General features: G+C 43.1%; 9 protein-coding genes across 12 annotated transcripts in view; 8 read left to right on the top strand and 1 right to left on the bottom strand.

Annotated features, from left to right (window-relative positions):
• The window catches only part of gdpd5a (glycerophosphodiester phosphodiesterase domain containing 5a), a 22,610-nt gene extending 9,400 nt beyond the window's left edge, over window positions 1–13,210 (bottom strand). For both annotated transcript variants that reach the window (XM_084474420.1, XM_084474421.1), the window contains exons 1-7: window positions 12,894–13,210; window positions 8,365–8,540; window positions 3,274–3,377; window positions 2,786–2,879; window positions 1,876–1,935; window positions 1,524–1,622; window positions 335–428 (exon numbers count right to left, since the gene is read on the bottom strand). In XM_084474420.1, the coding sequence (XP_084330546.1) occupies window positions 335–428; window positions 1,524–1,622; window positions 1,876–1,935; window positions 2,786–2,879; window positions 3,274–3,377; window positions 8,365–8,481 (568 nt within the window). In that variant the 5' untranslated portion in view covers window positions 8,482–8,540; window positions 12,894–13,210. The remainder of the gene's footprint in view (window positions 1–334; window positions 429–1,523; window positions 1,623–1,875; window positions 1,936–2,785; window positions 2,880–3,273; window positions 3,378–8,364; window positions 8,541–12,893) is intronic.
• A 3,834-nt stretch (window positions 13,211–17,044) lies between these two features.
• Window positions 17,045–21,369, top strand: serpinh1a (serpin peptidase inhibitor, clade H (heat shock protein 47), member 1a). Its single transcript, XM_084474706.1, has 5 exons — window positions 17,045–17,174; window positions 18,415–19,038; window positions 19,144–19,242; window positions 19,604–19,836; window positions 20,411–21,369. Exons 2-5 carry the CDS (start codon window positions 18,444–18,446, stop codon window positions 20,711–20,713), a joined length of 1,230 nt encoding a protein of 409 aa, XP_084330832.1. The 5' UTR covers window positions 17,045–17,174; window positions 18,415–18,443; the 3' UTR covers window positions 20,714–21,369.
• A 1,051-nt stretch (window positions 21,370–22,420) lies between these two features.
• On the top strand, window positions 22,421–29,911 carry acer3 (alkaline ceramidase 3). The gene is made up of 11 exons (XM_084474108.1): window positions 22,421–22,590; window positions 24,271–24,381; window positions 24,678–24,730; window positions 25,726–25,778; window positions 26,093–26,174; window positions 26,329–26,364; window positions 27,117–27,175; window positions 27,332–27,433; window positions 27,773–27,877; window positions 28,090–28,135; window positions 28,229–29,911. Exons 1-11 carry the CDS (start codon window positions 22,488–22,490, stop codon window positions 28,280–28,282), a joined length of 804 nt encoding a protein of 267 aa, XP_084330234.1. The 5' UTR covers window positions 22,421–22,487; the 3' UTR covers window positions 28,283–29,911.
• A 5,445-nt stretch (window positions 29,912–35,356) lies between these two features.
• LOC311354442 (matrix metalloproteinase-18) lies at window positions 35,357–41,018 on the top strand (the record flags this gene model as incomplete). Its single annotated transcript, XM_084474245.1, has 10 exons — window positions 35,357–35,482; window positions 36,778–37,031; window positions 37,504–37,655; window positions 37,992–38,117; window positions 38,413–38,568; window positions 38,873–39,002; window positions 39,207–39,343; window positions 39,604–39,763; window positions 40,462–40,565; window positions 40,897–41,018. The coding sequence occupies 10 exons, from the start codon at window positions 35,357–35,359 to the stop codon at window positions 41,016–41,018; spliced, it is 1,467 nt and encodes a 488-aa protein (XP_084330371.1).
• A 4,321-nt stretch (window positions 41,019–45,339) lies between these two features.
• LOC311354272 (collagenase 3-like) lies at window positions 45,340–49,283 on the top strand. The gene is made up of 10 exons (XM_084474083.1): window positions 45,340–45,465; window positions 45,839–46,089; window positions 46,424–46,572; window positions 46,929–47,057; window positions 47,163–47,324; window positions 47,686–47,809; window positions 47,926–48,059; window positions 48,254–48,413; window positions 48,535–48,638; window positions 48,947–49,283. The coding sequence occupies exons 1-10, from the start codon at window positions 45,346–45,348 to the stop codon at window positions 49,051–49,053; spliced, it is 1,440 nt and encodes a 479-aa protein (XP_084330209.1). The 5' UTR covers window positions 45,340–45,345; the 3' UTR covers window positions 49,054–49,283.
• A 5,007-nt stretch (window positions 49,284–54,290) lies between these two features.
• Window positions 54,291–57,912, top strand: LOC311354275 (stromelysin-1-like; the record flags this gene model as incomplete). Its single annotated transcript, XM_084474085.1, has 10 exons — window positions 54,291–54,415; window positions 54,784–55,034; window positions 55,361–55,509; window positions 55,862–55,990; window positions 56,096–56,257; window positions 56,539–56,662; window positions 56,779–56,912; window positions 57,107–57,266; window positions 57,388–57,491; window positions 57,806–57,912. Exons 1-10 carry the CDS (start codon window positions 54,296–54,298, stop codon window positions 57,910–57,912), a joined length of 1,440 nt encoding a protein of 479 aa, XP_084330211.1. The 5' UTR covers window positions 54,291–54,295.
• Window positions 57,913–76,764: 18,852 nt separating this feature from the next.
• Window positions 76,765–80,579, top strand: LOC311354273 (matrix metalloproteinase-18-like; the record flags this gene model as incomplete). Its single annotated transcript, XM_084474084.1, has 10 exons — window positions 76,765–76,884; window positions 77,313–77,563; window positions 77,867–78,015; window positions 78,292–78,420; window positions 78,686–78,847; window positions 79,206–79,329; window positions 79,446–79,579; window positions 79,774–79,933; window positions 80,055–80,158; window positions 80,473–80,579. The coding sequence occupies 10 exons, from the start codon at window positions 76,765–76,767 to the stop codon at window positions 80,577–80,579; spliced, it is 1,440 nt and encodes a 479-aa protein (XP_084330210.1).
• Window positions 80,580–81,951: 1,372 nt separating this feature from the next.
• On the top strand, window positions 81,952–89,326 carry acat1 (acetyl-CoA acetyltransferase 1). The gene is made up of 12 exons (XM_084473975.1): window positions 81,952–82,083; window positions 82,717–82,764; window positions 82,849–82,966; window positions 83,450–83,545; window positions 83,633–83,733; window positions 84,145–84,288; window positions 85,663–85,813; window positions 86,652–86,747; window positions 87,109–87,222; window positions 88,177–88,241; window positions 88,483–88,640; window positions 88,910–89,326. The coding sequence occupies exons 1-12, from the start codon at window positions 82,033–82,035 to the stop codon at window positions 89,028–89,030; spliced, it is 1,263 nt and encodes a 420-aa protein (XP_084330101.1). The 5' UTR covers window positions 81,952–82,032; the 3' UTR covers window positions 89,031–89,326.
• A 741-nt stretch (window positions 89,327–90,067) lies between these two features.
• Window positions 90,068–101,572, top strand: tmprss2 (transmembrane serine protease 2). 3 transcript variants are annotated; one of them, XM_084474534.1, is made up of 15 exons: window positions 90,086–90,182; window positions 90,868–90,964; window positions 91,238–91,280; window positions 91,661–91,862; window positions 92,881–92,970; window positions 93,190–93,300; window positions 93,433–93,562; window positions 93,951–94,070; window positions 94,596–94,639; window positions 96,026–96,194; window positions 96,783–96,949; window positions 97,108–97,203; window positions 97,377–97,519; window positions 98,095–98,247; window positions 100,488–101,572. In XM_084474534.1, the coding sequence occupies exons 3-15, from the start codon at window positions 91,266–91,268 to the stop codon at window positions 100,497–100,499; spliced, it is 1,452 nt and encodes a 483-aa protein (XP_084330660.1). In that variant the 5' UTR covers window positions 90,086–90,182; window positions 90,868–90,964; window positions 91,238–91,265; the 3' UTR covers window positions 100,500–101,572. The 3 variants fall into 3 exon arrangements, with proteins under 3 accessions (XP_084330659.1, XP_084330660.1, XP_084330658.1); XM_084474532.1 differs by lacking the exons at window positions 98,095–98,247; window positions 100,488–101,572 and having other exon boundaries at window positions 90,103–90,223; window positions 97,108–97,400; XM_084474533.1 differs by lacking the exons at window positions 90,868–90,964; window positions 98,095–98,247; window positions 100,488–101,572 and having other exon boundaries at window positions 90,068–90,182; window positions 97,108–97,400.
• The last annotated feature ends 23,428 nt before the right edge of the window (window positions 101,573–125,000 follow it).

Genomic DNA, 125,000 nt, shown 5'->3' with positions numbered 1-125,000 from the left:
GAGGAGGAGGAAGAGGAGGAGGAGGGGGAGGAGGAGGAGGAGGGGGAGGAGGGGCAAGGAGTGAGGAGGTGGAGGAGGAGGAGGAGGAGGAGGCTGAGTAAGGTCGCTCACCCAAATAAATAACGATACTTTAATTTAAACAACAAATTGAATTTATTGTTATTAATTAATGGTTAATAGAGTGAACGTGAAACTGAAAGGTAAATAAAGTAAAGTTGTAATAAAGTCACACATCCAAAACACCAGAGGTGAGCTTTGACATAAGAGGGTATATTTAACACACAAGAACATGACGATGACCGGTGCTTGAACTGGAGACCCATAACACACTTACTGGACCTCTCCCTGCGGACCACGTATCCGGCCACCAGCCAGCCCAGCGCTGTGAACACGGCCAGAGCTCCGAGGTGCAGGAAAGGTGCTGTGGACTGGTGGCATAAAAGGTCAACACAGGTACACAGGGAGGGAGTGGTGTGGATTGAACTGTATGTAATGAGTTATTGCGGTAATAAGCATTAACTAACTACTACTACTTCATTAACAATGAATTATCGGTATCGTAATCATTTACTGATGTGTTCATGTTAACTATGGTATTAACTTATTATTATTATATATTATTATTATTTAATAGGGTTACCCTAAACCTAACCCACTAACACTTAAGCAATAGATCACGACAGGCTGTGTATACGGTCATTATACCACAGTTAAGAGACGTTGTCCGTCCCGACGCGCAGCGGAGGGACGGCGACCCCCTTAACTGTGGTATAATGACCGTATACCACTGACTGAAGTGATCTATTGCTTTTATAAAACGGTTACGTAAGTATGGCGAAATGAAAGTCATAGACACCCTCGATTTTGAAAAAGCGAGAAGTCGGAAAAGACGGAATACAAAAAAGTAGTCCCTCCTGGCTGCCTGCAAAGTGTACGGCGGTTGCTATGCAACACACTGTAGCGTCCTTCAGAGAGAAGGCTAGAGACGTAGCTCAGTTCGCCGGCAATTTAGCCTACTGTCGAGTTCACTCGCCGTGTGCCTTTTGCTTTACAACATTTCCACCCTCTCCAGCAATCAACATGTTTTTAGGCTTCAGTGAACTATGCTATTGCTTTTATATATAATAAACAACAGTTCAAGTTAGGCGCGGAGTGATACTGAAATCTGTAAACTGAACGGGCGTCATAGCTGTGTGTATACGCTCATTATACAACAGTTGGGAACCAATCAGATCGCTTGATTTAAGCCACCCGTTTTATAATAACCCTTATTCTAATGTTATGTTATAAAGCTAATCCCTGCTTCAAGTAATGTTAATTAATTGACAAGTAATGCACCCTAATTGTAAAGTGTTTCCCAAACGTTTGCAGTTTCTTAATATGAACTAAGGACTCTCCATAAGGTTTAGTCTTTTCACTCCACTTGTATTCATAATGTTGACGCGTGTTCTCAGCCACGGCCGCAAGGTGCCTTGGATATCTGCTGAGCGACATAAGAGGTTTCTTTATGTCACCGGACTGACCTGCAGAGAGATCAGCACGATGGCCCACTCCTCGCCCCACACATCGTCCACGGTAACCACCCCTGAGATGGTGGTGAGCAGCGTGACTAGCACGCCCACCTGTTGCCACCAGAGAGAGAGAGAGGGAGAGAGAGAGAGAGAGAGGGAGAGAGAGAGAGAGAGAGAGAGAGAGAGAGAGAGAGGGAGAGGGAGAGAGAGAGAGAGAGAGAGAGAGAGAGAGCAAGAGAAGACGAGAGAGCAAAGGAGGAAGAAAGAGATCACCGATGAGAGACTGCTGAAGAGTATTTAATTAACATCTAATGGCATATTGAAATGTGTATGTCACAGTCTGAAGGACAGATCATTGAACTACCTTATGCACCCAGTACAGGTTTAGCTGCTGGCCCAAGGAAATATGGAAGCATGCTAGAATCTGGAAGGACAGCAGAAGTATATACAGACAATTAGTTTCAATGAGGTGACACCTTGAGAAATGCCCGATAGGGGAGGATAACATAGAGTGAATGCTAGTGTGGTGGCGAGGCTGTTCGACTCCCTAATTAAGTACTGTCTTCGATTCCCAGTGACTGCAGAGCACAATGTCCCCTGCTCACTCCTACCTGCTCCTTTTTGAAGTGGCATGTCACTAAAAGGAGCCCCTTTCGCACATGCAGTCTTTCCTTGTAATGTTCCCGAAGATTTCCTGTATTTAGGACATGTGTGAATGGGAATAGGGATCGATATTCCGGGAAACCTGCACTGGCAATTTTCCTGCTCGAGACCTAGTTACAATTCTGGATCACTGCCGGTATGGCGGTGTTGTAAATGAAAGCAGTAACATTGCAAGGAGAGGCACAGAAAGGGTTACGTCCGTCTGACGTAAGACTCTTTCACGTGAAGCGAGAGAACCAATCACACGATTCGGCTGAGGAACTTTGAATCTGCGACTGTTTATCATAAAGGTCCCATGACATGCCACCAGGTGTGGTGTGATTAGCCGTTACAAGCCGTTTCTGTCTGTTATGACATCACAGGTGGGCGTGTCCACCTAGATGTGTGCTGGATAGATCAGTCTAGCGGCCTACCCAGTGGACTGTAGCACACGTTGATCATCTATCCGACACACATCTAGGTGGACACACCCACCTGTGATGTCATAACAGAACGGCTTGTAACGGCTAATCACACCACACCTGGTGGCATGTCATGGGACCGTTAACCTGCAGAAGTCACTGTAAGTTGCTCGTGATGAGGGTGTCTGCGGAGTGTGTGCGTGGTGTTACCGTTAGGAGAGAGACGTAGCTGAACCCCACAACACTGTAGGCCAGGATGAGAAACGTGTCATCTCGCCACTCTCCAGAGCGGTTGTACAGTAACCTGCAGGAGGGAGGGGAGGAAGGGGAGGGGAGGGGAGGGAAGGTTAAGGGAGGGAAGGGGGAGGGAAGGGAGGGAAGGGAGGGGAGGGAGGGAGAAGGGAGGGAGGGAGGGAGGGAAGGAGGGAGGGAGGGAGGGAGGGATGGCAGGGGGTCAGTCAACTGTTGTGAAACGTCTTAAAACTGCTTAAACCGCTTCAATATTTACAATCATTAATGATGTATTTATGAATAGTACAAATCTAAAAACATCTATTTGTTTATGGTGGTTATTTATGTCATTAACGTAAAATCAAAAGAAAAAATCGTCATTTCCTTGAACCCGTGGGCGTCTCAAAGCCCTCGTCCCGTGGGCCAGTAAAGAACCGGGGCAGACGAGGTGCTTTAGTTTGACTCACCAGTTGAACTGGTTGTAGTCGTTGTGTGCCACCAGCCAGAAGTAGGCCCAGAACAGCAGCAGCAGGAAGGAGCTGAACAGCATGGCCGTCCACGTGCACTCCCACTGGACACACGACAACACGCACACTTAATATCATGTCATCAAGACTGACTGCAAGGAGGCCTTGTTATGAGGTCATGGTGAGGAGTTGAGCGACGTCGTCAGCAGCCATGTCATTATGGTTAAAGGGGTGATGTTATGCAACCAGGTTTGAGTGTGATCAGCCATCACAAGCCGTTTTGTGGCTTGTGATGGCTGATCACACTCACTCACCTGGTGGCATAATATCACCCCTCAGATTAGAACAGTGTTTTACCATTATATTGTCAGGGTGCTGGAAACCCAGCTAAGTATAATACAGGAATCGATTCACCAGTCTGCAAGAAAGATGCCTTATCTGTACCTGGTCATTAACCACATAGATCTGTATTTACTTGGTTTGGTCAACAGCATCTGCTAAATGACCAACTACAAAATAAAGATTCTCACCATGCAATGTCCTCAACCCAAATGTTAAGATATTAGGGGGATAATCATAGCATATTATCGCCCTATAAACACATGCCTCACTTCTCACCCAGGGTAGCAGTGCCATCTTATTTGATCTACTTTGATCTACTGGGAAGTACTGGGAAGGATTCATATTTTGCTTTTGGGTAGTTGACCATGTTATTCAAAGCTCTGGTCTGTTGTGCTGTGCAGAGCCGGGGGGTCGGGTTGGGAGAGCAGTGAGTTGGGATATGCAGAGGCTCAAGGACGTGTCCCTGCAGTAATTGATAGGATTAGTTGCTAATGCCACCTGGAGCAGGCTGAGTGTCTGTGTGAGCGCGCATGTGCGTGTGCGTGTGTGTATGTATGTGTGTGTGTGTGTGTGTGTGTGTGTGTGTGTGTCTGTGTGTGTGTGTCCATGCGTGTATGCAGGGCCTCATCAGCTCTTGTTGAGCATTGATCAGCTTTGCGTCCTCCCTTCTACAACAGTGCTAATATTAGACCACTGGAAGGTGAGGAAGTCGCGGCTAAAACCACCGTGAAAATTGAGGGGGAGGGGAATTAAAGTGGCCGTGGGTGAAATGAAATGACTGCATTGGTGGACCATGAATCTAACGCTGAGGTCTGAAGGGAGTCCATTGAAAGGCATTACAGGCAGTTGTAGTTATTTCCATGATGAATGCATGAGGCTTAAAGCGCCTCATTAGTTGGCCGTAGTTGGATTGGTTTACTGCTCATGTTTCCCCTTAAATCCGTCAGCGAGGACAGTCATGACTCAATGCACCTACACTTTAGCTTAGAGATGTGCTTTTTGATTGACCATAAACTCTGTATGATTCCTGATTTAAGAGTGACTTATAGGCTAGCATGCTTGATAGGGTTCAATATTGCATGGGTGTAGGGGTCACCTGAGGTCATGGAAGAAAAAAAGCTTTGGCAGCAAGGTTGAAATTCCTTGAAGAGCAATCTGTTTAGTGAGACTAAACACAATCTCTTCATCTCCTCATTAACCACCACCTACTAAACTACATGCAGCCTAAATCTGAACTAGCCGCTTCATATTGCCTGATAAAACCCAACGTTTCCCCTTCACTCGATTAATGCAAGTTACGCATGTATTATCTTTATTCATCCTTGCCAGTTCCCCAACAAAAATATAAATGAGCCTTTTCCATTTGGTGGTAAACATTCCTATGACAAATTAGGGCCGTTTATTTCATTCGTTGACTCAGATGATAATTATATAGCATTTTGTTACAGCAATGTAAACAGGTTTCGCAGTTGTAATTTTCTGCTCATACAGATTGGTATTTTGGCAATGGCCTCTACACAGCATGACAGGAGAAAATAATGGTTTTGAGTTGGGTCAGGGATTTGGCAGAAAACGTAATTAGATCAAATGTACTTTGGCTTATAATTTCATACATATATAATAAAAAAAGCGACAATGTTTTTGATACAAGGTGAAGCTACAATTATCTCGAACTAAGCGGTCATTGAGAAACCAAGAAGCAATAAAGTTATAAAAACAGACGCATCAGCAATACATATGGTCATCTGCACATTGTATCACTTGGGAGCATCTGGAAAATGATATTCCTTTACTTACACTAAAGAACAAAGCGCGGTCAACTTTCATTTACCTTTAGGGTATTTAGCAGACGCTTTTATCCAAAGCGACTTACAATAACTACTAACACACTTATGAACACAGCGTGCACTGTTTACTTATTACTAACAAAGTAATGAACACAGCACTGTCGGTTTCTTAGTAACACAGTAATGAACACAGCACTGTTGGTTTCTTAGTAACACAGTAATGAACACAGCACTGTCGGTTTCTTAGTAACACTGTAATGAACACAGCACTGTCGGTTTCTTAGTAACCCAGTAATGAACACAGCACTGTCGGTTTCTTAGTAACACTGTAATGAACACAGCACCGTCCACTTCTCATGCAAAAACATGGATTGTTTGTCAACTGACGGTAAAGGAAGTGTGCCAGGATGAATTGTATGTTACGACCTGGTTCAGGAGGACGTAACAAAGCTGGGAGTCCAAACATGATAAACAAAGATATTTGGTCGTAAGTAATTTACAAGACTTAAGTAAATTAAATTAAAAAAAACATTAACATACATTTGTAGATGATTAATAAATGACATATTAAAGGCCCCCTATTTTACCACCAGTGTAATGTTCATTATGGCCCTTTTCCACCGACAGAACCAGCTCAACTCGCCTCGACTTTTCTTGCGTTTCGATCACCAAAATGTGGTACCTGGTACCTGGTACTTTTTTAGTCTCACCTCCGTCGAGGTTCCAAGAGAGCTGATTTGATACTTTTGTGTGACGTAAAAAGGCTGCTGGCCACTGATTGGCCAGAGAGTGCCTCCACTGGACGAGTCATGATGAGCGCTGACGTCTGAGCCTGACACCCGACACCGACATCTTTAAATACCAACATTAGCTCCTGTGTGTAGCCCTGTCTGTTTATGTGTCGTGTGGATAAGTACGTCACTGCAGTTTCAACGCATGCCTGCTATGTCGACCCGCCCACGGAAAAGAGGCCATGTCAAAAGCTACCGTCTAATGACATGTAGGAGTGTCCACCCAGAGTCAAGATGTATAGATCAGCCTACCAGTTGATCCATTCCACTGGGTAGGCTGGTAGGCTGAGCAATTATTATTCATCTACAAATGCATATAGACATTTTGTTCAAAATGAGTTCATCATTGCCTAAAGGCTTATAAATGACTTGTGACCAAAGATAGTTATAAAGTGTAAGCAAATATTTATATAATATTTATAAGAATAATATAAGAACTTCTATGTTATCTGTATAAATATTATAAGGTACGCCTTATAAAGCCTGCAGGCCCACCCTGCACAGGTGCACCACATTAGCTAACGACCCTCGTAGCCCCGCCCACCGGCTCCCTGCACAGACAGAGAGAGGCCGTCACATGTTTTATTCATGTGTAGTCTAAAAAGGACTGAAATATAACTATTTAAGGAAAGTTGTCTCTCAATATTGAAACCTTTCTTTGAATTTTATATTTAGTTAATAACTGTATAATACTCCAAGATGCTGCATTACCTTAAATGACAAAGAGACGAGGAGAGAGAAAGAGAGAGAGAGGCAGCTGTGCAGTCAGACCCTTTAACACATCATCAGCGCCCGGGACACACATTGGGTGAATGGAGTCATCCCGGGCCCGACCCGCTTTGTATTACGAGAACTGATTGACGGTGGGTTTGGTACTGCATGCCCAGTCTGAACACAGCTGGACATCTGGCCTGGAGAGAAACCCAACACTCCACTGATTATACTACTGCCATGTCCCATCAATGGTGTTCTCCCATTGAATGGTCCTGATAAAGACAGCGCCCAGTCTTTCAGCACACTTGGGGAAAATACTAAGTTCTCTTGGAAAGAATTACGGGCAGAGGGTTGTAAAAATGCCTGCCACCAGCTTCTTAAAGAGACCACCTGCACACATTTCTAATAATTGTATCTTGTAATCTGGATTTTCTCCCGAGCTGAATAATGCCTCGTTTAATAGTGACACAGTTTGGTTGTGTGGGCAGGCGGAGCCTTGGTGCAGATCTGTGCTTCCTTTGACAAAGCCTGACCTATTTTAGAGTGCTTACAGCACCAGACAAATGGAAAATTCTTCCAATTATTTCCAAAAGGTGAACAGGATTCAGCAGTATGACGCAGCTTCGCCATGGCCACATGAAAGATAAAGGACCTACATGGCCAGCAACATTATGTTCTCTACACAGGCTTAATGCCATCCTGTTGACACTTACCATACCCTTGAGATTCTGTAGACTTTTGTTTGATTCAGGGCTAGGATATTGCTGCTGCATAACACGGTTAGAACTAAATATCATCTAAATATCCCATAATTCCTGGATCTAGACACTAACACTCTAGACCTGCACGTCATATAAACGGTTACTTGAGTTAAAAGGCACATAATCAGGACTTCACACACGTCCCTTTGCAATTCGACACAGGGGATTAGCTTTCTCCACACCGCTAAGGTAAAGCTGCTTTCTCCACTCTTCAATGTAAATAAACTTAAATGAGCTCAAATATTGGGTTGTGAAGACACAAAGGAACAACGGTGCAGGCATGATGCACCTGGAGTAGATGGGAGGAGGCCAAAGTCTTTGCTTTTGTTATTTAGCAGAATCTGAAGAATTTAGCTTGAATCTAAAGTGACTCACAAGTGAGGCTGATCAATCAAACCATATCAAAGCGATCAAAATTGGATTAACCAAAACAAAAAATGATATTCTACCAAGTTTCTAAAAAAAGAATTGACAGAGGAGTGCAAAGAGGCTATAGAAATCAGAAAGGGGAGGATTAGCGCAGGAGACATAAAAACACAGAAACATTATATTTTTTACCAATTATTTGTGTATACCTTTATATATACCTTTAGTTTCCATGGCAACAGAAAAGGTCATTAAAACCAACCTCAGTGAACCCAACTCTCGCCCTTACAGCCTCTACAGCCGTACCTATATCTGGATTCACGCCCTCACCTTAGAGCTGTCATCGTGGGAGCGTTGGTAGCGTTTCCAGCGGCAACCATAGATCCCGGTCACAAAAGACACAAACACCTGCTTCTCATAGACCTGCAAGGGTTGGTGTTTCACCATGCTCCTTCAGCCTCGACCTGCCACCAGTCCAGTAGCATCCCCCACAGGACGGGGAAACCCTGGGGAAAGAAGACCATTAGATGTTCATTACAAAAAAAGATGCCCTCATAAAGATGGACTCCAAAACCCACACAGGAGACAGGGAATACTAGGGAAAGGAAACGGTTGAATACAAAAACTATTCCCTCGCAATCCCACACAGGACAGGGAACCTTGGGGGATGAAATCAGTTAATTATAAAAAACTATTCCCTCACAAAGATGGCCTCCGAAACCCACGCAGGACAGTCCAGTGAGCATCCCACGCAGGGCAGGGGACCCCAGGGGAAGGAGAGCGGTTAATTACAAAACCTATTCTCTCACAAAGATGGACTCCAAGTCCCACGACAGGGAACCGTTGGGGAAGAAAGTGGTAGGATGGTTCTCTGTTTTAAACATTGGCCTTTCCTTGTGTCCCAATGTGGGCCTCCGAAGAACAGTCAACCATGTTTTCTTTGCCCTGTCTCTACCCTGCACTTCAAGGTCTAACATGAACATTGTTTAACATGCAGTTGCTCTTCCAAGACATATCACAATATCCTGTCATATTATTATGAAAATCACCATCAATAGGTTGACTGCCCCACGCCTTGATTTGAGAAGCAGCAGCTGCAATAGAAGAGGCCAGGGCAACCTGCTATTAGGCAGTTTTACTGTCCACACGGAGCCAGTAGGTCACTATCTACAGGGTTTAAGAACCCCAGAAGAGTTTCTAGACGGGCAGCGGTGCAGGCGCAGAGCAAGGCCAGCATGTTGCCTTGAGAAAATGCCGGTTACCATGGCGGCAAGAACAAAAATGACCATGGGAGGAGAGATAATCCCAGGAGGTTTTTTCCCCCTGGTGAAAAACAACTATTCATGGAGAAGAACGTTTGCGGTTTTGAATTGAGAAAATCTAGCTCTGTTGGAGATGGCAAGTTAGTTGTAGCCTTAACTTGTGTAGCTCATCTAAATGAACAACCTTTGGAAGTAAATAAACAGATAGAGACAGACAGTCTTCAATTCAAGGAATTTGATTTGCTCTTGCCTGGTTTACAAGGAAGTCAGTATCGTCAAAAATACATGAGGAAGCTCGATTGACTTGATAAAAAGATGTACCCTAAATGGAAAACAAAAACAAAAACAAAAACGTTGGAGCAGCTGTCTAAGCAGAGACCCAGCCCCTGTCAACTCCGATGGGCCTATCTGGGTCAAAGAGTCCCCTCCTTAGCAAAGACAGACGTCCAGAATTAAAGGACATGTTCACTCCTTCAGGTCATGTAAGGAAACGAGAAGAGATCCTATTTTTCAACGGGTGCAAGAGTAATGATATGAAAGAAAAACAAACGTTTATGCTATACAAACATCCCAAGAGGTGGATTTTCATTTGATGATTCCACAATAACAAGATGGCAGATAGGCTACAAAACATATTACGGAAGAGTTATTGATAACTGCGATTAGAGCTTTGATAAACGACAGCAATCCCATTTATACCGGGTCTGTCAGGTTATAAACCATTGATGAATGACAATGAAGACAATTTAGGGGAAGACTGCGGCTGGCACAAATAAATACTGGGATGTGTGAACAATGTGGCCACATGAATCATTTCAATCAGGAAGAATAAATCCATGTCATTTATCGCTGTGATAAGCATGACTCAGCGTCTAACACAGAACCCACTAATTGGAATCCCCCAAGACTGCAAAGTCGGTGTTACGATCATTAATAAATCAAAATGAATAACCGATAAGGGAATGAAATATCCTTTTCCACGATGAGTATTGAGAGATGAGACCAAGGCTGCTGCCGGACCCAACCATGGATTAAAGACCCAACCGAAGGACGAAATGACAAGAAATGTGGTTCTGTGTCATTATCTCAATCAGAGAGATACTATTTGTTATTACATGGGGGGCGGAGTCTCCATAGAATAAAAATAGGAAGACAAAACCTAAAGCAAACTTTGTATATTTGAAGTATGTTTGTATATTGTGTGTATGTGTGTGCATATATGTGTATATTTGACCATGGCGATTGAAACCATGGCATATCAGCTTAGATGTGTTGGCTGTCTAGAATATATATATTACTATTGATTTTAAAACTCTCAAGGGAAAGGCTTGCCTGATGTTTATCTTACTGTAAAATTCTCAATAAAACATTCAAAACTGATTCTTTTCTACACTGGTTGTCAGTATAACTGGCTGCCCAAAGACACACAGCAAAACATTAAAAAAAATGCATCCTTTTTCATTTTCCTTGCGATTCAATCTTTTGGGATGACGTGAAGACCAGTCTTCACATGTCAAACTGAGGCCCCGGCTTCCTGTGGTCGGTCACTAAAGATCCCATGGCATCGTTCACAAGACTAGGGGATTCCTGGCCAAATTCCTAACTGGGCCCTTCTACCAACATGGCCCCCTAATCATCCCGTGAACTCTAATGGGATTGATTCATTCCACACCTCTCCACTGTGACAGCCCAGCCAGTGCGTGTTCTGGTGCTTACTGGCTGACGTGCATCACACAGGTGGGTGCTACCAGTGTGCTAGTGGATGAGGCTGACTGCCAAGCTGGTTGTAATATGCTTTTCATTAGCGTCAATTTGCAGATGCAAGGCAGACCATACTTGTGAGGAGGAGAAACGTTTTCCTCGTTTAATTTGGGATATCAGTAATCACAACACTTTATCCTGTGCGAACGGTTGCACCTATCGAACAGAACCCTTCGTTCTCGTCAGGTTCCAGCTGCTGACCTCACCTCCATTTGGTCATTGGTTCAGCTTTCCTTACGGCTCTCGCCTGCCAGAACTTTAGTAAAAAGGCAGTGCTGCCTCGCCGAAATAGAATGTATGATTTGGTTCATCTCCAGAAATCTCCATGTTTCCGGGAACTAATGTGACCGCCTTTGTTAATAATTTAATAATCTATTAAACCTCAGCCATCTCATTTGTAAAAGCCTTTAGCCCACAGAGCAAATGTCACATTCTATATTTAGCTTATAATATTTGTCATTGCCACCCTTTTCTGGGCTCTTCCCTTCGTTCATTGCGTCATGAAATGATATATAAATAAAGGTGTAATCATTCATTCATTAAGGGCCGAATGAACATTTTCCATTAGTGCTCTGGCACGGTGTGCTAAGCATCATGGAGAGAAAAGATTTTTCCACATTTCCACATTTTCAACAGTTTCAAATCACCTGGTTTAACACTACACTATATTTTCTCTGATAAATCAAAAGATTGTAAAGCCCATTTGAGAGGTCTTTCGCTGTCTCTTTGAAATTGGGTTTGGAGTTGATACATGATATGGTGCGACAGAATCAATTGATCAAGTTTTAAGATCGTCCTTGCTGTGATTACACTTGACCCTGTCTGCACATCATCAGCAAGGTGATTGACTGTTGTGCACAACTACTTAAGAGTGAAGGTGATGGATGAGATAGGCATACTTGATGCTGAATCATGTTTCTATGTTATGTAATTTATTATGTCCACTGTTTGGTGAGTTTTCATGTCTATGTATGTATGTATGAATTGTGTATGTATGCTTGCTGCACAACATATTGCCCCACTGGGGATAAAAAAGACACCTTGAACGTTGAAAGCTACTTTACACCATCTGAAATGGTTGAAAGCAAAGTCAGTTATAACTAAGGTAGTTTAGAAAATGTATGTAATCTACTAATACAATTGTAAGAATGGACATTCCACATACAATAAAAAAAACAATCAGCCAATCAGAGTATAATTGAATTAATGTCATTATGCAATTAAACTGAAGTTTCAACATAATCCATATAGTTATGATGGCTTTTCTTCCGATTGTAATATATTGGGCTTACATGACCTCCATAGCCATAATTGGGTAACCATGGTTACAGCAGACTAGATCCAGTCGATTGCTGAAGCTTGAAATGCCTTTTCGCCTATTGCTGTAAGCTTTCCAAAATAAGGTAATGTATGTATTTATGTGCAATTGTATTGATTGGATGTGAAAATGAACACACATTAGGACTGATAGATAAGTTAGCCTGAAGGAATGATGGTTGATGGATGTATCTATATGTTGGAAAGACAAGTTATAAAATCGCCATATGACAATTTATTCTAGATATGTCCAAGAACTGACAGCAACATATTGATAGTTAACGGTCTACCTACAAATCCATCAGTCAATGAAAAACCAAACACTGTAGGCCATGCTAAACGACAGAAACACAGATGGACTAACAAGAAGATAATCCCATAAACTACACACACACACACACACACACACACACACACACACACACACACACACACACACACACACACACACACACACACACACACACACACACACACAGAGACAGAGACAAACACACACACGCGCGCATGCACACTCACCTTATTTTCACGAATGCGTCTCTGCTGAAAGCTGTTAAAAACGGCTTACTTCTTGCTCTTCATTACCATTAAAAACGAAACACAATCCTCCACCGGGAGGATTTAAACTTAAAAAGATAATTTAAAAGGTCTTCTAAAGTTTCAGCGCCGCGACGTGACAACAATCCAACGGAACACATTAGTTGACTCAATTTAAACTACAGCGGCGAATGACGACGGAATGTGCGTTTACATTTCAATAATCAATGTGTTCGTTGAATTGTATTGAGGTGCACCTAGATATTATACTTTGCAAAAGTGTTTGAAGAAAAAAAAAGCCCCAGCGATAATCCCTCTGACACGCGTGGGTGGAGCTCTTGAAGAGGCGATATCTCTGTGGTCCGACACTGCGTGGAGGAGGGCGTTCTCCTCCACAGTGCAGGGGCCGGTGGCAGGTGTAGTGTCACACAAGTCCACGAAGGACTGGAGAAATACCGTGTGCACGGTTTATTAAGCAGCTCGTTCCTGTCGCATTAAGTGGACTTCAAACAATATCCGATTTGCATCAACATGTATTTATCAAGGCTATTGCTGGCTGTACCGCTCCCTAGGCTGTTTAGATCCCTCCCAGCACCCCGTGTGTCACCCGGGGTCACCAGGCCACCGAGCAACTGACGAACGGTTCAAACAACTCCAGGCTCAGGAGATTATTAACATAATATAATAGTAACATTATATTTAACATATATTTTTAACATTGTGTAGATCTACGTCTGTATAAGTTGTCAGCAAGTAATATTTGTTCATTGCTAACACTAGAGAGCAGCATTTAATTTTACAGTGCAACAAACCCTCTCAATTTCTCCCAGCAGAGGTCACCATATTACATTTTTCCTTTTCCACTGGCTTTGGTTCATTTACTAGCCTGGGAACCAGACGAATATCGCGATGTTTCATTTTCTCTGCTCCCCTCCCATACAAATGTCCGGTGCGAGATAGACCGACCAATCACAACCGTTCATCTGATATGAGGCGGGATAAATACGATGACGGTGCAGAAATGCCCCGTAGGTGCATTTTCATCAACAATAAAGATGGCTTCTGCTGATGTAGAACGGTCTATAGACCGAGTCGGCAAGCAAGGAAACGTCACTTCCGGTCAGGGCCGTGGGGGAAAACAAACCGTTTTCCCCATACACACTCATACAAAAAGGCGGTATTTTAAACCTTTGTCAAACGCTTGTCCGCTGTCATTTCTTGGTTTGAATCACTTGTATATGCTGTCAAAGGGCTATATATTAAAAAAATTATCATGATCGGGTCGATTGTTGTCCGTATATTTTTTTTAAAGTGGATCTTTCACAGTTGGTCTTCCCCCACAGCGTTGAGTCTAGGTGGGTGTTCCCTTGGTCGCCGGCCGGATCTATATCGTAAAAACGCGGCAAGTGTTTGTCTCTTGCTGTCATGTCTTACTTTCAGTCACTTGTATCAAGTATCACTTTAATCAAGTTTTTTAAGATAAAGCTATTTGTCAGCACATACAAGTGACTGAAAGTAAGACATGACAGCAAGAGACAAACACTTGCCGCGTTTTTACGATATAGATCCGGCCGGCGACCAAGGGAACACCCACCTAGACTCAACGCTGTGGGGGAAGACCAACTGTGAAAGATCCACTTTAAAAAAAATATACGGACAACAATCGACCCGATCATGATAATTTTTCTAATATATAGCCCTTTGACAGCATATACAAGTGATTCAAACCAAGAAATGACAGCGGACAAGCGTTTGACAAAGGTTTAAAATACCGCCTTTTTGCATGAGTGTGTATGGGGAAAACGGTTTGTTTTCCCCCACGGCCCTGACCGGAAGTGACGTTTCCTTGCTTGCCGACTCGGTCTATTGTTTACGCTGTCGAGAGAATATTTAACGAACTCGACGGTGTATTTTCACTAAGTGAACAAAACATTACTGCACTTAAAGCCTTTGTTGCGAAGAATAGGTTCTTTCGTCGCTCAATGCTGCCTAACCCGATTCGTTACTATGATTGGTAGTAGGCCTATCCAATTGGTTGGATAGGCTCGTTGGTGACGCCCTTTGGAAATCGCAAATTAACGGAGAGGTTCCAGAGTGCGAAATCAAGTTCACAATTCGTATGGCGATGCCAGGCCAACGGTTTACATGCTCTTTGATAGTGTCATTCACTTCACTCGTTCAGATCATTACAATTTTGTCTGCAATTATTGTCGTATCCACTTTTTAGGTGCACATTAAACAATGCAAATAATTAAAATGGACACATTTTGCTCCACAGATTTGTATTTAATTTTATTTAGTAATATCTATAGTACAAAATTGTACCTTCTTTGTGTCTTTCATGCCACAATTCCCAAATGAAATGAAAACAAAGTTGTTTGTATCTATGTATAGGCCTACTGTATTTAATGTCAAAGATTGGCGTCTTTATTTCATCATCATTTGATTTCGTTTTTTTCTAATACGGTTGACCACAGCTGCACTGACACCATTACAAACTGTAAAGTGGGACAGCAGAACAGGACATGCATTTGTTTATACACTTCCTGCCGGCGCATTTAATATGAAACGCAGAGCTTACAATAAGCAGGGGGTGGACTTGCATGACATCGGGGGCAGGGACAGAATGAAGCATTGAGGGGGAAACATTCCATTGTCTGTTCCCACCACTCCCTGGCCATGCTTCCTACACACGTCATCCTCATATAGCCTACAAGCAAACTTTATAAGTAAAGGATCTTTACAGTTTAAAAAGTAACAAAGTGCAAAGGCTGGTGTAGGGCTGTGTACCCTTTTATTGTTATTGTCATACCTATACATAATCCACATCCTATCCACAATGTTATCTAATGAATCTCAATCCTAAATTGACTTTGCTGTTAGCATACATATCAAAGTAAACTGATACCACAACCTATTGAGAAGCCTTAATAAATTACCAAGTGCATTAAAGCATAAGTAAAAACCACAAAGAGAGAACTGAATTGATTTCTTCTGTGGTTGTCCTGATTGAGGTGCATGTGTCCGAGAACAACCAAATTTGTTATTACATTACATTACAGTACATTTGTAAAGAAGCTGCTGGTTTCTACATCCACCAGGGCAGATCCCAATGCCAACGGTTTCAAATTTCAGAAGGTATTCAGCAGGTAGCCTGGGGTTCTGTCCTTTTTGTGCTGCTGCTGCTGCTGCTGCTATTGTTGTTGCAGATGAAGGAATGCATGCAGATGCATGCATGAGAAGGCCCTCCTGCCCTGTCCCAGCCTGGCTCCACATTCCACCGCTGTCTGATTGGGGCTTGGAAGCCCACTTGTGTCCTATAGCTTACGTCTGAAGTCAAGTCACGAGTCCATTAGCACCCCCCAACCCCCAGAGGGCATGCATTCATGAGATAACTCTTTTCCCTTTTCTTAACGTCGAGGTTCAGTTTTCCCCATGCTAAAGAAGATCTGGTTGAGAACATCGGATCATCACTATGGAGATGACATCAAAGAGCCCCATGCATGAAAAGGCCCTCCATAAATAGCCCCTTATAAGTTGTCGGCCTCCATTAGTGTCTCAGTTCAGAAAGACAGCGCTGCAACAGGCTTAATTAAACAGCCGGGGGTGAGAGAGGAGGGTTGATGTTCAGACTCAACCAACTTGCTGATTTGGGGCAATATCTTGGTGGATCCATCATGTACTGATGGATATAAGGCCTTTCCCAATTTTTTTAAATTTAATAGAAAGCTTATTGGAAAAACTGACAAAAAGAACGTAGCCATGGGAGATCTCTGAGTTTACATCATCAGCCAACGTTAGCACTTTACTGGAAATCTAATAGCAGTCTAGTAACAATCTAATGCACATCACAACAACTATGTAAGGTTTTCAGCAGGCAACAGCTCACATAATGAAAATGTGACGTTCAATATGTCAATTCTTACCAATGGCAAATGTACGAATGCAGGGTTCATGAAGTCAATACTTAAAAATACCAAGAAGGCAGACACTGATGTGCTCAGTGCTTTTAAATGTCAGAAAATTCCAGGCTTTAGGACCTTGAAATGGGGGGAAATTCCTTTCCCACAGTAACTGGATACCAGGGGTGGTCCTAAGACTGAACTCTAAAATCTGTTCTCTCCTCCCATTCACTCCTTTTCCTGCCGACGTCCAGAAATGCAACTTTTTCTATAGACTGTGGACTTTTTGTGGAGGACCTACTTTGTACCACGAAGTTGGTCAAAGACCTCTAGGTGTGAATTACAGCAGGAGCACAATAAGGTAAAGGGAATAGCCTTCGTGTGGAAGAAATGGACTTCAACTGAAATGTTTTGTCAATAGGAAAACAGCATTACAGTAGTATAACTGTGTCGCGTTCCAGTGTATTGATTGAAGTAAAGTTTAGTATTTAAAGGCTCATCGTTTTGCAGAATAGAATAACATAATGGAGGTGGACTTTTTAACTTGACGTGCATGTAATGTGTGTCCATTTTGTCTGCCTTTTAATTAACTTACTTTCTTTGCATCACTCATTTCTTCAAATCTTGAATAATTCATGTTATAATGATTGTAGAAGCAAAACAAGGATGTTTACTTAAAGAAAATATAATTGATATTATGTCTAGATCCAGAAGCTTCTAGACTTCTGTCACAATGCTGATTGGTGAGGCTCCCATCCAATGGGATAGGCAAGCCCCCTCTTCATTCATACGTGACAGTTATTCTAGAAGCAATGGCTTACAAGGACATGAAGATGTTCCACACACACAATACACAGCAAAACTGTTTACTTTGTCATTTGTAACATGCATGTGTAACATGTAACAATAAATAGAATGCCTATACTTTTTATCAACCGTCATTTCTTAAATCTTTATGTTTTTATAACAGCAATGTTGTTAAAACTTGATACACAAGTCTGTTTCACAAATATGCTACTAAAGAGGTGATCCTAATAATGGCATAACTATTGTTACAACAGCTTTTTAAGCAGTCGCTGATCCAAACTCTGAACAAAAAAATAATCTAATTTCTAAATGGAAACCTGGGGCTTTAAAGAAGAAATTGTATCCCTTTTAGGCATGACTCTCTGTCCTCATGAGCGCGTCAGGACTTGACTATGACTAGAAGACAGAGATCCAGATATAGAAAACCCTTGCCTCACATAATAACTGTGGTAACACAGAAATGTGTCTGTTACGCCAAGTGAGCGGATAGCTCGTCTGGCCACTGTTTAGTTTTCCTAGCATCCGGCAGCTGCCTACGTGGCTGTTACATAAGCCTGTTCTGTGACTTATTTCCACATTATTGCTAATCCTGATTAGCAATGCTAACCCCGGCGACCAACTTACTTCTGGCAGAAAATGGCAGTTTAGTTATACAAAGAAAAGTGACAGCACCAATCCAAAGTTCCACTACCATCTCACCATTATAATTATACAATAATCATACTGTAAGCATAATTACTTTCCCAAACACAACACAACTTATAACAGAGAATCCCCCTTATGTCTCCATGCAGGTCTTTGCTATCAATCCAAGTCTGTAGCCATGTTGGTCACCCTGCTAGCTCTGGCGCTGCTGGCCCACGCAGCGTCTTCTGCCACGTCGGCCTCCCCGGATGAGGTCCTCAGCACCCACGCCTCCCTGCTGGCTGACAACAGCGCCAGCCTGGCCTTCAGCCTGTACCAGCGCGTGGCCCAGGAGAAGGATGTGGAGAACATCCTGATCTCCCCAGTGGTGGTGGCCTCCGCCCTGGGCCTGGTGGCCCTGGGGGGCAAGGCCTCCACCGCATCCCAGGTGAAGAGCCTGCTGAAGGCCGACAAGCTGAAGGACGATCAGCTCCACGCGGGCCTGGCGGAGCTGCTGAGCGAGGTGAGCGACCCCGCCGCCCGCAACGTCACCTGGAAGATCCGCAGCCGCATGTACGGGCCCAGCTCCATCACCTTCGCCGAGGGCTTCCTGAAGAAGAGCAAGAAGCACTACAACTGCGAGCACTCCAAGATCAACTTCAAGGACAAGAAGAGCGCCATGAAGGCTATCAACGAGTGGGCGGTCAAATCCACGGGCGGTAAACTGCCCGAGGTCGCCAAGGACGTGGAGAAGACGGACGGGGCGATGATCATCAACGCTATGTTCTTCAAACGTGAGTTCATACGTGGAAGAGAAATGTCCACTGTTGTTTAAGTGCATTTATTCAGTGTTGATCGATGCTCACTCTTTTTAAAGCAGTCTTTGTTTGTCTAAACAGCCCACTGGAATGAACAGTTCCATCCCAAGATGGTGGACAGCCGTGTATTCTTGGCGTCCCGCGGCTTCACCATTTCAGTGGAGATGATGCACCGCACAGGTCAGAAAACACTAACAAAACACATTGAAATGCATGATACAGATGAGACCTTTTTGATGGTCTTTATCTCGTTGTTAACATGTAACATGCTGGAAATCACCATGCTGCCCACTAAAAAGTTAGTGGGCAAGCGCTGTATGTACAATTTAAGTCGACTTGGACACAACATATCTGACATATCGGACATATCCCTAGGGTATAAACAATACATATATTCTACCCATAATAACTGTGTAGTTATAGTCGCACGGCTGACAGTGTTGTGCGTATGTGTGTGTGTGTGTGTGTGTGTGTGTGTGTGTGTGTGTGTGTGTGTGTGTGTGTGTGTGTGTGTGTGTGTGTGTTTGCATCCACTCCACAGGCCTGTACGACTACTACGATGACGTGGCCAACAAGCTAACAGTGTTGAGCATACCCCTGGCCCATAAGAAGTCCTCTGTGGTCTTCGTCATGCCCTACAACGTGGAGCCTCTGGGGAGAGTGGAGAAGCTGCTGACCGGGAAACAGCTGGACACCTGGGTGGCCAAGATGGAGGAGAAGGCTGTGGCGGTGTCCCTGCCCAAAATCAGCATGGAAGTCAGCCACAACCTGCAGGTCAGTCAAAACGTCCAAACGTCCATGGTGTAGCGTTTATATATTTCAGTTTCGCTCTCTTTGGTGATACTTTTTTTGCGATAAGATTCAAGATTCAAGAAGATTCAAGATTCAAGATTCAAGAGTGTTTATTGTCATATACACAACAATTACAGAAGCAGTCCCTGGCAATGAAATTCTTGTGTCTCAGGCTCCTTCAACAGTGCAATAAAAAGAAAAGTTTAAGAAACACAAGTAAGAGCTGAGACCTAATAAACAAAAGACAAAGAAATAAATAAACTACAGTACTGACATGAATAATGAGAATAAAATAAAAATATAATAATAACTGTAATGTATAAATAGATAGATAGATGCAGCATAAGTTCTAAGTTATCAGTTGTAAGTTTAATTGTTCAATACCAATGGTGTCACCACTGACACCCAGTTTGTAACATTCATAATACCGCAAAAACGCGAGGGCTTTCATCAGCGGGGCCATAGGCTCAGTCACCGCTGTGTCACCTCATTCGGTGATAGACTGGTGACTTATGAGAAAACGTATTTATATGAACATCTGCCTGTTTGTTTTTAGAAACACCTTGGAGAACTGGGTCTGACGGACGCTGTGGACAAAGCCAAGGCGGACCTGTCCAACATCTCGGGGAAGAAGGACCTCTACCTGGCCAACGTCTTCCACGCCTCGGCCGTGGAGTGGGCAACCGAGGGGAACCCCATCGACCCCACGGTCTATAGCACCGACAAGCTGAAGTCCCCCAAGCTCTTCTACGCCGACCACCCCTTTCTCTTCCTGGTGAAGGACCTCAAGACCAAGTCCATCCTCTACATGGGCAGGATGGTCCGGCCTAAGGGAGACAAGATAAGGGATGAGTTGTAGCGTATTGTTGTGACTGCAGTTCCCCCATTTTCATTCTGTGTTTTGGTTTGTTTATCTGTGTGTGTGTGTGTGTGTGTGTGTGTGTGTCTGAGTGAGTGCGTGGGATTATGTGTGCACATGTATAATTTGTAATGCAAAATTCACACCCTTTTGTTTTATATTTGATGCATTCCTTTGACCTGTCGCGATGCCAACCGTTTTACGATGCAAACTCAAAAGTGTTTTAGCGTGACTTTGTGCACAAAGCTGCAAGATAGATAGCGTACAAAATGAATGCTTATATTAAGTATAATCTCCTGAATAATGGACTTGAATGTGTTGTTATTGGGAATTAAATTAGCCGAAAGTAAAATTCAAGTTATAAGTAGGCGATCACAAAAGCCGAATTGACTTGAAACAAGCGGAAATAGGCTGTATATTTGGTGACCAAGTCTTACCTTGCACATAGTAAATACTACTCAGGGGAAGTTTTGCTTTTCTTGACTTCAACATGTAATGATGCAATGATGTAAGAACATAATGTAAAACAATGGATGCACCACTTTTGAGTTTCATTCATCCTATTAAAAAATATTTGGTCTACTTGATTTTTGCAAATGTTTTGTAAAGTTCTATTTGTTTGTGGCTGTTTTTGTGGTTGTTTGTTCTTTTTGATAATAAACTTGAGAAAAACCTAACGGACACATTGCATTACGAATAAGTCAACTCTGGGTCCAAACTTAACGAACACAACACACCACACATTTAAGAGGGTCAAGATGACCCTCGAGCCCCCTATCAGTCTGCGGAGAACACACTCTACCACAGCTAGATGGCGAGGACACACATATCACACAGAAAGACAACACAACCCGGAGGCTCAGGGACAAGAGAACCCTCTATAACCAACACAAAGTCTAGCACACACACTTGGCTAGGAAAGAACTATAAGTTTCACATGCACCGGATCACGGGTGCTCTTCTAACCTCCACGGAGGCGAAGCTCCAGACGACATCAGCGCTGTTAGGGGACGTAGAATATTCGATCTCTCACGCTTTATGAATCAGTATTACCTCTGCCACTTTACTCAATAAATCCGAGGCCCTCGTGCTGACAGACTTTATCAACTCTTCGTCTCATTTTATCTGGTCAAGTAACTAGGCAGACTGTTTTTCCCAACAATAGTAAAGTCAATCTTTCATCCATTGGATTTAAAGTCAAATTAACTTTCAATATTCCAATGGGAATTGTGTTGCAATACTTACCTATGCTCCTTTATGCTCATTTGTTGTGGCTACCGCCACCGAGGGGTATGTGGCTTACTGTACATTTCAGCAGTTGCTTTTTATATCAGAGGAATAGGCCTACATATATATATATATATATATATATATATATATATATATATATATATCTAATTTATTACACTATCAAAGACATTTTAGTCACCATTTTATTTTTTTTATTAAATAGGCCAACATTTATTTTCATTAATCGTATTTAACTAAATCAATATAAATGTCATTTTAGGAACCCATCCCGTCGTCCCTCACATAATGAAGGCCATGGATTTGAGCTCCATCTTATGCTCCTCTGGAACACTGAACACAAATAAGCGCAGCACTTGTCAATCATCTTCTAATTTATCTCTAAGATACGCCCATCCGATACAGTATCAGCGCGTTTCTAATGACGCTCGGCTGAGAACGCCAGAGAAACGCCGGAGGGGTGATCTCGCCGTTCATTGTGGACTCAGCCTCCTCCTTCACTCCGCTAGTCCGCTCTTTTTTCATCATGGCTCCCTCGCTAGACAGGCAAGGCTACTGGGGACGGCCGACTTCAACGCTTGACTGGTGCGAGGAGAATTATGTCGTGTCGTATTACATCGCCGAATTCTGTAAGTATAATAATAGCTCTACAATTGTTTATTGCCTAATGAATTATTAACAGCATGTACGTGATTGTCCACAACGTATAGGTAAGGTCGCCTCTGAAATAACGTAAACACCTCAGCTGCCGCTGCACTCGTATTGACCATTCGCGATTGGCTGTTATTTCTCACTCAAAGCATCCCTGGCTTATTTCCTTTGCACAAAGACCCAAACTGTACAGTCTACGCGCATATGTAGGCTACTACCTTAAAACACTGTAAATGTTGGAGACCTCGATTGGTGTTCATGTTTTGGCAATTCATGATTGTGTTCGAATCCTGCTACAGTGTGTTCTTTACCATTTTAGAAACACGCCTAACAGTGCACACACAATTACACAATTAATCGACAGACAATGTTTATCTTTATCTTCATCTACATGAAGTCACGTCCATTGAGCTCCAGTCTGAAAGGTGGAGCAGCCTGGAACGTGTCGAATGACGTCCTTTCCCAGCAAAGCACCGGGCTGTTTAACCCAATGATACCATCAACAGCGTTCATTTCTGCTGAGATAAAGCTGGTCCATCCAGTCCTTCAGATGTGGGCTTTTTCCAATGATAAAACAACACATGTATATGCAGCACTTGTACCTACTTGTACCTACTTGTACCTAATAGTGTACCTACTTTAGTTCCGCACCATAGTATAACAATTTGATATTTTGAGAAGTATAGATAACAACAGTGTGACAAGCTGTGTGAAGCATCTGACCTTGCTATAGGTAATATAATGTATGTTCAGCTTGTAATGAACACAAATCCATTTAGGTGCGATAAGAAGGCCATTTACATGTAAACACACTGGCTTCAAGCAACCCAAGCATACAATCACAGCCTATTTGACAAAGGCTGGAATGTCCCATGGTTCACAGGAAAGAATGAATAGGAGGCATCATGATAGTAATCCCTGTATAGCACACACTTGTTTGTGTATTGTCAAAATCAGTTGGTCAGCCCAATAGATGGTCTGCATAGAATGTGATTCAAACCAAGTCGGAGACTTTGTAGAGTGTAAATATTCGGTAACTTTAAAGACACATCATTTAGGCTGCTATACACTATACTCTATGTACTTTATGTAATGATTTAAATACCCTAAGCTCCTTGTGGAAATGCCTTGCCTCTACAGATAAATGTGGGTCAAATGTCAGTTATGCAAATAGTTTTTATGCCTTATCAAATATCACAACGCTGTATGTAGGCAGTGCGCGCACACACACACACACACACACACACACACACACACACACACACGCACACACACACACACACACACACACACACACACACACACACACACACACACACACACACACACACACACACTGACTACTAGCACCATCCAGGGCTAGGCTCTTTGAAGTTGAACTTTGAACCTTCCTTGTGTTCCAGTATTATTATTGTATTTCTATGCAACAACATAGAATGAATGATTCGGTGGTTCTTACTTCTGAAGCCAATAATATAATAATAATATAATGTAATATATATAATATAATATAATATATAATATAATTAACTATGTACCTGGGTCACTCACTCTCTCTGTCTCTCTCTCTGTCTCTGTGTGTGTGTGTGTGTGTGTGTGTGTGTGTGTGTCTCTCTCTCTCTCTCTCTCTCTTTCTCTCTCTCTCTCTCTGTGCACAGGGAACACTGTGAGCAACCTGATCATGATCCTCCCTCCCCTGTACGGAGCGCTGCAGACGTACAGGGACGGCCTGGAGTTCCGATACACCTGCTCCTTCCTAGGGCTCGCAGGTCGGTCCCTCAGCCCCTCCCACTGCCGTGCAGGCACACACAACACTCAGCACGCTGGGTTGTGTGTGTGTGTGTGTGTGTGTGTGTGTGTGTGTGTGTGTGTGTGTGTGTGTGTGTGTGTGTGTGTGTGTGTGTCGAAGGAGGGTGATTAGGTTATGTTCTTGTTTGAATGAGTGAGTTGCTTTATTTGACTGTTAGGCGTTAGCAGAGAGAGAGAGAGAGAGAGAGAGAGAGCGAGAGAGAGAGACAATCCATTGCTTTGTGTCAATCTGACGTTGCGTTGTGTTGTCCCCCAGCGGTTGGTGTTGGCTCCTGGTGCTTCCATATGACCCTGCAGTATGAGATGCAGGTGGGGCTCCAGTTAACACCTACTACCACTTACTTCTATTGACACTTCTAACGGTGCCATCCAGTTGTATGTTACGCCAGTACGCACGACTTGCTCTAGCAAGAATGTGACGTAATTTCCTGGCTTGCAGCACTTATCGCGTTCCCGTTTGTCATTGGCTAGTCATCGTTATTGTTAGCTACATTAGCCTCTTTAGCAAACCAGCTCGAAAACAAACAACACAACTTTACATTGTATTTCACGCACAGCAACACCGTGCAATGCATAAATTGGTGACCGAAATAAAGTAGCAATGTAATCAAGTGTGTAAGAGAATTTAAAATCGACATTAAAACGACCATTGTGGTACAAATACAAAGAAATTAAATCTCTTTACGGGTGCAGCCATTTTTGATGTCGAGTCGTACTGTCAGCCTCAATGAACTCGGTATACTCTCAAAATTCCAAGTGGGACCGACCAAAAGGGGGAGTTCCTCCGTGAAATACTGCAAGAAAGCTGGGAGATTTACACCTTATGACTCGTACGGGTGGGCGTACCACACAACTGGATTGCCCTATAACACTACTAACATGTTCTTACTGCCTTATCCTGTTCTTATCCTGCTGATTCTACTTGTGCCACAACTCTACTGTTTTTACTGCTACCACAACTACTTCTATTCCTATCTTACTGCTACTACTTCTAACACTACTCACTACTACTTACTATGCCTGCTGCTACTGTGGTTACTGCTACCACTACACTGCTGCTAGTACTACTATTCATACTAATAGCACAAATAACACTAGGCCTAATACTACGGTGTATACATATATCAGATTCCCATTAAAGATTCATCCTGAAAATAGTGTTATGATACATTTTCACGATTATCCATAAACAAATGAAATGAAACAAATGAAACAAATTTGTTATTTTTTCATGAAGTATGGGTAAGGCTCGTTTTTGGTTATGGTTTTGGTCTTAAACATTTGCTTGTATTTGCCTTCTGCAGTTACTGGACGAGTTGCCGATGATATACAGCACATGTTTCTTTGTCTACTGCTTGTAAGTATGCTAATGTTTAATAACACCGTTGACACATTTTTCAGTAATGAGTCTTGGTCAGCATTTGAATGTGATAAACAAGCAGCGCATCAGAGCCTTTTTAACGTTGGCTTTAAAGTGTGTGGGATCGATCTGAAGTCTAGACTGCTCTTGAGTACATGCCAATATTAGTTTAACCTGCTCTTCAGAGTTCACGTTTTTCTTGTGTAAATAACATTTTGATTTGATAACACATACTAAAGATAAACGCCTTTGAATAATGCTGATGCCCATCAGTTTGAGCATTTGTCCAATTTTCTTTCTTTCATTTTTAGATACGAATGCTTCAAGGAAAAAAACACCATTAGTTTTCTCACCATCACAGTATTATTGGCCTTCAGTGTCTCAGTCAGTGTGGTAAGTTCAATCTCTATACATCTGCTGAATCTGTATGGTCTGAGATATTTCAGCTGTAAAGCATTGACCAATTGTCAAGCACATGTTGTGATTTAAACAGCCCCCATTCCCTTTGAACTATGGGAAATTGAGTTGTTGTCCATGTCTTTCATAGGTCTACCTTCAGTTGAAGGAGCCTGTGTTTCATCAGGTAAGAGTTCACTCCAGTGTGCATGCCTTTTATTTGCGTTTACTGTGTTAGTTTGGTCTTGTGTCAACATTGATCTAGTGTGCACAGTATATAAGACTCTGGGCCCTGCAGGATATCATTCTGAAGTCTGAGTCCATGCATGCAGTTTACAGGTGGTGGACCATTACTATTCTTTATAAATACATTTGAGAAACTCAAATATACTCTGCACTGAAAGTAAATCCCATTAAACCATGGCAACAACAAATGACATGTTAAGAGGAACCATTGTTAAGATGTCAGTGAGAGAATTCTCATTGCTAGAACAATCAGAAGATGGTTACCATGAAGCCAGTGTTTATGTTTACGAAGTAAATGCAGCAGGCCCCGCAGCGTTTTTTTAGTGCCGAGGACAATATAACAAAGATTCCATTGTTTACTCTTTTGGTTTTGAAGCATTGTTTACTGAACACACAGCTGCATGGTGGCAAACACACAAGTGAAAAAATAACCTGTGTTGGAATACAGTCCACTATAACCCCAAACAAATTCCCACAATCTAAAATATATTTTATTTTAATATATTTGTTTTAAAATGTGAATTCAATAAAGACTCATAGATGATATGGTATTTAAGTATCTGATTTATAAGTTGTGCCAAGTGAATCTCTAACTATATTACTTTTGAGGTTGTTTGGGTTAGGTGAAGCGTCGTATATAACCTTTGGGTTGTGTCGTTTTTCAAGCATTATTCTTATTCTGTCCGTTTTTAGGTCATGTATGGTGCGCTCGTAGCTGCCCTAGTAATTCGATCCATCTTCATAGTCACCTGGTAAGTTGGTGGTTGAAAGAGGAGAGGAAGGAACAAAAAAAAAACAACTACATTACATGGTGGCATGTATTCACAAAGAAACTGTGGTTAATATATGATGTGGAGAAACATTTTAGGTATATTCTTCTTCTTCTTCTTCTTCTTCTTCTACTACAGGGTCTACCCCAGGCTCAGGTCTCTGTGTTACACCTCTCTAGGGGTATTCCTGTTAGGGTTCTTGCTGTGGAATATTGACAATCTACTCTGTAACTCATTAAGGTAAGTGAGGTGGTATTTGACGTTCATTTGGCAACATAGTAAGAGGCCATTTGTCTCCGATATACAGATGAGCAGCTTTTTTTGCTATTGTTTCAACCCTAGCTGCACATTAGGCAATGCATTCAGTAAATGTTATATTTTTACACAAAAAAAAAAAGTTTTACAGTTTTATAGTCACGGAAACTGTTGGCGTATCATGTCTCAACTGTTATTTATCCATAAACACAACACTGACTGAGAAATTAAATGCAGGTACAATGAGCTGATCCATTCTAGTAGGTATGATGACATTTGTTGTAGCTTTGTGCTGATGTTGGTGTTTCTTCTTGTGTATGTCAGAGCCAGTAGACAAACACTGCCCCCTGGTCTTGGAGTAGTTACACAGTTTCATGCCTGGTGGCATATCTTCACAGGCTTGGGATCCTACCTACACATATTGCTCAGGTAAACATATGGGGTCAATGATTTTTTTCTACTGCAGCTATTTACTTATTTTAAAATATCTGAACTAAAAGTGTCTGAATGGTAGAACTCAAGCCACCAGAGGGCGCTAACAGGAAGATTTATCTAGCAGAGGATTCATATACAAATGTATCTATTAATACATTATAAGCTATAAACTGTAATCTATAAACAATGATCTTCTTTCACTACAGCCTTCAGATCAGATTAAGCTACCTCAAGTACAGATCAAAAGTGAAGGTATGTAACGCCTTTTGGCTTTTTTTTCTTTTTACACACAAATCCCATGCCGTTGTGACGCAGCCTAATTCTTTACACCAAAAATGTGTGCAGTTTTTATGCGGCGTGTGGCCCACATTGCACATTGAGCCTCAGAAGACAGGCTGAAGACAGATTGGCCAGTCAACATGTGGTGGCTGCCATCACCAAGCACACAAACAACACAGCACGGACCCTGCCAATGGCCTAGCTCTCCACCACTGCCGGGGAGTGTCATCAGCAGCAGATGGGCAGGGGTTCCTCAAGGCACCACCCCTGATACCCTCACATTTTACAATGAGGGCTTGCTAAGATCAGTATAACATTAGGAAGTGTTTGGAGGTGGAAGTGTTTTTTAAAATAAATATTATTATGATTATTTACCGTAATCATTGTTAAACAAAAAGGGTTTGTTATTGAAATGTTTTAGTAAGTGTCGTTGTTGCTGAACCTGCCACAAAAGTCTTTATAGATGCCAAGAAATTGTAAAACAAAACAAAAATAAACCGGCCAAGCAAGGAAAAACGTTTATTGAGGTCTGCATTGTGACATTGACAATATTTTCTGAACATAGTCCAAGGTAAATGGTTCTGTGGAAACTGTGGAAAGGTACTTTAAGAGACTGTAGGGGTAGGTACAACTGAAGTTGGTTTGCAATCTTATACTGGAAGGAGCTTTATTTACAGTGTAATTGTGTTTAAACCATTTCATGTAGCTTCTTCCCTTGTTAAGTGGTTTAACTTAATTTCAGGTACTAATAAAACTTTGAGCTAATCCATGTTGCGTGTCGAAATGTGATTTCAAAATTGAAGTTTTTGTTTCTAATTAAATTTTTATATTTTGGTATTTTTATGATTTCAATGTCATTGCACTTATGTTAAAGGTACCTTAAAGATTCAGTTCTTATGATGAAATTCATGTAACCACAAGAGGGCATACTGTTCTATATCACTCATTGTTTGTTATAGTTTCATAACAAGTGGAAAACTACCTTACTTTCCCATTGTGTTTCCTGAACCAAATTGTTGTATGCTTCTTCTATGCTATGAAGGCTATTGGCTTTTACAACTTGGGGGGAAATAAAGTTCCCTATAAAAACAGCATTGGAAACGGCCTGGAGAACATTCCTGTGTATCACTTGAATAGTGTGCAAGACTGTTCATGTATATGGAATATCAGGTTTTAAAGTTTTGTGTAAGATCATCACTGATGTATTTCACCATACTGGCAGTAAACCTCATCCATATCACCCCGGAAAACCGTGGGAACGTTAAGTGTAACCTCATGAGAACAACAGACACTGTTTTGATGTTAGTCTTACAGAGTATGAGACGTTTGTAGCCTGGTAGAGAGGGTCAGCACTTGTCGACGAGTGTGCCTTATTTTTATTCTTGCAGTGAGTATGATCCGAGATGCCTTGATGTCAGTTCTAAACAAAAGGAAAATAGCTCAATCGTATTCTCTGCCCCTCTTTACTGTTACACTGACTCATGTAAGCCATCACAGCTTTAAGGGGGTTTTCAAAAATAAATCCCTATTGTATGCAAATGAACATGTATTCAAACCGACCATTCCAATGTATGTGTCTGCTGATTATAGTTTATTTTTTTCAAAAAATATTGGACTGTAGCTGTACTGTAAAAATAATTGACTACATTGTAACACAATTCATTGATTTTCTTCTTTCTTTTGTAATGTTTGAGCTGTGTGCTGGTCTTCATATGATTTGATCTGTCGCCACATTAAAGATGGTGAAAACAATGACCAGGGGTATCACAGCAAGTCATTTCTGGTCACTTCCTCTATTTCTTCAAACATATCACGGTGACAAAGCTTTTCATACACGTCAAAGTCTCATTTGAAGAAATCATCTACCCGCCAAACAGCTGGAAATATACTGATGTCTACACCGCATCAGTAATAGATGTAATGATTACGATACATGAATACACACACAATGCTTAATCCATGGCACTCAACAATCTCACACAGAGCAGCTCTGTGCACCACCAGATGAAGCAGTGTACCGGGGTGGCACTGAGAGGCGTGGGATTATGCAGGTGGAAGGTGTGCCCGGTACACACTGGTTGTAGTCCATGCCGTGTGAGGGTGGGGGTACTCTATGCCCACTGTCACCTTGTTCTCCTTCCTTCACTGCCCCCTGATTGGGAGAAGCTTGTATTAATGCATTTCAACCTGCGATGAGAACATTAGTGGTGAGGGTAACCAAAGAGCAAATACGTAGAGCTCCATTAAAACTGACTAACTGGTCTCACTCCCACACACTGACACTCATAAACCAAGGCCACACACAAACACACCTCTGGCCTGAGTTCTCTGCTAGCACACATGCTCTTGTACCAGTGATAGGACTAGTTGGAGCTGTCTTGGGTTAAAGTTAGACAATAAAGTTTAAATAAATGAATCCTCTGATTTGCCGGAAGAGACACAAATGCCAGCTTAGAATTTGTTAATGCATTTGTTTTGTTTGGGCGGTTAGAATCTACCTTTTTAAACAAGTCGTGACAATGATCCCTACTGTTTGGTTTTAGTCACAGGACCAGGAACAGTATTGGCTCTGTTATTATTTGATTCCGGCCCTACAAACAATATGCTGGGGGAGTTTTGCCAACTAGTAAATGTACCAACGTCTGACTGTACCGTCTGACTGAAATATGAGTAATGTAGGGGAATCCCACGTCCCACGTCCTCAGAGGAATAACACAGCACCAGAGGCTGTTATAATATAATAATATATATATAATATATAATAGAATAGAATATAGGAGTATAATCTTCAGTCATAGTTAAAGAATAATACAATTGTTGCTTCATTGCCGTTGTTTCTTTATTTGTAAATGCATTTGTTTGTTTACATGGCTGGTTATAGTCGGGTTTTTATAATGTCTTCATGTCGAATATACTGGGATTGAGCCAAAATAATAACCAACAATGTTTTTGATTTTTTATCTTTTATTTTCTTTGCATTTGATTCAATCACGCAACAGTGTAGAGATCTATTTACAATACAAGCATAGAAGAAATGTTTATCATGCCCGAAGATTTGATGATCAAAAACCTCAGACGACCTATGTCTTTTTCAAGAGTCTTATCTTAAAATAAATGATGATGACGGTCCAATGACCACTTCATGGTGATTAAAACATGAGTTCATAAGCTACTTCAGGCATGGGGCGCAGTAGAGGATGTGAGTGGGTAAAGTAAACCTTGATGCCATGTGTTAGTCACATCAAAACGGCTCACCAATGTTTTTAATCAAATATTAATAACCCCAGATCCATCTTTTACTTTGAGTCAGTATTGAAAAGATAAGCCTACTTTGAGCTTAATCACAGTATATTGGACATGAAGACATTATAAAAACCCACTATGACCAGCCATGAAAGAACCAAAATAACGTTGACATGAAGCAATGATTTTTATTATGCTTTAACTATGACTGTGAAGATTATACTCCTATAATCTATTCTATTATATAACAGCCTCTGGACTCAGGCACCCGGTGCTGTGTTATTCCTCTGAGGACGTAGGGAACAGGGCCCTGGGATTCCCCTACATTACTCATATTTCTTTAGGGGTACAGTCAGATGTTGGTACATTTACAAGTTGGCAAAACTCCCCCAGCATATTGTTTGTAGGGCCGGAATCAATTAATAACAGAGCCAATACTGTTCCTGGTCCTGTGACTAAAACCAAACAGTAGGGATCGTTGTCACGACTTGTTTAAAAAGGTAGATTCTAACCGCCCAAACAAAACAAATGCATTAACAAATTCTAAGCTGGCATTTGTTGAAGCCTCTTCCGGCAAATCAGAGGATTCATTTATTTAACCTTTATTGTCTAACTTTAACCCAAGACAGCTCCAACTAGTCCTATCACTGGTACAAGAGCATGTGTGCTAGCAGAGAACTCAGGCCAGAGGTGTGTTTGTGTGTGGCCTTGGTTTATGAGTGTCAGTGTGTGGGAGTGAGACCAGTTAGTCAGTTTTAATGGAGCTCTACGTATTTGCTCTTTGGTTACCCTCACCACTAACGTTCTCATCGCAGGTTGAAATGCATTAATACGAGCTTCTCCCAATCAGGGGGCAGTGAAGGAAGGAGAACAAGGTGACAGTGGGCATAGAGTACCCCCACCCTCACACGGCATGGACTACAACCAGTGTGTACCGGGCACACCTTCCACCTGCATAATCCAACGCCTCTCAGTGCCACCCCGGTACACTGCTTCATCTGGTGGTGCACAGAGCTGCTCTGTGTGAGATTGTTGAGTGCCATGGATTAAGCATTGTGTGTGTATTCATGTATCGTAATCATTACATCTATTACTGATGCGGTGTAGACATCAGTATATTTCCAGCTGTTTGGCAGGTAGATGATTTCCTAACAAAGTTACTTGAATCACGCAGTGACATGACGAGAATGAATAGCCGTTTGTTACTGTGTGAAATGTTTGAAGAAATAGAGGAAGTGACCAGAAATAACTTAACTTGGTCAATGTTTTCACCATCCTTTAATATTGCGACAGATCAAATACAATACAGCTACAGTCCAAAAGTTCTGAAAACAATAAACTACAAACGGCTTAAAGTGAGACAGATACATTGGAATGGTCGGTTTGAATACATGTTCATTTGCATACAACAGAGATTTATTTTTGACAACCCCCTTAAAGCTGTGATGCCTTACTTGAGTCAGTGTAACAGTAAAGAGGGGCAGAGAATACGATTGAGCTATTTTCCTTTTGTTTAGAACTGACATCAAGGCATCTCGGATCATACTCACTGCAAGAATAAAAATAAGGCACACTCGTCGACAAGTGCTGACCCTCTCTACCAGGCTACAAACGTCTCATACTCTGTAAGACTAACATCAAAACAGTGTCTGTTGTTCTCATGAGGTTACACTTAACGTTCCCACGGTTGGGGTGATATGGATGAGGTTTACTGCCAGTATGGTGAAATACATCAGTGATGATCCTACACAAAACTTTAAAACATGATAGCGGCCTTTATATCATTATACAAAGATAACCTTCCATATACATGAACAGTCTTGCACTCTATTCAAGTGATCCACAGGAATATTCTCCAGGCCGTTTCCAATGCTGTTTTTATAGGAAATCTTTTTTCCCAATTTGCAAAAACAATTTGGTTCAAGAAACATGCAACATGGATGAGCTCAAAGTTTTATTAGTACCTGAACTTAAGTTAAACCACTTGACAAAGGAAGAAGATAAATTAAATGGTTTAACCATAATTACATTTTAAATAAACCTCCTTCCAGTCTAAGATCTCAAGCCCACTTCAGTTGTACCTACCTAAAGTACCTTTCCCCAGTTATGGAATGATTTACCTTGGATAATGTTCAGAAAATATTGTCAATGTAACAATGAAGACCTCAATAAACGTTTTTGCTTCTTTGCTTTGACAGGTTTGTTTTTGTTTTGTTATGCAACTTATTGGCATCTATAAAGTATTTTGTGGCAGGTTCAGCAACGTCGACACACTTAATAAAACATTTCAATAACAACCCTTTTTGTTTACCAATGATTCGCCTCAACAATGTGACCACATTGTTTTAGTACCTAAATAATAACCATTTATGCCGCTTTTCCACCGACAGTATCAGCTCGACTCGGTTTGGTCGCGTTTCCATCTAAAAAAGGACCTCTTCAATGTGGGCGGGTCGTAGGAAAGAACCTCTCCAACATGGGCGGGTCGTCATCAGGTTTTAATCACGGGAGACGCGATTCCCGGGAAATCTGAATCTGATCAAGACTATTTCCTGATTCCCGGGAAAGGTTATGATGGGAAATAAAATAAAAACCGCAATGACTGTGCGTCTGTTGTTGTCATACGGTAACGTTGATGGAGGCGAAACTCGAGCCCTGGGAAAGGAACGACACTAAAACGAAACAGCGAAACGCTGATCCTCCGGAGCCGGTCCGTGGACTCCAACCACGCCGGACACACACAACCACGCGCAGCCTAACTCTAGCCCCGGGAAAGGAGCGACACACACGGCGAAACGCTGATCAGTGTCCCCCTCGGGAGCGGGTTCGTGGACTCCAACCACGCCGGACACAACTTAACTTTGAGTGATTATTCCCATTTACAGCCGCTGGCCAATCAGTTACCAGCAGCCTGTTCTCCGCTCGCTTGGATCCTCGACGGAGGTAGTACTAAAAAAAAGTACCCGGTAGGCCTACTAGGTACCAGGTACTTTTTTTGCCAATGGAAACGCAAAAAAGGCGTGTCGAGTCGAGCTGGTACTGGCGGTGGAAAAGCGGCTTTAGGTTCATCACCTAAACATCATTCGCTATAATTTGCTATGTTGGCCTGTCAACAAATGCTGCAGCCTATACCCCTATAGAGGGGTCTTGTGTGTCTTCAGGTTACGACTTGGAGTGTGGTTCCACTGTGAAACAACACCTTGTTATTATGTTTCATAGATATGCCTTGAGCATGCAAATCCATGGCTGATGACACACATTTACAGACGGAGAGGTGGAAGCAGGTGTTTGCCTTTTTAGTGTTCAGGATGAGACATGCTGTGCATGGAACCCACTGTGCCCGTCCCACTGTGCGCGCGCACACACACACACACACACACACACACACACACACACACACACACACACACACACACACACACACACACACACACACACAATCAGCACCATACCTTGCTCAGGGTGGCAGAGATGCGCTTTCCGAAAAAAAATAAAGTGTTTACAGTGCATGAGGTAAATATTTTGGTGTCATTTGGAAGACCCACCCATGGGCCATTTCCTGAGTTGCCTGGAACTGTGTTGTTATGAAAAAAGACTCATCCCAATTATTGAAACACGCATCCCTTCCTAATTATCTATCCATCTCGATCCCAGATGAGCTTTCGTTTTTGTCTCCTCCACAGCACACACACATACACACACCGCCAACCCCAGGCTCCCCCACACTCAATCATACTCAAAAAAATCATACTCAGAACACACACACACACACACACACACACACACACACACACACACACACACACACACACACACACACACACTCACAGACATAAATAGCGATGTGCTTCGGGGGGTCTTTGCAGTACCTTGACACACAGACACAGCCCTGCGCACAGTCAGCCGTACATCCAGAGACGGAGACTTCCTTGTGGGACGTGCCTTGAAGAGATGGGGACACTCTGGCTGGGACTCCTGGTTCTCCTGGTGCCCAGCCAGCTCCACGGCCTCCCCCTGCAGACCCCTGGCTGGCCTGGCCCACCTGCACCATCGCAGGACGAGCTGATGTTTGCAAAGGTATTGATGATGGATGGACGATGGGTTAAGGATAGGACCCCAAGGAGTAGCAAGGATGAGCGACGCGTCTCTGCTTTGTTTTTGTCGTGGCAGTAGTACTAAATGTATGCAAAGTCTTCCCGGGACAGTTTTACTCTTTTTTTTTCATGTAAGTGATGACCTTGATGCGATGATGCCTAGTTGTATGTTAGCTCAGTGATGCAGCGGTGCCTGTGGTAAGATGGACTCTTTACTATATATTTGGTGTATTGTTCAAACTAATTGTTCCTGTTTTACCTATAGTACTAGAAAGTTATTAAATAGATAGAATACTCGAAATTTGTGGGCAAAAGGATTTTGGGGGATTTTTTAGTTGATCTCCATTCACCAATTAATAGAGAACGAGTAATTACTACAAATTTTAGAAAATTGATTTGGGGATACCTCCAGCACTCAATGAAGAAGACGGTGAGGTGTGTGAAGTGCAAGTGAAGGGCAGCGTCTAAATCCTTTTTTTAAAAATAAGTGAGTTTGGCCAGTTTTTATCAGCCTTAAATAACATTGTTTAATGTAACTACTTTAGATGAAATCTTAGCAGGTAGTTTGCAATAATTGTAGTATTTTATGTAGCTACTGTATATGTGCAGGAAAATGTGGTAAGCTACATTATACTGCATGTGACCCAACTCTTGGCCGTGGTAAAGAATCTGCTGACGGTAACACTGCTGACGGCTACTGATATCTACACTTATTATAAGAAGCCTTGGACAACATCTTCTGCTGTATAACATAAAATCATCCCTTTGCCATGAATTAAAGATCAGAGATCACAGTTCAGAGATTAGTTGCATCAATGGTTGTGATCAATGTGACCATGTTTACCTTTTTCTATCGTCATGTCAACACTAGTAACTATACTAGTATCCTCGGGCAATGTTGATGACACCTACAATTACATAGCATGAGTATACCCATTACTAAGGCTTTATTAAAGGTTTAGGGCAATGTGTGGAATGTTTTTCTGGTTCTGTTGACGCTTTTCGCTGTGTGTGTGTGTGTGTGTGTGTGTGTGTGTGTGTGTGTGTGTGTGTGTTCTTTTTTTAACCAGGTAGCGTGACAGTGCAAACATGAGCAGTGACTACTGTTGTCAAACAAAGGTCTTTTATTTTCAGCCCTGGACTAATTAATATTTGAAAGGAATGGTTTTCCCTGGTTAGGGGGATGACTTTGAAAAAAAGAACTGCTTTTTGTATTGTACGAAACACCAATAAAAAAATAGATTTTTTTTTTTCCTTTTTGTGGTTCCTTCTTCCCAGAGCTACTTAGAGAAATTCTATGGCTACCGGCCGTCCCAGTCGGACAGGTCGAGGAGGGGGGCTGATGGCGCCGCAGTGGCTGATGACCGGCTTTGCGCCACGGTGAGGCAGATGCAGCGGAACTTCGGCCTTCCCGCCGACGGCCGGCTGACGCCCGACACGCTGGCGCTCATGCGAAGGCCTCGGTGTGGCCTGTCCGACGTGGAGCCGTTCAGCAAGACGTGGCGCTGGAAGAGACGCACGCTCAGCTACAGGTTTTTACCAAGGGCCTTTATTCACCCATATTTCACATTCAGTCCACTCCACCAAGCTAGCTAGATGGAACCAAAATAACCTCTAGGTGAATGAAGAGGTCCACCCTAACGTCAACAAATTGACGCTGTGAGCATGTACTGTAAAGGCTCAGTTATGGTTCCACGTTGACGCGACGCAAGGACCACGCAGACGCTTTGACGCAGTCGTGAACCTGTTTTGGTTCTGCGTGGCCTTTTAGTGAGTGGAACCAATCACAGGCCTTGCTGCTTGCGTCGCCTCGACGGAAGGTTACAATTTTTGGGAGGCGCATGTCAGGCCCTTTGCGGTGGACGCGAGGAGGGTCCGCGAGGACGTAAGGGGTCCATAAACCGCCTTGCGTCGCGTCGACGTGGAACCATAACTGAGCCTTTAGTTATTTGTAGGCCGATGGAAATTGTTTATCGTTCCTTAGTAAAGGCGTTGTCATCCCAGGATCTCTAGCTACGGCCCGACTGCCAGCGGCACCGCTGAGGTCCACAGAGCCTTCCGGAGGGCGTGGAGGTTGTGGGCGGAGGTGACGCCCATACGAGTTCGCAGGAGGAGCCGGAGGGACGCTGACATCGTCATCTCCTTCCACCACGGAGGTGAGGTGCCCCCTGTGGCTTTCACAGACACCAAAGAAGAACTCACTAAAGGGCTGATTATGGTTCCACCTCAACGCAACGCCAGGGGGTTACGGACCCGTTACGTCCTTGCGGACCCTCCTTGCGTCCACCGCAAGGGCCTGAAATTGTAAACTTGCGTCGAGGCAACGCAGCAGCAAGGGCTATGATTGGTCCACTAACGTAAACCCGACGCAGAACCAAAACAGGTTCATGACTTTGTGGAAGCGTCTGCGTGGAACCATAATCAGCCCTTAAGCCTACTTGCCGTTGCATGTGTTTGTTGTGTGTTTTCATGTGTGTTGTGTGTTTCCACAGATCATGAGGACGGCTCTCCGTTCGATGGCAAGGGGGGAGCCTTGGCTCATGCCTTCCTGCCTGGCGATGACATCGGTGGGGATGTTCACTTTGATGAAGATGAAGACTGGAGCTTCAATTCCACGGGTACTCGTTGGGGAGAAAAATGTGTTTGAAATCAATTTGAAAGGCCTAATGAGGATGGATATCATTGCACAGCCAAGTGATTGTTGATCGATGCTGTGTGTGTGTGTGTATAAGTGTTTGTGTGTGTGTTTGTCTGTTTGTGTCTGTGGCCATGGATGCCTATGTGTGTGTGCATGAATACATGGTGAATCATCTTCTGTGGGTTATATATATTAAAGTCCAATAAAAGCATGCATACATGTCTGATCTGCTCTAAGTGTGTTTGTGTGTGTGTGTGTATGTGGTACTCTGTTAGGCTTCAACCTCTTTGCGGTGGCCCTGCATGAGTTTGGCCACGCCCTGGGCCTGCATCACACCACGGACCCCGGGGCGGTGATGTACCCCACGTACAGCTTCCTGCCGGACCTCCGCCTGGCCCACCACGACGTCCAGGAGGCCCAGCGCATGTACGGTGGGTCCGCCTCAGGGAGCACAACGCACGACCCGTTCTCCATGCCCACCGCGGAGCCACCGCGTCTCCATAACACACAAACGATGCCTTTTTTTTAAATAATGTAGTGACGTTACAGGTAAAATAAGGAACAAAAATGACAATTTAGCAAGATATATAAAATGGTGATGAAAAAATGTGCTTTTTTTAGTTGCGTCACAAACCTTACCTAACAATGTTTGGAATTTAAAAAAAAAAGGAGAAGAGATGTGCTGAATCTCGCCACCCGTCTGCTGAACCTATTCCTCTTCTTTACGCCCTCCAGGCGTCAATCCGAGGTATGCGTCCCTCTTCTCAGAGAGGCCTCCTCCTCGGACGCCCGACAAGTGTGACCCAAATTTGTCGTTTGATGCGGTGACCGAACTCCAGCAGGAGATATTGTTTTTCAAAGACAGGTATGCACCGCCACGACGGAAAGTTCACCGCCGTCTCAACACATGATGTCCGGGGGGGGGGCAGGTGGATGAGCAGGCGTCAACATTTCACTGGATGTTTGCCAGAATTCCTTCCTCAGTAATGATCCTCTGATCACAGTCTAAATACTGACAGCCCATCCATTAAAGCAACCTGTAAAAGCCCACGGCCTGTCTGTCTTGTAGATTTATGTGGCGTAAGTATCCGACATCTAATGAGATCGGGATCGGTCTGATCCGAGGCTTGTGGCCCGATGCTGTACCACATAACTTGGACGCCGTCTATGAGAATGTGGAGATGAACCAACTCTTGTTTTTCAAAGGTATGCGTAATCTCATTCAAGATAAAACATTTTTTACAGTGCTACCGAGGTTAATACTTGGTCACATACTTTGTGTGTGTGTGTGTGTGTGTGTGTGTGTGTCTGCGTGTGTGTCTGCATGCGGGTGTGTGTCTCTGCCTCTTTGTGTCTTTCTATGACTGTGTATGTGTATGTGTCTGCCTGTGCGTATGTGTCTGTCTACGCCTCTGTGTGTCTTTCTATGCCTGTGTATGTGTCTGCCTCTGTGTGTGTGTGTAAAGGTAGTCAGTACTGGGCGATCAGACAGTTGGAGCTGATGGCAGGGTTCCCCAGGAACATCTCAGCTCTGGGCCTGCCGCCCAGGGTGCAGGCAGTAGACGCTGCCCTTCACTTCCGCTTCGCACACCTCACCGTCTTCTTCACTGGCACTGAGTGCTGGAGGTACCCCAAATCCATTTTGTATATTCACTACTATTTAGGGCCAGTGATTCCATACACACGTCTTTAACGGTGACATGTTATATCACCAGGTGTGAGTGTGATTAGCCGTTACAAGCCTCTTCTGACAGCACAAGTGGGCGTGTCCAACTAGATGTATGACGGATATGTCACCTTAATGTCACCTTAAAGGGCAGGTATGGGTTCGGCATCTTGCTCCAGGATGCCTTCTTGGTCGACTGCATGCAATGGGGTTCGAACCCAGAAACCTTTTGGGTCCAAACCGCTTTCTCCTAGGCCATAGACTATCCTGCCCTGGTGTCCGTTCAACCCTGCTCCGTTTGTACCTGTGCAGGCTACACTAAGTGCTGGGCTCAGTGGTCCTCCAGTCTGAACTGCAAGTGTGTCCATCCGCATTGGCAAACAGGCTGAGGCCAGACAGACTGGGTGACTGCGTGAATGAAAGACAATGATGTCATTCTGCCCGGTGACTGATTAACACTGCCCGGTACTTGTTGTCGACCGATGCTGTAGATACGGCAAAGGCATAGTGTTCTACACACCAATCAGTCATCTCAATAAAGATAATGAATATCAACGTCTGTAGCTCGTACGAGGATCGTGGGCGCGTATCTTGAACGAGATGTGTCAGAGCGAGTTGTGGAGGGTTCACACTCAGCCCGTGTCTCTGTGAACTCCAGATACAACGAGCAGCGGAAGGCAATGGAGGAGGGGTCCCCAGCGCCCATAGACCAGCAATGGCCGGGCGCGCCCTCTCACCTCGATGCAGCTATCTTTTATAACGGTACAGTATGTCATGTTTTAATTGATCACAATCAAACCACACACACCGTGCGTAGGAGTAAATGGAGGAGTCTATGTTGCCTTCATTTCTGCATGTACTATGTGTCCGTGCTCTAACTGGATTAATCTAACTGGTCGTTTACAAAGACCATCGCATTCAAACCCTGCCTTATTGGGGGCCAACTAGTGGTGTAATATTTATGTTGAGGAGTTGATTTGTCATCCATTCGATCGTGTGGGTGTGAGAGTTACATCAAACACACACACACACACACACCATAACCAAGTCATACTTTGCATCATGCGTGATGTGTTCCCACCATCCCACACAGGTTTCGTATACTTCTTCAAAGGAGGATTCCAGTACAAGTACGACCCTGAGGTGAAATACGTTGTCTCCATAAGGCCGGCTGGTCATATGCTGGGATGCAATGGGGGCTCTGGGAATGACTGATGATGAAGGGGGGCATGGCTTGATTGGTCATCGCTCATCGCTCATCGTAGTTCTTCACCGTCCTACCGGCCCCTGATAATTACGATGATGAAGATGTGTGTGTGTTTGGCGAGGCGGTGGGTGTGCTTGCTTGCTTGTGTGTGTGTGTGTGTGTGTGTGTGTGTGTGTGCTCTGTATTTTACAGGAAGTAATGAACCACACAGGGAAGTGGTTACAAGGATTACATTATATATGTGTCATCTGTTTCTTAATGTTTACAAATGATTCAATGCATGTTTGTCAATTTGAGCCTGAGAAAATCATGGAACAACAATCATGGATCGATCAGAAAATTCCATACGAGAAAACACTTCCATGCAGTTTTCCATTGATATGTATACAAAAGACTTCCATTACCATTCCATTACGCTTCCATTACGAACAGTCATACATACATAACAGTCAGGAAATACATGCATGTGCCATTCAAAATCTGTCATAATGTTATGTTCTAAAAATATATTACGATAGTACTATTTAAATGTGTTACTTTATTATTTTACAATATCCATATCAACTAATCCTGTGGACCATAACCCAGGCCTCTAAAGAGTTGTAATGAATGTAATCTGGGATTATAACAATTTATTCGGGCAATGAATCTTGTTACTATTCCTCACAATCGCTTAATATTGCTCTATATGTGCTGGAGTTGGACGTAATACCTGTGCTACTTGTGGGGCAAGTAGCAGCATGTCTATGGGCCGTCTTCCCGGAGATGATGCTAGCCTGAGGCTGCAAACAAAGGCAACTTAACATCACAATGCTTATGTCATTCATAACAGGACAATCATCCGAAGCATCACAGTAATCATGTTAATAATGTTTTTATATCACCTTTACATCACTTTTATATCACATCACTTTTATATCACACTTTCTCACGCTAATTCTACAATATGCCGTTCATGATACAAAAGCATAACCAGTTAATTTTATTTTTAAGTATGTGGATGTCAATGTTGTACATTTTTGCGTGAGAACATTTTAAAGGTTTTCAGGCTTATATTATATCATATCATATCATATTCAATATTTAAGCGTATAAACACAATATATGTGTGTGTGTGTGTGTGTGTGTGTGTGTGTGTGTGTGTGTGTGTGTGTGTGACTGTGCCCCTGTGTGTGTTTGTGTGTGTGTGTTTCTGTCTGTGGTCTTGGCTTGCATAAATCCAGTAATCAGAGATGTATAGTAACGAAGTAGAACTACTTCACTACTGTACTTAAGCACTAAAATGCTGTATCAGTACTTTACTGGAGTATAATTTTTTTCTCCCACTTCCACTTTTACTTCACTACATATTTTTGATGAGGCAGTAGGGCCGAGCTCCGTGAGTGACCAGTGACGTGCGTCGTGACGGGGTCGCTGTGTTGGTCACTCGTCTGGCTGCTTTCGGTCGCTGTGGTCGCTGGCTGGCTTGGTTGCTCAAAGTCTATGGGCGGTCGTTAATCAGTTCGTTTGCATGTTATTAATGGGTCTTTCGCGACAGTTGAAGTACCAGAAAGCCATGCTCTCTGTTGTCAAATGCCTCAGTGCCACTGAGGCATTTGACAACAGAGAGCAAGCCGTTACAATTCTATTCAACTATATTCAAAGAAACTCGAAGAAAACTATAACGAAGAACTTAGTACATAATATATCTTATTAGGCTTAATGACATTTAGCAAAAAAATAGGCTATATATAATACATAAAATACATTTTGAATACGCCCCAAATTACAACTAATAGATTTTATTGATAGTGATGAAGCAACGATTACATCATTTTAAACTGTAGGCCTACTTCAATAGAAAAATAGTAAAATAATATTAGCAATAAAGAGCTGTAGGTAGCCTTCGACAGAGAGCATGGCTTTCTGGTACTTCAACTGTCTGCAAAAAAACCCGTTAATAACATGCAAATTAACTGATTAACGACCGCCCAGAGACTTTGAGCGACCAAGCCAGCCAGCGACCACAGCGACCAAAATCAGCCAGACGAGCGACCAACACAGCGACCCATGTGACCTACGTCGCGACGCACGTCGTTGGTCACTCACGGAGCTCGGCGTTCCTCCTTTTCGTTCGGTTCTCCGTCTCAACAGTAGGGCTTGAACCGAACGAAAAGACTACAACCAAACGTAAACAGCCCCCCATTCCATTTCCGGCCAACGAGCAATGAGTCTTCCAATAGAAATCAATGGGATTTACAAAATGTGATAAAATAGCAATCAAACATGACAGAAACTGTATTTCGCTACGATACTTGATTTGGAGCATCAACAAACACCACTAACCACTCCGTGAGTTGCACATTTCTGAAAACGAACATTTAGGTTTGTTTTAAGGACACGTCGCCAGCCATTCTGAAGCAGGCAGGGGCGATTCTAAAGATTCAGCCAAATACCCGAGACAGGACCAATAGTCAAAATCTCGGTGTCAACCACTCTATTTCAACCTAGACAAACCACAAAGAGGGCTCAATGTTAATACATGTTAAAAATACCGGAATTGTCCTTTAACTTATCCATGTTTGTCACTTAGCCGTTTTCTGGGAATACCCCTCTGGCCTTTGAGATGTTTTAGTTGTTTGTTTTTACATAAACACTTGTATGTGGCCTTTGACAGCTTTAAGACAGCTCTGTATGTATTCATGTCCTTGTACTGCTGCTACAGCCAAAGGAATTGTGTGTCCTTCAGTTTAAATATTTGAGATAATATAAACAATATGATATTCAAACTTTTGACTGCTTTCTTTAATATAAACATAACACAATACTTTTACTTTTACTTTCAGTACTTAAGCAGTGCATTTTAAAATAACTTAAAAAAAACTACTTGCAATACTTGCAAGTACAAAACATTTTGAATACTTTAGTACTTCTACTTAAGTGGGGTGTTTAAAGAACACTTCTACTTCTACTCAAGTCACTTTTTTACTTAAGTCTGGGTCTCTAGTACTTTATACATCTCTGCCAGTAATACAAATAGTACATATTGTCTGTTGACATAATTTACAGGAAAAAATTAACAGCATAGGGAAGTGGTTAAAACAATGACATTATATTAGCACATATTAGCACAACACAACATGTGTTGTCACTATGTCATCTGTTTCTTAATGTTTACAAATGATTCGATGTTGGCATGTTTGTCAATTTGAACGTGGGAAAATCATTGAACAAAAGGTCAGCGGTTGTCATAGTGGGGTACTAGTATCCCCTGGTGTACCTGAATGGATCTAGGGGGTACTGGAATGAAATCTGTGATTTACCTTCCCAAACAGTCCTGTGGCTGAAGTCTCAGTAGCAAAAATAAATGTATGCAGCCCAGTGTAACCACACTCCCCTTCCGCTTATCCTGTTATGTTTACCCTTATGTTACCTTCCTGCACAAGAGCAAAATAATCCACAAAGGACCACCAATTGCAACAATTTCTATGTTCACATGCAAAGGAAAACAAAATCCTGTTATACATTTCTCTTTATCGCCCTATGTAGAATAAGCTTAAATTGCTCCTGAATATTGGTTATTCTATCTCGTCTTTGTATGTTATGCATATATGTATGTACATGCATGCTCACTTTTTGTGTTTATGCAGCAGAATTAAGAACAAAAACATTTCAGTGAGCTGTGTGATGTGATGTGTGTGAGATGCTGGGGGAACTCGGTGGGATGTGATTGGTCACGAGGGGTTCATCACTGCTAAACGTTTGGGAACCGCTGGATCAGAAAATAGTACACAAGTATAACAATAATACTATTTTTAAGTATGTGGATGTCAATGTTGTACATTTTTGTGTGAGAAATTTTGAAAGGATTTGAGGCCAGCAAACAGGCCAGAAGAAAAATCTTTTATTTGTCAGTGCACCTGCACATGTAGAAGTAGGCTACACAAGAACATTTGTTCTCTGCATTTCTGCATCTCTGCATTGCACTCTATAAGTCCATAAGTCACTCAATAACTTAATTTATAGCCACATAAAATATGAATGTGTGCATGAATGGATGAATGTCAGTCAACACTGTAAAGCGCTTTGGATGAAAGTGCTATATAAATGAGGACCATTTACCATTTACCATTATATAACAATTGAATCATGTTGAGAATACCGGTCAATATTTTGAATTTTTTTTCCTTCTCTTTAGCCTAGCACCTCCTACTTCCTCCACCATATGGTGTGTTTCCTCATCAAGTAACTCACTTCGCCTGGTTACTCAACACCTCCCGGCCCGGCCGTGAAGGTATATAATGCCTGCCTGCGGTGCTCACAACTCATAACTTAAGTCCTTCACGGCAAAACAACATGCGCTCCTTGAACCTGTGCATCTTCCTGAGCTTGACGGCAGCGGTGGTTTACGCCCTGCCCCTAGACAGGGAACCACCACAGCAACAAATCACCCATAAAGATGAAGAATTTGCAGAGGTAAGTCCTTTTTCTTTTTCTCTTTGGCTAAGCTGTGTAAACCCTTAATTGTTACAGGTGGTATTGGAATTCACCAATTATCTTTTGAGGAAAAAATTGCTAACAGACAGCGCTTTGTAAAGGGGTGTATAACTTTGAATTGGCTGTTGTTTGTATGCATGTATACATATAAGCAACCCTTGTATTTTCAAGCCAATGCTTAACAATCAATGCATCATCCTAAACAGCACAAAGTCTATAAATAATGAAGAAAATTGTCCTCAATGTCTGATCATTGTTCCTCTATCTTCCACCCACCTTCCACTCTCTTCTCTCTCTCTCTCTCTCTCTCTCTCTCTCTCTCTCTCTCTCTCTCTCTCTCTCTCTCCAACAGAGCTACCTCAAGAGCTTCTTCAACCTAACCGATGAGCCTGAGAGGACTTTTGGTCGCCGGAGGGTCAACCCGATGGACGAGAAGCTCAGGGACATGCAGCGCTTCTTCGGGCTGCATATCACTGGCTCAGTGGACGCCGACACCATGGAGATGATGAAGAAGGCCCGCTGCGGGGTCCCTGACAACCAAATTGGCCTGTATGACACTTTCGGTGAGGACCTCAAGTGGCAAACAGAGGCCCTCACCTACAGGTAACAGGGACCAAAATGCATACCATTGGGTGGATTCTGTTATCCTAAACGTTTTATAATACTGTGAGTGCATACATTCTTAGCATGGTGGACCCCAGCGGGATTTTAACCCCTCACCCTGGCAGCGCTCATAAGAGTGTCGCTAGACAGGACCACCACCTTGTTGCTATCTGTGTGTCAGGGGGTCTGGGTGTTGTATTGTAGTTCGCCTCTCTCCTGTGCTTTGTGTGTGTGTGTGTGTGTGTGTGTGTGTGTGTGTGTTTGTTGGTCTTGAGATGAGTGCGCCTGGGAGTGATGTCTGATCAAACATCTATTTATCTCTTTACCCTCACAGGATCGTGAACTACACTCCGGACTTGTCCCGGGCAGAGGTAGACGAGTCCATGGAAAAGGCGTTGAATGTGTGGGCCAAAGTCACTCCCCTGACGTTTCAGAGGATCGAGAGCGGTATCGCTGACATCATGATCTCCTTTGGGCGCAGAGGTAAGTGTCAACACCGGATTAGAGAGTAACCCAAAATTGTTAGATTTAACGTGCTATAGTAATAATACAATATAATAAATAGTGCAAAAAGTGAGCTGCTAAATTTGACTGAAATAGGCTAATAAATAGCTTATAGCATCACTACGCTGAGCGGCTTATGTCATGTCCACTGCCTCCCAAAACAAAAAAACACCACAGCCAATCCACTGCCTGAGGGCCAGCAGTGGATTGAGGTTGTTGTTGCCGAGTTGCACGTTGAAAGGATGCTGGGGGGTTTAACACAGGACTTCACTCATCTCCCTAATCTCTGTTTTGGTGTACCCGACATTAACGTGTTTCTGATCTTGTGCCGACAGCGCATGGTGATTCCTACCCCTTCGACGGCCCCCAGGGCACGCTCGCCCACGCCTTCGCCCCCTCCGCGGGGATCGGCGGCGACGCCCACTTCGATGACGACGAGAATTTCACTCACAGCGGAAGAAGAGGTGCGTTCGGCGCACGGAAAATATATCCTATTTGTGTATGCGACACATAAAAACCCCTTGAATCTTGAATCTCTTGTTTCATGTTTGTGTTTGTGTATTTTGCAGGTTACATTCTGTTCCTGGTTGCGGCCCATGAGTTCGGACATTCCCTGGGCCTGGCCCACTCAACTGACCCCGGTGCGCTCATGTACCCAGTGTACATCTACAAGAACCCTGACACCTTTCAGCTGCCCCGTGACGATATCAACGGCATCCAGTCCCTTTATGGTCAGTGGATGGATCAATGACTTTAATATACTTTTTTTTTTTTTTGCTACTTGCTTGCTAGGATCGCTTTCCCTACCTGTAATTCCCCACAAAAAAAGCTATCTGATGTGAGGGATAATGTTTAAGAATGTAGGTTATAATGATGCTGGAAGGGTTCGAAGACAGTTAGCGGTCAAAAAGCTGGAGGGCGGCTGGTGTTACATCGTTGCAGTCTGTTAAGCATTCGAGATGCATTACCAACCAATCACAGTTATCCTTAACTACAAGGGAGGCGAGATTTGACTGCGAACAGGTCTCGGAAACAATTGCGTCCCGTTTATTCCGTGACTGATGATTTTCGTTGCACCATGGCCATCACCAGGTCCTAACGTCAACGTGAACCCAAATGAGCCCACACCCCCCACCACCCCCAACTCCTGCGACTCCTCCATGGTCCTCGACGCTGTGAGCACCCTGAGGGGCGAGATGCTCTTCTTCAAGGACAGGTAGAGACCGTTCAAAACACTCACCATAACCCTACACTACTGTGACCTTTCATGGATTCATGATTTGCAGAATTCTCATACACTTTTGTTTGATTGTCGTTGTTGTCGTCTTGCAGTTTCTTCTGGCGTAAGTACCCCCGGAACCCCCAGCCCCAGCAGTCCCTCATCTCCAACTTCTGGCCCAACGCCCCCGAAAAAGTGGATGCTGCTTTCGAGAGCCACCAGACTGACCGAGTCTATCTTTTCCAAGGTACAAGCTCCGGCAGCACAGCAATGATCTGCTGTTGTTCAGCACGTTTTTTAAAAGGCTTTACGGAAAACGGCAGAAAGGGCATCACGTTTTGTAGCGCTTCAAAAAAAAGCAGAATGTTACACAGAAAACATCTTTGGGGAAGAAAACTTAGCACACATGATAATCCTGTTTCTTTCCCCGTGTCCCTCCAGGTCGTAAGGTCTGGGCCTTCTCCGGGTATGATCTGGTGACAGGCTTTCCCAAGAATATCGACATTTTTGGTCTGCCTAGGAGCGTGAACAAAATCAATGCCGCCTTGTACGATACCGATAAGAGCAGGACCTTTTTCTTTGTGGGCGACCAGTACTATAGGTAAGAGAACTACATAAAAACAATCAAAACTACACTACTGTCAACTGATAACTGGTCGATCATTTCCGGCCACGCCCTTTTACGAGCCATGGATAACAGTTTTACTCTTGTGTTTCCACAGTTATGATGAGGCAAGACAAACGATGGACGCAGGATTCCCCAAGTCAATAGAAACCCTGATCCCAGGACACACCAGCAAGGTGACGGCTGGATTCCAGTACAGAGGTGAGTGATGACATGAGGCCAAAATAATGTTCTTTGTTTTTTCAAACAGTCACAGACCCTTGAACTACACCCCCACTGGAAAAGTTGTAGATCCAAACATACCGTATAGGCTACTAGGAAACATTTTAACTAAAGCCGTCACTGTTTTCAACAAAATGTATTTGATCAATTGAGCCGTTTTGGTTTTCTCTTATTAGTTGAAATTATTTTGAATGAAAATGACAATGTGGTTACATTGTGCCAGGTTGAACATGTTCCTCTATCGTACCACCTGCAAACTAACTAACGCTGTGCCCTTCTCCCCTCAGGTTACACCTACATTTACAGTGGGTCCAACATGTTTGAGTACAGCCTGATGACTGGAAAGCTGTTCCGTATCCTGAAGAACAATTACTTCCTGCCATGCACAAACTAGAAGAATCTGACCTCATGTTGTCTTTTAACAACCAATGGGGCAGTCACAGTGAATGAACCAGTGTTACATTTCTTAATTATATATTTTACAAAGATCTATTCATTTTGTAGCAGATGTTTTTATTTACGGAAACATAATTCTTTTTGCTAAACATTGTTTTTAAATCCTAATTTCTTTGCACTATGTATCAACGAAAGATCATTTCAACAATAAAGACATTTAAACTAATATATTTTTTTGTATTTGTTTTTCAAAGTATAAATCAACAAGAGATATGCAAATGGGGATACTGGTTAGGATATCGGTATAAACTCCTAATGCTGCTGTAGGAAAAGGGTTGTAAAGTGAGAGAGTAGAAATTAGCAAAAGATTTTGAAACCAAACAATCAAAAAGACGTCCTCTCCCTCTGCTCCCTATGTTTCTCCACCATTGAGAAATGTGTGTGTGTTTCTGTCTGTGGGCTCTGTATTTTACAGGAAGTAATGAACCACACAGGGAAGTGGTTACAAGGATTACACTAAATATATGTCATCTGTTCCTTAATGTTTACAAATTATTCAATGCATGTTTGTCAATTTGAGCCTGAGAAAATTATGGAACAACAATCATGGATCGATCAGAAAATTCCATACGAGAAAACACTTCCATGCAGTTTTCCATTGATATGTATACAAAAGACTGCTTCCAATACGAATAGTCATACATACATAACAGTCAGGAAATACATGCATGTGCCATTCAAAATCTGTTATAATGTTGTGTTATAAAAATATATTACGATAGTACTATTTAAATGTGTTACTCTATTATTTTACAATATCCATATCAATCCTGTGGACCATAACCCAAGCCTCTAAAGCAGGGGTGTCAAACTCAAATATACAGTGGGCCAAAATTGAAGTCTTGGACAAAGTCGCAGGCCAATTGCATTGCATTAATTGGGGGCATTACATTGTAACAGGGTCCGCGGGAATTGTTGACGGGGGGGGGGGGCGATACGGATTTACGGGTTGACGGGGTTGTTGACGGGGGGGGGGGGGGTAGACGTGCCAGGGTTACTGCGCCAAGACGCAAGTCAACGCTGAAATGCGATATGCCGGCGGGCCAGTTCTGATAGACATTAGATATTATCTGGCGGGCCGGATTAAATTACACTACGGGCTGGATTAGGCCCGCGGGCCGTACGTTTGACACCCCTGCTCTAAAGAGTTGTAATGAATGTAATCTGGGATTAGAATTGATTTGAGCAATGAATCTTGTTGCTATTCCTCACAATCGCTTAATATTGCTCTATATGTGCTGGAGTTGGACGTAATACCTGTGCTACCTGTGAGGCAAGTGGCAGCATGTCTATGGGCCGTCTTCCCGGAGATTATGCTAGCCTGAGATAGCAAACAAAGGCAACTTAACATCACAATGCTTACGTCATTCATAACAGGGACATAATCTAAAGCATCACTTGTAATCATGTTAATAATGTTTTTATATCACATGATATAATGTTTTTATATCATCAACATATGATTTTACATCACTTTTATATCACATAACACTTTCACATGCTAATTCTACATTATGCTGTTCATGATACAAAAGTATAACCAGTTCATTTTATTTTAGTATGTGGAGTATGTGGATGTCAATGTTGTACATTTTTGTGTGAGAACATTTTAAAGGTTTTCAGGCTTATATACGTATAAACACAATATATGTGTGTGTGTGCCTCTGTGTGTGTTTGTGTATGTGTTTCTGTCTGTGGTCTTGACTTCCATAAATCCAGTAATACAAATAGTACATATTGTCTGTTGACGTAGTTTACAGTCTGTTGACTGTTTATTACAGTTTACAAAGTAATAAACAGCACAGGGAAGTGGTTAAAACGATGACGGCTGCGTCTCAATTCAGGGGCTGCATCCTTCTAAGGACGCATTTGAAGACCGCTTACGTCACAGTGGTGCGTCAAGGCTGTCCCATTTCGAAGGCTCCTTCAAATGCGAAGGAATGTGAAGGATCCACCAGGTGGATCTTTCACGGCCCAACATATCCCAAGATTCATTGCGGGTTGGATTTCTTTTTGGCGAGGAGAAGGCGGAAGTGGCAGCTGCAGCGAATACATATTTAATGAAAAAACTATGTAAAAACATTTTTTTATATAAAAGTAAGGTTGGGACCTTACTTTTATACTTGTGGGCAACTCTTAGGCCCTTAGGGACGAAAGAGAACCCTAAGCAGAAACAAAGGAAAATAGGCCTAGATATTAATGGGTCCATATCATGTGATAAAAAAATGGCAAATACCTTTAATAGCTTCTTCACAACAATTGCAAGTAACCTGGTGCAGAAGCTTCCCTCTACTTCTGGTGTTTTTAGTGATCCACAGATGGTGCACAAGTTTTATGAAGAAAAGGGAGTCCAGCCAAACACTTTTTATTTCAAACAAGTAACAGAGGAGTTGGTACTAACAAAACTCAAAGGCCTGAATCCTTCCAAAGCTACCGGTTTTGACAACATCCCAGCTAAATTTCTCAGGGATGCTGCTGAAAAAATCACTCCTATCATAACCCATCTTATAAATTTATCCATTAAAAATAGCCATTTCCCCAATAAATTTAAGGTGGCAAGAGTTATACCTTTATATAAAAAGGGGATCAAATCTGATCCTGGAAATTTCTGCCCCATATCTATCCTGTGTACAATTTCAAAAATTATTGAAAGAATAAATTATGAGCAAATAGACAGTTATTTAGCAGAGCAGAACATCTTATTTGACTTCCAATCAGGATTTAGAAAAGCCCATTCCACTGATACCTGTCTGCTTTATCTTACAGACTTAATCAGGAAAGAGGTGGATAAGGGGAACTTTTGTGGCATGGTGTTAATAGACCTTCAAAAGGCATTTGACGCAGTTCAGTCTGATATCCTCTTGAACAAACTCAAAGCCCTGGGTTTTTCTGGTACATCTCTCCAGTGGGTGAGGTCATACCTGGTTGGAAGAGAACAGGTGGTGGATGTGGAAGGGACCTTGTCCTCACCACTTAAATTAACATGTGGAGTTCCCCAGGGGAGTATTTTAGGTCCTCTCTTCTTTTTGTTATATGTGAATGATATGCCGTCAGCCATAGACTGCAATCTGTTTTTATTTGCAGACGACTCTGCCATTCTAGTCTCTCATAAAGAGAAATCAGAGGTAGAAAGGCTGCTCAGTGTAGAACTCCTTAACCTCAGTTCTTGGCTGACAGATAACAAGCTGTCTCTCCACCTTGGCAAAACAGAGTCGATTCTTTTTGGGTCCAGAGACAAGCTAAGAAAGTCTTTGGGGTTTAGGGTAGTAGTAGGTGATGTTGAGGTTACGGCCAAGGAAGTTGTCACTTACTTAGGCTGTATATTAGACAACAAACTATCAGGGGAATTTATGGCCCAAAGAGTCATCTCAAAGGTGAGCCAAAGGACTAAGTTCCTGGCAAGAATATCCAGCCTCTTAGATAGTAACACCTTGAAAACCCTGGCCAATGCCCTAGTTCAATGCCATCTTGACTATGCCTGTACATCTTGGTACACTGGCACTACTAAAGGCCTAATAGATAAGCTACAGATCTGTCAAAATAAACTGATCAGAGTGGTCCTCAAACTCTCAGAACACATCTTCTTCCTGACCCCTTCTCCAGTCTTAGGTGGCTCAGAGTGGAGGAGAGAGTTTCCCAACTTAAACTGTGTTTAGTCTACAAGACTAAGAAATACTTAAGAAATAACCTGGCACCCAAGTACCTAAGAAATTACTTCTCCAAAATTAGTGACACACACAATTATTCCACCAGGGGGAGTTCCACTGATTTCAGACCCTGCCGTTTTAAGAGCTGTATGGGAAAGTACTAGTGGTGGCTCGTTTGCGAACGAATCAGTTCAAACGAACGACTCTTTAAAATGAACGAACTGACCTGATTCGCCGCTCTCGTTCGTCGTTGTTCGTCTCGTTCGTTCGCCGAGACTCGACTCCCAGCTCCACCCACTAGTTGCTGAGTCGCGCTGACTCGTGAGTTGCCGTTCGTTCACTGACTGTGTTTAGCGGTGAAGACTCGAGGACTGAGAAGTCACGAGAGTCAGCCGGGCAACAACATCCCGATTCCGAACATGAAGATGAACATGAAGCACTCCTCAGCTAAAAGGAACTTGATTGATGACCGTTGGCACCATTGCACGATCGTGATCCTGAGTCTGACCGACTCGGCTGAGAACGTGCATTCGCGATTCGTTTGAACGAGAACGAGGGAGGAGCCGAGTCTGACCGACTCAGTGACTGAGAATCATGATTCACCGCTACCGGAAATGCAAACGTACGAACGAACAAATGAACGACTCTTCTTGGCGAACTGACAGACGCAAACTGATTCATTCAAACAAATCATGAAATCCACCACTAAAAAGTACCCTTTCCTATACTCGGCAGCTGTCTTGTGGAATGGCTTACCTTTAAACCTTAAACTGTTGAGCTCCTCCTACTTTCATTTTAAATCTTCAATAAAAAAAATGGTTATCCAACTCATAAACCAAATCAAAAGATCCATGAAGTACTAGGAATATTGTACTGTCTGTTTGTGTGTCTGGGAACTTATCCCTTGTTTTATTTATTTTATTCCCCTTTGTTCCTCAATGTTTTAGTCCATTGTGCTGTGTGTTTGTCCTCCATGCTTTAGTCCATGTGTTGTTTCTCCCCTTCCATCTAAAGGACCACAATGGAAACAAGCCTTTTGGCTTTATTGTGTTTTTTTTTAATCCTTTTGAGCACTTTTTGTTAATTATTGTTCAATAAAGTTTTCATTCATTCATTCATTCATACTACGGCTGTGCTTTGCGTACCAATAATGACATTCAAGAACGCCATCTCGTGTAAGATTGCTAAATTAAATAACAATTGAATCATGTTGAGAATATCGGTCAATATTTTGAATTGTTAAACATTTCTAAATAACGCAACATATATAACACAGCCAGGCATGTGTGTCATGTTACCCTCCCCCAGGCATCAAAGTGTCTCTATTGTATCAGTATGTTTGTGGAATCTTTTTTCCTTCTCTTTAGCCTAGCACCTCCTACTTCCTCCACCATATGGTGTGTTTCCTCATCAAGTGACTCACTTCGCCAGTTCGCCTGGTTACTCAACACCTCCCGGCCCGGCCGTGAAGGTATATAATGCCTGCCTGCGGTGCCCACAACTCATAACTTAAGTCCTTCACGGCAAAACAACATGCGCTCCTTGAACCTGTGCATCTTCCTGAGCTTGACGGCAGCGGTGGTTTACGCCCTGCCCCTAGACAGGGAACCACCACAGCAACAAATCACCCATAAAGATGAAGAATTTGCAGAGGTAAGTCCTTTTTCTTTTTCTCTTTGGCTTAGCTGTGTAAACCCTTAATTGTTACAGGTGGTATTGGAATTCACCAATTATCTTTTGAGGAAAAAATTGCTAACAGATCTTTCAATTTTAAAGGGGTGTATAACTTTGAATTGGCTGTTGTTTGTATGCATGTAAGCAACCCATGTATTTTCAAGCCAATGCTTAACAATCAATGCATCATCCTAAACAGCACAAAATCTATAAATAATGAAGAAAATTGTCCTCAATGTCTGATCATTGTTCCTCTATCTTCCACCCACCTTCCACTCTCTTCTCTCTCTCTCTCTCTCTCTCTCTCTCTCTCTCTCTCTCTCTCTCTCTCTCTCTCTCTCCAACAGAGCTACCTCAAGAGCTTCTTCAACCTAACCGATGAGCCTGAGAGGACTTTTGGTCGCCGGAGGGTCAACCCGATGGACGAGAAGCTCAGGGACATGCAGCGCTTCTTCGGGCTGCATATCACTGGCTCAGTGGACGCAGACACCATAGAAATAATGAAGAAGGCCCGCTGCGGGGTCCCTGACAACCAAGTCGCCCGCTTCTCCACTTTCAGTGGGGACCCCAAGTGGCAAACAGAGGCCCTCACCTACAGGTAACAGGGACCAAAATGCATACCATTGGGTGGATTCTATTATCCCAAACGTTTTATAATACTGTGAGTGCATACATTCTTAGCATGGTGGACCCCAGCGGGATTTGAACCCCTCACCCTGGCAGCGCTCATAAGAGTGTCGCTAGACAGGACCACCACCTTGTTGCTATCTGTGTGTCAGGGGGTCTGGGTGTTGTATTGTAGTTCGCCTCTCTCCTGTGCTTTCTGTGTGTGTGTGTGTGTGTGTGTGTGTTTGTTGGTCTTGAGATGAGTGCGCCTGGGAGTGATGTCTGATCAAACATCTATTTATCTCTTTACCCTCACAGGATCGTGAACTACACTCCGGACTTGTCCCGGGCAGAGGTAGACGAGTCCATGGAAAAGGCGTTGAATGTGTGGGCCAAAGTCACTCCCCTGACGTTTCAGAGGATCGAGAGCGGTATCGCTGACATCATGATCTCCTTCGGGAGCGGAGGTAAGTGTCAACACCGGATTAGAGAGTAACCCAAAATTGTTAGATTTAACGTGCTATAGTATTAATACAATATAATAAATAGTGCAAAAAGTGAGCTGCTAAATTTGACTGAAATAGGCTAATAAATAGCTTATAGCATTAATACGCTGAGAGGCCGTCATGTCCACGGCCTCCCAAAACAAAAAACACCACAGCCAATCCACTGCCTGAGGGCCAGCAGTGGATTGAGGTTGTTGTTGCCGAGTTGCACGTTGAAAGGATGCTGGGGGGTTTAACACAGGACTTCACTCATCTCCCTAATCTCTGTTTTGGTGTACCTGACATTAACGTGTTTCTGATCTTGTGCCGACAGCGCATGGTGATTTCAACCCCTTCGACGGCCCCCATCACACGCTCGCCCACGCCTTCGCCCCCTCCGCGGGGATCGGCGGCGACGCCCACTTCGATGAAGACGAGGATTTCACTTACAGCGGAAGAAGAGGTGAGTTCGGCGCACAGAAAATATAGCCTATTTGTGTATGCAACACATAAAAACCCCTTGAATCTTGAATCTCTTGTTTCATGTTTGTGTTTGTGTATTTTGCAGGTTACATTCTGTTCCTGGTTGCGGCCCATGAGTTCGGACATTCCCTGGGCCTGGCCCACTCAACTGACCCCAGTGCGCTCATGTACCCAGTGTACATCTACAAGGACCCCGACACCTTTCAGCTGCCCCGTGACGATATCAACGGCATCCAGTCCCTTTATGGTCAGTGGATGGATCAATGACTTTAAAATACTTTATTTTTTTTCCTTGCTAGGATCGCTTTCCCTACCTGTAATTCCCCACAAAAAAAGCTATCTGATGTGAGGGATAATGTTTAAGAATGTAGGTTATAATGATGCTGGAAGGGTTCGAAGACAGTTAGCGGTCAAAAAGCTGGAGGGCGGCTGGTGTTACATCGTTGCAGTCTGTAAGCAATCGAGATGCATTTTGCGTCCCGTTTATTCCGTGACTGATGATTTTCGTTACACCATGTCCATCACCAGGTCCTAACGTCAACGTGAGACCAAATGAGCCCACACCCCCCACCACCCCCAACTCCTGCGACTCCACCATGGTCCTCGACGCTGTGAGCACCCTGAGGGGCGAGATGCTCTTCTTCAAGGACAGGTAGAGACCGTTCAAAACACTCACCATAACCCTACACTACTGTGACCTTTCATGGATTCATGATTTGCAGAATTCTCATACACTTTTGTTTGATTGTCATTGTTGTCGTCTTGCAGTTTCTTCTGGCGTAAGTCCCCCCGGAACCCCCAGCCCCAGCAGTCCCTCATCGCCAACTTCTGGTCCAACGCCCCCGAAAAAGTGGATGCTGCTTTTGAGAGCCACCAGACTGACCAAGTCTATCTTTTCCAAGGTACAAGCTCCGGCAGCATAGGAATGATATGCTGTTGTTTAGCACGTTTTTTAAAAGGCTTTACGGAAAACGGCAGAAAGGGCATCACGTTTTGTAACGCTTAAAAAAAAAGCTGAATGTTACACAGAAAACATCTTTGGGGAAGAAAACTTAGCACACATGATAATCCTGTTTCTTTCCCCGTGTCCCTCCAGGTCGTAAGGTCTGGGCCTTCTCCGGGACTTATCTGGTGACAGGCTTTCCCAAGGATATCAACATTTTCGGTCTGCCTAGGAGCGTGAACAAAATCAATGCCGCCTTGTACGATACCCATAAACGCAGGACCTTGTTCATTGTGGGCGACCAGTACTATAGGTAAGAGAACTACAAAAAAACAATCAAAACTACACTACTGTCAACTGATAACTGGTCGATCATTTCCGGCCACGCCCTTTTACGAGCCGTGGATCACAGTTTCACTCTTGTGTTTCCACAGTTATGATGAGGCAAGACAAACGATGGATGCAGGATTCCCCAAGTCAATAGAAACCCTGATCCCAGGACACACCAGCAAGGTGACGGCTGGATTCCAGTACAGAGGTGAGTGATGACATGAGGCCAAAATAATGTTCTTTGTTTTTTCAAACAGTCACAGACCCTTGAACTAGACCCCCACTGGAAAAGTTGTAGATCTAAACATACCGTATAGGCTACTAGGAAACATTTTAACTAAAGCCGTCACTGTTTTCAACAAAATGTATTTGATCAATTGAGCCGTTTTGGTTTTCTTGCACTCTTATTAGTTGAAATTATCTTGAATGAAAATGACAATGTGGTTACATTGTGCCAGGTTTAACATGTTCCTCTATCGTACCACCTGCAAACTAACTAACACTGCGCTCTTCTTCCCTCAGGTTACACCTACATTTACAGTGGGTCCAACATGTTTGAGTACAACCTGAGGACTGGAAAGCTGTTCCGTATCCTGAGAAACAATTACTTCCTGCCATGCACAAACTAGAAGAATCTGACCTCATATTGTCTTTTAACAACCAATGGGGGCAGTCACAGTGAATGAACCACAGTGAATAATAATATATTTTACAAAGATCTATTCATTTTGTAGCAGATGTTTTTATTTATGGAAACATTAATTTTTTTGATAAACATTGTTTTTCAATCCTAATTTATTTGCACTATGGTATCGACGAAAGATAATTTCAACAATAAAGACATTTAAATGTAATATCTTGTTTTGTATTTGTTTTTCAAAGTATAAATCAACAAGATATGCGAATGGAGATACTGGTTAGGATATCGGTATAAACTCCTAATGCTGCTGTAGGAAAAGGGTTGTAAAGTGAGAGAGTAGAAATTAGCAAAAGAGAGCAAGATTTTGAAACCAAACAATCAAAAAGACGTCCTCTCCCTCTGCTCCCTATAGTCCAGGCAAAGTAGCGTTTTCCGACAGACTAATTGTAAAATAATTTTTTTCAGCATAGATCATTTCTATGAGGTGTCCAGAACAACATACTAAAAGTCCTAAGAAATCCTAGTTGAGGAAATATGTTAATTTCTCATCAATTCAAGATGTGTGCCAGTAAGGCCAGACAACAATACACCCCAATGGGGCTATTTTTTTCCTTTACTCCTATCAAAATGAAACTTTACACAATGAAAGTACCCATGAAAAGTAAAAAAAAAACTTTTTTTGTATTACAAGTTTATTTTGAAATGAATTTGAATATGCACATGAGCTCTAAACTTATTGAATATGTCCTAAACACAGGCAGAAACACCATTCATATATATGCAACCCGGTATCACGCGATTTCGTGCTCATGCGCACGAACGTTAATCTATTGAATCGTGTCCCACAGCACGATTGTCCGACTTTTTTCGTTCTACACAGAACGAAATGTAAACCAATGCATTCTGAATGGGAGCGTTTCTCCGATTTTTTCGTGCTACACAGAACGAAATGTAAACCGATGCATTCTCAATGGGAGCGTTTCTCCGATTTTTTTCGTGCTACACAGAACGAAATGTAAACCAATGCATTTTGAATGGCAGCGTCAGAGAGAGAGAGAGTGAGTGAGTGTGTGTGCAGACAGTACAGTGCACCCTCTAGTTATATACAGTATATGTCAATATGTCCGATTTTTTAAGCAGACCTCCTCAAAAACTGAAACAAACGTCCCCCACAGAACGAAATGTAAACCAATGCATTCTGAATGGGAGCGTTTCTTCGATTATTTCGTGCTACACAGAACGAAATGTAAACCAATGCATTTTGAGTGGCAGCGTTTTTTTCGTGCTACACAGAACGAAATGTAAACCGATGCATCCTGAATGGGAGCGTTTCTCCGATTTTTTTCGTGATACATAGAACGCAATGTAAACCAATGCATTTTTAATGGCAGCGTTTTTCAGACGAGAGAGAGAGAGAGAGAGAGAGAGAGAGAGAGAGAGAGAGAGAGAGAGAGAGAGAGAGAGAGAGAGTGAGTGAGTGAGTGTGCAGACAGTACAGTGCACCCTCTAGTTATATGTATGTCAATATTTCCGATCTTTAAGCAGACCTCCTCAAAAAATGAAACGAACGTGCTCCACAGAACGAAATGTAAACCAATGCATTCTGAATGGGAGCGTTTCTCCGATTATTTCGTGCTACACAGAACGAAATGTAAACCGATGCATTTTGAGTGGCAGCGTTTTTTTCGTGCTACACTGAACGAAATGTAAACCTATGCATCGTGAATGGGAGCGTTTCTCCGATTTCTTCGTGCTACATAGAATGAAATGTAAACCAATGCAGTGTGTGTGTGTGTGTGTGTGTGTGTGTGTGTGTGTGTGTGTGTGTGTGTGTGTGTGTGTGTGTGTGTGTGTGTGTGTGTCAATATTTCCGATTTTGCAGAATACCCCCTCAAAGACTGAAACGTATTTTTCGTGCTCCACAGAACGAAACGAGAGAGAGAGAGAGAAAGAGAGAGAGAGAGAGAGAGAGAGAGAGAGAGAGAGAGAGAGAGAGAGAGAGAGAGAGGCTTCAGAAGGGGTGTGCGCAGATAGTACACTGCACCCTAGTTATTTTTATGCCAAAACCACAATTGCATCAAAGGGTAAATGTAATGTATTAGGGATACAACTGATTTCCCTGCTTTTAAGAGCAGACCTCCTCAAAAACATTTCGTGCTCATGTGCACGAACGTTAATCTATTGAATCGTGTCCCAAAGCACGATTGTCTGACTTATTTCGTATTACACAGAACGAAATTCAAACCATAGCCTTTCAATTGGGATATTTTCTTTGACTATAGAAGGGGTGTGCGCAGATAGTACAGTGCACCCTCTAGTTATTTATGTGTCAAAACAACAAATGCATCAAAGGGTAAATGTAGTGTATTAGGGATACAACTGATTTCCCTGCTTTTAAGAGCAGACCTCCTCAAAAACATTTCGTGCTCATGTGCACGAACGTTAATCTATTGAATCGTGTCCCAAAGCACGATTGTCTGACTTATTTCGTATTACACAGAACGAAATTCAAACCATAGCCTTTCAATTGGGATATTTTCTTTGACTATAGAAGGGGTGTGCGCAGATAGTACAGTGCACCCTCTAGTTATTTATGTGTCAAAACAACAAATGCATCAAAGGGTAAATGTAGTGTATTAGCGATACAACTGATTTCCCTGCTTTTAAGAGCAGACCTCCTCAAAAACATTTCGTGCTCATTTGCACGAACGTTAATCTATTGAATCGTGTCCCAAAGCACGATTGTCTGACTTATTTCGTATTACACAGAACGAAATTCAAACCATAGCCTTTCAATTGGGATTTTTTCTTCGACTATAGAAGGGGTGTGCGCAGATAGTACAATGCACCCTCTAGCTATTTATGTGTCAAAACAACAAATGCATCAAAGGGTAAATGTAGTGTATTAGGGCTACTCTGATTTTCCCGGTTTTTACAGCAGACCTCCTCAAAAACATTTCGTGCTCATGCGCACAAAAGTTAATCTATTGAATCGTGTCCCAGAGCACGATTGTCTGACTTTTTTCGTTCTACGCAGAACGAAATGTTAACCCATGCGTTGGAGCGTTTCTCAGAATATAAACATGTAAGGTCTATATATATATATATATATAATAGAATTAATCTAGATTAATCTAGATTAAAATGGCTCATTAGAATTCTGCCGAAGGCATTCATAATATGTGTGTGCTACCTAAATAATGACTAAAAGTAAGTCTTTGAGAACGGGTTTCTCAAGCCAGGTGGCGCATTAGACCAGGGGCTCATCTCCTGTTTCCAAAATGCATCACAAACTCTAGTATAACTTACTACACGCTTACTATCACAAACTCAAACACGGGAAAATATAACGGCACCGGGACGCGCCCTCGCTACAGGTCCACGGCACGCTCGTCTCCGGTGCGCGTCGCGGCAGCAGCGGCAGCCGGGGCGGCGGTGGGGGCGGCGTTGACGGCAGACGGCTGGTACGCGTCCGCCTACCGCCGTACCAAGGCGGGCAGCTCGGAGGAGTGTCATCGCTCACCCAAGTTGTTTCTATTATCATTGCTACATTGTCTCCAGCATATGGCGCGATTATGGACATTATATTTTATTAAACACTCAGCTTCTGTTTACTTCAACTTTGAGAATAGATTAACGGCGATATTTTTTTTTATCGCCCGATAAGAGTCTCGCGTTAACGCAGCACGTTAACGCCGATAACGGCCCACCACTAATATATATATATTTATATTTATTTATTTATTTATTTATTTATAGCCTATAGGGTGACCAGATGTCCCGCTTTGTGCGGGACAGTCACGCATTTCCACTTTTTACAAATTGAGACGTTGTCCCGCATTGTTATTGATAGTTATTGACTCGATTTTTTAAAATGCGTGTTTTATAATCTGGCATTTATCAAATAGCTGTGTGCGGAGACAGCAGTGAGGGCTGTCTTCAGGGGGCGGGGCGGGCCGTTTGATCATGTCAATCAAACTGGGACGCGGACGCAGGTTAAGGGAACACCCACCAACATGATAATGAAGATAATAAGAAATTATTTCCTGGGACTGGGAACGCCTCGGGATCCCCCCGTCAGAGTTGGTCAATGTCGCCCGGGAAAGGGAAGTCTTTTTAATGTGAAAATGGTGGACATACTTTATAATAACATGGTTGCTATGACGGTTGCTATGGACGCTGAACCCAGCAGCTCGCGTGCCGTTTAAATCATGGCTATAAATGTTTGTCTTTGCTGATTATGTTATTTTATGTAACCGTGTAGGCCTAATGATGTTCTCTTATTTAACAACTTAAAAAAAACGTTAGTAAATTTTTTAGAGCAGGTATGGCGTCTTCTTTCTTGTGATTTAATAGAGTGGGTTAACAGACCATTTTCTTTGCTTCGAGGAGGTCTGGTGGTCTTCGTATATAATAAATAGATAAATTAATTGGGAATTTATTTTCGACTTCAGAAGGGGGGGGCTGCGCAGGATTCGTCAAAACAAGTAGGCTAAAATAATCTAATTTATCAGAATTTTTCAGCAGACCCCCTCAAAAACTGAAACTAACCACGTCCCTTAAACCCAGTCTCATTCCAGATTGAAGTAAAACTGCGTTGGTCCACAGCGGAAAATGCATTACGGCTCTGAACATGTGACACGCCTACATTTTTTTGGCCCATTCTTTTCAATGGGCCTGCGTCCACGTCACGTGACTTGCTATGATGGTTGCCATCGATTGCCCCCCATATCTTTCTATTTTCCGCAGTTTAGACTTGTATAATTAATAAGTTTGTTGTTATCAACTTGTTTTGTAATCTTTTTTTTATCTCTGTTTGGTGGCTAGTTACGTCACTCTGAGAGATGCGCACGGACATATTTGGTAGTGACACAGCCTATAACCTATAGCCTATAGCCTATTGATTATTTAACGAGGCAGGGTTATTTGAAATAATTCATTAAGTTATCATGTGTGAGAGGTCATTCCTCCTCCTGAGTGTGTATTGACTATTTCTGGTGATTGAAATCCTCATTGCAAGCTTCCTATTTGTACCCCTACTGTCCACAAGCACACCCCCCCCTCCCCCCCCCCTCCCCATATGGATATGGAGAATTGTTGCTACGGCCCAGTGGTGGTGGTGTCATATATATGAAAGAGGGCATTCAAATATACTACAATGAAAGCAGGCCGAAGCCCTAAAGGAAGTGATGCAATAAGTAACTTCTGAGTCAAGGCCAGTAACAAGTAAGCTATAGACCTGGGGTCTCTTTTTTATCAACGGGGGTCGCAAAGGACGATTATCAACTTGGGGGCACCAGCCCTACAAGAAATTACTTACCAAGTGCTCCATCTGATCTTGTTGCACTTCACCGGCTCGCTTGCAAGATTTTGGCCTGAAGTTCTTCTCAGACCTACACCCTGGCCATCCAACATGCATATCTGAGAATCAGGCCTCTTTTTAATAATGACAAAAAGTTATGAGAGAAATGCACATTAACTTTTTGTTATCTCATAAGGGGCGTGGTGCTGGCTCCTTTTGACCTTTTGACCCCAGACTTCAAAAACTTGTCCACAGGCCAGCTGTGTCTACACACCTTAAGGCACACATTAACACCTCCATCCCATCAAAAATGGGGACTAGAAACTAACCTAGTCTTATTCACATTTACCTTACTGTCCGAGGTCACGCCCCTTTTCCCACCTTTTCGAGATAGCTAGAGATGCCAAAATGTATACACACATTTCCCAGGGTCCTGAGAATAACATATCTGAGATTTGGAGTTCTAGCCCTTACAGAAAAAAAGTTTTCCAAAATAGACAGTTTTTTGGACAAAGCCTCTCAGAAGTGTTGCGTGTAAGACCTAGTGGATCAGAATGTGGTGGAAAGAAAGTTTTTGGGATAGGAAGGTCATACCGCCCTGAAACTTGACTACCTTATTCTAGGGCCTAACTGGGACCCCCACACCGAAACTTGGCCTTCTCGGACCCCGAGGGCAGGGAGGGGGGGGGTCTGAGGATTAGGGTTAGGGTTAGGGTTAGGGTTAGGGCCGGCTTTTTTCCAGAGACCCACAATTTTCACAGAGTAATCCCAAGATGCACCCTGAAGGTCTAATGGACAAGATTCTATCTCTTGTCAACTAATTTATTAAGCTTACTGCTTAATGTCCTTGCCTCAGCCACCTATTGCATCACTTCCTTTAGGGCTTCGGCCTCCTAATGAATCACTTTAGTATATTTGAATGCCCTCTTTCATTTATATAACACCACCACCACTGGGACGTGGAAACAATTCTCAATATCCATATTGGGAGGGGTGGGGGGTGCTTGTGGACAGTATAGCCTACTAGACATAAATAGGAAGCACACTCAGGAGGAGGAATGACCTCTCACACATGATAACTTAATTAATTGTTTCAAATAACATGCCTCGTTAAATCAATGAGCTTGATGTTTTGCTTTCATGAATAGGTTATAGGCTGTGTCACTACAAAATCTGACCATGCGCATCTCTCTGGGTGACGTGACTAGCCACCAGACAGGGATTAAAAAAAAAAAAAAAGGTCAGAAAGTCAAGTTCAATGCAAAAGTAACTTATTAATTATAAGTCTAAACTGCGGAAAATAGAAAGATATTACAAGGTGAATTTTGAAGGACACCTTAGAATATCTGTCTATTTCCTAGCCAGCGGACCCTAGTTTACGACAAAAACAACACAATTGACGGCAGCTCAGTTGCCGCACTTAACCAGAGACACTATAGAAGGAGTAGAAGGACTTTGACATAAAATTATGCAAATTAGAAATAATAATAATAATTATAATATTATTATTAATTAATTATTACAAATTATGTCGTTAACGTGGTTCGGAGCAGAGCTATGAATGAATGTCATGTTACAATGAATGTTTATGTTTGAACTCATGAAGTCGTTTGCAACGTGAACGGTGCATACATTGTGTACATTAATGTTTAATCGATTAATAATATAATAATTTAATGAATAAATAAATTAACATCACAGCGTCCCGCTCCTATCACAGGAACCTAGAATCAATATGTTCGGGGGTTTGTTCAGAATATTGTGCATATAACGTGTAGGCCTACATGTATTAAATGCAGGATATATGCGTGGATGTTACAGAAAATGAAATAATGGCCAGTTTGTGTAGTCGATGGCAACCACCATAGCGCCATAAAATCCTGCGCAGCCTGCCCCATATTTTGTCGAAAATAATCTCCCGATTGAAATCCATTGGTTTAATATTGAATTAATAATATATATATCTTTTTTTATTATTATTATTAATTAATATATATAAAAACATACAATTATTTAGTCATAATATTATAAGTAGACCACGTAGCTATGTAGCTTATTGTTATAACAAGATCTGTATCTGATCATTGACCATTGACATAGGCCTACATATTTATAGGCCTATATGTATTTATTTATTTATTTATTATATAGGCCTACGGAGACCACCAGACCTCCTCGAAGCAACGAAAATGGTTTATTAACACGCTCTATTAAATCCCAAGAAAGAAGACGCCATACCTGCTCTAAAAAATTTACTAACGTTTTTTTTAAGTTGTTAAATAAGAGAACATCATTAGGCCTACACGGTTACATAAAATAACATAATCAGCAAAGACAAACATTTATAGCCATGATTTAAACGGCACGCGAGCTGCTGGGTTCAGCGTCCATAGCAACCGTCATAGCAACCATGTTATTATAAAGTATGTCCACCATTTTCACATTAAAAAGACTTCCCTTTCCCGGGCGACATTGACCAACTCTGACGGGGGGATCCCGAGGCGTTCCCAGTCCCAGGAAATAATTTCTTATTATCTTCATTATCATGTTGGTGGGTGTTCCCTTAACCTGCGTCCGCGTCCCAGTTTGATTGACATGATCAAACGGCCCGCCCCGCCCCCTGAAGACAGCCCTCACTGCTGTCTCCGCACACAGCTATTTGATAAATGCCAGATTATAAAACACGCATTTTAAAAAATCGAGTCAATAACTATCAATAACAATGCGGGACAACGTCTCAATTTGTAAAAAGTGGAAATGCGTGACTGTCCCGCACAAAGCGGGACATCTGGTCACCCTATAGGCTATAAATAAATAAATAAATAAATAAATATAAATATATATATATTAGTGGTGGGCCGTTATCGGCGTTAACGTGCTGCGTTAACGCGAGACTCTTATCGGGCGATAAAAAAAAATATCGCCGTTAATCTATTCTCAAAGTTGAAGTAAACAGAAGCTGAGTGTTTAATAAAATATAATGTCCATAATCGCGCCATATGCTGGAGACAATGTAGCAATGATAATAGAAACAACTTGGGTGAGCGATGACACTCCTCCGAGCTGCCCGCCTTGGTACGGCGGTAGGCGGACGCGTACCAGCCGTCTGCCGTCAACGCCGCCCCCACCGCCGCCCCGGCTGCCGCTGCTGCCGCGACGCGCACCGGAGACGAGCGTGCCGTGGACCTGTAGCGAGGGCGCGTCCCGGTGCCGTTATATTTTCCCGTGTTTGAGTTTGTGATAGTAAGCGTGTAGTAAGTTATACTAGAGTTTGTGATGCATTTTGGAAACAGGAGATGAGCCCCTGGTCTAATGCGCCACCTGGCTTGAGAAACCCGTTCTCAAAGACTTACTTTTAGTCATTATTTAGGTAGCACACACATATTATGAATGCCTTCGGCAGAATTCTAATGAGCCATTTTAATCTAGATTAATCTAGATTAATTCTATTATATATATATATATATATATAGACCTTACATGTTTATATTCTGAGAAACGCTCCAACGCATGGGTTAACATTTCGTTCTGCGTAGAACGAAAAAAGTCAGACAATCGTGCTCTGGGACACGATTCAATAGATTAACTTTTGTGCGCATGAGCACGAAATGTTTTTGAGGAGGTCTGCTGTAAAAACCGGGAAAATCAGAGTAGCCCTAATACACTACATTTACCCTTTGATGCATTTGTTGTTTTGACACATAAATAGCTAGAGGGTGCATTGTACTATCTGCGCACACCCCTTCTATAGTCGAAGAAAAAATCCCAATTGAAAGGCTATGGTTTGAATTTCGTTCTGTGTAATACGAAATAAGTCAGACAATCGTGCTTTGGGACACGATTCAATAGATTAACGTTCGTGCAAATGAGCACGAAATGTTTTTGAGGAGGTCTGCTCTTAAAAGCAGGGAAATCAGTTGTATCGCTAATACACTACATTTACCCTTTGATGCATTTGTTGTTTTGACACATAAATAACTAGAGGGTGCACTGTACTATCTGCGCACACCCCTTCTATAGTCAAAGAAAATATCCCAATTGAAAGGCTATGGTTTGAATTTCGTTCTGTGTAATACGAAATAAGTCAGACAATCGTGCTTTGGGACACGATTCAATAGATTAACGTTCGTGCACATGAGCACGAAATGTTTTTGAGGAGGTCTGCTCTTAAAAGCAGGGAAATCAGTTGTATCCCTAATACACTACATTTACCCTTTGATGCATTTGTTGTTTTGACACATAAATAACTAGAGGGTGCACTGTACTATCTGCGCACACCCCTTCTATAGTCAAAGAAAATATCCCAATTGAAAGGCTATGGTTTGAATTTCGTTCTGTGTAATACGAAATAAGTCAGACAATCGTGCTTTGGGACACGATTCAATAGATTAACGTTCGTGCACATGAGCACGAAATGTTTTTGAGGAGGTCTGCTCTTAAAAGCAGGGAAATCAGTTGTATCCCTAATACATTACATTTACCCTTTGATGCAATTGTGGTTTTGGCATAAAAATAACTAGGGTGCAGTGTACTATCTGCGCACACCCCTTCTGAAGCCTCTCTCTCTCTCTCTCTCTCTCTCTCTCTCTCTCTCTCTCTCTCTCTCTCTCTCTCTCTCTCTCTCTCTATCTCTTTCTCTCTCTCGTTTCGTTCTGTGGAGCACGAAAAATACGTTTCAGTCTTTGAGGGGGTCTTCTGCAAAATTGGAAATATTGACACACACACACACACACACACACACACACACACACACACACACACACACACACACACACACACACTGCATTGGTTTACATTTCATTCTATGTAGCACGAAGAAATCGGAGAAACGCTCCCATTCACGATGCATAGGTTTACATTTCGTTCAGTGTAGCACGAAAAAAACGCTGCCACTCAAAATGCATCGGTTTACATTTCGTTCTGTGTAGCACGAAATAATCGGAGAAACGCTCCCATTCAGAATGCATTGGTTTACATTTCGTTCTGTGGAGCACGTTCGTTTCATTTTTTGAGGAGGTCTGCTTAAAGATCGGAAATATTGACATACATATAACTAGAGTGTGCACTGTACTGTCTGCACACACTCTCTCTCTCTCTCTCTCTCTCTCTCTCTCTCTCTCTCTCTCTCTCTCTCTCTCTCTCTCTCTCTCTCATCTGAAAAACGCTGCCATTAAAAATGCATTGGTTTACATTTCGTTCTATGTATCACGAAAAAAATCGGAGAAACGCTCCCATTCAGGATGCATCGGTTTACATTTCGTTCTGTGTAGCACGAAGAAAACGCTGCCACTCAAAATGCATTGGTTTACATTTCGTTCTGTGTAGCACGAAATAATCGAAGAAACGCTCCCATTCAGAATGCATTGGTTTACATTTCGTTCTGTGGGGGACGTTTGTTTCAGTTTTTGAGGAGGTCTGCTTAAAAAATCGGACATATTGACATATAGGCCTACTGTATATAACTAGAGGGTGCACTGTACTGTCTGCACACACACACTCACTCACTCTCTCTCTCTCTGACGCTGCCATTCAAAATGCATTGGTTTACATTTCGTTCTGTGTAGCACGAAAAAAATCGGAGAAACGCTCCCATTAAGAATGCATCGGTTTACATTTCGTTCTGTGTAGCACGAAAAAATCGGAGAAACGCTCCCATTCAGAATGCATTGGTTTACATTTCGTTCTGTGTAGAACGAAAAAAGTCGGACAATCGTGCTGTGGGACACGATTCAATAGATTAACGTTCGTGCGCATGAGCACGAAATCGCGTGATACCGGGTTGTATATATGATAAATATATCGGCCCAATCTTCATCCAATCATCCTGCTGCTTTAGACTGGCCTCTAACCTGAAAACTATCTGGCTTGGTAGTACCTGCCAGGGGTATAAACCCCGCCGGTATAGTATTCAGGGTCACGGAGGAACACAAGCCTCCCCACCACGACAAGGTAGCAACAAAAGGGGAGGTTTTTTTTTTTTAATGTTTTTTTTTTTTAATCCAGCCTGGATCCTCGACCCCTTCTCTGTGGCTCTTGGTTCTGGCACCCCCTATATCAGTTCCTGGTTTGTTCTTTGCTTAGTTCTTCTTAGTTCTTCCCCTCTGGGTCATACTCATTTCTGGTGGTGCCGCAGGCTGATCGGTCATTATTGGCATAAATCTCCCATCCAAAACATGCCACCCCCATTCAGTCATTTGGGTCCATCACTTCCCCCTTTCCACTCCATCATTTGGTAAAAGACCCGAAGACTATGGAACTTTGCAGCTGTTGACGTTGGAGGGAGAGATTGAGGTTCCACTGGAGATGAGTTCTGAGTTACTTTAATACAGAATCGCCTGTATCTTAGCATATCCAGTGATTCATCTTTTTCGCCCCCATACAGTGATACTAGAACTTTTTCACCTGCTGCAATGATGATGCCTTTTCCCACATTTTCCTGTGACTGGCTGAACACCTTGTTTGAGAAAGCTAGTGTCGTTCTTTACTTTTTTCAGTGCCATTCCCTTTCCTATGCCAAATAGACAAGACGTAGAATCACAGCCTAAAATGGCATGGATAAAGAGGAGATTGTCACACACCTTGGGACCCAGTAACTCCTTTGTCTGCTTTATGCACCATATCCGTCTTGTTTTTGTTGCTTTCTTTGGTTCTGGTGCCAGAAACAGCTCCTGTGCATTCAGATCAGCATGATGCAACAAGAGTACTAACAACTCTGTGTCATCACCTACTAAGACTGTGTCTTTTGTTCTTGCAGTTTGGACAATGAGCACATCTGCATCGTGCTTTGCATGGTCTGTGATACACCCAGCCCTCTCAAGTTTATCACTGAGATAAACCAAGAACCGCTGTTTGTTTTCCTTATTGTTAAGGAACTGGTCCTTTTTGGATTGGATGATCATGTCACCAGAGAATAAGAAGAAGCTACTTTTCAAACGGTGGAAGTCTGATGTGTGGCCCATCTGGTCTGAAATACTTGCTTACTACAAAAAGAGAAGCAGTTTTGGTGTCTGGCAAAATTATTTAAAGAGCTGGAATGTCTGGAAAGTGTGTCTATCTGGTTTTCATCTGTCTTCTGTGTGAGAATGAATGGTTTAGTTGGTAAGAATAACTTCTGCCTGCTATCTCGTAATCTTACCAACAATACCAATCATTTGTAAATCTACCAGCCCAAAATGTAATCTCACCACGTTACTAATGACTAAGATGGCTATTCTGACTTCCTGTCATGTCATTAGGTTAGGCTTGTTCACAAATAAAAAAAAAAAATTTAGAAAGAAACTGGAGCCAAGATTGTGCAATCAATTCTTAAGGTCAATATAAGTCTTTTTGTGGCAAGTGACTTCAAATTTATCGTGTTTATGCATAGGTTAACTAACTGAATGGACATGAATGTGTTAGTTATTTGGCCCCTGTTTTACTTGTGACTTTATGGCTTAATGGACAAGTCAATTTGGCCTAGTGTTGAGCTCATTTACGGGTACGGGATTGCGGGCTGCCGGAGTTGACTCGCCAGGGTTACCGCGCCAAGACGCGCGTCAACGTGTTAACGCTGAAATGCGATATGCCAGCGGGCCAGTTCTGATAGACATTAATATCACAGATATTATCTGGCGGGCCGGATTAAATTACACTGCGGGCCCACTACCTGTGGGGCAAGTGGCAGCATGTCTATGGGCCGTCTTCCCGGAGATGATGCTGCAGAAGTTCTCTGACGACTCCTCCATTGTTGGATGCATCACAGACAATAAGGAGGAGGAGTACAGGGAACTAGTTGAGAACTTTGTGGGATGGTGTGACAGAAACCACCTTCAGCTCAACACCGGGAAAACCAAGGTGGGGAGGAGGAGGAGGAGGTGGTGGTGGTGCAAGGGCTAGAGTAGAGTTTATTTGAATTTATTCAAATAAAGAAAATAGAAAATATAAATTGTCTACTAGAAAGGAGACAGTCTCCTTTAAAGGTTTGTGGTGGTGGACTTCCGGCGCAGAAAGAGCCCCCCAATACCTGTTTCCATAAACGGGGAGGGGGTGGAAATGGTGGACACCTACAAGTTCCTTGGGGTGCATCTAAACAATAAACTGGACTGGTCAGACAACACTGAGGCCCTCTACAGGAAGGGACAGAGCAGGCTGTTCTTCCTGAGGAGGCTCAGGTCTTTCAATGTGTGCACTAGGCTGCTACGGATGTTCTACCAATCTGTAGTAGCCAGTGCCATCTTTTTTGCTGCAGTGTGCTGGGGAGGAGGCATCGGGAGCGGAGGTGCCAGCAAGCTGAATAAGCTGGTGAGGAAGGCGAGCTCTGTGGTGGGGATGAAGCTGGACGGTGTGGAGGCGTGACAGAGAGGGGGATGAGAGGAAAGCTGCAGGCGATCATGGACAATCCCTCTCACCCTCTCTACGCCGAGCTGAGGCAACTCAGGAGGACGTTTAGCCACAGACTCATTCAGCCACGTGCCTCAAAGCGCTTGGGGGGCTCTTTCATCCCATCAGCTATTAGACTTTACAACACCTCAACCCCCCGCTCCAAACACCTCAAAAGCCCCAACACCTCCTTTTCCTAGGCTTGATTAAGGCCCAAACCCCACACCTCAGGACTATTGTTGTTTAAAAACCTTGTTTAAACCTTGTTATTTATTTCATTTTCATTACCCCAGGAACCTCTGCACATTGGCACTTTTACATTTATACTCATAGTCATATTTTTTTTTTTTATGCACAAGTCACTTACAAACGGACAGTTAGATGTATATAGTATGTTATCTTTATTCTAATAGTTTTTTATTATATTTTATTTTCAAATTGGTAAATTTTATTTGTATATATACTCTTGTTTAGCACTCTCTTTTCTCACTGTACTGCTGGTCACTGCAAATTTCTCCTAAGGGGGATTAATAAAGGACTATCTTATCTTTTATCTTATCTTATGCTAGCCTGAGATAGCAAACAAAGGCAACTTAACATCACAATGCTTGTGATTGACATGTCATTCATAACAGGGCCATCATCTAAAGCATCACTTGTAATCATGTTAATAATGTTTTTATATCACCTTTACATCACTTTTATATCACATAACACTTTCACATGCTAATTCTACATTATGCTGTTCATGATACAAAAGTATAACCAGTTCATTTTATTTTATATGTGGATGTCAATGTTGTACATTTTTGTGTGAGAACATTTTAAAGGTTTTCAGGCTTATATACTTTATAAGTCTATGAGTCGCGCAAGAACAGAATTTATGACAAGCCACATAACATATACAATATTTAAGTGTATAAACACAATATATGTGTGTGTGTGTGTGTGTGTGTGTGTGTGTGTGCCTCTGTGTGTGTTTGTGTGTGTGTTTCTGTCTGTGGTCTTGGCTTCCATAAATCCAGTAATACAAATACTACATATTGTCTGTTGACGTAGTTTACAGGAAGTAATAAACAGCACAGGGAAGTGGTTAAAACGATGACGGCTGCGTCTCAATTCAGGGGCTGCATCCTTCTAAGGACGCATTTGAAGACCGCTTACGTCACAGTGGCGTGTCAAGGCTGTCCCATTTCGAAGGCTCCTTCAAATGCGAAGGAATGTGAAGGATCCACCAGGTGGATCCATCACGGCCCAATGTATCCCAAGATTCATTGCGGGTTGGATTTCTTTTTGGCGAGGAGAAGGCGGAAGTGGCAGCTGCAGCGAATACATATTTAATGACAAAACTATGTAAAAACATTTTTTTTATATAAAAGTAAGGTTGGGACCATTTTAAATATCTAACTTTATTGTCAAAGTTCAATGACATTAACGCTAGACATATAACGTTAAACTAATTAACGTTAAGCCAACGCCCTCTCTTCCTCTTCACCCGCCGGCTCCGGTGGTGAATCTTCTCCCACTCCTCCAATAAAAGATAAAACATAACAAATAAAATTATGATTTCTGGCTCCATATTTCTCCTCCGCTGTCCAGTTTGAACCGCAGCTGTCAGGGTTGCTAGGAGACAGGAGCGGCGCGTGGTCACGAAAGGTAAAGGACGTTAACGGCTGGTTACGCAATCTGGAAATGCTCTGTAGGCTAGACTGTCTCATTTAAAGGGATAGTTCAGGATTTTGGACATCGGGTCTCATTTCCAAGTGAGCCAGTGTGTTATTTATCATTGGAGACCGTTTTCAACACTTTTCATTCAGTCCTTCTAGTTGCAGAAATCGCTCGTGCTAGGCTAGCGCAACTTGAGGGGAACTGCTAGCCTGCCAATAAAAACAGTTTTACCCACTCCCGAGGCAAACCAATTATAATGCCCGACTATTGATGTAAATGTCTGTGTTGATAGAATAGTGTTAGAAATTACTTACCTTTGCATCGCATTGCATTTAGTTTATAATCCCTGTAGTTGGAAGCAAGCTACGGCAGCGGCGGACTGATATTACCTGGAGTGTGCTTCTCTGTTTACCTTCTGCTGTAGTGAATTGGTTGCTACACCGGAGCAAAGTGAAATTCCGCCGCTGCTGAGAAAGTAGTCCCCCAAAATGTAATGTGATCATTGCGATACAAGGATAGTTTTATTTCTAATATTATTCTATCAACACAGACATTTACATAGATAGTCTGGCATTATAATTGGTTTGCATCGGGTGTACTTTGGAGTGGGTAAAACTGTTTTTATTGGCAGGCTAGCAGTTCCCCTCGAGTTGCACTAGCCTAGCACCAGCGATTTCTGCAACCAGGACTGAATGAAAAGTGTTGAAAATGGTCTCCAATGATAAATAACACACTGGCTCACTTGGAAGTGAGACCCGATGTCCAAAATCCTGAACTATCCCTTTAACAACGCTCGTTCAGCCTTCGGTGTGGCCTTCGCGGTCTACGAAGGCCACACCTTCGTAGACCGCGTCCTTCGAAGGATGCAGCCCCCGAATTTGGACACAGCTAATATTAGCACATATGACTGTGTTGTCACTATGTCATCTGTTTCTTAATGTTTACAAACGATTCAATATTGGCATATTTGTCAATTTGAGGGTGGGAAAATCATTGAACAATCGGCCAGCGGTTGTCATAGTGGGGTACTAGTATCCCCTGGTGTACCTGGATGGATCTAGGGGGTACTGGAAAGAAATCTGTGATTTACCTTCCCAAACAGTCCTGTGGCTGAAGTCTCAGTAGCAAAAATAAATGTATGCAGCCCAGTGTAACCACACTCCCCTTCTGCTTATCCATGACGGGAAACTCACGGACTGAAAGATCTACACACTGTGCTCTTGGTCGTTAATGAACGTTGCCATGACAACAGAGATGTTTGTCTAAAAGTTGGCTAAACGTTTTTCCCCTGAGTCAGAAACGTAGGTTAGTTAATAACCAACACATTTATTTATATTTTTTAATGCAAGATCCTGTAAAATATTAGGTGGGACAACCACTACTGTTTTTAACTTTTTGTTGATGTAACGCCTCTAACACCAAGTACCACCAATTGCACCAATTTCTATGTTCACATGCAAAGGAAAACAAAATTCCTGTTATACATTTCTCTTTATCGCCCTATGTAGAATAAGCTTACAATGCTCCAGAATATCGGTTATTCTATTCTATTCTCTTATGTATATATGTATGTACATGCATGCTCACGTTTTGTGTTTATGCAGCAGAATTAAGAACAAAAACATTTCAGTGAGCTGTGTGATGTGATGTGTGTGAGATGCTGGGGGAACTCGGTGGGATGTGATTGGTCACGAGGGGTTCATCACTGCTAAAAGTTTGGGAACCACTGGATCAAACAATTCCATTCGAGAAAACACTTCCATGCAGATATGTATACAAAAGACTGCTTCCAGGAAACATATGCATGTGCCATTCAAAATTGTAATAATGTAATGTTTATATGTTGTATGCTATGTTCTAAAAATATAGATATATTACTATAGTATTTCAATGTGTTACTCTACTATTTCACAATATCCATATCAACTAATCCTCTGGACCATAACCCAGGCCTCTAAAGAGTTGTAATGAATCTAATCTGGGATTATAACAATTTATTCGGGCAATGAATCTTGTTACTATTCCTCACGATTGCTTAATATTGCTCTATATGTGCTGGAGTTGGACGTAATACCTGTGCTACTTGTGGGGCAAGTGGCAGCATGTCTATGGGCCGTCTTCCCGGAGATGATGCTAGCCTGAGATAGCAAACAAAGGCAACTTAACATCACAATGCTTACATCACTCATAACAGAGACATCATCCAAAGCATCACTTGTAATCATGTTAATAATGTTTTTATATCACCTTTACATCACTTTTATATCACATAACACTTTCACATGCTAATTCTACAATATGCCGTTTATGATACAAAAGTATAACAATAATACTATTTTTAAGTATGTGGATGTCAATGTTGTACATCTTTGTGTGAGAAATTTTGAAAGGGTTTGAGGCCAGCAAACAGGCCAGAAGAAAAATCTTTTATTTGCACATGTAGAAGTAGGCTACACAAGAACATTTGTTCTCTGCATTTCTGCATCTCTGCATTGCACTCTATAAGTCCATAAGTCACTCAGTAACCACATACAGCCACATAAAATAAACAATATTCAATAACACGCAAGTTTAAGCGAGCACTCCGGTTGGTCAATTCCCATTCTCAAGCATGTTTAAATGCCTGGTGAAAGAACGGACAAAAAGATTGTGCCTAATTACAGAAAGTATCGCTACGCTAACTAGCCGAAACTACTTTTATGAGCCTAGTTTCCATAACAACGTTCAACTGATCAAGAGTCGGCTATCATTACTATAGGAACTATTTTCTGATGGAGATGAACTCTCTTAACACTTACAATATTGTTGATAATGAAGATGGTTTGTGTTATTGAATCGCAATCTTACACTCGATGGCGTTCTTGAATGTCATTATTGGTACTTGAAGCACAGGACTTTGGGACCTACGGCTGTGCTTCGCGTACCAATAATGACATTCAAGAACGCCATCTCGTATAAGATTGCTTAATTAAATCATATAAACAAAATACACATTGCTCAGGTGTCCCTGAGCAAGACGCCTCACTCTAATTGCTCCTGATGAGCCGGCTGTCGCCCTGCGTGGTTGACTCCGCTGTCGGTGTGTGAATGTGTGCATGAATGGGTGAATGTCAGTCAACACTGTAAAGCGCTTTGGATAAAAGCGCTATATAAATGAGGACCATTTACCATTTACCATTATATAACAATTGAATCATGTTGAGAATACCGGTCAATATTTTGAATTGTCAAACATTCCTAAATAACGCAACATATATGACACAGCCACGCATGTGTGTCATGTTACCCTCACCCACGCGTCAAAGTGTCTCCATTGTATCAGTATGTTTGTGGAATTTTTTTTCCTTCTCTTTAGCCTAGCACCTCCTACTTCCTCCACCATAGGGTGTGTTTCTTCATCAAGTGACTCACTTCGCTTGGTTACTCAACACCTCCCGGCCCGGCCGTGAAGGTATATAATGCCTGCCTGCGGTGCTCACAACTCACAACTTAAGTCCTTCAAGGCAAAACAACATGCGCTCCTTGAACCTGTGCATCTTCCTGAGCTTGACGGCAGCGGTGGTTTACGCCCTGCCCCTAGACAGGGAACCACCACAGCAACAAATCACCAATAAAGATGAAGAATTTGCAGAGGTAAGTCCTTTTTCTTTTTCTCTTTGGCTTAGCTGTGTAAACCCTTAATTGTTACAGGTGGTATTGGAATTCACCAATTATCTTTTGAGGAAAAAATTGCCAACAGACAGCACTTTGTAAAGGGGTGTATAACTTTGAATTGGCTGTTGTTTGTATGCATGTATACATATAAGCAACACTTGTATTTTCAAGCCAATGCTTAACAATCAATGCATCATCCTAAACAGCACAAAGTCTATAAATAATGATGAAAATTGTCCTCAATGTCTGATCATTGTTCCTCTATCTTCCTCTACCCACCTTCCACTCTCTTCTCTCTCTCTCTCTCTCTCTCTCTCTCTCTCTCTCTCTCTCTCTCTCTCTCTCTCTCTCTCTCTCTCTCTCTCTCTCTCTCTCTCTCTCTCTCTCTCTCTCTCTCTCTCCAACAGAACTACCTCAAGAGCTTCTTCAACCTAACCGATGAGCCTGAGAGGACTTTTGGTCGCCGGAGGGTCAACCCGATGGACGAGAAGCTCAGGGACATGCAGCGCTTCTTCGGGCTGCATATCACTGGCTCAGTGGACGCCGACACCATGGAGATGATGAAGAAGGCCCGCTGCGGGGTCCCCGACACCCAAGTCGCCCGCTTCTCCACTTTCAGTGGGGACCCCAAGTGGCAAACAGAGGCCCTCACCTACAGGTAACAGGGACCAAAATGCATACCATTGGGTGGATTCTGTTATCCCAAACGTTTTTATAATACTGTGAGTGCATACATTCTTAGCATGGTGGACCCCAGCGGGACTTGAACCCCTCACCCTGGCAGCACTCATAAGAGTGTCGCTAGACAGGACCACCACCTTGTTTCTATCTGTGTGTCAGGGGGTCTGGGTGTTGTATTGTAGTTCGCCTCTCTCCTGTGCTTTTTGTGTGTGTGTGTGTGTTTGTTGGTCTTGAGAAGAGTGCGCCTGGGAGTCATCTATTTATCTCTTTACCCTCACAGGATCGTGAACTACACTCCAGACTTGTCCCGGGCAGAGGTAGACGAGTCCATGGAAAAGGCGTTGAATGTGTGGGCCAAAGTCACTCCCCTGACGTTTCGGAGGATCGATAGCGGTGTCGCTGACATCATGATCTCCTTCGGGCGCGGATGTAAGTGTCAACACCGGATTAGAGAGTAACCCAAAATTGTTAGATTTAACGTACGTGCCCTCTGGCTATCTAGGGAATTAAAGTCAGGGCAAACAAACCCAAAACAAAAACACCACAGCCAATCCACTGCCTGAGGGCCAGCAGTGGATTGAGGTTGTTGTTGCCGAGGTGCACGTTGAAAGGATGCTGGGGGGTTTAACACAGGACTTCACTTATCTCCCTAATCTCTGTTTTGGTGTACCTGACATTAACGTGTTTCTGATCTTGTGCCGACAGCGCATGGTGATTTCTACCCCTTCGACGGCCCCCAGGGCACGCTCGCCCACGCCTTCGCCCCCTCCGCGGGGATCGGCGGCGACGCCCACTTTGATGACGACGAGAATTTCACTCACAGCGGAAGAAGAGGTGAGTTCGGCGCACGAAAAATCGGTGGAATATGTACCGTTAAGTGTTCAAAAACAGCGCATGTCAATATGGCGGCTCTCTGTTAAAACTTAAATTGTATTTTATTTTAGCATTTAGCATTGTATTTTATTTTTTTTTGAAGCACAAATAATACCGAGTATGTCACACAACCATTTCACTGCATATCCTGTTTGTGTATGCGACACATAAAAACCCCTTGAATCTTGAATCTCTGGTTTCATGTTTGTGTTTGTGTATTTTGCAGGTTACATTCTGTTCCTGGTTGCGGCCCATGAGTTCGGACATTCCCTGGGCCTGGGCCACTCAAATGACCCCGGTGCGCTCATGTACCCAGTGTACATCTACAAGGACCCCGACACCTTTCAGCTGCCCCGTGACGATATCAACGGCATCCAGTCCCTTTATGGTCAGTGGATGGATCAATGACTTTAATATACTTTATTTTTTTTGCTACTTGCTTGCTAGGATCGCTTTCCCTACCTGTAATTCCCCACAAAAAAGCTATCTGATGTGAGGGATAATGTTTAAGAATGTAGGTTATAATGATGCTGGAAGGGTTCGAAGACAGTTAGCGGTCAAAAAGCTGGAGGGCGGCTGGTGTTACATCGTTGCAGTCTGTTAAGCAATCGAGATGCATTACCAACCAATCACAGTTATCCTTTACTACAAGGGAGGCGGGATTTGACTGCGAACAGGTCTCGGAAACAATTGCGTCCCGTTTATTCCGTGACTGATGATTTTCGTTGCACCATGTCCATCACCAGGTCCTAACGTCAACGTGAGACCAAATGAGCCCACACCCCCCACCACCCCCAACTCCTGCGACTCCTCCATGGTCCTCGACGCTGTGACCACCCTGAGGGGCGAGATGCTCTTCTTCAAGGACAGGTAGAGACCGTTCAAAACACTCACCATAACCCTACACTACTGTGACCTTTCATGGATTCATATTTTGCAGAATTCTCATACACTTTTGTTTGATTGTCGTTGTTGTCGTCTTGCAGTTTCTTCTGGCGTAAGTACCCCCGGAACCCCCAGCCCCAGCAGTCCCTCATCGCCAACTTCTGGCCCAACGCCCCCGAAAAAGTGGATGCTGCTTTCGAGAGCCACCAGACTGACCGAGTCTATCTTTTCCAAGGTACAAGCTCCGGTAGCACAGAAATGATCTGCTGTTGTTCAGCATGTTTTTTAAAAGGCTTTACGGAAAACAGCAGAAAGGGCATCACGTTTTGTAACGCTTCAAAAAAAAGCAGAATGTTACACAGAAAACATCTTTGGGGAAGAAAACTTAGCACACGTGATAATCCTGTTTCTTTCCCCGTGTCCCTCCAGGTCGTAAGGTCTGGGCCTTCTCTGGGTATGATCTGGTGAGGGGCTATCCCAAGAATATCGACATTTTTGGTCTGCCTAGGAGCGTAAACAAAATCAATGCCGCCTTGTACGATACCCATAAGCGCAGGACCTTGTTCATTGTGGGCAACCAGTACTATAGGTAAGAGAACTACAAAAAAACAATCAAAATTACACTACTGTCAACTGATAACTGGTCGATCATTTCCGGCCACGCCATTTTACGAGCCATGGATCACAGTTTCACTCTTGTGTTTCCACAGTTATGATCAGGCAAGACAAAGGATGGACGCAGGATTCCCCAAGTCATTAGAAACCCTGATCCCAGGACACACCAGCAAGGTGACGGCTGGATTCCAGTACAGAGGTGAGTGATGACATGAGGCCAAAATAATGTTCTTTGTTTTTTCAAACAGTCACAGACCCTTGAACTACACCCCCACTGGAAAAGTTGTAGATCCAAACATACCGTATAGGCTACTAGGAAACATTTTAACTAAAGCCGTCACTGTTTTCAACAAAATGTATTTGATCAATTGAGCCGTTTTGGTTTGCTTGCACTGTTATTAGTTGAAATTATTTTGAATGAAAATGACAATGTGGTTACATTGTGCCAGGTTTAACATGTTCCTCTATCGTACCACCTGCAAACTAACTAACGCTGCACTCTTCTTCCCTCAGGTTACACCTACATTTACAGTGGGTCCAACATGTTTGAGTACAGCCTGAGGACTGGAAGGCTGTTCCGTGTGCTGAGAAACAATTACTTCCTGCCATGCACAAACTAGAAGAATCTGACCTCATATTGTCTTTTAACAACCAATGGGGCAGTCACAGTGAATGAACCAGTGTTACATTTATTAATTATATATTTTACAAAGATCTATTCATTTTGTAGCAGATGTTTTTATTTATGGAAACATAATTTTTTTTGATAAACATTGTTTTTCAATCCTAATTTATTTGCACTATGTATCGACAAAAGATAATTTCAACAATAAAGACATTTAAATGTAATATCTTGTTTTGTATTTGTTTTTCAAAGTATAAATCAACAAGAGATATGCAAATGGAGAAACTGGGTAGGATATCAATATAAACTCTAAAAGGGTTGTAAAGTGAGAGAGTAGAAATTAGCAAAAGAGAGCAAGATTTTGAAACCAAACAATCAAAAAGACGTCCTCTCCCTCTGCTCCCTATGTTTCTCCACCATTGAGAAATGTTGCATCTCAAAAAAGATCCAATCAAGGGAGAGATACCTTGATTGGTCAGAAATAGGCTCATAAAGAGCCTATCTCTGTGAACAAAAGATAGCTAGGCCACTTCTAACAAATGACACTCAAATAATGGCTCTTATAGTGCATTTACATTTATCAATTGTGCTCTAAGGCTTAGAGCACAATTGATAAATGTAAATGCACTATAAGAGCCATTATTTGAATGTGGCTGTTAAATGTTGCAACATTTAACAGCCACATTATGCTCTTTCACCTTTCACCCCCAAAGTGTGTGTATGCGTGTGAGTGTGTGTGTGTGTGTGTGTGTGTGTGTGTGTGTGTATATGTATGTGTGTGTGTGTGTGTGTGTGTGTGTGTGTGTGTGTGTGTGTGTGTGTGTGTGTGTGTAATAATAACAACATACATGTTATAATATTCATGAATCTTTTCTGTTTACTTTTTAGGTTACATGTACCTTTCAACTTGACCCGGTAGACAGAGTACTACTATCCAGGAAAGGGAGGTGTTTTGTTGAACTTTGGTTGGCTTGACTGTATCGAGACACACGCGCACACACCACACGTCTATAAATGCGTGTAACATGCAATTTATCAGTATAGATAATAAATTGCAACTATACTGATAGCCAAAAGGCTTTTATCTTTATTATGTATGTTATGTAATAGGTCTACATAATATCACATTTAAATATATATATATAGTATTGTATACAATATTGAAACCAACATTGATATACTGAATGTCATATTGTAGGGAGATAATTAATTGCAAATAAAAGAGCATATACAAAGAAGTATCTGATTCTGGAAAAGTTGATGATTGATTTTAAACTACAAGACCCACAATACAACGCGATTCCATAGCGTCACTAAAACACGGCCCTACACACACCTCCTACTATGATTGGACGACACAGAGGCCCCGCCCATTCATCTCTGAAGGTGAAGTAGGCGGTGTAGAGGTGCCAAGTGAGAGCAGCTGACCTTTTTTATTAACTTCAACTATGTCATCCAGTGGACTTTTGACCATGCGTACTCAAATGTGCAAACGCCTGGTAAGTGAGTGTGACAACTATTGGAAACAGATCCATCCGTATCAATTTCTAAAGTTGTTTTGTCAGCCATCTTGCAAACACATGCTACAGCTAGCTCAATGCAAGTTACAAATGCACCCTGGGCTGACAGTGTGTTGCTTTCATATCGTCCTTGAGCAACGTTTAGATAACTGTATCTTTAACTGATAACTCTAGCTTGATGCTGAGCCTCTGTATGTGTTCCAAACTGCGAAATAAATCATCACACATTCAAAGGCATATCATGTGTTTACGATTGTTATTGTTTTCAATGGAATCAACCTGTGACCATAGACTGTAAAAAGCTTGTGATTCAGAGACGGAACTAAGGCACTAATGGGGTCACTGGAGATGGCTGATTTATAAGCTATGCGGTAAAAGTGTTACAGAGGTTAAGAAGTTTGAGTCACAAAGATGTCATGCCGAGAAATGCGGTCAAGCGCCAAATAAGGTCGGAACCCAACTTCTACAAATACAACCATGCGTTGTTATGAGATATAAGTATTAGATAGCATACCAACTTCATTTACATACGCGTTGTGATGGTGTTGAGGACCTGTGATGGTGCGGAGGATGTGTGGATTCACAAACGTGCATCTTGTTCAATCTTTACAGGCGCACAAGTACCTGTCAAGGACCTACTCCTCTCGTCCCTCCCTCAATGTGAGTACTGAGTATCCTTGCTGAAACAGCACATTGTAGAAGCTCACTGCTGGCTTTAATCAGGTGTTTCCCCAATGCTTTCAGGAAGTTGTTATCGTCAGTGCTGTCCGCACCCCCATGGGCTCCTTTAGAGGCAGCCTGGCGGCGGTGCCAGCCACCAAACTGGGCTCCATCGCAATCAGAGGAGCCATCGATAAAGCAGGTACAGTGTTCAACAGAGCACTGCCATGTCGGCATAAGGCATTATGCATGTTTATTAGGGGTGTAATGATACAGTCATTCGTACTGAAATTTTTCAGTACGGGTCTAACGGTTCGATGCACATTTCATTTCGGTACGTACCGTCCTGATGTTTTGTATTGAGGACCACAATGGAAATAAGTCCTGGACTTTATTGTGTTTTTATCCTCAATTGTATTTGATGTCTTTTCATTTATGTAAGGCATTTGTTTGATACAATTGAATAAATCAAATCAAAATCCAATTGTTTAATAAAAAGAAAATACTAAAAACTGCTCTACCGAAAAACATATCGCACTGTGGCTTAAAAACCGAGGTACATACCGAATCATGACTTTCATGTATCGTTACACCCCTAATGTTTATACTTGCCATACATGGCAACAGGGGTTCACTTTTCCCCCTGTTCCGTTAATAACTGAATATATGAGCTGCTTCTCTGTAGGTATCCCGGCGGAGGAGGTGAAGGAGGTGTACATGGGGAACGTCCTGCAGGCCGGAGAGGGTCAGGCGCCCACCAGACAGGCCTTGCTGGGAGCAGGTGTGATCTACAATGCATGATGAAAGAACGCAAGCAAAAAACAAACAAACAAATAGTAACCAGCTACGGCTCATTGCTGTCCTTCAGGTTGTACCCTGGGCACTCCGGCCACCACTATCAACAAAGTCTGTGCCTCTGGAATGAAGTCCATCATGCTGGCTGCCCAGAGCCTAATGTGTGGTCACCAGGTAACCCACCTTCATCGCCGTTCAGCGTCTTTCATTTCATTGTGATCGGAGAGTTCATTCACGGAATGACCTTTACATGACCTTTACCCCTTTTGAAACACCTACCTCTGGAGCACAGTTGGTGTCACAGCAGGGCCTTCATGGCCCCATGGAGAATAGGACCTATCGTTCTATCGGGTTGAACCATTATAATTACATTCATACTCGGGGCATTTAGCAGAAGCTTTTATCCAAAGTGACCTGAAAAAGTAAATTTGTCAGAAGAAAGAGAAACAACATATGGCCTTCGGTACAGTAAAGATATTCATAGAAACAAGTGCTAAGCATTTTCAATTGCGAGGTTAACCCGTTCCCTGTGCACCACAAGAACCACGAGACCTCCCGTCTTTGTGCATGTTTCCCCCCCCCCAGGACGTGATGGTGGCGGGGGGCATGGAGAGCATGTCCAACGTGCCGTACGTCATGACCAGGGACACGCCCTCGTACGGCGGCGTCCGCATGGAGGACCTCATCGTCAAGGACGGCCTCACCGACGTCTACAACAAGTTCCACATGGTGAGCCGTGGCCCGGCGGTGACCACAGGACAGGTTAAAATAGACACGCCGACGCAGCTGCGCGCGCGCACACTCCCTGCTCCCAGGAGACGTTGCTTCATTTTGTCGGAGCAGAGCCAAGGATTATAGAGTTGGATTATGTCATACTCACGGCTTGTTGGTGAATATAGCTCAATCTGTCATTGGGTAAATTAGTATATAGGGTAAAGGATGATTATTCTTCATGTATGCTGCAATGCGTTGGCCTAACATATTAGGAGTGTATTGGTTCAGGTGAATCACGGTCTGGTTTTTGGTCACAGGTTTCGGTTTTGATTCGAAGAAAACTGTAAACGGTTTTGCACTATTTAAAAAGTTCAGAAGCATTACAAGACAGTAAACAGAAGTAAAGCTGACAATAATGTAATGTCGTCAACATTACGTGTAATAAACCGATTTAAAGAGCAATAATCTGACTGTAAACTGTAAGCTGTAAGCTGTAAACCTTACAGACATTGTCAATCTTATAAAGAGCAATATTCTTACAATGACGGTAAACCTTACAGACATTGACAGTCTTCTTATAAAGAGCAATATTCTTACAATGACGGTACACCTTACAGACATTGACAGTCTTCTTATAAAGAGCAATATTCTTACAATGGAGGTACACCTTAGAGACATTGACAATCTTCTTTATAAAGGGCAATAATCAGACAATAGGTAAACCTTGTGCTATAAACACGCAAGAGTCTTTTGGGATTTCCTTATATTGCATTGTTAAAAAGGTTGGCTGTAGAGGGAGTTATAGTTCAGGTGTAACCCTAAACATCTTGCACTGGCCAGAGTTACATTTGGATGGTGTTGCCATTCATGTTTTCACAATATTCGATGTACTCCCGCTAGTATATGTAATGCACTTTCTCACTTTCTTTGCCCGCCATTGTCTCCCGTTTATGTCGCCTACTGAGTATTTAATAAAGTATTTAAAGTCTCTCTAATATTAAACACCAATATTTATGAATTTATTAAATCTTTACTCATCAATCATGTGAAAATCCCGAAACACTTTTTTCTCTGTCCATACTGTGTTGCAATCCTTCCTGAAACCTACGGTACAAATCTCGGCCGGGAAACCATAACACCCCTATTGCACACTAATTGAATTACATTTTTTTATCACATTTTTATATAGAAGCTGCCATATTGCCGTGTACACGGGGCACAAATCCTAGTGGTCAATTTTGATCTGCTTAAAAATAAAGACGATTTATTGAGAACCATTCATAGAATAGACTGGCCTTCCAGAATGGTCTCTTAAACAAACTAACAACCCCATTTTTTTTTTTTCCCCCCCTCCCCTTCCCATAACACTATTGTGTTTGTCGTTACCAGGGCAACTGCGCCGAAAACACAGCCAAGGTCGCTGGCATCAGCAGGGAGGAGCAGGACGCCTACGCCATCGGCTCCTACACGCGCAGCAAGGCGGCGTTTGAGGCCGGCATCCTGGCTAAGGAGATCGTGCCCGTCAGCATCCCCCAGAGAGGTGAGCGGCAGACGTCTCCACCGCTTCAATTTGAAGGACCCCAAACCTAACAGACCCAGGAAATTCATTCCGAAATCCTATTCGTTCCGATAGCCTTTATTACATCCTGCCCCATTTTTTCCCCCGGGATTTTCAGACCCTACCCGGACATGCAGGGTCTGTAATATCTCAGATATTAGGGTAACTGATACATACCCATACCAGAGACCTGGGATCTGTGACTGTATTTTATGGACCAGACAATGCTGGGGATTCAAATGGTACCAAAATAAACTTCTACTGCTAAAAACATGAATCAAGTCGGTTAGACCATATGGTATCGTAATAAAAGGAAATGACAGAAATACCGCACATGAATAGTCTACGGTTTCACTTGAAAAGATGTGATGTCTTATACGAGTAGAACCGTAACAGTCTGCCACACAAACTACTCTTTATCCGTCTTTAGCGTGCGCTTCTCCTCCGCTGTGACTCAACCTGCCGGCACTGCTCAGCACTTTATTCCCTTTATTATTGACCATAATAAAATGTGAACCCTCACCAGAATGGGTCACAGGTCGGGTCCCGGATTGTAGGGTTTGGGTAGATCTGTGAAGGCCGCTAGTGAGCGCACGGGGATGGGCAGCCATCGCAGTTGTATTTTGGTAGTATTTTGTTTTAGCGTTTTTGTTTTGTAGCATCCCTGTCCACCTGCTATACTAACACTGTGTGTGTGTGTGTGTGTGTGTGTGTGTGTGTGTGTGTGTGTGTGTGTGTGTGTGTGTGTGTGTGTGTGTGTGTGTGTGTGTGTGTGTGTGTGTGTGTGTGTGTGTGTGTGTGTGCGCGCGCGTCCCCACAGGTAAGCCTGACGTGGTGGTGTCGGAGGACGAGGAGTGGAGGCGTGTGGACTTCAGCAAGGTGCCCAAGCTGCGGGCGGTGTTCCAAAAGGAGAACGGTAATGGCGTGATCTCACCCCTACAGGTGCCGTCCGCCCCTTGCCCCCGCCCCCCCCCGGCTTAGTGATGCACACGAAAGGAATGGCACTCGTAAACACACATTCCTATTCCCATGCAGGGTTTCCCACAGCACTAAGGCAGCCGCCTAATCAACACACGCCTGCAGCCTTCACTAACACGTCCCAAATTGTATTTTCTTTTGTAAATATTATACAAAAGTATCAAATAATCCAAACTTAATTCACTCTCTGTGTATAGTTACACAGAGAGTACACCCCCCCCCTCTGTGTGGAGTTAGTTTGTTGTTCAAGGTGTGGCGTCGTCATAAACGTGACTAATAAAGTTTTGATTGTCTTGTAGGCACTGTAACCGCGGCCAACGCCAGCACCCTGAACGATGGCGCTGCCGCTCTGGTCCTCATGACGGCCGACGCTGCCAAGAGGCTCAATGTCAAGCCCCTGGCCAGGATCGTCTGTAAGACACACACACACACACACACACACACACACACACACACACACACACACACACACACACACACACACACACACACACACACACACACACACACACACACACACACACACACACACACACACACACACACACAGTATGTTCAGTGGTTAGTTATTTTTTCTAGCTGGGCAATTTCAAAACAGGATGGGTGAGGAGGGTGCTTGGATTAATGTGACAGTATGTTCACCTTGAAACCATTGCTGTGGAGCGTGTGTGGATGATTGCTGGTTTGACATGCCACGCCATGAACCGCTTTTCAACATCACCACCCCGTGTCCTGGTTCCGGGGGAGTCCACTAAAAGCCATCCCAGTTGGCTAACGGTAGCTCACGTTATTATCCGGCTAGCAGTCTTTTTTTAAAGTTCATGCTGTTTACCAGCAGCTAATACAACATTGTAGCTTCAAGAACGTGGATTAATTTGATAATTACATGAATACACACAGTACATTACACATAACTAGCCTTGTGTAACTGGCGCGAAGTCATCTTGCCTATTTAACGTTGGTTGCTTGCCATCGTATTGAATAAGATCCTCAGATGATCCACACAGGCTGTACAGTTATCTTCTTTTGGATGTGACAAATCATAAGTGAACCATCAATTATAGGGACTGAACTGAGTTGACTTTGAAGTTTATTTTGAAGTTTGAATTCAAGTTGGCTCTGGGAAGATGTTTAACATGTTTGCACAGCTAGAACACAGCAGGCAGAAGCCAAACAACATACTGATACATACATAAAACATACTGTTTTTTACAGTCTAGACTCATACTATACAATCAGTGGACACTCCCTTGGGTTGGCTTTTAGGACCCCTTCAACTTGGGAGTGGTGCCTTGGATTAAGCATTACACTAGAAGGGAATTTCATTGCTAAGTCATTTCCTCTATTTGTTGTTTGTTTTCTCCCAGCTTTCGCCGATGCTGCCGTCGCTCCCATTGACTTCCCCATCGCGCCTGCGTTTGCTGTGCCCAAGGTTAGAAGCGGACGTTAAAATGGGAACGCCATGAAAATTTGGCCATCTTGAGTCCCCAAAATAGATGCCATTTTCTTGGGATGATCTGTCAGACTTTAACCACTGTGCGTGTGTGTGTGTGTGTGTGTGTGTGTGTGTGTGTGTGTGTGTGTGTGTGTGTGTGTGTGTGTGTGTGTGTGTGTGTGTGTGTGTGTGTGTGTGTGTGTGTGTGTGTGTGTGTGTGTGTGTGCGCGTGTGTCAGGTGCTGGAGGCGGCTGGCATCCAGAAGCAGGACGTGGCCATGTGGGAGCTGAACGAGGCGTTCAGCGTGGTGGCGCTGGCCATCGTGAAGATGCTGGACATCGACCCGGCCAAGGTCAACGTCAACGGGGGCGCGGTCTCTCTGGGTCACCCTATCGGGTAAATGACCCCCCCACCCCTCCCTGCCATTAACCTTAGCTCTCTGTTAACTATTAGTGTTTTATCATTAGCTAATCTCGTTTACAGTATTCCGAACGCAGCAATATTCCGGAAATCGCAAAATCGAAATTTGTGCCTGAACCTGGGATATCTTTAGTTATTAAACTACTCAGCCGAGGGATTATGCATGAGAAGCACTGGACCCTAGTGAGTAAATCACAAACATAGCATATCAACATTGCGGGTCCTTTTGTTGTTGTTTTCTTCAGGATGTCTGGAGCGAGGATCGTAGGCCACATGGCCCACAACCTGCAGGCCGGTGAATACGGGCTGGCTGGCATCTGCAACGGGGGCGGGGGCGCGTCCGCCATCCTTATCCAGAAACTGTAGAGAACCTTTCCTCTGAAGAGCTAACTCTGAGGTCCTTCCACTCCGTGTGTGTGTTTTGTTGGACCACGCTGTGGGTCCGATTACGATGCCCCCACAATGACATGACTCCTCCATTGCTAGTCTTGATCTGTGCGACTTTGAACACGCAGGCTGCCTTACTATATATACTTGACGACGTCCCTGTTCATGATTTGACTCTGTGACTCCAATGTTCAAGACACTCCTTAGATTGATGATGGTCTGTTGTGAAAAGTATTTAACTTGAAGAGTTTAATAAATAGTTTCTATGAAATGGATCCACGTGTTGTTTCACCTTTATTTTTCCTTGGATGTGATTTGAGAAATTCTGGCCACTAGGTGGCGTCATCTCCCCTCTTTGAACAGGGGTGAAAGGTTTAGATCAGGTTTTCATTGGTTTGTCGGGCCATGTAAGAGTATGACTTTGACTACGTAGTTTAATGAAAAACATTATCTGTCATTCAACATGACACAACACCCTCCAATGATACTGCTACTGGCCTCACTTATTTCACTCCATCTTAAAGTCAAGGGGGTGATTATGAACAACGCACATTAACACATTAGTACTGGGATATTTTATGAGCAGTATACATGATAGACCATTTCACACACAGCAGATTGTCAAAAATATCACATGGATTCAGCACCCTTTGAATATTAGCCTCATAGCTAACTCATTCCATAGCAAAACAAAAGCCCATTATGTGGTATGGTTCTCATAACCAATGATATTGTAAACAACTACTTTCAATATATATTCATATTCATATTTCCCTAGCTCACTGTGAATGCTGTAACCTCTTCCTGAGCACGTATTTCATTCCAATTCCAAAACCGTTTTCTCTGAGCACCAGTGTGCCGTGTTGAGGCGAGGGTAGGCGTGTCCCACTTCATCCTCCCTCCTCACCTTGTCACCTCTTTACCTCCAGCTCAGCCACTCAGGCCTTAGGTACAATATTGACATACGTTTCAAAGTCCTGAGGCCTTTTTAGGTTTTTGCTGTGGCACATGTTCCAACAGGCTAGTGTGCACATATTGGCTCGGTGCGCGGTGGAACGAGGAGCGCCGGTTACTGATTAAAGCTCCGAGAGGCTGAGGCGGTCCCAGGAAGGGAGAAGAGACATGCAGAGAGTAAGAGGCTCCTGTCTTAACCCTGTCCCTCTCCTTTCAATGTGGGTTTCCGCTACCTAAGCCTCTCCTTGCTAGTGCTGCTAATGAGCTGATACTGAGCCCTTATCGCTTGGTCATAGCTGGATTTGCGACCATAGGTTCTATTTACTTGTTAAATCAAAAGAACGATTGACAATCTGAATTCATGTTCATTGTTGAACTCCACACTTGGGACAGTGTATAGCTTATGACTATTTGATATATCTGATTAGTTAATTTGATATATCTGATATAAGGTCATACATTAGGGCGTATGTGATCCTTTACCTGGAAAAGCAAACAAGACAAGGTGTGTTAGTAGTGATACTGGGACTGAAACTTGACAGTTTCCTGCTCCTGAAAACCCTACTTTGCTCGTATGATAACTAATTGTAACGTTGAGGGAGTGCCTAACAAGTCATTGTAACTTTTAAAGAGAACCTAACAAGAAGGGTTCTATAGCAGAGAAACCTGCTTATGACTTCATCTGCCTTAGAGTGACATAAAAAAAAACCTAAATAAAGAGCGAATCAAGTTAGTCATTTCAAGGGTTCGACACAAGTGGCCTCTTGTACTCACACACGAGTGAGAAGGAGTGGCCGTGGCTGTTTATTACCTGAAACAGTGGATATGGTTTGTCACGCACACACACACACACACACCACAGAGAGACGCAGTCAGAGGATTGGAACAACAGCCAGGGCAGTAGGAAGGGAGAACGCACAGACAAACCAAACTGGTGGAAAAGAACTGGGATAATCAAGGTAGGTTGTAGATTTCTTAAAGCAGGTTTTGTCAGTTGGATTATTGGAATATACAATTAAAACCTCGGGCTTTGTTTAATTGCATGATAGTTGGCAATGTTTTCTTCATTGTTTTCATTTAAGATGTAGGCTATTGGCTATTGTTTTAACAACCTTTTTACACCAGCAAATTGATTGAATATAATTGCTGGAATATGGACCCTATTAGAAAACCTCAAATGCCATATTTGAGAACATATTTCTTTATGTCGTTTTCCTTTTCTATCACCTAAGGTCGCCTTTCCAAAGCAAAAGGCTCAGCATGAATTCCACACAGGTAATGTAAATCTATTTGCATGTTACTAATTCTTCCTTGATTTATAATTTAAACTTTGTTCCAATGTAAACTCAACCTGAAACGATTTTCCATATATTGAAATATCCAACCACTAACCCAAGTCATTTGATCATGGGACAGAACTATATTTACCTTTAGCACTCTCATGAAAAACCAGTGTGTGCTGGATTCAAGTTGAGAGAGTTGTATCTATCAAATGCACTGTAAAAACAACGTTTTGGGAAAAGTAGTTATGGGAATTATTGGACAAGGCACAGGTCAGCTACATAGTATGTTAAAAATACACAGTGTAAGAAATATAGAATGTAACATTTTGTATAGGTATAAAATAAAATAAGATTTCTCCTCCCCCTCTGCAGCCCACTGCGCCCCACCACGATAACGCGGGCTTCAGGGACGACAACGACAGACCTCCGTCCTATAACCAGTCCCAGCTGTACCCTACCGTCCCACAATGGTCCCCCCAACCAGTCGTCACGACCAGCACCAGCGTCCCACAATGGTCCCCCCAACCAGTCGTCATGACCAGCACCAGCGTCCCACAGCCCGTTCGGAGGAAAGGTAATACACAAAAGCATGTCATATCCAAAACCACTACACAAAAGCAGCCACCCACCCACCCAACGGAAACCCATTCTGCACCCAATGCCATCGCTGTTCTGTGACCTTCTCAGGGTTTCAATCCTTGATGAGGGTTTGGCCCTTCAGAGCTTCGCAGGGTTCTGGGAGTGAGACACTGTCACTGTGAATTAAGCGCTGCACAAATGCAATTGATATTAATGCACGCAACAGAGCCTTCTGTGTGTTCTTTTCTTATACGCCCTGTACGTCTGTGATGTCGGGCAAAGGCCTAACCCTGTCTGTAACAATGACCGGTCTGCCTGCAGTAGGTGGACATTATCTCATTGAGCCTTCATTTGGTTTTCTGTGGATATCATTTCCTCATCATTTACATTGTTACATCATTGACAATGTCACATCATACAATTTCCTTTGGATGAGGCTTTATGTGAGAGGAAATATGATATAATTTCATTGGCTTAAATGTTAACATCATAATGTGACTGCTATTATCAGTTAAAATGGGGAAAACATTGCAATGCAATGCAAACTTTATTATCGTATTATCTTATCGCTTCATCAAGCTCAGCTTCTTCTTCCCTCTCCCTCCTTCTCTCCCTCCCTCTCTCGCTCCCTCTCCCTCTCCCTCCCTCCCTCCCTCTCTTTCTCAATTGTATTGTTGTCTGGATATATACTGAAAACAGTGTCTGCTCCACTTCATGTTCTACTTTGGGGACATCAATAGTTATACATTTCTTTATACTAAGGACAGTCGAAGGCCACAGGCTATAAATGTATTGGATCATAATATTTGCTCTTATTTAATCTATCTCAGAAAGTTAAACTTCCCTTTTAGTTTCCTTTAATGGAACATGTACAATTTCCTTTGTATGTTTCTATAGCCTGTCAACAATCTACTCCCTCTCGTTTGCATACATTTGAATGGATTTGTTATGTTTGAGGATCTCTCTCTGTCTGTCTGTCTGTCCGTCTCTTTCTCTGTCTCCATGTCTCGCAGAACCGAAAAGTAACAGGAAATATGTGTTGTGTGGACTGGTCGCCTTTGTGCTCATCGTGTTAGTGGTGGGAGTGTTGATCTGGTACTTCGGTAAGTTGTAACTATACGGTTTAAAATGTTGCCGTTTGACAATAGCATAAGGGTGGCCAAATTAAATTATTGTCAAGATAAAGACAAAGATACAGAAATATGCCACAATTCTTAAATTGCATTTGTTGTATAATGATGATAATAATAATGATATAATTATCTGTGTTTATATATTTTTCATATTTGTATAAATGTATATATTTGTGTGTGTGTTTGTAGCTTTCTACCAGAGAGGGCTGGCATGTCAAGGTGGCGGCGGTGTCCTTAAAGCATCCCAGTGGTGTGATGGTGTCAGAGACTGCAAAGGAGGAGAGGACGAGTCCCAATGCCGTAAGACCTCCCAGCTCAATCACACGCACACACACACACACACACACGCACACGCACACGCACACGCACACGCACACGCACAGGCACACACAGACACTCTCTCGGAACTCAGAAGCGTCTCTTGGGTCACAGTTCGCCTCCATGGGACCGCCTTTGTGCTGCAGAGCTTCTCAGCGGCCAGCCAGACCTGGCGGCCTGTGTGTGCGGAGGGCTGGAGAGACGACCTGGGCAGAGCTTCCTGTAAACAGATAGGCTACTCAGGGTGAGTTGGTATCCCTGGAGGGACGCGGCACCACGACTACACACAATAACAACAACGCATAACAACAACAATGTAGAGCAAATAGCGTAATTAATAATAGCAACAATAGTAATAAATCGGTCCCTTTGAAATCAGTAAAGCAAGCTGTATATGTACAGCAGCATCTAACAACACCAACAACAGCGGCACAAGCCACAATGACCTAACCCTACATCCAAGCATAACCCCATCTAACCATGCACAACAACGTCTAACCACATAAAACAATCACAGTGACAGCGGCCTCCACAGTAGTACTCATCATGGTATCATGGTGAAGGTTAAAGGTGGGACTCAAGTGGCCATGGATGGTTGTGTGATTTGGCCTTGCCTGCACCCTGTTCTACAGTGGCGAGTTTGTTTCGTCGACCCAGACGGGTGCAGGCTCCCTGGGGACGGGAGGCTACAGCAAGCTGAAGCCAGAGTCCTACCAAGCGGGTGACCGGATTCAATCGTACCTCAGAGACAGGTACTTCTGACCCTCATCACCAGTAAGGCTGATTGCACAGTTTTACACATTACAGTTTAACTGCTTTTGTAAACACACACAGACAGACGTCTTAAAGGTGCTTGTAGGTACAATTTGATCACAATTATTTCAGGGTAGATTGTTAGAAATGGCAGAGCCATCTGTCAGCTATTAGATGGTAAAATGCGCTGTGAGAATTTCATTTTCAAGCTCACTGCGTCTGCCTCTGTACGAGACCGTTTTGATTTAAGACCGCTCCTGGCTCATTTCTGACCAATCAGGGTACCGGAACGGGGAATCCATCTTGCTTGTCAGTCAAAAGTGCAGGACTGCAGTGGACAGACTACCTCTCAAGAGAAACATCGGGGCGAGGGAGCAGTGTGGGAGGGGACTTATCTTTGGGGTTGCTGAGTTGGAAAACCTTGCGTAATAACCCCCGACTCATACCTAAAGCACTTTCTAAATGAAATTATGATTCAGTCACAACACTCTTCTTGAATTAATTTGATTTTGCCCCCTTTACAGCCAAACATGTAACTCCAACAAAGTTGTCAGCCTGCGCTGCATTGGTAAGCATCCCTTCCTTTCTGGCTCTATACTGTATTTAGCTGCGACTCTCAGAGTCAAACTACACTAATTATCCAATTATCCAATTATCCTACAGATTAGACTGTGGACAATGAAGATCAAACTCATCGCATTGATAATTCATATCAAAGAGTTTTTCAATGCAGCGATACAATTCCCTCATGAAGGCAGATCCCTAGTTATTTATATCATTAGGTATTCACAGAGTATCTGTGGATACCTATTGTTATATTTAAAGTGTATCTTATAGTTATAGTTTTGGTATGGTAATAAATCGATAATCAGTATAGTATTCCTAATCCCTTCCCAGTAGGCGAGAATGAATTCAGCGCATAACTTCCTTTAATATGACAGGAATTTAGTATTTGCAGGTAAAACAAATATGAACATGGGTCAGAACAAATCTTTTAATTTGATCCTTCAATGTTGGAATTTAGTTGGATGAGGCTTTATGTGAGAGGAAATATGATATAATATCATTGACTGAAATGTTAACGTCATAATGTGACTGCTATTATCAGTTAAAATGGGGAAAACATGCAAACTTTATTATCGTATTAACGTGTATCGCTTAATCAAGCTAACCTTCCTCTCTTCCCTTTCTCCCTCTCACTCCCTCCCTCCCTCTCTCCCTCTCTCCCTCCCTCTCCCTCCCTTCCTCCTTATCCCTCTCCCTCCCTCCCGCTCCCTCCCTCCCTCTCTACCTCCCTCCCTCCCTCTCCCTCCCTCTCTACCTCCCTCCCTCCCTCTCCCTCCCTCCCTCTCCCTCCCTTCCTCCCTCTCCCTCCTCCCTCCCTCTCCATCCCTTCCTCCCTCTCCCTCCCTCCCTCTCCCTCCCTTCCTCCCTCTCCCTCTCTACCTCCCTCCCTCTCTCCCTCCCTCTCCCTCCTCCCTCCCTCTCTCTACCTCCCTCTCCCTCCCTCTCTCCCTCCCTCCCTCTCCCTCCCACCCTCTCTCTCTCCCTCCCTTCCTCCCTCTCCCTCCCTCCCTCCCTCCCTCTCCCTCCCTCCCTCTCTCCCTCCCTCCCTCCCTCCCTCCCTCTCTACCTCCCTCTCTCCCTCCCTCTCCCTCCCACCCTCTCTCTCTACCTCCCTCTCCCTCCCTCCCTCCCTCCCTCTCCCTCTCCCTCTCCCTCTCCCCCTCCCTCCCTTCCTCTACCTATCCCTATCCCTCCCTCTCTACCTCCCTCTCCCTCCTCCCTCCCTCTCTACCTCCCTCTCTCCCTTCCTCTCTCCCTCCTCCCTCCCTCCCTCTCCCTCCCACCCTCTCTCTCTCCCTCCCTCCCTCCCTACCTCTCCCTCCCTCCCTCCCTCTCCCTCCCACCCTCTCTCTCTCCCTCCCTCCCTACCTCGCCCTGCTCTCATCAGAGTGCGGTGTCAGTCAGACGGGCCCCAGCTCACGCATTGTGGGCGGGACGCCTGCGGCGAGGAGTGCCTGGCCCTGGCAGGTCAGCCTGCAGTACAACAGAAGACATTTCTGCGGTGGCACCATCATCGGCAAATACTGGATCCTTACGGCCGCTCACTGCTTCCCAGAGTTAATATTATTAGTTATTTTTCATGAATACAAACTTTCTTCTTCTTCTTAGTATTAGTATAGGTTAGCCTGTATGAGCTAGCAACTATAACATTTTTAAATGCGAGTTCTTGACAACTGGTACATTTACATTGGACATTTAGTTTAATTTAGGGGCGGGGATATTTTTCTGTTCAGGCATTCGTTCTCTTGCTAAAGCCACTCCCACTCGCTACAATCAGATTGGGTGGGGGGCGATAGCCAGAGTGTTTGGTTTGCTACCTACATGAGTTACCATGAGTAACCAACCAATTGAAGGCCATTTCATTGGTTGTTTTTTTTATCCTAGGTTTTACAAACCAAAGCATCTTGATTTACAAACCAAAGAGTCTTGATTTACATTTTCATCCAAGATAATTGGCTTAAGAGTTTTCCCTTAACTTCAAAACTCTTGTAAATGTGCTGCTAAGTGCTTAACATAATAAAACAAAAGACACAGTCGCATCAGGTAAAAGGTGTTTGCTTAAAAATGAATTCATCTTAATCTTTTTTGAATATATACCCCTCCCCCCCCCCCCAACACACTCCCTGTTTTTCTTAATCCAAAAGGCCGTCTGACACCTTCATGTTGTCCGTCTCCTACGGGGGCATTCTCCTGAGTCAGATGTATAAACATGTGTCGGTGCAAAGAATCATCGTCCACGAGGACTACAACATCGAGCCCCAGGCCAACGACGTGGCTCTCCTGAGGCTCAGCCAGCCTCTGACCTTCAGCCGTAAGACACGCCCCCCTCGCCGAGTTAGCGCCCGCACCACCGGGTGTTTGTGGAGGCCCCCGACGAAGACGGAATGGAACCCATGGTTCTATATTTTCACTTGCATTTCCTTTTATCCCCTTCTTTTTTTTTTTATCAATTGTATCTTTCCGCCCCAGAGGATGTGAGGCCGGCGTGTTTACCCAACGTCGGCGTGAACCTGAACCCAAAGCGGAACGCCTGGACCACCGGATGGGGAACGCTGAGCTCTGACGGTGATCCAAAAACAGAAACATCTCTCGCTCCCTCCCACTCTCCCTCCCTCTCTCTCCCTCTCTCTTAATATTTCATAAAGGGGCTGGCAGTGCGCTAAATAGCTTGTCTCTTGAATGTGTTGAAAGCAGTTCATACTCCAGTCCATCCAATAATAATAAATCTTACCACCCAGGGGTCAGCCCGGATGAGTTGATGCAGGCCGAGGTGACCATTTACAGCAGGGACACGTGCAACCAACAGCACATATTGAACCAACTGGTGACTGAAACCATGATCTGTGCTGGAGAGTTGGCTGGAGGAGTGGATTCATGTCAGGTCGGTCGGATTTGTCCTTTTCCTATATATTTATTTTTCTCCTTCACCTACCTCTTCTTCCTCCTCCACCTCTTATTTCCTCTCCTATCCTTTCCTCCTCATTCTACTCCCTCTTCTCCTTTCCTCCTCAATCTACTCCTCCTACTTATTTTCTTCTCCTCCTCATTCTCCTTCTCCTGTTACTCCACCTTCATCTGCTCCTCCTTCTTCTTCTCCAGTCCTCCTCCCCCTCCTTCTCCTCCTTCTCCTGCTCCTCCTCCTTCATCTGCTCCTCCTTCTTCTTCTCCAGTCCTCCTCCCCCTCCTTCTCCTCCTTCTCCTGCTCCTCCTCCTTCATCTGCTCCTCCTACTTCTTCTCCTTTCCTCCTCCTTTTCCTCCTCTCCTTCCCCTCTCCGTCTCTTCCTCTGTCATATCTCTTGTAATATTTGTATCTCTTTTGATGAAAACAGCCACCGGCATCTACCATGTCTATCGTTTGAAGCACCTTTACTCTTTCTCTCTCTGATGTCTTTCACTCATAAACGAAATAGAGAGAAACGAGAAACTTGTAAAACATCTGTTTGTGTTTCCTCCAGGGGGACAGTGGGGGACCACTGGTGGCCAAGGAAGGTGGTGTCTGGTGGCTGGCTGGGGACACCAGCTGGGGCTTTGGATGTGCCGCACGGAACAAACCAGGGGTCTACGGCAACGTGACCTACTTTTCGGACTGGATCCATAAGCAAATGCAGGTATGTAAAGACATAACAAGGATGTTGATCATTTGGATCGCGTTAAAGGTATGATATGTAATTCCTTCTGCTAGTCTCTAAATTAAGACAATAACAAAAGACGCTGTAGTTTGATGATGTCATTAAGTAGTGTGGGAGTAGTTGGCTTCACCAGAATGGCGGTGGCATTCTATCGGACGTGACTCGATCGGCCGAAATCCTGTTCAGGGACGAGTTCATGTGTTAAAGTTGTATTCACTTAACATTTCATGTCACGTTCATTCATGTTACTCATGTCATTTCATTCTAATGAAACAGCCTTGCAGCTATTCCCCTAACATACCATTAACTTGCTAATTTACTATAAATGAGTCCACCACCCAAACAGCTGAGGATAATGTAATGAATATCCCAGAGCTGATATTCATGGTCAAAAAAATCATACTAAAATAGCGTTGTGAACAATGTTAAACATTGTTGTAAACTTAGACTGTTACCACGCAATTACAGAGTTTCCCACGTAATTCGATTCTGGATATTCAACAGATATTCACACTCTGAATAACAGGAACTAAAGACGTTATCACAGGTATGAGTCCTGTGTGTTTAGCGGTCTAAACCTGCGTAACAGACAGGTTAAGAAGCAGCACTTCTCTCCATAGAGCCATCGTTTGGTCAGTATTTGTACACTGATTACGAAAAAACGGATTCCCCTTCCCTAAACAATAGACTACCTGAAACTAAATTAAACCAGAGATGTCTCACGGTTCAAAATGTTGGATTATAATCACTGTTTAACAGTAGAAAGGCATTAAAAAATGGTTGCTCCGGTGTGGGTGGTCCACACATAGGCTGTATATAACCTGTATACGGGTGAAACTCAATAAACATAAACTGTTAAGCCTACAATACAGGTTCAACTGACTTTCAAGGTGTGTACATTGGTGGAAACTGTCGCACTATTTTTCCACAAAACAAAAAGCCCCTACAAAACGAACTGTGTGTTTGATTATGTCTGCTCTGCGGGAAATATCTCACAAAAAGCGTTCCTCTCGTGATCAAGTTTTGGGTCAGAGCGTGTGGGGAGCGAAAGTTCCACTCACTGACCGTTGTCAGTGTTCTGGTGAGAGGGAGAGAGCGAGAGCGAATCTTTTTTTGCGTGCAGCTCTACAATTAAATACGATTTTACCTATTTTTAAAGAGTAAAAAAAGGTATTGGAAACACTATCGATCGCAAATGGCGTCATTCTCTCTGATGGACAAAAATATACAATTTGAAATGACCCGCCCAGGTTAAATCTATGTGGAAAAAACTGCATTCCCCTGGTGGCTGGCATGAGCCACTAGTCATCATAGTAAGCTAGATCAATATTGAAATATCATATCAATCAATTTGGTCTCTACTTGATTACTGTTTTCACCTGTTGCCCTGAAAGTTAGGGGATAAAGACAATATGACGCCATGTAAGTGTTAACTTAAATAAAACTATGGATTTATCTGGGTTTCAACATTGTTGGAAAACATTTTGGTTAATAAGTACACAACTCAACAAAATATATTACATAGGTCAAGTAATTTTAGGTATTTTATGTGGAAATGTTAAAACATATTAGTAGTAGTAGAAAACTTTATTATCCCCGTGGGGCAGTTGGGTTTGCGGCACAGTCGCCAGGCACTTCATGACAGGACAACAAACATATGACAGCAAGTAGTCCATACATCAGACACCAACAGACATAACATGGAGAACATACAACACACACTACAATACACTACATACCCTTGGATATGGCCAGGCCAGCTGGACATAAGATAGCTTATTTACTGATTTAAGGCTTTTATAGCTTGTGGTACAAAAGAGAATTTGGATCTGTTCTTAGTCATAAGGGGTGGGCAGAAACTACGCCTAGATGGGAGTAGTTTAAAATAACATGACAGGGGGTGTGTATAATCACATACAATGTTATTGGCCTTTCTCACCAGTCTGTCTTTATAAATGACCTCAATGCTCGGCAGTGTCTTCCCAAGTAGCTTACTAGCAGTTGTAACAGTTTTTCTGATTGCCTTTTTTTGTGACTCAGTTATACCTTTAATGATAATTGTATTAATAATCAAATCACAACAAGACACCAATGAAGATGTTATCAACGGTCAATTTAATTGAAAGTGTAGGTTAATGATGTTGATGGATTTGTAATTGTTACATGAGATGATGAACTTTGCAGACTACTAAGACTTGCCTTGTTTTCTATTTTAACAGCTGGGCTCTTGAAATCTCTTCCTGAAATATTTGAGTACATGTTGGTTTCTTATGACCGTTTTAATTATTAGATTTCATTAATATACAGCATTTTTTATGATTTATTTTTGATATGGCGAAGGGACTGTGTACATTAATTGAAATTTCTGTTTATTCTTAAACAGATAGATGTTTTATATTGTTTTTGTTTGTGTTTGGCTGCTGGTTATTCAACTTTTATGCAACTATTATGCAGCATGCATATAATGGACACCGGCATGACAGAATACTCATGCCGGCTATTCAATGTACTGTTGATGTGATAGCACTTTTATCCAGCCAGAATGTCTTTTGCCAAATTTCAAATTAATTACATTTTATTTAAAGACAAAATGTGTAACATTAAGACCATTCGAGTTAATAGTTGTTTGACTCAGAATTCAACAAGCTCAATAAGTGTTCTGTCTACTCTAACCGGCTGTGCATGTGGGTGACACAGACTAGCTCTGCTGGCTGGTCAGAGTGGGGAGGATGTTGATGTTGAATTTCAGTTATTGAATGTGATTTAATGATAATATTATTGAAATCACTATGGATCAGCATAGACTTTTTAAACAGCGAGCTAATTTAAATGTTACACATTGCAACTTTAAGTGGATTATCAACACTCTTTACAAAGAACAATATAGAAACAATATATATGCTTGTACATAGGGTTATATATATTTATCAATTTAAATGGGGCTATGTGTTTTGGTTTCATATTAACCAGAGCAACACATCGTTCAATGATTACTTTATATTTATATAGAAAGATTTATATTTGTTTTCCTACAACAAACAGACCTATAAAAGGCTATTTAGCAAAATTACTTGAAGAAGTGAACTGTTTTTAACTCCACAATAAATGAGGAGTTAAGGATTATAGTTGTTTTGGGGAAAGGTCTGATCTTATAGATCACCAGTTTGCATTATCCTGAAATTATAGGTGGCTGGATTTAGACGCACACTAACTAATCAAGTGCCTATCCTTTTAGTGTTTCACAATACCATAAATGATGGTTATGTAAAATAATGAAATGTTTACAAGAATAAAGATTACTTTTTTAAACACGTCTTCGTTGCCAACTAAATTTCTCATGTGTCATTATCTGAGGCAGTTTAATATTTTCTTCACCAATTAGCCATTTTTAATTTATAATTTTCCTGGCCAATACAACAAGTTGCTTTTATATACTTTCATATTGATGTACCACACTTACGCTATCCTCTCACAAATTCGAATCTCTCTCTTTCACTGCTCTCTCCCTCTCTCTCTCTCTCTGTCTCTCTCTCTCTCTCTCCCTCCCTCTCCCTCTCTCTCCCTCTCTCTCTCTCTCTCTCTCTCTCTCTCTCTCTCTCTCTCTCTCTCTCTCTCTCTCTCTCTCTCTCCCTCTCTCTCCCTCTCTCTCTCTAGCTCTCCCCCTCTCCCTCAATCAGGGCTCGTGGGGTCCAGCTTACTAACTGGCAGACGCTAAAGCCCTGCATCTGCTACCTGTTGGTGCCAATTAACAGAAGCATGAGGCCGCTTCCGACGCCCTCTTCCGTAGCTTCACAGATGCTACAATTAAGCACTCGTTTGTTTTGCTCGTTTAGAGTCAATGTGATGGAGGGGGGGGTGGGGGGGGGGGGGTTCTACTGTCTCAAAGCCATCCCAGAGGATCGGCCTTTTCGGTTTTTTTGTTGGGTTTCCGCTTCCTTTTTGGTTTCTAGTGGGATCCAAGTGGATCCCAGGCCGGTGTGTTGAACACACACACACACACACGCACGCACACGCACACGCACACACGCACGTACACACATACACACATACACACTCCCATTTAAATGAGCTCTCCTCACGACCCTGGGTGAAGACAGATTTGCTTAGCAAAGTCAGAACACTTTCTCGGCTGTTGACTGGAGTGTGTGTGTGTGTCTGCGTGTGCGTCTGTGTGCGTGTCTGTGTGTGTGTGTGTGTGTGTGTGTGTGTGCATGTGCGTGTGTGTGTGTGTGTGTGTGTGTGTGTGTGTGTGTGTGTGTGTGTGTGTGCGTGTGTGCGGATGCTCAGTAGGTGAATTTTGTAGTGACTATGCTGCAAAATTGTTACACTAAAATGTCCATTTCCTCTATCAAGTGGGGATTTTAGACCCATCCTTTATGTCTTATTCTCACTAGTACAACATAGAGTAATGTCGGATATGTTTTAAACTGAACTGACATGTCTGGATGCCTGTTATCAAGTGATCAAGCAGAGAGGGGCTCAGCATCACGAAGAAAATCAAGAATTACACCGTTCAAAATGAGTCAATGTTGTAGCCCACTATCTGTGTCTATAAATAGCTTGTGACAGCTGTTGCCACACCTTGGTAAGGCGGGCTGCTTAAGCCCATATGTAGATATTGTAATGGAGACGCTTGAGGCACTTTAGGGGCAACTCAGCCAATTACAGAGGAGGTGTTGACGAAGGACGAGTCCCCTGGAGGACTTGAAATAACAATGTGACAGCTTTGTAACTAGGGGCTAACTTCTACCCTGGGTGACGAACAAGATATTTTCAGTAGAATGAAAAAAAAAAAAAGGCAGATATTTCTGCAGAGGAAGAAAAAAAAACAACCTGCCGTTATTCTGCTCGTTTTAACTCTATTTTGTAAACGTGTCTCAGTGTCATTTAGACATTTACTGTCTAGATGTCTGAGAGACAAAAATAGGCCTCCGAGAGAAAGAGCAGACACAATTCTGTCCCGTGTCTGTTGCCTCTCATGATGCCTCAGTACTTTAATACTGCATGCGTGCGCGTATATGTAGCCTTAAAAAACACACGCCGTTTAATGCGAGGGGATGATAAATCCAACACGCAGGGGCCAATGAGGAGCGAGTGCTTGTTACCGGGCAGTGATGACCCTGTTGTTTTTATTTTTTTCACACACACACACACACACACACACACACACACACACACACACACACACACACACACACACACACACACACACACACACACACACACATACACACACACACACACGCACACACGCACACATACACACACACACACGCACACACGCACGCACGCACGCACACACACGCACGCACGCACGCGCACGCACGCACGCACGCACACACGCACGCACACACGCACGCCTCGTGTGTCAAGCTTCGTCGACTCTTATCAAGAGCGAGAGTCTTTACGACACTCCGGGGTTCTGCTGCTGCTGCGGTTGTGGTGAGCATCAGCACTCTCGCGTGGTTTTGTAGGTCAGCCCAGTATTGAGCTACAGTGCATATACACAGCCGCGAACACAACACATGCAACAACGTCGCCTACTGGTTTTAACACGAGGTAGGCTACCCGCCTACAGCACAGAGAGCAAAAGGTCATTTAACAATTAATTGAAGTGAGGATCGGTTCCCCTGATTTGCTTGAAAATAACCCATAGCCTGCAAGCCAGACAACTGCAGTTCACGCATTATATTCAATAGGCCTATATGTGTTTGGATCAATTGTAAAGTCAAATTATAATGACAAATGATGGTAAATGTCGGATGTTATCCACCTTGTGGTTGGATAGGTCTATAGTCTGAGTTAAAAGTAGTAAAAAAAAAGAATCCTGATCATGAACTTCAACAATAAAACTGACCGATTTATCTGACTTGGCATGATTTATAATTTACTTTAATTGCACTTCAACCGATGGCCACTTGATGGCGCCACATTTCACTGACGCAGCGTCCTGGAATCGGCACCTTCCATGAGCTGCTGGTTAAAGATAAATCCTATCTACTGGGAAGGGTGAGATTTAAGGATCTCTGATCGTTGATGACGCCATCATTAATCTCAGAACCATACCTCAATAACAACACAGGGATAGCATCTGTCTTGGATTAATGCACCCATAAACAAAGAAATCGTTTAGTATTAGAAGTAAGAGAGCTAGTTTCAGTCATTACTCGATTTCCAGTCCTCATCTTTGTATTAATACAAATAAAATAGTAGCAGCCTATAATAAATTCTGTGTAAAATACTACAAAAAACTTAAATGTAAAAACAAAAACCTTGTCTCCCAGTTGGAATAGCGCTATAGTAGCGGGGTTAAATGATTGTTTCCCAAATGCACCCTTTCAGTTGCTCAATGTCCTATTGCTGTTGACAATTTAGTATTTAGGTCAGTGTGCCCCCCTCCGGCTCTGACAAACCACTTTCTCCCTGAGTCTCCATGATTGACACATTCCCTTACAACGGGTGAAGTCCAGGGGTCCTCCTGTTTTGAATTCTTGATGAGTAACATGTTATCAAATGCTACACTGCAGCCTGTCGTTGCTGCGTTGCCGGTACTTCTGCTCATGAGGATATCAATACAAAAAAAATGCTAAATACGTTGTTAATGAATTTCCGACATTTGCTACAGTTCTGCTTATATGGTTATTGTGTAATATTGTCATCTAAACTCATCTTGTGGATGTCGATAGTTAGCCCTGAACAGCCTCAGCCCTAAAACCAACCCATAGAAACGTTAATCCTATCAGTCGCTCAAAGGTTCAGCAAACACACAAAGACGGCAACGTCTTGTTTTGCTCCGACCACAAGACCATGTGACACCCCCCCCTCCCCAACTGGTCACGGACCTTCCTGGCGGTGGTTTATTTTTATGCTCTCCGCGACAACGCAACAATAACCAGCAGCCCTGGCAAGAAGCGTGGTTACCTGCAGCGCACGCTCTAAGAACATAATGCCCTTCTTAGAGCGCGGGCATCTGTTGGCATCTCCTTGTGATACTGGACAGCCAGTAATTAAAGGCTGAGTGGGGTGGGGCCGAGGAAAAGGAGGGGTGGATTAAGGAGAGGAGTGTGTGTGCATGTGTGTGTGTGTGTGTGTGTGGGTATGTTTGTGGACATGTACAGGAGGTGAGGGGGGTTGATCAGACCACATGCTCCTATACCCGTAAAGCTCAGTGCAGCTTTTCCTGTTGTGTTGTCCCGCTGCCCTGCGACAGTCACTCCAGGTCACACCTAGAAGACACGCACGCACACACACACACACACACACACACACACACACACACACACACACACACACACACATACACACTTACACACACATACACACACATACACACACACACGTATGGACCCACGCACGCATGCACACACACAGACACACACATACCCGAGGTGTGCCATAAAACCTTGCTCAAGGGGGGGGGGGTTGAGGTCTAGAAATTCTGCTGCTCGTCTCATCCAGAGACAAGGAGGCCGACAACACTGATTTTCTAATGCTGTACTTTGTTTTTTTTGGCAAAAAATATAGGAAGTACAAACGAGAATCGTAAAATTTTCAAAGTTTTACCGTTGCGATCTGCACACCGAGGAAGGACAGAGTCATCCGTGATCGCGACTTCCCATCCACCATGTCGATTTTGACGTGAGGCACGGAGGCCCCTTGAATGTTACGGCCGCTTAATAATTCCACTTGGGCATTCTCAAGCGTCCAAACTGTCAGTTGGAATTAGGGCCAGACGGCAGCACAGCGTTTTGATGTAACCCCCCAACCCCCCCCCCTCCCTCCCCTCTCTCTCTCTCCATCTCTGTCCATCTCTCTCTCTCTCCATCTCTCTCGCTCTCTCTCCCTCTCTCTCTCCATCTCTGTCCATCTCTCTCTCTCTCCATCTCTCTCGCTCTCTCTCTCTCTCTCCATCTCTCTCTCTCTCTCTCTCTCTGTCTCTCCATCTCTCTTGCTCTCTCTCCCTCTCTCTCTCCATCTCTGTCCATCTCTCTCTCTTTCTCTCTCTCTCTCTCTCACCTCACTCTCCCCCCACCACCCCCCGCCCGCCGCCCACCGCCCGCCGCCCGCCGCCCATCCCCCCTCCTCCCCTCCTCCCCTCCCAGGGCCGCGGCGTTGGGCGATGAAAGCACCGCCGCGAGAGTACAGCGTTTTGCACAAGGTGACTTCCCTCTTGACAGGCGTTTCTGCGGGCTAAACACTGCCGATGCCCCCGGGGCAGCGTGCCAGCCATGGGGGGGCGCAGGGTACCAGGGGGCGGGTGGGGGTGTGCCAGATGGGAGCCCTCTTCCCTACCTGCCATCCACCCTGCTACCCTGCACACACACACACACACACACACACACACCCATACGCTCAGGCACACTCACCGCGGATTCGATGATACTCCCTTGACACTGGTGCTGCCATCTGTGCCGACCTGCCCCCTAGCTGTCTGTAGAGTTCACGAAGAGGGGTGTGTGCATGTTATGCATATATGTATGTGTGTGCGTGTGCGTGTGCGTGTGTGTGTGCGTGCGTGTGTGTGCGTGTATGTGTGTGTGTGTGTGTGTGTGTGTGTGTCTGGGTATGTGTGGATAAACACTCCCATATGTGATCATGAGTTTATCCTGGGTGTGTGGCAGATGACAACACAGCTGTGCAGATGTTGTTTCGTCTCAAGTGTGTCGGTGTGTGTGTGTGTGTGTGTGTGTGTGTGTGTGTGTCTGTGTGTGTGTGGCGCACAAGTGCTTACATCTGGTCTCCCAATGGGGACATTGGAGCAACACTGCAGTAAAAAGCTGGTTGCTGTGATACGATGATGTTGCCGGGCGTGGGGGGGGGGGGGGGGGGGTGTTTGGGGGGAGGGGGGTGTGTTGGAGTGTCGGGTTGGCCGAGACTGGCCTGTCCTCGTGGTCTGTGAGGAGACTTGAGTGCAATTGGATGGAAATATCCAATATATAAACAGTCCCTTGTGGATCCTGCATCGTCATCAAACGTCCTCGTGTGTTATTTCACACACAAACACACGCACACACGCACACGCGCACACATGCACACACACGCACACAGACACACACATGCACACCGGACCCTACGTGGGTTTTTCTGTCCACGTATAACAGGACAGGCTGACAGGTGAATACGACTTATTGCTGTCCATTTTTGGTAATGGGATGGAGGGATTGGAATGCACTACTAGACAGCAACACTTCCAAGAGATGCTTATGCATGTGAAAACAATCGGAGGATTTAGCCCAGATTAAGTTTGATATTTGATGTTGTTTGAAATTTACGGATCAGGAGATCAGTAAAGGAGATCATAAACCTATGGTAATCTCATCAAACATCGTACGCCAGGGTATTAAATAAGTGACCACGTGACACATCCTGCTCCTAAATCTCTACAATCCCAAATCCTTTTAGTAAGGTTCATTGTGTTATTGTCTAATCTCAAAGGTGTTTACATATACTTGGGGTTTAAAGCGTCGTCGACATGGGCATGGCTGTGTGGCACCACTGTCTATCTTCTCAAGGTGTGTGATACCGTGCCGCTGGTCAGGAAGGCCCTCTTCGTTATCAGACTGACCTATGGCTTTGCAAACAAGTTCACTCTCTTGCTCACTCCCCTTCACACTTTATCAGCACTTTTTAAAATAAAAGTACTCAAACATACACATGCATTAAAAGTAGTTACAGAAAAATACAGACAAAGATGATTGTGGAAAACAATGAGAGAGAGAGAGAGAGAGAGTGAGAGAGAGAGAGAGAGAGAGTGAGAGAGAGAGAGAGAGAGAGAGAGAGAGAGAGAGAGAAAGGAGAGAAAGAGAGACAGAGAGAGAGCACTTTACATTTTCAGAACTAAAGCGATAAGGTCAACATGTGCCACGGTTACTAGGCAACACTGTCACCCCATCTTGGACAGTTGCGGATCATCATACTCATCATACTCAACGGTGTTTACTACAGCTGGGAGAATGACAGCCCGGCAGGGGGAGGGTGACAACCAGTGGGCCTCACCCCTAACACACCACCGACATTTCATACATTTCATAAATGCCACCGAATTTAGGAATAGCACGTGTCTCAAGAAAAAAAAAAAAAAGATATGCATATGGATGACAGACATTTGCATTGGTATTCACTCAGCAGACTCTTTGATTGCATTCAAGTGCTTCAGCGCGAGTTTTTTTTTTCCAAACTCAACCAGCTGTAGCGAACAGACCCACGCATAACCATCCAAGTGTCTGATTCCTTGAAATCCGTATAATACTAAAAGCACTCTAGATCTCACAATGTAATCAAATGTTGACTCTATTGTTTATTCATTATTAATTTACCATACCTATATACTTTGTTCATTTTATATATTTGGTCATTCAAAAGTTTTCCAAAAATGCCACGAAATCAATCAAAAACAAGAATTTGTGTTCCCTGATTGATCACAAAACGACCGCCCACATTCATTGAACTAATCTGTCTTTCATTCGACTATTGGGAGAACCGGTGCAGATTAACCGTAACTGAAATCAACAATGCGAGAAAAAAATCTATGAAATCTTGTTCCTCTTAAATCAACACAATATCATAATTACTAGAACAATGCCCTCCACATCATCATCTGTATTTGTTATGATCCTAGAGAGCACCACATTTACTCTGTTATCTATTGAAATGAAACTGGCTAAAACCCCCAGGATTACCTCTGAATGACCCAGCTCCCCACTCCATCAGGCCTGGACAGGAAGGTATTGAGCCGTGAGATGCAAAGTAGTCAATGAGTGGAATCAATGTAAGGATCCGGTAAGGGGCACAATCAGAGAGCTCTTCTCTGTCCACTCAATTGCCTCGCAACCTTTTCACAGACAAGGGAGTCTATGGACCTATAGCATGAAGGACAAGGCCTTTTACCACATCTTATTGGCCTTTTCTCTGTGAATGATCAGTTATCATACTGCACTGTGCACTCAAGCTGCCCTGGTATGTTGTTATTTCAAGCTTGAATAGTTTAATGCTCGTTTTTTATTTTTTGTATTATTTTATTTTTGAGAAATACTTGCCGTCTTTGAAACAAATAATGTGCAACTCTTCCATGGTATACAGAACAAGCTGATGGGTTGAATATTCACCCTTTCCTAAAAACAAATTTATGAAGCCACAGGCTACTGTTTTAGCCTTTGCCAGTCCCGTCCTGAAGGACACTCACTAAAGGACACTGAAGAAAGACATTCATTTAATTTTTAATTCATACTCATACTCCCTTTTCCTATTCAAATGTCGCCACATTTTTCAAGGCTTTAACTTCTTAATTGTGCGAGCCGATAAAAAAAGGCTGATTGAATAATTTGCACATGGATTTACAGGAGAAAGAAACCCTGCCAGAGTTCATAGCTCTTTCCCAAACTGACACACGGCTCTCCCGGTTTCTGAAAGAGTGCAGAACGGGTGTCAGTTGGAACACGGTTTCCCCATCCTATTGAGAAAAACATGTCCCCTCATTAAAGATGAATCAGGAATTTCTTTTTTTTCTCCTGCTTCCCATCAGTATTTATGAGATGAGATCCGAAGAACGATTTGGTCAAATGCAGAGGGTTCAGGATATACATTTAGGCCAGTGTTTTTCCCACTCATAATTCAATTTAAATAATTAAACACTCTAACTGCAACCACTTATGATCTTTAAGCCACTGAAATCACAAATTGAGGCAATTTGTATAAACTCTTCCAAAAGCGGGTGGGATGTCTTTATTTTTAATGGATGGTTTGAATGAGGTGAGCTTTATACGAGTGACTTGAGTCGAGGATCCCCCAGGCTAAGAAGCTTCTCTGTTCGCATAGTCCAGCACATAGGCAGCAGTGGACCAATGAATGGTGAGCACTAAAAAGGGACGGTTACAGTTTGAAAACATGTCGTCGGAGTACAAAGTGACGTGTACAATGTGTTCCAAATTCTCGGCCTGCCATTGGACAGCAGGCCTATTGGGACAGGGTGTAGGAGAACATAGTGGTTACTAGGGGGTTTGAGTCCAGCCAAAAGGTGTTGGGTTCAAACCACAATCCTTGGATTCCACTTACAGGCACCCCGAAGAAAGATGCATAACTCATACCTGCTCATTAATGTCTCAAAAACAAACATACACTGTGATTCACTTAAAATAAAAGTGTGGTCAATAAATTGCAGTCAATAGGTTGGGCATATAGATGCAGAGGTGAGGCAATTTTGTTGTCGAATGCTGCCAAGCCCATCCTGGCTGCTTGGCATTGTGGTACATTACCATCCATTATGACCCAGAAGGAGATGGTAGGATCATCTTTCTTCTGTTTCTGATGTTTACTAGACAGTAGGCAACACACTGGATCTTTAGAATAACAATTTGTCTCTTGAGCGGTGTTCAGTGTAAGAGCAAATTACCAAACCGTATACTTGTACATTGGTCTGCGTTTGATAACTTCCTCTCTAGGTTAAACACATGCTATTGCCTTTACAACCTTTAATTGGCTGATAAGGGGTGACCAGGTCCCCTGCCAATTAAGCCTTAATACGTCAACTGTCCTCGGCTTATTGAAACTGAATGAACGGGGCGTTTACAGGGGAGCCAGTGGTGCTGATGAGCAGACTTGACAGATGAACAGGGAAGCGTAGTAAGTCAGCTGTAGACCACACCAGGAGCCCATCGGCTGGCCTCATGATTACATTTACAGACATCTGCTACAGCGATAAAAAACAATGGAGCACCTCACACACAAAAAGGTTTCAATGGGATAATACTTGATCACATCTTGCCTCACGCCATATCATGGCGGCAAACTAGGGATTACAGAAGAGGGGATTTGACCCAATATAACCATGGAACGATTTAAAGCTGATCTCCTTATTGACAACAGTACTGGGATAAGGCTTCAATAGAAAATATACCATATGGCTCAATCCTTCTTCAGGAGAAACAAGGTGTAAACAAGAGGAGATGGGTGTTATCTCCATAAATCCTTTATCTGGTGTTATTTGCAACCTGATGGATTTGTTGACTGGTTTGGTCAATGTGTATTTAAAAACGGTGTCTGTGTGGGTTGTGTGTGTGTGTGTGTGTGTGTGTGTGTGTGTGTGTGTGTGTGTGTGTGTGTGTGTGTGTGTGTGCGTGTGTTAACAAAATGTGAACATATTCGCTTCCATGTTGTTCTGTACTGGGCTAAGACATTGTTATGTTCGAAATAAACAACACAAAAATAAATACTTTCAAGCTTTTACGATGGAGATTTGGGTGTCTTTGTGCATAAAGTCAACTAACTGCAGCGTCTGCGACTGTACTGTACCTTACTTTACTTCTGCTGTGCTATATACTGTACTGTTTTGTTCTGTAGTGCATTAACTGCCAGTGTAACATACTGGTTAATACATGTTCTTGATGTTTAATGCTCTGTTGATTAGAAGAGTTTGGTAACCATTAATGATTATATAAAGACATTATTATTAATTCTTATAAATTTTAGAATTATTATATTGTTTTTCTGACATCTTAGTAAAGCAAGTGCTTATATTATTGCTTTATAATAAGATTGTTATTAGGTATGCAATAACGGAACTATAATAAGAACATAAGTTAGTGATGATGAAACAATTAGATGAAAACTAGTTACAAATCCACAGATGATCATGATCTTTTAATGTATATATATTTTTTACAGTAGCCTTTGTAGTAGCTTAACCAAACCCTGTGTAAATAAATAGTCCACTTGGGGTGTGAGAAGCTTATGAGCGCCTTGACGACAAAAGTATGTGCAAAGCAGACCGCACTCAGTGCGCACATCACCATACAGTGCGCAACTGGGGGACATATATCGTAACAGGGACAGATATTCTAAATAACTAAAAACCGAAAAGTAGAAAGCATTGCTGCAAACAATGTGTGAGAAGTAACGTGTGTTTTAACCTGCCGTCCTCCCTTTGGAGGGTTTTGATTGGTGGTTTTATTTGGAGCCGGGGCGTGCTGGAGGGGGCCAGACAGACAGAGGCAGGACCCGTGGTCCCCATGCAGGTCTCAGGCGGATGCTGAGTCCAGCAGACAGGAGACTATGGGTGCAGGGGCTGGTGCTCGCCTAACCCCTGATACACCATCATAAATGGGCCATTCAGTGTCAAATCAAATCAAGCGCTTGCTGGTGAATCCGTACCAAACATATTTGTTTTGCTGATTCATAATAATCATAACGATGTATGAATGCGTTCTATAGTCTGTGTAACAAGGCTATGTGGATAAGACTCAAGCTTATATGCGTAAGAGAAAGCTTAAGTATTTAAATAGAAATCACCCAAATAAAGAGCTGTTTATTAAAGTGTTAAAATAGACAATAAGAAGGCTGATTACCCCAAATTATTCCTGTGTAATTAATTTTGTTGGTATATCCTTTATTTATACATTTCCTCAGTGCTTGGCAGAGGAGGTGTGTGGTGTGTGGTGTGTGGGGGGGGGGGGCACTGCTTGTATTTGTCAAGGTCAATTAATGAATGCGGGTTTATGGCCGACGTAATCCCTGCATACCCCTGGGACTCATAAATTATGGAAAAAGCTAAAGGGGATCTGATCAACCCCAATCAAGGCAATTTGCCGTATTCAAGCAAATGCTTGACATTAAAGTGTAATGTTTAGCATCTGACTTCTCTTTCTCTAAAGAGAAATTTCTCTAACTAATCTTTCTCTATACCATCTGATTTTAGTATCCCAATGCCATATCATTGACCATAACACAACATAATACAATTATAAACAGCTTAAAAAAACACAGGTTGAATGATCCCTCTTTGAATCTTAGAAATCCTTCATATTTGAATTACTTACGACTTATGCTATATGCATGCTAATTTAGTTTATCAAACCCCAATACCTAGTCTATATGTATCCTTGAACAAAATGCCTAATACCTATGTATGCAGAATATCTACAATATTAAATGAGATGAGTCATTGTTTCTGTAGGTGCTATAGCGTCCCCATTTGATGATATTCTGACCTTTGAACCAACTCCAACCTTTGGCCCCTCAACAACTCCCAGGCCAAGGACCCTCCTTTCCTTATCTCTGTCTATTTGCCATCCTGTAGAGCTCCGTCTAGAAGCCAGAGCGGTGTTAGACGTCCATGAAGGACATCATTATGGACAGCTCCTATGTACTGATAAGACAAGGACTTTGTTATCTTGGGTTATCAGATCTGCAATGGTAAGTCCTATAAAACAACACAACACAACACAACATATAACACAACGCAACATAAAGCCCCTTTAACAAATATCCCAGAAATGTTCCGGAACATTTCCTGCATGGGGGGGGTCATGTGTGAATGAGAACAGGGATCAAAATCACTGAAAAAAATTGGTCCCGGCAATTCCCCACCTCAAGACCTAGCAACATTTCTGGAACACTGCTGGTATGGCTGTGTTGTGGATTAAAGCAGTGACATTGCCATTTGCAGCTTTTTTTGTTTGCAGACAAGCTTATTTTTTCCTTTCCTCTCGCCATCTTCTTCTTCTGTTCAGTTTCATGGCGGCTGGCATCCATAGGTTTTTGCGTTACCGCCATCTGCTGGTGTGTCCCTTGGCCCGTCTATTCCGGTGTTGCTATGCCATGTGTGAAAGGGAGCAAGACGGAGCTGTTTCAGAACGTAGCATGTGTGAATAAGGAAAAGCACTAGAGGTGCTCTCAGTCATCTACCAGGAACTATGTTTGAAAGAGCCTTAACATAGCACACCACTGTGTGTTACTTTGAGATTAGGCCTACTACAACTAAACATGTCGATTACAGGGATAGGATGCGAGTTGACACCATGCAGACCGGTGAGGTACCCAAGGACTAGGTTACCTCCCTGATGTGGTTTGAGGAGGTAGAGATGTTCAGTGCCAAAACCTTGAGCACTGGTGAATGCATTGTCCAAGGCGCCTTGTTTCAGCTGTAAGGTCTGTGTTCCCAGGACTCAGGAGACATTGGCCTCCATGACAGAGGGACAGATCGGTCGCTGAATGTCTGAAGTCATGTTTTCATTTTATATAGGTCTACAGGGCTCCTCCAGACACAGGTGGAGGATGTTGAAAAGCTTGGTTTGATTGTAGAGTTTGAAGACAATGATACATGAAGATGGTGATCCACACACCGTTCGCGAGGCTGTGTGGTGATGGGCTGAAATATACCTGTGCACATTCATTGCTCAATGCACAACAGACAACAAATGAAACAACCCCATTGTCGCAACACCTCCCCCACGTGACCCGCCGACCCTCCCTCAACCTCCACCCTGGAGACCAGGGGCCGGTGCTGCTGCCTCGGCTGGCGGAGGCGTCCCCGGACGCGGCCGTTGCAGGGCTGTCTGGACTGGCTGTTCCAGGCGCAATAGCTGGGTTGCGGCGGTAGCTCCCCAGAGGGCCCGGAACAGGGTTAGGGTAAGGCCAACCTCTCCCAGGGCCACAGGGCCTTTCCCCCCCGTCTCCCTCGTGGAGCCTGGGGCCCTTGGGCTGATGTGCTGCCAGGCAGCGGTGGGGCCGGCCTAGGCTGCTAGGCTGGATGCGTGGGCGGCTAGCGGCAGACGGCGTGCCTGTGGCGGTGTCTGTGCTGCCTCCACCCCCGTCCTCCGCCGGGCTCCATTACGCTGTCGGGGAACGGCCTGGTGCTGGTGACCTTTTCGTTTGACCTCGTTCGGCCCTTCTGTGGCCCTTCCTGGTTTTTGTTTGGGTTGGCCTAGCTCAGGGGCAACAGCGGGTTGGCTGGTTAACTGGAGGGTTGCTAGGTTGATCCCCAGCCCCCCCTCCTAGCTCGAGTCTCGTCCCTGACGTCAAAAGTTCCTGACGTCAAAAGTCCCTGACGAAGACACCTCACCTTAACTGCTCCTGACGAAGCTGGCTGTCACCTTGCATGGTTGGCTCCGCCGTCAGTGTGCGTATGAAGCGTACGTCGCTTTGGATAAAAGCGTCTGCTATGTGCCCTAAAGGTGAATGTTGCTAAATGCCACCTCGGTGGCTGCCTTTTGTGTGGCTCATCCATAACCCAAACACAGGGTGATGATGAAAACCTGTTTGTCATGTTGGGGATCTTTCCCGGACGGCGTGTGGAGGGACGGCTGTTTGACCCTGTGTACATTGATTGCTCGATGCACAACAGGTGTGCAGGCTGACCCAGGCGAGGCTGCTTAAACCAGCCATCCACCACACACACTCCACAAGTATATTCTAATCATAGCTCCTAACGTCTGAAACTATATACATATGCAGTATATTCTATCCATAAATCCTAGAGTCTGATATCATATATGTGTACGCCATTCATAGATGGGAGGGGGGCATTTATAGCATTCACACCAATACGATACAGGTAATCACAGGAAAAGTAATATTGGACATTCATTTCTATATATTAGGTGTGGCAATAGTATAGTTTCTGCTGCTCTTTTACATCCTAGTCACCAATTTCATGTTCCTCCCGCTCCTTGCCGCCCTGGTTTTTAAATGGCGTACACCACACCCCCTAAAGTGACATCAACCACATAATACCACTTTTTATTTTAACCCTTCACATCCCAATGACAAATAGCTTTTTTTTTGTATACACACATAAGAAAATATGATGGTCAAGCTTATCCAACCCACTCCACCCTTTCCTCCCTCTAGCAACGTTCACCACACCCACCCTTCTACCCACCACACTGGTGGTGGTTAAACATAAAATAATATCATAGATCCATCCCCCTGGACATATGTGAATACACACATTGTCCGAGCATCACTGAACGAACACCATTTTGCCGGCTCTTCATTTTGCTCGTTTCTTCCCCTTCATTTTATAAAAAACATGTTTGTTGCGGTCTCGCGCGCGGCGGCATAGAACGCGTGGCCGCGCGGCGCTGCGCCTGTCGCTGCACCTTTAAGGCAATGGAGCAGAAAAGCGGCTGCAGAGGAGGAGGCGAGGGTTACTCCATAATGCTCGGTGGCAGGGAAGGTTAGCCAGGGACCAGAGTGATTTGTACGGCTGCGGGAAGATGCGTGTGCTTGTTGCTTGTTGGATGGAGAGAGGTGGCGAAAGAATGAGTTCCCACTACAGCTAACGCTTCAAACCAATCTTCTTATTTTTTTCTTTTTTTTAATTTTTACAAACCAACTTTTTACGCGTCTGCATTAAAACTGAACTTTTCTCCGGGTTCGAATTATCTAAGCGCAGCCTCGTTAATTGGCGCTTTATTATGATTTCCACGCGCACGCCAATTAGGATCTAATCTGTTATTTTGCGCGTCGTTTCCATTATTTATTTATATATATATTTTGCATTTATCCAGGAGTTGTGCACATTTAAAGTAGTCCTGCGTATTGCGTCTCCATCCTCCGGTCTCCACTCTGACTCAGCAGCAGCCCTAGCAGCAGCAGCAGCAGCAGCCAGCAGCAGCAGGAGCAGGACTCACCTGGACCGGAGCGCAAGGACCCCAGTCTCCTCCATGCACCCTGCACAGCGTCGCGCTTAGACGCGGGGAAGGCTGCGCCAAAGCACGGTGTGGCTCTTTCTAAAGGAGCCGTATACGCTCGGATCAAAGCTCTGTGCAAGGATACAGCCACCAGGAGCCATACCTCCTCTTCCCCAACGTAAAGGATTCAGAGAAAGAGAGACAGAGAGACAGAGAAGGAGCGCGCACCAGAGAGAGAGAGAGCGAGAGAGAGAGAGAGAGAGGGATCCGGAGAGAGAGAGATCTTTTTTTTTTTATGAACCATCTCTTTCCGTTGCATTTGACTTGTTTCAGCAAAACAAGGGGGATTTCAGGAAGAAAGCGTGGAGTGAAAAGAAGAAGACAAATCATAGCTTGGATATTGACCGGAGCGGGGCATGTGGATATTGGCTTTTATCTTTTCCCAGTGCATCTTGAATGGTAGGTCATTAATATATGCAAATGAGCTTCAAGTTTATCTTAAACTATCTAACAGGCAGGAGCGTGCAGCCAACAGGCTGTAGGCCTACCTATATACAGGGTTTGGTGAATAATGACTTCATATTTGGATAAAAGCTATTTGTCCCTTGATGTGCCCTAACAACCAATGGTTCGTCGCATTGAGGTTGTTTGCGTATGCAGCTTTTTTTTGTATTGACGTTTATCAATTAGTTTACCATGTTTTGTATTCCAATGTTCTTGTTTCGTATTTGTTCTAAAGAGAGAGGGAGAGATGGGGAGAGAAAAGGGGGGTTAAAGCGTTGGAGAGAAGGATTGTGTGAAAAATACGCATAAAGCCAAATGTAGGTTATTTGCAATTATATATTTTCGATCTACTAATTATATTTAAACAGAACAGCCTACATCACATCTAAATGAAATAATTCTGAATATTTTTGATTGATTCCTACAGCAGTAATACATTTGTCTCTCATCTTCCTCATTGGGCTGGGCCTAAGCCTGAGCTAAATTTGTTTTGATTATATTCTCAAATGTCTAATAGCAATTCATAATCGCAGTTTTAGTCTATTTCCTTTGTAAGATATAGATATTTCCCCCCATAAAATCCATGTTTATTTGCATGTTTACTACAATTGACAAATTATGCTAAACTGTCTCTAGAATTAAGAGGGAATTATAATCATTCACCCAATGAATTACAATAAAATAATGATAGCTTCCTATGTGCATCTTATCATTAAAAATGTATGTTAAATATTTCTGAATGCCAAAAAAAACATGGTGCAAAATCTACACAAGACACACACTATATCAACAAACTGCATATTAAGACAAATGATTGACGCAATCAAGAATGCAGTGTACATTACAATATTCCTTTGCTCTGCACAGTATTGAAATAGAAATTCTGCTCTGTCTTGACCAATGTGTCAGGCATCTTCTCAAAAGGGATTAAAGCGCCTGGCAGTTTTTTTTTTTTTCTGTTGCATTGCAAGCGCCATGTTAGAAGCACAGACAGATTTTGGTTGGGGGTACAAACCTTCCTCACAAGTCAACCCTGCAGCCAGACTAAAGCCCAGCGCCTCCCTTTGGTCTGTGCACAGTAAATAATAAGATATTATAGCGAACAAAAGGGTCCTTTTGGGCTAGGATGGAGCGGTTTTACACCGAATACAAGAAGGGTGTGTGAGGAAGAGGAGGAGTAGGGGTGGGGATGGGTGGGGGTGCATTGGGGAGGACTGTGGTTGGTGGTGGGGGTTGTTGGCGGGGGGGGGGGGGGGGGGGGGACACGAAGGAAAATTGGGGCATTTAGAAGATTGTAAAAAAAAATTATAATAGATTGGCGAACAGAGAGGTTCCTTTCTATGAAATAAAAAAAATGGACATGTGCAGTGTAGAGTTGGGGTTGGAGGTTGGGGGTTGGGGGAGGGCGGGGGGCTGGGGGTTGGTGCTAGAGTGTGATGCGTCAACCAGAGATGACAGGAAAACCATTTTGTTGCCATGCTATAGGGCTGTGTGAAGGCAGCGGTTGTTTATGGAAGAGAATACAGTATTTGAAAAAAAAAAACACACACACACAGTGATGGTGGCGTTATGCAAAGAAGGCTGTTCTCTTTCCTCTACTGGTTCGGCCATGACTGTGTCCGAATGCAGACCAGCGGACCAGTTCATGCAGGCGGGCATGCCCGTTGCAGATATCACCCAGTAGTACTGAATAGTGCTTGTCTGAGCACATTCTTGTTGTTTTTTTTCTTGTGTGTGTGTGTGTGTGTGTGTGTGTGTGTGTGTGTGTGTTTCTTTGGTCCAGGCAATAGTGTTGCAAAATGGCTGCTACTACAGGAGGCTTCGGCATTGGAAACTTTCAATGGCCACCCTTAGCCCTGTTAATTCAGACACAATCCTCATTCGCTGCACATGGCAAATCCTATAGCCATGGTCATTCAGACACAAATTGAATGGAAACCTTCATTCTGAGATGTTTTACATTTACAGTTTCTGATGTTGCAACCTATTTTACTGTGCCGACCACAATCCTAAACACAATTGTTGTGGATTCAAAGAGGATTTATTTTTATTTGCAGAAATCTTGTCGACCTGCTGCATAATGTGAAAGTCCTCCATTTTGCATTTTGTCTCTCTAATCTCTCCACAACACACAATCAATAAAAGCATTGACGTCATTGAAAGACTCAAACCAAATCTGTGGATTCAAATGAAAACAGCCAACGTGCTTTTTGTCCTACACTCCATTCGTACTCGATTGCCTGGCCTTGAAAACAATTATTCTTCATGGCTGAAACACATTTTGCAGATCTCTTTTCTGAGTAGAGAAATAAAGGCTTTTAGGGGCTGTGGTCTCCACCAGTGTGTCCTCCTGCCACTGGTCTCTATGGAGACGTGGATAACCAGGGCTGTCGCAGTGTGGGCTAGGAGGTACGGAGCTCGGCTGCACTGTGACCCCGGAAGTCCTCCACTCGGCTGATACCCCGACCTGCCCCACCCCCACCCCCACCCCCACCCCTCTACGGGGTTATGCAATGAGAGAACTCTGAACTAAAATAAGGTCAATTAAATATGACTTTACTACTGTTTTTAATCCTCTCCATTTTATAGTTTTGTTTAAAGTTGCAGCTGGAAACAGGTTATTATTTATGTGATACATTGATGGAGGAATGGATGGATCGAGAATGATGTTAATATATATAATATCATATATTAATATAACCTATATCTATAATTATATCCTATCTATCTAATTTTCTATCTATCTATCTATCTATCTATCTATCTATCTATCTATCTATCTATCTATCTATCTATCTATCTATCTATCTATGTGTCTACTTATAAATCTATGTGTCTACTTATAAATCTATCTATCTATCTATCTATCTATCTATCTATCTATCTATCTATCTGTCTGTCTGTCTGTCTGTCTGTCTGTCTGTCTGTCTGTCTGTCTGTCTGTCTGTCTGTCTACCTGCATGAACTATTATAGTTTGTAGTTTAGTTTATTTCTATGGCACTTAGTATTTATGAACTGTATGTCAGTTAAAACCCTAAATGGACCATTCAGCATTCATCAGCAACTGATCTGGGCAATAAGATTATGCAGGAAGAGTCCATTATGCATTTAGTTTTATCTTAGCCATAGGGAGGGTAGAGGGATAGTCATGGTATGCTCAATTGGTCTCTAATAAGCAATGTAAATACTGTAAAGCCTCAATAGGCACTTAGCATTGCACTGTGTGCATCTGCATGTGTTTTCTATTGCTCTGCATGGCTCCAGGAAACCACAGGCACCGAAGAACACACATTAGAATAAAAAAAAATCCCACGGCTTGAATTAATCTTGACTTCTCTATGCGTGAAAAAAAAAATAAAAATGAAATGTTGTTTTACAAATGTATGTTAGCGTGTTAGCTCAGGGCCGCTCGCTCTCTCCCACCGGGGGAGGGGCTGAAGCGAGCGTGGTCGGGAAGATTAAAGCATATCCGAGGGCCCCTGCATCTGAATACCTGTCAGCAACACTTACACTTCTCATTTAGATACGCACTAGCCCAGGGAACTCAGGTATGAGATTAACCCCGATAAAGCTGTCATCAGCACAGAGATCGTAATCAAGCCCGGCTCCGGTGACAAGGCGGGGTGGGATTCTGGAAATGTTGACTTAATTCCTCCACTGTCCTTTGATGGATAGAGTAGACTAATAAAAATGGCGGTTTGAATTTGACTCTTTATTTACATGAGAAGGGTGGCATAGATAATCATTTTAATAGCTATTTTGCACTACAGCTCAGAAGTTGGGAGATGAGAGAATATCTTTGTTGACCCATCTTCTCTTCTTAGATAAGGGGATAGATGTTCCCTTTGACATTAGTAATGACAATTTATCTAACGCTTCCATTTAGCTAAATCTGTATGGATGCTTTATAGTATATTGATGTATGTTGTTCCATCAACATGGATAGAAACAAGGTCTGTAGGCTTTTGTCAATAAATACATTTTTAAATTGAAGACGCTAATCACCGTTTTCATGAAAGTGTGATGGTCTGCACACATGAATGTCTGGTCAGTTCCATTCTAGCAGTGCATCAGTTACAATCACAAACTGCATAGTAACTTCACTGCCTGTGATGGTTTACCTCAAAACCTGAATTGGAATAATATTGACTTAATCTGCAGCTAAATCCAAGCACATCTTTCTACGTCTCAGGGGAAATGGCCCGTTCTGCATATTCACATTTTTTCTCCAGTTTAAGTTTATTGTTTCTTATGGATGAAAGCGGTAACAAAATGTATCAAATTCATCAACTGGGAATGAGGCCCCACACCCCCCCCCCCCCCCTTCCCCTTGGGTTTATGTTTGTGTTTACACCAGCGCCTCGACTTGGCTGTAAAGTGGAGAACAGACTCCAGCATATGTTAATGGCTGCACACTGAACTGTTAACGGTCCCATTTAACCCAGACTAGAATGCTTAAGGAGACGATGATGGCGGCTGCTGAGGCAGAAAAAGAGGCAGGGGGAGAGGAGGGGGTTTAAGGGGCGAGATAGGGAGGGGGGGGGGACCTGGGCTGCGTTCTTGTGGTATCTACTGCTCAAAGATTTCATATTGAATTAGGCCATTTCTCTTTTGCCGAGACAAAAGCATGGCCTATTTTTAGGCAGCCATCGCCTCTGTAATGTAGCGGTTGATTTGAATATTATTTATATATATATATATATATATATATATATATATATATATATATATATATATATATATATATATCTTTATGTAAATGCGATATACATTTCTACATGGACACACTCATCTCTCATGTGGTTCTCTGCAGTAATGACAATGTATTGTTTGAGTAAATCTACACACATTTTCCCTTATTTATTTTAACATTCAAATCCAGATTTCATTATAACTAATACATATACTTATTCATCAGTACCTGCCACAATATATTTTATATATGTATGTATTTGGCCCAGCAATGGCTATTAACATGGAGGTCTCACTTTCAGTTGGAGTAATGGTTGTGCAAGGACCTGTATTCATTCATTGAATTCAACAATTCCTGTTTTAAAGCTCCTTATTGGTTGTTGAGAATGGCTCATTCCTTTTGACAGCCATTGCCAGGTAACTCTGCATGTTCACAATCGAATATAGTACAAGAAAATGTACTGGCATGACGTGAAAAAATCTTACCAGGGAAAGAAGAAGAAAAAAAATACTGAAAAGAAGTCGGACGTTACCTTTGTTGGATGTTTCTAGAGAGTTCAGGCTTGGATAAAGACTGTAAAACAACAAGGAAGCGTCACAGAGATCAGTCAAGGCCCATGTGTGTTATCCTGTACCACTAGCACCCATAAGTCCAGCGTTGTAAAGTAGGCCAGAATGCTTATGCCTTGATCACCCTGCTGTCTGTCCCACCTTATTGCTGAACCGGATTAGAAGCTTCTGCTGCTTCGGCTGAATTCAAAACAGTCCTCCTTGGTCTCTGTATGATTAAAAGTGTGGATTGTAGGTCTACCTTTTTAGACAAACGGACCTCAGTAAAGGCCAGCTGTGGCCTTTACGGAGCAAGGGAGAGCTAGGCATCGTGGCATACAGCAGAGGTTCCATATCGAGGCGTGACACAAGCCTCTCTGACACCACAGCAGGCCCATGTTGTTACATATTAAAAGAGAAGCAGTTAGTTATAAGCAGCATACGCCAGAACAAATATTAGCCTGCCTTAGTTTTGCCAAGCCACCACCAACCCAGCTCAGAGACAATAGGTTAACATTCGCATTGTAGTCTTGTAGGTATTCGCAGGTCAAAGTTAAAACAGGTTTGGTTTTTTACCTACGTCAGATGGGCAGCCAATGAATAGCATTGGGCAAATATTCTTTGTACCAACATACTCGGGAACTACTGGATGAGCAATTTCAAAGTGAAGTCGTCTAGGTTTTTGCAAAATGGCCCTGAGTGAAATGGTTTTCTTCACGCTCTTCCTGGGTGTAGACACAAATGTTGCAGACCTTTTTCCCCCACGATCTGATCTGAAATTCATTGGTATGTGTATGGTGATGTAGCAATTCAGATGGCTCATTTAAAATGGAAACATAAACAAATATTGAATAATTCCCCACTCATAAATGCTGAAAACTCACACATTACCCACATTTCAAAAAACATCATCTAGGATTTCACTGGAGATGAGGAATCGTTAACCCCATCAGGACGTGAAGTGGCGGTGGTGAGATGGATGAATCAGTTGGCCATTTGCGCGGATCTCCACTAAGCAATGTTTGGATAGAGCAGCTCAACACACATCTCCCTCCATATGGTGAACTGTCCTCACACGAGCCACTGATTAGCATTGGAAAATGTTTAACAATTTCAAAGACCCTGGCATTTAAGAGCCCAGTTCCTCTCCTCCCTCCCTCCCTCCCCTCTCCCCCTCCCCCCCAGGTCCATTCCGCCTCAGTCGCCCCTCTATCAGGCCTCCACCAGACATGATTATGTTAATTGGTGTTTGATCAGATGATTAAATTATAATTTGATTAATCCCGAGCACTAAACGCTCTCTTTCCCTCATATGTTTATGTGTATTTTGCCCGCCCGGCCATGTTTGCAAAAGCCCCCCTCCTCCCTCACCCCCAGACGTGACGGATGTGCGAGAGGGTGAGGATAACAGATTGAAACACACAGTATCCGGCTACTTTATGGAGCGGGACAATATGTATCTGTGTAGGATTAAGAGATGACCCCAGGGGTCACGGCGTGGCATTATACTGGCAGTTAAACAAAACACCCCTTGCTTTTTTTTTATTTGCTTCGCTTCTTTTTTGACACCTCTGAGGAGAGTGTTTTGTGGTGGGTGGGTGTGATGATGATGGATGAAGAAACATCCACATTTGTACGTAGATGCCTATCGCTTCCCTGGTATTACTGCAGTTTTTTTTTATTTTCCCACCCCAATGGACCATGGGGCTTATCCCATTGAATCAAAGGCACAGGGCTGGATGCATTATTATCTATGTTCCATATAATGCCCCTAATGTTCATACCACACAGTGTAATGGATAGTTTCACTTATACACAGAAATCCAAATTCCTTTTTCTTTGAACACATAAAATATGGACTTGAAAATGGCCTGATGTAAGCGCGTTGGAAATAGAAAGGACTGCCTTGCAGCCATCTTTGGTGATGAAGATGAAATAGCCTTTTCCTTCCAGGCAAATGGAGGATTGTGGAGGAGGGGGATGGGGTGACAGGGATAGAGGGAAGTCGGGGGGGGGGGGGGGGGTTGGGGCGGGCTTACAGAGGATGTCTGTAGGATGGATAAGAGCAAGATGGCAGCCATGTCTAGTCAACTGACCCACACTCCCCTTTAACCGCAGGATTTGGCCCCTCTTTATTTTAACTCTTTATTTTCATTAAATGTCGCAAAATGATTGGGATACTCCACTCATTTTTACACCTTTAAAATATTGTTGGTTGGTTGTCATAGCGAGGTGTACTGGGTTGTACTGTACCTATTACCCATTTTGAGGAATTCCCATCAGATTCAAAGAAGAGGAAGGATGTTGTACAATACTGCTGCACTACACTGTCCCTACCAAAGACCTACGATGTAAAGCCATAATTACTTATTGACATATTATGTCAATAAAATGATGTTGTCCTTTCTGCATGTGTGCATAAAATGCACAGAAATACATCACCAGATTTTACTGAACTACATTTACTAAACAAAAGACTGGTTGAGCAAGGGTAAACATCCAGATGGAAAAACCTACAAAAGTGTTATTAGAAAAATAAGGAAAAACAGAAAGATATAAACTTGTGAACTATGAGGTAA

Source organism: Micromesistius poutassou, assembly GCF_964030765.1.
Source record: "Micromesistius poutassou genome assembly, chromosome: 10".
Classification (NCBI taxonomy): Eukaryota; Metazoa; Chordata; class Actinopteri; order Gadiformes; family Gadidae; genus Micromesistius; species Micromesistius poutassou.
Note: the sequence above shows the minus strand (reverse complement) of the source record. Positions and strands in the feature narration are given on the sequence as shown.

Coding starts and splice junctions, on each gene's coding strand:
- serpinh1a (XM_084474706.1), top strand. CDS start 18,444: ATGTTGGTCACCCTGCTAGCTCTGGCGCTGCTGGCCCACGCAGCGTCT. Junction 19,039..19,143: donor CAACGCTATGTTCTTCAAAC/GTGAGTTCATAC, acceptor TTGTCTAAACAG/CCCACTGGAATGAACAGTTC. Junction 19,837..20,410: donor AAGTCAGCCACAACCTGCAG/GTCAGTCAAAAC, acceptor GTTTGTTTTTAG/AAACACCTTGGAGAACTGGG.
- acer3 (XM_084474108.1), top strand. CDS start 22,488: ATGGCTCCCTCGCTAGACAGGCAAGGCTACTGGGGACGGCCGACTTCA. Junction 22,591..24,270: donor GTATTACATCGCCGAATTCT/GTAAGTATAATA, acceptor CTCTGTGCACAG/GGAACACTGTGAGCAACCTG. Junction 27,434..27,772: donor CTACTCTGTAACTCATTAAG/GTAAGTGAGGTG, acceptor TGTGTATGTCAG/AGCCAGTAGACAAACACTGC.
- LOC311354272 (XM_084474083.1), top strand. CDS start 45,346: ATGCGCTCCTTGAACCTGTGCATCTTCCTGAGCTTGACGGCAGCGGTG. Junction 47,325..47,685: donor CGGCATCCAGTCCCTTTATG/GTCAGTGGATGG, acceptor GGCCATCACCAG/GTCCTAACGTCAACGTGAAC. Junction 48,414..48,534: donor GTGGGCGACCAGTACTATAG/GTAAGAGAACTA, acceptor GTGTTTCCACAG/TTATGATGAGGCAAGACAAA.
- acat1 (XM_084473975.1), top strand. CDS start 82,033: ATGTCATCCAGTGGACTTTTGACCATGCGTACTCAAATGTGCAAACGC. Junction 86,748..87,108: donor GGTGTTCCAAAAGGAGAACG/GTAATGGCGTGA, acceptor ATTGTCTTGTAG/GCACTGTAACCGCGGCCAAC. Junction 87,223..88,176: donor GCCCCTGGCCAGGATCGTCT/GTAAGACACACA, acceptor GTTTTCTCCCAG/CTTTCGCCGATGCTGCCGTC.
- tmprss2 (XM_084474534.1), top strand. Junction 92,971..93,189: donor AGTGTTGATCTGGTACTTCG/GTAAGTTGTAAC, acceptor GTGTGTTTGTAG/CTTTCTACCAGAGAGGGCTG. Junction 96,950..97,107: donor CCAGCCTCTGACCTTCAGCC/GTAAGACACGCC, acceptor TTTCCGCCCCAG/AGGATGTGAGGCCGGCGTGT.